Here is a 144179-nt window from a genome sequence, read left to right as displayed (position 1 = left end):
ATTAAGAGTCCATTATCTAATCCTCAATGTAGTTGTGAAAGTGTTTTAAGGAGTTCTGAAATTAGTCAGCCAGTATTTCCCAAAGTGTGTTACATAGAATACTGATCAGGTATTAAAAGATCAGGGATTAAATAGATTTGTGAAAAGGCATCAGGCTATATCCTTTGACATTGTAGATTAAACGTTTCCATGTTACAAGCTTTCCCAAGTCCAGAAATAAAAACTGAACTTCCTGTAAACTAACATGTCTCAAATTTAGTTGTCCAAAACCCCTTGTTAGATGGTGTAATGTGCGTGTTGCATTAGAATATTTATGTGAACACTACTAAAGTCAGGGCCTTAAGAAATCTGGAAATGTTCGCTGTAAATGGCAGGGCCTGTGAATCAGCTCTCTTAGGATTTCATGATCTGAAAATTCTCTGTTCTGCATCATCATACTTAACCTTTTTTGTTTTGTTTTTTTTTTAATCTGGTGCTTCATTTTCTCGTGGTCCCGGAAGAGACTGAATTATGAGCGCAAACACAATCTATCAATAGCAGAGATGAAAGAACAAAAGCAGTACATTTCAAACATGACTCTTGATGTCCAGGCAGCATCTGCAACCTGGAGTCCCAGGGGCAAGTGGAAGAAGACAGACCTAACCAAAATTACTTAACAGTGAAATGCATAAAATCTATTCATGTTACATTCAACATACATAGAAGAAAATGAAATTCTATTCCAGAATGCTTCTCTAGGACAAACTTGTTCTATGTTCAAAGACTGTTATCTGTTAAGCTATTTATTATGGGGACACAATAGTATAATGTATGTAAACATAGAGATCTGCTAGTATTGTGTTCTGGACCTTTACCTTACTTGCTGTACTTGACATTGAACAAAATAGTTAAAATTTTTGAGCTTTAGATTCTTATTTATTTGGTGGAGTCAATTGTAATACCCCCTATTTAAAGATAAAAATTAAATTGCTAAATCCACACGAAATTATTAGCCCTATCTTGGTGCATCTTTGGTTTTTCCCAGTGATAGTTATTGTCATTTGCCACAGTTTTGGTGTTTTTTTTTAATTCCAGTATAGTTAACATGCAGTGTTATCTTAGTTTCAGATGTACAATATAGTGATTCAACAATACTGCAGGCTTTTAACTTGGGTTTGTGATGTGTTTTTGTGGAAAGAATCTATTTCTACTCAGTCATTCAACAGGTGTTCAGTTAGAGTACTATTGTTGGGAATTTGTTGGCAAATTAAAAGTTACATGACCTCTGCTTTTATTAAGCTTAGAGCTATTTCTTTGTGTTCAAATACATTTTCCTCTTGGTTACTTTCTTTATTTTTTAATTTACAAATTGTGAAGACTTGCCAATTGCACGGAAGGTGATAGAAATTTGATCCTCCTTTCTTAAAATGTCAGGGGAAGAATGGTAAACTAGAAGCTTCTTTTGGAAGAGAAAATATGGAGTGGTATCAGTTCACTTTGAACTCATTACCAGCAGTGTTAAATAGCGTGTGTTTAGATATAGAATATGACCAGTGTAAATGTTAAAAATCAAACATAGTGTCGCTTATAATGTTCAAAACTAAACACAACACATGTATAAAGATGTTGCTGAAATTATGATTACAGCATGATGGGGATACTTTATAGATATTATTACTAATTTGAAATGAATAGAACACTGTATCAGTCTGCTTGAGCTGCTGTGACAAAATACCACAGACTGCTTAGTGGAACAAGAAAAATGTATTTCTTACAGTCCTGGAGTCTGGGAAGTCCAAGATACAGGTACTAGACAATTTCCTTTCTAGTGAGAGCTCTTTTCCTCGCTTGTAAATGACTGCCTTCCCTCTGTGTCCTCACATGGCAGAGAAAGACCTCTGATGTCTCTTGCACTTCTAGAAGGGCACCAGCCCTATTGGATTAGGGTGCCAACTTCATGACCTCATTTAACTTTATTTACTTCTTACAGACCCTATCTCCAAATACAGTCACACTGAGAATCTGTGTTTGAATCAGAATGGGGGGGGGGGGGGCACAATTCAGTCCATAGCAAGTGCTAGTGGTATTTCTTTATTTTGTGTACTGTTTTGTTGTTCTGTTTTGTTTTAGTGAAAGTACTTAAAATTGGGGTAGGCAGAATAATAATTCTCTAGTGATTGCTATCCCCTAGTCCCCCAAACCTGTGGATATATTACCCTACATGGAAAAAAGACAGTTTGGAGACGTGATTAGGGTTAAGAACACCTTTAAAATGGAGATATTGTAGATTATCCAAGTAGGATCAATATAATTTCACTCATATGTGGAATTTAAGAAACAAAACAGATAAGCATATATGGGAGGGGGTGGGAAGAGGAGAGAAGGAAACAAACCACAAGAGAACGAACTGAGGGTTGACGAAGAGAAGTGGGTGGGCGATGGGCTAGATGGGGGATGGGCATTAAGGGGGGCACTTGCTGTGATGAGCACTGGGTGTTGTATGTAAATGATGAATCACTGAACTCTACTTCTGAAACCCATATTGCACTATGTGTTAACTAACAAAAATTTAAATAAAAAAATCGAATCCTCTGAAACCTTGAAAGCAGAGATTTCTTGGCAGCAGACATTCAGAGAAAGATGTGACTATGGAATAATGGCCAGAGGGTTTCAACATTGAGAACTTTAAAGATGGAGGAAAGTGGCCTGAGCCAAAGAATCTAGGAAGCCTTTAATTTCAACCTACTCCAAGACTCTAATATCCATACACTTTTATAGAGGGGTCACCCTGACGCTGTAATCTATAAGAGCATATGTTTATCCTTTCAGGTCCCTATTTATTTTCCTGTATTGCCTCAGCAACTTTGGACTTTCAGCAAAATATTATAAATTCTGGACTTTTCCTCCATACTCAGTATCATAGAGGACACACACTACAAATGAAAAAAAAAATTATCTCCAGAAGAAAAGGATAAGGAGAATATTGGTTATCATTTGAAATATTGTGTTTAACAGGTAAGGAATTGATATAATTCTTTAAATTGTGGAACAACTTTGACTTTACTCCTATACCAGTCAATGGGGAATCTATGATAAAAACTTGAGTCTAAGGGCACCTGGGTGGTTCAGTTGTTTAAGCGTCCAACCCTTGATTTTGGCTTAGGTCATGATCTCAAGGTTCGTGAGCTCCAGCTCCTGCTTGGGTTTCTATCTCCCTCTCTCTCTGTGCCTCCCCCACTTGCTCTCTATCTCTCCATCAAAAAAAAAAGAGGAGGGGAGGCCCTGGCTGGCTCGGTCGGTTGAGCACCCGACTTCAGCTCAGGTCATGATCTCACAGTTAGTGAGTTGGAGCCCCACGTAGGGATCTGTGTTGACAGCTCAGAGCATGGAGCCTGCTTCAGATTCTGTCTCCCTCTCTCTGCCCCTCCCCTGCTTGTGCTCTGTCTCTCTCCATGTCTCAAAAACAAATAAATGTAAAGAAAACTTTTTTAACTTAAATTAAAAAAAAAAGACTTTGAATCTGATTGTTCCTACTGTTAATACAACACACACACACACACACACACACACACGCACACACCAAAAAGCAAGGATGATACAATAGCCAAAATCAACATAAAAAAAATTGGGGGTGCCTGGCTGTCTCAGCCTGTAGAGCATGTGTCTCTTGATCTTAGGGTAATAAGTTTGAGCCTCATGGTGGGTGTGGAGATTAGTTAAATATAAAATATTTTTAAAAATACTTAATAATTAAAGCTTAAAGAATATTTTTAATTTGGGTCAACAAGTTTTATAAGTTCAGCTATATAATGAATTCAGAAAAAAGCTACTTCAACATTTTGGTGATGGTTGCTTTCCAAAATAAGTATGAGGAATTAACTAAATTTTCTTTGCTTAATTCTAACAAGAAACCTTAGTTTAAGTGCAATATAACTTGTGGCGAAAAATTATCAAATGCACAATATGATATAAAATGACTTTTTATGTTTGCTTTTTTCTGTAAACCAAGATTGATTCATTTCTAAATGTCAGGATATTAGTGAGAACATATGTAAAAGAAATAAACACATTAAGACTTCTAAAGTTTAGGTTGCTTGTATAAGAACCTTATTTACTTGAGCCTGTGTGCATCATGAAAGGGAACACAAAGACTTCCAATCTGTACCCATATATGATAAAAAGACCTTTGGTTGACAATATTTACTTTGTTAAAAACAGAAAACAAAAACCTTCTCCACCTTTCTAGTCACCTCATTTAATAATGATTCTATCTCTGTTTCTACAGTAGTGGAAATATCACTTAGACATAAAAATCATCACACATAAAATTATATGATAAAAATTATTTTACTGGTCAAATTTAACCATGCACATTCTATATTATTTTTAAACTGCTTAAGACAATGCCATTAAAGTACATTGGATAAAATGGTATCCTTTAGAGAGGATCCTTTAGATAGGGAATAACATACTTTCATAAAATATATTAATAGTGTTCAATAAGTACCTTTTAGTCGTGAAGGGTACACAGAGAATGAAGATTGGTAAGCAGATAGGGAGGGGAAAACTATGGGCAGAGGCTCCAACAACTGGCATCAAATAGACAAGTGCTTCATCATATTACATTTACATATAACTGAAAATAGAAAAATAGTCATGTGAGGATAATTCTATCATTTATTCGTCTACTTGCAACCTGCCAAATCTGATTGAATTTGCTTGGTCAGTTTTGTTCAGGCATGATGGTCAGGGAGTTCCATGATTACATAGTGCTGAGCAAGCCTTCAGCGAGGGCTTATGCTCTCTGACTTTCCCCCCTTTATTCTCGTAGCATAAATAAAGGTGAAAGAGAAAGAATATAATACAAATTTAAAGAAAAAGAAAGAAAGAAAGAAAGAAAGAAAGAAAGGAAAAGGAGAGGAAGGAAGGAAGGAAGGAAGGAAAAAAGAAAAAGTACATCTCTAGTTTTTTTCCTCTTTCTTTCCCTCTTAACAGATTTTGAAGTAAAATTTTCTCTATGAAAGGACAAACTAGGAAATCTTGATTCAAAGTTTGAAATTAAAATAGAACCCACCTTGACTCACAATGTTCCTAAAACAAATGAATACTTTACCATCTTAAAAAAAATGTTGTGGCTGTAGATTATGCAAAGAAAGAACGAAAATCAATGCAGTCTATGTTAGTAAATCAAGTTTCACACTGAAATATGCAATAAAAGGCAAACATACATATTTAAACAATATACTGGCTCACAGGAAAACTATCTTAAGGGGCGCCTGGGTGGCGCAGTCGGTTAAGCGTTCGACTTCAGCCAGGTCACGATCTCGCAGTCCGTGAGTTCGAGCCCCGCGTCGGGCTCTGGGCTGATGGCTCGGAGCCTGGAGCCTGTTTCCGATTCTGTGACCCCCTCTCTCTCTGCCCCTCCCCCGTTCATGCTCTGTCTCTCTCTGTCCCAAAAATAAATAAACGTTGAAAAAAAAATTAAAAAAAAAAAGAAAGAAAACTATCTTAAAACACAGTAGACAAGAACTATTGTAGGTGGAAAATAAGCAGAATTACAAAGGTAAGAAGTTTTAGTTGGAAGAATGTTAGAGATCTATTTCAGAGACTTTGGTAGGTGAGGAACTGATGTCTAACAATTATTGGTTATTATTCTATGACAGGCATTATTCTAAGCATAGTAACTATAGTGTTGCCTTTAAACTTCATATAACTATGAGGTAGATTCTATAATTATACCCATTCTGAAGATGATAAAAATGAGATGCAAGTTGGTTAAGTAAAAAGTTAAATACCAATCAGAATTTTAATCCAGTTAGTCTGATTTCAGGTAATTTTGATTTAATTATTCAGGAGACTGAAACTACTAAGTGACTTGCCCAAATCCAAGGGGAAAAAAAAAAGAAAGAAGAAAGAAAGAAATAAAAAAAAGAAAAGAAAAAAAGAAAAAAATGTATTCCAAACGAACAGGAAAAAAGTATTTTGTCCTTTTAAAGAATTCAAAGGAACAAGTTATTTAAACAATTACTAATACCATAATCTCTGAATCCTATATTTTAACTACATTTTATATGCCAAACGCTTTCAATAATCACTCAGAAAGCAGTTGCTGAAAAGTTTGTGTCATTTTAATTTTTTTACTTCAATAGATACACACTGTCTAGTAAAAGCAATCAATACTGCATAATACCTGAGAACAGAAAAAAAGTAACTCAAAATTCACATTAGGTTATACCCAAGATCTTTTGCTAAATATACATTTAAGAATAAAGTTTTATATTACCTAGTATTTTATAAACCAGAACTTATATTCATTAACTTATTTTTTCCAGGGAGGGGCAAGTATACTTAATCAATGAAAGCTTATCTTTTCAATGATGGGCTCATGTTAATGTAATACCTTGCCCATTATTAAATCAAGATTAGGGAAAACAGTGAATATGACCCTGCCATGTGCCAGATACTTTACATATAATAACTTTATTTCTTTACAATATTGCCATACTGTGTCAGTAGTATTATTTCAAGGACCACCTGTTATTTAGTGATATGACTAGTTTTTGAAGTGAAGTCTCTGGCTCTAAAGCCCCTCCTACTTCCTATTTCCACTATATGGAATGGTTCCGATTTAGATTGAGCCTAAAATCATGGTAATATAATGATAAATTAGGTTGCAGCCAAATATTTAATTTTTCCATGAAAAAGAGAGGTTCATCTATAACATGGTAACATTGGTCATTGTCTTTATGAGATTATTTCTTTTTGTGATCAGGTCCAATCATAGGGCTTACCATGTATGTATCAAACATACTTTTTGGGCTTTTTTTTTTTTTCAACGTTTTTTTAATTTATTTTTGGGACAGAGAGAGACAGAGCATGAACGGGGGAGGGGCAAAGAGAGAGGGAGACACAGAATCGGAAACAGGCTCCAGGCTCCGATCCATCAGCCCAGAGCCTGACGCGGGGCTCGAACTCACGGACCGCGAGATCGTGACCTGGCTGAAGTCGGACGCTTAACCGACTGCGCCACCCAGGCGCCCCTGGGCTTTTTAATTAAAACTGATACTTTCTCTATTTTATATTTATTACCAATTTATTATCACCCCTTTTCAGAAATGATTTGCCCTATTTACTATGGATATTTGCTTTTCATGTTTATTACAGTAAACTGACATACGCTAAAATGCATCGATTTTAACTGAGTTTGTAACTCACAGAACTGTAATCACCATGAAATAAAAACAACAGCAAAACATTCCCATCATCCTAAAAATTTCCCTCATACCCCTTTCCATTTAATTCTCACCTTAAAATAGACAAGTACCCTTTTGGTTTCTATCACCATAGATTAGTTTTTCCTGTTCTAGAAACTTCATGTAAATATGTATTATTTTATACCTGGCTTCTTTGAGTCACCATAATATTTTTAAGATGAAACCTGCTGTTGTGCACTTTATTCATTTTTATTTTTGAGGATTATTGCATCAAATAAATATATACCAACTGATTATTCATTTAACTATTGCTGGATATTTGGGTTCTTTTCAGTTTGGGACTATTATAAATAAAGTTGCTATGAACATTCCAATAAAAGTCTTTTTTATGGTTACACACACACACACACACACACACACACACATTCATTTCTCTTAAATAAAAGAAGTAGAAGTGATTAAACTGTCCGTTGATTCAATTTTTGTATGCAGATACTATTTGGCCCTTATTTTTTAAATAATTCATACAGTCTCTTTTAATTTATATTTTAAAAACTACTGATAAAATTGTGTGTGTATATTCCATCTGCTACTTATTTTCTATTTATTCAGTGTGCTCTTTGATCCATTTTTCTTCTTTTCTTGAAATCTTTTGAATTAATTTAGTGTATTTATATTAACCCAGCCCATCTATTCTATTGGTTTTTTTAAAATCTATAATCCTGTGCTTGTAAAATAAAGATATTTTCAGCTAGGCAAACTTTGACAATTTGTTTCCAGCAAACGTGTACTACAAGAACGGATAAGAGAAGCTTTTTAAGTCCAAGGAAAATAGTACCAGATGTAAGCTTAGACCTACAGGAAGAAATAAAGAGCAACAGGAATGCTAAATATATTGGTAATTGGAAAAGGTCACTTTCTTTATTTTCCTACATTCCTTACAAGTAATTAACTGTAGTTTCAAAAGTAGTAATGTATTATGGGGTTAAAAAATATATGTGGAATTACAATATATGACCACAATAACTAACAATAACGAACACAAAGGGCCAGTGCTAAATACAATGTGTAAGGGTCAGTTTGTAAATACATTGTGCTGTTGTCCATTTCTTACATTTTAATGTAAACTGGCATAATATATGTTCAAAGTGAGTCTAGAAAGTTTAGAACACATAGTATAAATCCAGAAGCAGATACACACACACACACACACACACACACACAGCATTATAGATAAAAGGTCAATAGAAGAGATAAGATGGAAATAATTTTACTTTTCATATTGTTTCTCTTGTTGGGTTTGCTTTTCACTATACAAATGTAACTGAAGATCTCCTACTAACTCTATATTTGAGGGCTTTGGTCATCAGCATTGATTTTATATACTTAATGAGGGTATGGTATATGATAAGGTGCCTCATTCCATTCCCCTTTACTAGCACAGCACAGCAATTTATTGCCCTTGATAAGTTTGAGCTAATAAAGATTCTAAAGTACTCTATTTCCTTGAAGGATTTCCCTTGGCTCTTAGAAGCACCCTCAGCTAGGGAGATGTAGAGCCCATGGTCAGGGAATACCTGATGAATATAACAGAAGCCTCCATCTTATACCTCAAGGGTGTATGTGCCAATGGGTCCATGTTTTAGAAAAGACCGCAGAGACCACAGCCTGTCTTGTAAGATAATATAACAAATGTGCATTAAGTCACCAAGGCAATGCACATTGGCAATGTGGATGTGCCAATACCATGATTGCAGCTGTAATAATAGTGCAATTATGTTTTAAGATGCCTCACTTTAAGAAATATTGAATTATAAAAACAATTATTTCTATGTGGGCAAAAAATCTGAATAGGAATAACAAAATTATTATATTTGCAATAATTTGGTATTTCTTTATAAAAGCCTTAAATGAGGAATAAGTTGAAATATCACTCAGCAAATATGCATTTGATATCTTAACATTTCACTCAATGTTAAAAACTTTTCCTAATCTTGTCCATCTCCAGATAACCATTCTTTCTACTTTAAACATCCTGTCAACTTTCTACCTTTGTTGCCATTATGATCTGCAAGCCTAAGGCCAACCGAACAAAGCAGCAGAAGAGCTGTATCTCCTGTGCTTCCTGTTCAACTTTATATACACTTGTACTTAAGTACTTCATGATATTGTAATCCATCATTATCTACTTAATAAAGGAAATTATTTCCTAATGTATATTGCAGTCTTGATAAAATTATAACATTAAATGTAACTAATAAGTTAAGCAACATGATGATCTCATGGGTTTTCATGCATATCAATCATAAAATAATCTAATTTAAAGAAGAACATTAGTTAAAATTAGAAATAAGTAAGCCACCTTTGAATAGACCTAACACTTTACTGTAAATATAACCGACACAAAGCATACTGCAATTTGGAAAAAAAACATTAAAAAAAAACCATAAAAATATTGATGTACATTTAAAGTTAAAGTATAAAGCATTAAGGTATAAAGCTAAAAGCACTATGAAAGAGATATGTTTCCTACATAAATATTAAGAATTTGTTCAAACCAAGAGTCAAAGATAGTTAAGATCAAGATAGCATTAGAAAATGCTTATAGTAAATAAATATTACATAATGTTTATAGTAAGTAAATATTACATAAAGTAAAATTATAAATTTCCACAGTTTAGGCAAGTCACTTAAAGTACATTAAACCCAAGCTACACAAATATGAAAGGATATGAAACAGAAACTTTGAGTAACCTCCCAATACACACAAATTTATAACCATTACCCTTAATATTAAAAAGTGATATGAATGAAAACAGTGTATCATTTTATCGACTCAATTTTATATATATAGTGACATGACTCAGCTTTCTTTTTTGTCTTTAAAAACACTGAATTTGGCTCAATAATTGTTGTCAGGTGAATAGTTGGAAAAGGGCATGACTGGGATCAGGATGGCCAGTCTAATGCAGAACTTTGATTGGCTTAATGTAGGGTGTGAAAGGAGAGATTGAACCAGTGAATGAATGGCTCCAGGTTCCTTCAGCAGAGCGTTATATAATGGGAATAAGGGTGAGGGAGGGGTTAGAGATGACTCTCAGATTTTTGGTTGTTGCCACCAAAAAGAGAGGAAACACTGAGAAAAAAACAGATTTTGTAATTTGTATTTTTATGTTTTCCAAGTGATTCCATGGGGCATGTACATACTTATTAATCATGAAAATAAGTAGTAAATATTAAAGACGAAAATGAAATGTTAAAGACAAATGTTCTTAATTTTGTTGAGGGGCAATTTTCCTCTTACTCTCCATAAATTTATGTATTTAATTCTTACTGAAAACACACCTATTTGGGTGACAATGTAGTTAGAACATTTCATTTTGGGTAAAATATTTTTAACCTATCCGTTAATTTAGCCACAACACATAGAGCTATAATATTTTAAAATCCAATTTTGAGTTTCTAATGAAAGTTAAGTTTAATCTGTTCTCCTAAAATGTCTAATAAATATAAAGTCTATTATAATTTATACTCTTTATAAAGGAGGCCCCTTTTATGAGCCACATACAATTACAGTGATGATAACAAGAATAGCAAATGACACTTTTTACATTAGCATATCAATAATTATAATGAAGCACAGTTATATTTTCAAATGCAATTTTAAAGTAGGAACTCGCATTAGCACTAATTTTTATTTCACTTCCATGTATCTCTGTTTGTTCAGCCAAAATTATGTTCCATTGTTCACAGAATTATGTATTTTCAGATTTGGTGACATAGCATATAACTAGATTAGCAAAGACAGACGTTATTTTGCCATGTAGAGCCTCAGTTTCCATCTTTGTTCTAGATTATGCATTCTCAATCAGGGTAATGTTGTCCCCAAGAGAGTAAATATTATTTTGGGGGAGCCAAAAATCTTGCTCTTTTTTAAATGTATTTTTTTATGTTCATTTATTCTTGAGAAAGAGAGAGAGAGAGAGAGAGAGAGAGAGAGAGAGAGAGAATGAGCCAGGGAGGAGCAGAGAGAGAGGGAGACACAGAATCTGAAGCAGGCTCCAGGCCCAAGCTGTCAGCACAGAGCTCCCACATGGGACTTGAACTCATGAGCAGGGATATCATGAACCTGAGACACAGTCCAATGCTTAACTGACTGAGCCACCTAGGTGCCCCTTTGCTCATTTTGTGTATACAGCACAGATGTACCTATAGTATATAAACAGATATACTATGTGTCTGTGGTGTTAAAATTTCATTGGTGGACAGTTAGAAAATAATATGTATAAAATAGCTTAGAAGAGATTATAATAAACAAAAGGTTGAGAAACACTGTTCCAAATGACCCATAGTATCTCATCTTTTACTTATTTTGTTTGTATATGAAACAGCATGATTAGAGATTTTCATAGTTACATAAAAGTCTTATTGAATTATTAGTTTTATTTTTCAGGACCAGCTTCAAGTACAGGAAGAGATGAAAAATTATTTTTATGATAACTCATTTTCTAGAGGCTCTCTTATCTTGCGTATCATCTACTTGGATGTTCCAAACTCAGTATTATTTCCTTTAGCTTATATTTTTAATCTTCTTACATCTAAATTTAATCAAGAGTTGTTGTTGACATCCTAAAGGAATTAAAAACAAAACTGAATCAAGAGCAGATCATCATGAGACATAGAAGAGAAGATGGGGAACAAGAACCACAACAAATAGAACAATGCTAAGAGAATTTACCTTAATAAATGTGGCTCTTCTATGGATGCTGGGATTTGTGGTATATCCTGACATATATTTCTTTTTTCCTGCAAAGTCTACAAGGGAATTTCAAATTGTAAAGAAGGATCCATTTCTTGTCCTAATTAAAGTGCTAAAGTGGTTCTTAGGCAGAGCCCAGAACTATGGAACACTCAGTAAGTACGCAGGAGAGAGAGAGCTCAACCAGTGTAGATCAGTGGCCTACCAAGTGGAGAATGAGGAGAACGTTTTAAACCTTTTTTTGTTTTTTAATTTTAAAAAGTGTCTGTATTAGTCAGGGTTATTCAGAAGAGCCCAATCAACAGGGCATCTATCTCTATCAATCAATCTAATCTAGCTAGCTAGCTACCTATCTACCTATCATCTGTCAATCTATGTAGATGGATAAAATGAAGAGTTTTCTCATGCAAATTCTAAACTTAAACTTAATATAGAGGCTAAGTCCCAGGATCTGCAGTCAACAAGTTGGAGCCCCAGGAAAGCTGATGGTGTGGTTCCAGTCTGGGTAGAAGTCTGAAGGCAGAAGACTGATGTGCCAGCTGTAATATGGTAAGACACAGAAAGATAATTCTCCCTAATTTGTTCAGACTTTTGTTCTATTCAAGCCTGCCTCAAATTGGATGACACCAACCCATACTGAGGAAGGTAATCTGCTTGACTCAGTCTACCGAATCAAATGTTAACCTCATCTGGAAATACTCTCAAAGACACACTTGGAAAAACCTCTAACCAAATATCTGCACATCCTATGGCCCTGTCAGGTTGACATGTAAAATTAACTATCACAGTGCCCACAGTGTTATTAGAATATTATGCCACCAGAAGTCCCATATATTAGTTCTCTTGCCTTTTCTGTTTTTTTCTAATATTCTATTGTATAAAGATGTGGAATGAAAAGCCTTTTTTCCATACTTGTGCACTTCCATTTGGAGAGGGAGAATATTTGTGTCTTTAACTCCTATTTCATGAACAATGTATGAATTGGTAATGTTAAGGTGAAATTGTCATTCAAAATACAGTTGAAAAATGTTTCCAATAAGTCAGCCCTGCCTTATATTTATTTAATACAACTGTTTTACTCAGGGACAAGGTTGTGGTTAGTAACTTTGTCCTAAATTGGCAAAGAGTATTGTGATCTGACAGATGTTGGATGGCATATGTGATACAAATTGAAACTGTCCCTCTAATCCTTGGAGAGGTACTTCCTCCCGTGAGTCATGGATTCTGATTGCTCTCAGGAACTACCATCTGCTCCAACAGTCTCAATACTGAGTTTGAGTGATGGATAGTACTGTGTAGACAGGGGTACTTTAGTAGATAAAAATAATGCCTGGGGTTTGCATAGAATTCCACAGTGGTACCTACTGATCATGTTGTTTTTACTCTTTGAGTTTGACTTAAATTGAGACGAATTTGATAAAGATATATTTTTTACTTACATGTGGCAATATTGAACAGTGGTTCCATTTTTTAAAGAATTTATATTTAATGCAAAGTCAATGTAAGCCACTGAAACAATATAGATATTTTATTTGAATTCTGTAACTCATTTCCAGGAAGTAACCACTGTTAATGGTTATTCTTCCTGTTGTTATTTCTCCTATGCACACACACATAACACACCACACATTTTTGAAGAAGGTCTCGGGGCGCCTGGGTGGCTCAGTGGGTTAAGTGTCCGACTCCGGCTCAGGTCATGATCTCATGGTCCGTGAGTTCGAGCCCCGTGTCGGGCTCTGTGCTGACAGCTCAGAGCCTGGAGCCTGTTTCAGATTCTGTGTCTCTCTCTCTGACCCTGCCCCGTTCATGCTCTGTCTCTCTCTGTCTCAAAAATAAATAAAACATTAAAAAGAAAAAGAAAGAAAGAAAGAACGAATGAACGAAAGAAAGAACGAAGGTCTCAGACTACAAATTGTTCTGGTTAATTTTTTCACTTTGCTATTAAAAAAAAACATTTTCAGAATTGCACATATAAATCCACTTTATGTATTTTATGTGGTTCTTTGAGAAATCAGACAGTGTTCTTTGTGTGACCCATGACCTATGATAGGCCTTCTCATCCAGCTTTAATGGAGAAGTCCTGCTTTTAGCTGCTTTATATCCTAGGGCACCACACCATATGAAATTCACATAAAGAGAGGATTCTATTGCCGAAATCAGTTTATAAACTATGGTCACTAAAATAACATTATTCATCAGAATGTTGATTTTTAAAAACACTCTGATTTTAGACATTTTACCTGTTTGCCTTTGAAAAAAAAAATTTTTTATTGTTTATTTTTGACAGAGAGAGAGAGAGAGAGCACGAGCGGGGGAGAGGCAGAGAAGGAGACACAGAATCCAAAGCAGGCTCCAGGCTCTGAGCTGTCAGCACAGAGCCCAACCCGGGGCTGGAACTCACAGACTGCAAGATCATGACCTGAGCCAAAATCGGACGCTCAACCAATTGAGCCACCCAGGTACCCCACACCTGTTTGCCTTTGAATACATACCTTCTCACTTAATTTTTTACAAGCTTCTAAATATATTTCTCAATAATAGAAGATCAAATCATATTAAAAACTCTTTTTTTTTTCTTTAACCTGGAATGCTGGCTCATTTCTTCATCTCCTGTCAATTTTTTCCAATGTCACGTTTTCAACAATTCTATTGTAATCACTAAACTTAAAAAGGTAACTACCCCCTGGTATTCTAGAATCCCTCACCTTTTTCTTTTCTTTTCTTTCTTTTTTTTCTTTTACTCTTCTTGCCACCCACAGTAGTCATAACCATATAATATACTATCTTATGTATTACATCATCGCCTGCCCATTCTCATTAAAATACAACTACACAAGGAAAAACATTTTGTATCTGTTTTACTTACTGATATATACACAGCACCAATAAGAGTTCCTGATATATAATAGATTTCCATATTATGTATTCAACAGTACAATATTCAATATAAAATTGGGTAAGTGAAGAAATTTAAATGTCAGCTTCACTTTTGTTTTCCTTTTTAGTCCTGGATGTGGCGTAAAGCAAGATTAAAATATACTTTCGTGGTTTATGGGAATGAAAAATGCAACTTGGCTTTGGGGTTGTTTCACTATTCTAATTAAGTTCAGAAAAAAAGTTCAGAACATTTTGGATGTGTACTTCTCAGAAGTTTGCAAAAGGAGCTATACAAGCAGTTAATATTCGCAGACTGTTTCCTAAAGACCAGAGCAGGACTCCCTTAGGACCCTGCTTGTCTTTCCCTGTGGGGCCAGCAATAGCCCTAGATAACCGTAAGCGTGGGGCTCAAAAATAAAAATATTAGAAGTGACACAATGTAAGGTATATAGGAGGTAAAATTCCTCCTGTCTCCTTGCATTTCTGCCTTGATTCATGAAATAGAGATTTCCACCATCTTGTAAATACTGGGGCAGAAACTAGTCTCTGCTTATTTACTCTTCTTGATGGGCAACATTTAGAACATTATTGTCATACATGTGCTCTACCTTTCCTTTGAGTCTCCCCTTGAGATCTGTCCTTTCTTTAGGCTGAACCCACTCTCCACTTGTCAATGAGATGAGGTCACTCTATGATGTCTGTCACTCCCAGGAAAGCTGCGGTTCCCTTGGGTGCGCTGTATGTCAGTAGCAGAGTGATTGCAATTCATTCGGTAGAGATGGTGCAGAATGCACATGTTGTAATCAAGTCCAACTTTAGTAACAAATATTTCAATTTCTCTCCACTTGCCTGCATGTTTTTCAGCTGGAATCCCTCAGAACACCAGAAGAACTCTTTCTAGAAAAAAAATAAAACTCTCATACATAAAACAAAAACTGTGATGTATATTTTTTTCATGTGAAATATAACCAAACAATTTTAAGGCCTATTGTATTCATGGATTTCCATAATAAACCAGTTTCAGTAGGGAACCAGTTGTTACTAATGCAATTTTAACAGGGGGAAATGAGACATTGGAAACTTGGGATAAAATTTGTATCATTGCTAAATTAAAAAAAAAATTAATGTTTATTTTTGAGAGAGAAAGACAGACAGAGCATGAGCAGGGGAGGGGCAGACAAAGAGAGAGAAGGAGACACAGAATCCAAAGCAGGCTCCATGCTCTGAGTTGTCAGCACAGAGCCCGACGTGGGGCTCGAACTCAAGAACAATGAGATCATGCCAGGCGTCCCTATCATTGCTAAATTATAAAGGAAAGATTAGAACACACATCTTCCAATGAAAATCTGAAATACGGGATTGTTGCAAACCATCGAATGCATTTAATATTCTGAACTGAAGACAAGGGTAGCATTAGTACTGGGATTCCAAGCATTTGTAGCCCATTCCACAGATGGTGGCTGGCAAGGCTTTTGCCATTTTTGCCATCACTCAGCTCTCTTGCTGGTGGCAATCTCAGAGTTCTGTGTTTCTACATTCACTCATGTAAATTCACTCATGTAAATAACTCACTTAAATGAAGAGAACGTTTGACTACTACATTAGTAAGAAATATGAAGATGAAGTGGAAAAGTGTGAACTAATCACCTGTTCCCCTGTCTGAACAGAAAAGACATTTTTACAGTTGGATGAAGTTTAGTGCTTGTTGTTTTTTGTTTTGGTGTTTTGTTTGTTTTGTCTTGCTTGTTCAGCATTAGTTGTCATCTTTACTTCATTAGAAATTTGGAATTGCCTGATTTAAACACCTATCCATTTTGGTTGAAGTGTTTTTATATTGTTTTTCCAGCCGTGTTACATTTTGTTCATGATCAACGTAAAGATCAATGTTCAGAAAGGTCAAGATAGTGTCTTTTTTTTTTTAGGGCAGGCAATACAGGAAGCTGACATAATACTGGAAATGTTGTTCATCATATATCTCTAATATTAGAAGCCTCAGTGATGCTCTTGACCTTTGTTAAGATAGTTGGTGCCAATTATACAAATAAAATTCATGTTAATTATTGGCCTGAAACTGGCTAAAACTGCACAGCAATGTCACACTTACTATGATTAATTAGTTGAACAGAGCAACAATTTGAAAAGAATAGCAATTTTTCACTTCGCTTAGGAACTTTTGCCTTCATGGCTCAATGGTTATAAAAGAGTAGTTGTCAAGGCAACTGTGCAGAGCATCTGCTAAGTAAATAGTGTAGTTTTGAATGTGTGAAAGCAAATGACAAATCCGATAGACTTCTATCTATCTACACTATGGGTAAAAGTGACTGTTTGCTGATTGCAGCATTCTGGTTTTCCTTGTGTGGTAAACATTGTATGCATATGAACAAACCAGGCAAAAATGCACTCTCACGTCTGTACCTTTATATCTGCTACACTTCCACTTGGAGAGACTCTATTCAGTGAAACCAAGTTACCTTCAAACTCTCCTTTCTCTAGAGAAACACTATGGATTCCAAAAAGGTGGCCTAAATGACATCTTTTCAGTGGTCCTTATGCCTTTTTGGTGTTTGAGCAAAAAGTTTTAACATTGATGCTATAATTCTTAGCGCATTGCTTTATGCAAATATTAATGATGTTTATTTTTCCCCAGGAGACTGAATGTTCTTTGAGATCTGTTTCTTTTTCATGCACAGCACAATGGTGGCACGGGACAAGTGTCAGTTGGCAATTTGACACAAAACAACAATGTTGCTCTTATGAAGTCTCCAAATGTTGTATTCAGAAACATTGATGTTCAATTACCCTACTCTTAATCCACATGTAGGAAAGATTGGCATGGCAATAATTACGCTATCATGTTCGGCGAGTTACTCCACAGGTACTGAGTAGGTTGTACTAAAATTTTAAAATCCCTAAGAGTAGATAGCACTAAAAAAAGCAGGTATCTGTTGGATAAATCAATGAGGAAGTGTTAGATTACAAGTGAGATGTCTCTTCAGAGACGTTGATTTGCAAATATGGGCCAAAGGAGTACATAGTGTCATTAAATTTTTAATAAGAAAATGGATTTATCATATTTTGGACTATTGTTTGGTGTCATGTATAACTTAGGACTGTATTATGATAACATATGAAGCATTACAGCAGTTAAAATGAATACACTTTTGATATTATGCTCTAATGACCCTAAGATCATATTAGAACCTGAGCATAGGTACTCATATATTGAAAACAATATCAGATTATTATTTCCATAATATCCAGTGAGGATGAGATGAGACTGATCAAACATTTAAAGGTGTTCATCATTTACTCTTATTTTATTCTTTTTACGATTTATTTTATTTACTGTCACCAAAAAGTATTTATAGATGATGTTACATAAAATTATCACTCTAGGCAATATGGTCATAATTATTTTGCAGGCAAAATATTTCTTGATTTTTTTAAAAATAAGGACAATATTTTAAATCTTTCCCTCTCCTTTATTTATTTTTTTTTTAATTTTTTTAACGGTTTATTTTATTTTTGGGACAGAGAGAGACAGAGCATGAACGGGGGAGGGGCAGAGAGAGAGGGAGACACAGAATCGGAAGCAGGCTCCAGGCTCTGAGCCATCAGCCCAGAGCCTGACGCGGGGCTCGAACTCACGGACCGCGAGATCATGACCTGAGCCGAAGTTGGACGCTTAACCAACTGAGCCACCCAGGCGCCCCGTCTCCTTCTTTATTTTTTTTAGACAGAGAGAGAAAGCATACATGCAAGCAAGCAGAGAGAGGGAGAGAGAATCTTAAGCAGGTTACACATTCAGCAAGGAGCCCAACACAGGGCTTGATCTCACAACCCTGAGATCATGACCTGGGCCAAAATCAAAAGTTGGGTGCTTAAACAATTGAGCCACCCAGATTCCCCTAAACCTCAATTCTTAATGCATACTGTTAACATTTGCTTACAAATGTTGTAAGATCTTTATCTTCTTATAAGATAAAGTCTTAAAATCCAGTTTGGAGCCTGGCTTATTATTTGGAGAATCACATTTTTCTCTTTGAAATTTTATTTCATTTTATTTTGTTTCTTTATTTACTTTGAGAGAGAGTGAGAGAGCAAGCATGAGGAGCAGGTGAGAGTGAGGGAGATAGAATCCCAAGCAGGCTCCACACTGTCAGAACAGAGCCCCACGTGGGGCTTGAACTCATGAACTATGAGATCATGACCTGAGCTGAAATCAAGAGGGGTATGCTTAATGGACTGAGCCACCCAGGTGACCCTCTTTTTGAAATTTTAAATTCCTAATTGTTGAACCCTTACTTATGATTACTTATAACTCTGTTTTGAATAGAATAATTTATTCAAATATTCATATATTATATTTAATTTGGCTAATTTTTGCATATTAAGGGAACTATAACGTAGCCTTTTCAAATTATCTTAATTATTACTAAATTGATTATTGTTCTGTGTGCTACTGATCAACATGCCTATTGCATGGTACCTAAATGCAACAGATCCAGGATTTTGTTTTTCAAAACCTAATAAATACTTATTCTAAAATGGATCTATCAGTAGATAAAAGCTATCATTTTGACATGAAAGTTTAGACTTAAATGTACATTGCTTTTTTAAAAACTTAATGTTGCAATCATATTTTCTCTGGATCCATCATACCACCCACTGTGTTTTGTTTATTATACTTAACCTGGATATTTAAGAGTATTACCAATGATAAAGTGAGTCTTCCCCATCAGAAAATAATACATGTGTCTGGAGAAAAAAAGAAAAGAAAAGAATTCATGTGTCTGAAATTGATTTTTCTTCAAAGATGTTAACTGCCTCTAGCATACTGTTTGTCATTCATAAATTACTAGAATATCAAGGGTGATGTTGTAGTAACGAGATCCTGTTATATACCTCAGTCTATTTTCTGATGATGAGAATGTTAACCATTTGAATGCTACTTATAATGAATGTTGCCCCACAATTTAGAATGGTGGTAATGTCAGCTTAGGACATACATGAAAATGTCAGGTATAGTTAACTTATATACTCAGGGTGTCCACAGGTACAATTATCTGAAATTCATAATGTGTATTCCTTTCTATGAAACAGATGATGTATATTTCCTGTCATCTCCTTTAAGAACTACAGAGAATAGTTCTGTCTTTCATGAGAAGCAGGACATCATGATATTAGCATAAGTGTCATTGTTCATTTCAAAGTCAACTTAGCTAACTGGTCCCGTTCATCTCATTGCCAGATTGAATGTTACTCATTGAAGTCAGTCTCTGCTACTTATTGACTGAGTCTCCTGACATGATGTGAAGACGCTAAAGAAAAAAGTTACAGGAAAATTCTTGGATCACTCACAGCTGCATGGACAGATTGAAGAACTGGATCAGACTAGCAATTCTATTCTAGTAAATCATACATAGATGGTACTTTTATATGTCTACTATATTTATTCATTTAAACTCAGAAAAGGGAAGATATTATCATATCTTCTATTTTTCTAGTTCCTTGAGAAGTTCTGGCATTTTGTTGTTATGCTTTCTCAGCTTCTGTTTGGATGACTTCAGGGATGGAGGCCAAATTCTCAGTTCCTTCCGTGTTCAAATATTCCAGTTTGAATAAAATTATTAAATATACTAGGTCAAGAATCTTGCTTGTGTCCTATTTTGGCTCTTTCAAGCTGAGAAACATATAACTCTATATTATATACCCTCAACTATTGTTTTTTCAAATGTATATCTATATCTATATCCATATCTATATCTATATCTATATCTATATCTATATCATCTATATCTATATCTATCTATAACTCACAGTCATTAAGGTCATGCCCTGTCTCCAAAATGCCTCAGTTCTATTCTGGCATTTTCATTTACTAGCTGTGATTACGTGGATTCAGAAAAAACATTTGACAAAATTCCACATTGTTTCTAAAACTATCAACAATAGAAACAGTATGGAATTTCCTCTGGTAAATGGCATCCTTTAAAAAAATAGCTAATATCCTACATGATAATGAGAGACAGTGTTTCCCTCTAAGTTCAGAGAAAGGGCAAGGATGTGTTCTTTTTTAAATTTTTTAAATGTTTTTTTTTAAATTTTTTTTTCAACGTTTATTTATTTTTGGGACAGAGAGAGACAGAGCATGAACGGGGGAGGGGAAGAGAGAGAGGGACACACAGAATCGGAAACAGGCTCCAGGCTCTGAGCCATCAGCCCAGAGCCTGACGTGGGGCTCGAACTCCCAGACCGCGAGATCGTGACCTGGCTGAAGTCGGACGCCTAACCGACTGCGCCACCCAGGCGCCCCTTAAATGTTTTTTTTCAAATTTTTATTTAAATTCTAGTTAGTTAAAATTACAGTGCAGTATCTGTTTCAGGAGTAGAATTCAGTGATTCATCATATACATACAACTCCCGGTGCTCATGATAACAAGTGCCCCCCTTAATACTCATCACCCATCTAGCCCATTCCTCGCCCACCTTCCTATATCAACCCTCAGTTTTTTTTCTCTATCTTTAAGTGTCTCTTGTGGTTGGTTTCCCTCTCTCTTTTCCCCCCTCCCATATGTTCATTTGTTTTGTTTCCAATGAGTAAAATCATATAGTATTTGTCTTTCTCTGACTTATTTTGCTTAGCATAAAACACTTTAGCTCCATCCACTTCATTACAGATGGTGAGATTTATTCTTTCTAATGACTAAGTAATATTCCATTATATATATATAGTTGACATTGTTGCTGTAAAAACAGGGTACATGTACCCCTTCAAATCTGTATCTTTGTGTCTTTTGGGTAACTACCTAGTAGTGCAATGGCTGGATGGTAAGGTAGTTCTATTTTTAACTTTTTGAGGGATCTTCATACTGTTCTCCAGAGTGACCGTACCAGTTTGCATTCCTAGCAACAGCGCAAGAGATTTCCCCTTTCTCTGTAAGAGATGCCTTCTCTCAGCACTTCTTTTATTGGATTACAGACCTGCATGCTAAATCTAAAGCTATACAAGTTCTAGAAAAGAAATCATCTGAGAATAACGTCACAATAATAAGTAAGCTGAGATTTTGTCAAAAGAAAAAGAAAAACACTAAGAATTTTTTAGCATAAATTGTAATTTGAACTTTTGAAAAGGAAAACATCTGTCCAGAGAGACCTACCATTAAGAAAATAAACAATCAAGCCATAGTCGGAGAAAATATTCACAAACATACATCTAAGAAAGGACTTGTCTGCTCCCTAATAATAAAAAGATTTAAAAAAAAACAGAATAAAAATGAGAAACAAATTTGAAGTTGACATTTCAGAAAGGAAGATGTATCAATGTCCAGTAAGCATAAGATTTCATGCTCAACATCAGTAGCCATCAAAGAAGTGTAAAGTTTTAAAAATCACATCTGCCTGCATATCTAAAATGAAAAATATTAGTGACATCAAATGTCAGGGATGATGCAGAACAAGAGTGGAAAAATATAAACCATGGGCCAAATCTGCTGCCTGTTTAAATAAATTTCTATCAGAACACAACCAAGCCCAGTTATTTATGTATTTGCTGTGGATGCTTTCATGCTACAATAGCAGAACTGAGTAATTGCAACAGAGACTATATGGCCCACAAAGCAAGGACATTTACTTGCTAGCCCTTTATAGAAAGACATTGCTGACCTGTGACAAAATATTATCAGAACCCTGATAATCTTATTGCTGTTTGGTAGGTAAAATGCTACAAACAATTTGGAAAACTATTTTATAATTTCTTAAAAAGCTGCATCTACCTTACAACTCAGCAATGCACCACCCAACATTTATTCAAGAGGAAAACATATATCCACATTAAACACTGTGCAAGAATTATCATTAAATATTATTCATTTTGGCCCCAAGCTACAAATAATCCAGGTATCCATCAACAAGATTGGAAAAACATGGGAATAGTCATACACTAGAATACTTCTCAGCAGCATAAAAGAACAAACTACTGAAATATGTAGCAATCTCAAAAACCTAAAGCTGTATGGAAAAAAGCAGACACAATATAGAATGTATATTTATATGAATTTAGAAAAAGGAAATTCACATACGGTGATAGAATTTAGTTTGCTCAGATATGGGGATGCATTACCTTGCAAAGGGCATAGGGTAACTCTTTGGAGTGATGAAAATATTCCTTTTTATTAGTGGTGAAAATTATACAAATCTATGCATTCGTGGAAATGGACTGAATTATATGCTTACAATTGCATCTTTTTAATTTAATGTTTTTATACCTAAAAAAAATAAATAAATTAGTCACATGGTTATTCTAGCCAGGTTGGAAATAATGTTTCCTAGCTGGATATTTGAATGCCTAGTTTAAACTTTATTGCTATAAGAGGAAGAATTAATTCAGACATATAATAGTTTGTGGGACAAACTATATGGTAACTGGCTAGAAGGAGTCTGAATGTTGGCACGGTAGAGAAACATGTAGGAAACTCAAGTTTGTGATAAGTATCCTGTTACTGGATTTAAAAATGGGTTATGGAATTTTGGTAGACTATAAATTAAAAATAAAATTTAGCAGTAATTCACAAAAGAGTTAAAAAGAGTACAAATGAAACAAAGATTAAGAAGAAATATGCCACATAAAATAAACATCCGTAGCATACTGAAATTCTTAATCTAAACATTTTAAAATGTAAGTTAAACCATAGTAATATACTATTTATCTTTCATATTTTCCACAGTTGAGAGATTGATAGCATCTAGTAAAAAATGCCATAGGGCACCTGGGTGGTTCAGTGGGTTAAGTGTTGACTCTTGGTTTTGGCTTGGGGTTTGTGAGTTCAAGCCCCACGTCGGGCTCTGCGCTGACAGTGCAGAGCCTGCTTGGGATTCTGTCTCCTTCTCTTTCTGCCCCTCCCTACCTTGCTCTCTCTCTCTTTCTCTCTCTGAAAATAAATAAAAATAAACTTTCAAAAAATGCCATGAAAGGGCAGGGATAAGCTGGCAATTTCCATGATGAAACAGTTGGGATTCAACAGGAATCCTGTTGTAATAGGACTGGGTTTGGGTGAAATTATGTTACTCCTATTACTCTTGGGTTGTACCTCTCTTGGGTCATTCCCAAATTTGTGGTACATTCCATCACAATTTACCATCTGGTCTCAGCTGTTATTGAGGGTAATTAAAACAAAGGTCTGTAACCATACTTGGGACAAAGCAGTAGAGAGGAGAATAGAAACCCATGGACAGATTGGGCAGTGGTCATTTGGAGCCAAAGGCCCCATATCCAGGACAAGTTGGTGACAGATGAGAGCATCTTCCTATTAATCTAACGCATACTTAATATGTATTATAGGAACAAATAAGTAAACAGCAAAGGAAGATTCCCTACAGTAAAGCAGGATAAAAAAGCAGAATGGCTTTATTTGCTATGTTAACATAAACCTCTCCATATATTAAAATTATTAAAGAGATGATTCATCTCCCAATGGTTCATTTTATTATTTTTTTACTTTTTAAATTTTTTTTAACATCTATTCATTTTTGAGAGACAGAGAGAGACAGAGCATGAGTGGGGGAGGGGCAGAGAGAGAAGCAGACACAGAAACCAAAGCAGGCTCCAGGCTCTGAGCTGTCAGCACAGAGCCTGGACGTGGGGTTCAAACTCACCAACCTTGAGATCATGACCTGAGCCGAAACCAAGAGTCCGATGCTTAACCAAATGAGCCACCCAGGCGACCCCCCCGCCATGGTTCATTTTAAAATGATAATCCAAATGCCAAAATAAAAATAAGTTCAGCAACTGAAGTACAAACAAGAGAGTTGAAAACATCTTTATATTAATTTCCTCTTTTGTGAGAAGAGAAATGGCAAAAAAAAAAAAAAAAAAAAAAGCATGTATCAAATGCCACAGAATCTGAAAAGGATTTTCAGTGAATAAGGGCTGACGTTGCACTTTGCATCTGAGCCGGCTTGTGTGTTCCACTGCTGCCGTGGGTTTGTGACTCAAAGATCTGAAGTGCCCCGCGCTTGTTCCGGAAGGGGGACGGAAGTGTGCTAACCACTGGATGGATGCTTGACTCAGATGCACAGAGCGGTGAAACCAATGAGCTGTCACATCCAGAGTGTGTGTCTGCAGAGGCTACACTTGAGTGGTTTCCTTGCTTGGAGCTGTCTGACAAATCAAAGGCGTGGATTCTATCTAACGCTGCCATGAAGTTTTTGAAAATAACTTGTTTGTACTTGGTTGCTTTTACTCTTGCAAATTGTTTTGGTAAGAAACTTCAACCGGAAACAGTTCGATAGAACTTAACATTTAGAAATACTGTTTAAAATATACACAGGGATGGGGCGCCTGGGTGGCTCAGTTGGTTAGGTGGCCGACTTCAGCTCAGGTCATGATCTTGCAGTCTGTGAGTTCAGGCCCCGTGTCAGGCTGACAGCTGAGAGCCTAGACCCTGCTTCGGATTCTGTGTCTCCCTCTCTCTCTGCCCCTTCCCCTGCTCGTTCTCTGTCTTTCTCTCTCCCAAAAATAAACATTGAAAACAAATTTAAGTATACACAGAAATGGAAAAAAGATTCCATAGTTGTTACCTTAGAAAGGAGATTAATATATTTATGGCCAGTCAGAATATGAGTGATATACATAAAGTATCTATGGATATGTCCCTGATTCATTCATCTTATAAGTAAGCTTATAGGGGCACCTGGGTGGTCAGTCCTTAAGCATCTGGCTCTTGCTTTCACCTTAGGTCATGATCTCATGGTTCGTGAGTTCGAACCCTGCATCAGATTCTGCGCTGCCAGTGCAGAACCTGCTTGAGATTCTCTGCCTCCCTCTCCCATTGCCCCTCCCCAGCTCGCACCTTCTATCTCAAAATAAATACATAAACTTTAAAAATACAGAAGCTTATTAACTCAGGATTGTACTGACAATGTCTCCAAATGCAGACATTTTGGAGGTTTTGAATTATGCCTCTCTGCTTAACACATGCCATGCACTCCTTCCAAATCATTTGACTTTATGGTTTAATTGCACAGCACCTGCCATCACTACAGTCCATTTAATTGCCATGGCAATTAATTTGCCTTTAATGACGATAAGTAAAAAATAGGTATCTCTTCTAATTTTTTACAAGCTTCTGTCTCCCCAAGATTCTCATAATTTTTAAACTCCCATACGTACTCAACAGGATAACTACTATGAAAACTGATCTTTGGTTGCTCATTCATCAAATATTTACTGAGGATATATTTTGGGATATAGCAGAAGAATAGTCCATTGTTCGTTTGTTTTTAATTTCGTGAGAAGCAGCATAGGTATTAAGCGGATTTTATAGAATATGGATGATGAATAAATGACTGGGAAGCATGCACTCATACTTACACCCAGGGCAGAAATCTCTAGTATAAACAAACACTTGCCCCTTTCCGGATGCACTGCCTCAGCCTGTCCCATATTAGCTATCCTGCCAAACCGGTGTGAGGGAAAAAGACAATTTCCAGCCTTTCAGAGTAATTGGTTTATTGTGGCATGATTGAAACAGGACGTTGAGAGATAAAACATTTTTAAAAACTTGAAAAAAAAAAAGGTGTGGGGGGTGGGGAGCACCTGGGTGGTTCTGTCAGCTGAGCCTCCAACTCGTGATTTCAGCTCAGGTCATGATCTCACGGTTTGTGAGATTGAGTGCCATCAGGCTCTGTGCTGATAGCAAGGAACCTGCTTGGGATTCTCTCTCCCTCTCTCTGCCCCTCCACCACTCATGCTCTCGCTCTCCCTCTCTCAAAATCAATAAAAACTATTTTTAAAAAACTAAACTTTTTTTTCAGAGATAGTAGTTCTAAGTTTTTATAGAGTCTCTGAAATGTTCTGGAAGCCAGAAAATGAAACTACTCTAACAAATCCCCCAATCTGACTTTTACGACTATATTTTGAGCTATTATAACAAGAACTGTCAGTGTATCAAAACTGACACCTATTACTTTTTTTTAAGCTAAATAGTAGGAAGGTAGTATTTGTAAACACACACATATATGTGCATATATTGTATACTCTATGTATTATGTATGTATTCACATATATGCACATACATATATTTGTGTATTAACAATTTCCAAAGCTCTTCTCTGCCTCTAAGTATATTTCCCTCTCTCTTCATAGAAGACTCTAGTCACATGTTACTTTCTCAGAGAGAATTCCTTTCTCCATCCATTTGCTCTGCTTTATTTTTCTTCATAGTGCTTCCCATTATTATGTCTTCCTTTGTTTATGTCCTTGGGTTTTATCCCACTAAAATGGGTTTTCCATGAGAGAGAATATTTTTCTCTGTCATTTTCGCCGTTATATCCCCAGAACCTAGAATCATACCTGACACAGATTTGGTACTCAATGAGCACTTATTATATAAAGTGTACTGTGGGCAGCATGGCAGGATCTCTATTTTCTTGATACTAAAGCAAATTCAAATCTTGACTTGCTTAAGGAAGTGAGTTTAATCTCTTTGTCTTTGTGCCTTCTCTCTTGGCACCTCCAAAGCTAGTGTTGTTTGTACATGTTCGTTGCTTTTATTCTTGCAAACAGTGTTGGTAAGAAACCTCAACCAGAGAAAGTTCAATAAAACTTAATAATAGAAATACCATTAAAAAATATACACAGAAATGAAGAAGGGGTGCCTGGGTGGCTCAGTTGGTTAAGTGGCCAACTTCAGCTGAGGTCATGATCTCACAGGTCGTGAGTTCAAGCCCCATGTCAGGCTCTGTGCTGACAGCTCAGAGGCTGGACCTGCTTCAGATTCTGTGTCTCCCTCTCTCTCTCTGTGCACCACCCCCCGCCCCACTCATGGTCTGTGTCTTTCTGTCTCTCAAAAAATGAGTAAAATACACACACACACACACACACACACACACAGAAATGGGGAAAATATTTCAATGGCATTACCCTAAAAGGAGACTGACATTTTTATGATCAGCCAGAACATGATAAATCATATAGATAAACTCCCTATGGTGTGTCCCAGATTCATTTACTTTATAAGAAAGCTTGTTAACTCAGGATTGTACTAGAGCAGAACTTTTGGAGGCTTTGTTTTATGCTTCTCTGCTTAGCTATGCCATACGTTACTTCCAAATTGTTTGACTTTATGGTTTAATTGCACAGCACCTGCCATCACTACAATCCATTTAATTACCACTGTAATTAATTTGCCTTTAATGAAGATAAGTAAAAATATTAAAAATTTTCTACTACCTTCTTCTGTCTCTCTAAGATTTTCATACTTTTTTTCTTCTTTATGATAACTATGGATCTCACTTAACGGCAAGTTCTCAGATGTTAATATTAAGTTGGATGCCTTCTATGCAATCACAGATTTGTAGAGGAATGTCAGGAGATAGATTTAGGATTTGTGTGGAATGTCAAACATCTCTTTTTATAATTAAGTAGCATTTGTAAGAAAGCTATGCTTCTTTCCAATTGATTAAAACGTATTTTAAAATATGTGGATAGTGTATTCGACTGAATTTTAAATTTCTGGCATGATCCTAACTTTCAGGGATTCAGTTAGAAGCAGGTAGCTAATGAAAGTTTTTTAGATGATATTGCAAAACAACGACCTTGAGACAAACTTAAGTAGCAAAGAGAAATAGTTCACATGCTTAGGTAGAAGTAGATGTGGATTTAAGTTAGAAAAGGGTCAACAGTCAAGGAAAGCAGGCCTGGAGTCAAGTTACAGGACTGAATGTAGGGTCTTGATAGGGGCAAAAAAAAGGGCTAAGAGACTCTTGAAAAATAAGAACTGCTAAAACTAAATATATTTTGGCTCTGATATATAATACATATCTCTTCTGTTGACTCAAAAACTTTTGATAGAAGCTTCTGCCTAGCTCGCGTACTTGGAATGAAAAAGAGACAGATGTTTAAGAATCCAAACACAAAGCAAGTGTCAAAACAACTCTATCAGAAGTTAAGAAATGGGAGGAAAAACACATCTCTCCCAAATTTCCAGATATATGAGAAACCTTGTTCAGTTCTCCATTATATAAAGGGAAACGCCTTGAAGATAATAGTATTTAAAAAATTAGGTAAGCCAAATCTTTCTGTGGTGGAGGAATTGGAGATATCCAGGTAAATAACTCTCAATGAACACTCAGGATACAATCCCCTTAAATTAGTTTCTCTCTGTCCTGATCTTAAGCATTCTGTATTTTTGGAATTCTGAACTTGTGAGCAGTTTTCACATCTGGACTCTTTCATGAGTGCTTTGCATTTGATCTAGCAGACACAGGGCACCAATGAAAATCTTTGAGATATAGGGATTCCCACATAAAAGATTTCACCCTTAGGTTGCTGAAGATTCCAAGTTAAAACTGGAAAATGCCTTTCTGAATATTTGGGTTATAGAAAAACATATGGGTTAATAAGTGAGACATCTGAGAGACTGATTCTGGTTTTTCCCAACTTTCTAGTGAAATCAAAGGACATATGCCATTATACTTTTCACAGAGATAAAAACATAGTTTTCTATTGAGTGCAATGGCATAATTACAAAGTGAGTCCACTGTTCCTTTAGCATGGAGAGTAGGTTTACCTGAACTGTTTTCTTCATGCCAAAGAGTTTCTGGTGGGCAGTGCTGAAGATAAATGGCCTTGTTCTCCCATCAGATGGTGGTAGAAAAGGCAGTTATTCTTCATCTTGCGGTGGTGATTTTTTTCGTAAACAGAGAGAGACAGAGAAAGGGGAAGGGAGGGAGAAAGGAGAGAGAAATTTAGAAATAAATTCCTCCTTTGAAGGAATTAGTGTTTAAGGAAATCAGTGATATTTCAAAGATTATATATTATATTAAGATAAATTGATTATATTTATATTTATATATTTCATATATTTAAAGACAACAAAACTGTTCACCAAGGAGCACAATAATTGATTCAAACATGAGCCCCCATTGGTTCAGCTTACAACTTCCACTCATCTTTCTAGGTCAGACTTTTAAATCAATGGCACATTACCTACAGTAAACCTGATTAACTGATTTCTTAGCATAACAGAGATTTAAATCACATTCAAAACCATCTTCTGTTCTTCCATCTGGCAAACTACTACTGAAAAATCTCTTCCTACTATCACCAGACATTGATCTTTCTGGGCTGTGTTTCACCTGCTCACGCTAGAAAACACACTCCAGTCCTCAATCCCTCAGTCACTTGTTTGGCCTCAGTTTTCTGTCCGAAGGACAATGACAGCCTCTCCCTCTAGGAAGCCAAAATTTATTCTACCTCTTTTGTCCTTGACACTGCATGTTTCCACTCCAATTTCAGATTCTTTCTAAATGTGTCTTCTTAAAAATATGTTTGCTGATAAGAATCTAAGATTTTTTGTATTTGTGATGAAATTTTGTCAGATGTTTACTCTTGTTTACACTCACAGGGGAAAAAAGCAATCAACTAGAAAATTAATAGTTACTTGTCATCCTTCTGTTGGGGAAGGGGGGGAAGTTGACTGTCTCTTTCTCAGTTCAACTTACTCACTTTTTTAAAATGATGTGCCACACTGTTCTCTAAGAACACACTCATACACACACATGCACATATATTTTAATGTATTTTAGAGTAGTACTTGTACTCTACAAATAGTATATATCCACATAGCGTATTTTATGTTGTACCATCTACCATCTCAAACGTATCTAATAATTTGGTTAGACATCCAAACAACCATTTCTGGGGCAATGCATTAATACATAAACATGGAAGTATAATTTAATTATATAAATTATTTGAGTCTGGAGGTAATAGGTAGACAATAAAATTTCTCCTACCATGTAGGAGTCCCCATGACAGCCATATAATGACAAGGTGACTTATATGCAATTGAACATTATAAACCCTTTGGAAAATGAACGCTATCCCCATGTTGGGGTATTCTTTCTCAAAAAGACTCTGAAAAACTCATATAAGAGGCAGAAGTGATAGAGATCTTAAGAAAAAGAAGAGGAAAAGGTAAAAAATGACCTACCAAAACATCTAAACCTATTTCTTGGACCTAACAGCTCCAAATCATGAGGTAGGAGAGCCTTTTAATAACAACAGTAGGAGTGTGAACCAGGGCAGTAAATTTAACTTAAAATGCCAGCAATATACAATGCTAATGCCAATTAGCACAGCAGTGGTCATGGAAACCTTTCACTCCAAATGACAGTCCCCCTCCCCCTGTAGAATGTGGGAGCACCTCTTCCTAATGTGCTGCTTTTACTTGCTCACACCAGCTTCACTCCTTAACCCCTTCCTATCCGTTTCCACCTCCACCCCTCTTGACAAGTGGCCATCTTTTCTGTCACACAGTTATTTGAAATATGACTGATTTGATAAACGCTTTTGCTGCTTCACAACTTGAATTTGGTAATATCAAGTACACCCTCAGGAGCATTTTCAAATTTATAGAAAAATTTGAGAGAAATGTTTCTCTCAGGCTTAGTTTGTATAGGAGCTATAAGATTTCCAGAAAATAAGTCCTGGCTATCTGTGTTTCAAACCTCATCCTTGACATATTATTCCCTTATTCCCAGCACTAAGCACCATGGAATACGTTCGCTCTACAGCACGACCTTGGGCCCCACACCTTCACATCAATTTGCCAGGTTAAGTCCCAGGCAAAGGGTGGGGAAAATCCCAGAAGCCATTTCTGCACCAAAAGATGACTCATAAAACACATATATGAACAGATATGACTGCAGCCCCAGAATCATACTTTATGAAATGGAAACTAAATATCATTCATGCGATTGTTCCTCAGCTGGATTCCAAAACTGCCATTGCTGTTCTGAGGCCACTTGACAGGAGGGGATTATAAGAGAAATTGGAGTGGTGAGAGGCAGTGATATGAATGGATTTTGCTGATTTTTCTTTGCAAATTTTCAAAAACATGACACCCTGTGAACACATGATAAGTATGCTTCCCAAGGCTGGTGCTTTTGAAGCTTATGCTTCATCTCCTCTAGTGTGAGCACTGTGCCTTTTAGATTTTAACAGGCATTAAAGCTTTACACCCATTATAGACTTGGTTGGACATCCTCTAGACCTATTCTGACCAGCTCCTGGATTCTAAATCCAGGCTAGAGCTTCAGCAAAAGCTCTATGAGGGCAGTCTTGACCCTCGCCAGAACTGTATGCCCAGCACCTATAGCTACTTGGTATTAGATTCAGTCCACCAGAGACTCGTGAACAAATGAATGGACTGCACCTCTCCTAATGTTAATTCAAAAGTGCCTGGCTATCTGTAATGTACTTATTTACGCCACTTCTAAAATCATGCCTGTGCTTAAATGTTTCTTCGTGCAGCAAATACTGGTTTGTCTAGAGATACATTATCTTGTCTAGAGAATGGAGATAATTCTCTCCATTTCACCCCAATGATGGAGCATATGCAAAGCGAATCTTAGCTTGAGGCAAGGACGAATGTTAACATTAGAAATATGCATTTAGGGTGGATCTATGAACTTTGTGGAGAAGAACAATACCAAAAACGGAGGGCTGCAAAAAAAGGGGGAAAGTGACTGAAAGACAGTCATTTCCCTTTCTTGATCACTTTCATGTTTTTGAAGATGTGAAATTACGTTTCTTGATGTCTTTAAAAATCTGGGAGATGGATTCTTATCTACTTTTTACACTGAAGAACAATAAAGCTGAAAAATACCAAATAGTTTGCTCAAGTTATCATGAGTAAATAATGAAGCTGGGAATTTTATTGAGAACTCTGGTTCCTGAGACCATGATCATGCTTCCTGCCATAAATGAAATTTACCAATATTAAATCAGGCAAATCCATTGTGTCTTCAAGTATATGCTAAATATATTCTTTCTTAGGCTACTAACAAAATGGCTTATCACTAGATCCACTCCCTTTGACCGTTTTTTTAAAAGGGCATCTTCTTGCTTGGGAAGGCCCCAAATATTAATATTGGGGAAGACTCACTCAATACAAAGACATGTCTACTTTACTCTAGAACTCATGGACCTTTAAATAACAGGCTGCGATAAAGAAAGCATTTCACTTTCAGGTAATATGTAGAGAGAAACAAAAACAGAATTTGAGTAGAAATTGTAAGGAGGGATGAAATTCACTAAGGAGGGAAGACACGGGACTGATGGGAAAGCCTAGGGCACTGATGAAAGGAGCTCTAATAAATGTCCATAGTAGTCACAGATCATGGGAGGAGATTACCCTAAAAATAGTAACAAATGGAACACATTGACATAAAATTATAGACCGTTCTCATTTTTTTTTCTTTTAGACTACTGTGAATAAAAGCTGAAGCAGGAAGAGACAGAAGAAAGCATACATTTCCCAAGAGTAAGTATAGGTCCTGCTCATTGAAGGATGAGTTCTGTACCTTTCAGCAGCAGCCTGAAAGACCTCAAACAAAGCATGTTAGGATAAACTAGGCCAACCAACAGTGGATAGGCAAAATCCTCTCCCACATCATGATATTTGAATCATGTTGTTTAAGTGCATTTTATTGAAAGCGGCTCCGAATCCTTTTAGGAAGTAGACGGGGTATAAATTATGGGTTAGTGCGCATGCCTGCCTGGGAGTCAGAGGCTCCATATGACAGCTTCGCTCTTACGGTGTGGTATTTGGTGACTGCTCTATGTCTCTGAGTTCCTCAACTCAGGATTAGCAACAGAGCACAGAACACAGAACACTGAACATCAAACACTGACTGTAAATGATATACAAAGATACGTGACAACCATTGGTCAGTTTGTTGCTATTTAGAAGCTCTTCTTCTCACTGTCCACTGTCCATGCTAACACTCCCAACTTGTATGACTTCATAAATCTTCCACTCCTCATCTCTAGCAGGGACAAATTTAGCACTGATGCTCCTACTACATAAACAGAGTTTGTAGAGGGAAACTTGGAATACTTGTTTTCCTGCGCCCCTTTTTTAAAAGTTGTTTTTGGATCAGTGAGCAGATGAATCATAACTGCCTACCTGGCCAAATAGTACTCTATGTTTCACTCCAGTCTTAAAGGCCTTTAGGGGAATCTATTTCCATATGTTGTGAAGCCATTTAAATAAAGGCCCTTGTCATCACCCTTGACAACCTTGTCACGGCAACAGTAAAATATATTGTATTTAATCACTAGGAAATAATAGATACAAACCTAGGGAACCATAAATGAAATTTATTGTTAGCAAGAATCTGTAACAAGCTGTATCTTGGGCACTTTTTCCCCACAAAATACTCAGTCAAGTCTTACATTCAGAAAATATCTAACCAGGGTTACCTGGGTGGCTTAATTGGTTAAGCGTCCAACTTTGGCTCAGGTCACAAGGTTGCAGTTCATGAGTTTGAGCCTTGTGTCAGGCTCTGTGCTGACAGTTCAGAGCCTGGAGCCTGCTTCGGATCCTGTGTCCCCCTCTCTCTCTGCTCCTCCCCTGCTCCCACTTTCTCTCTCTCTCTCTCTCTCTCTCTCAAAAATAAATAAATATTATATATATAATATATATATATATATATTTTTTTTTTAAAAGAAAGTATCTAAACATAAGACTTGTTATTTTGGCCGTTTAAATTAAAGTCAAACTTATAGATCTTATTTTACTCTGTAATTCAACACAAATTTACTAAAATCTAATATGTTCACATTATGTAAGGGTTAGAAATGTAGGGATGAATATGGCAGAGTTAAATTTATATGGATAGTTGGCAACTGATAGTTGAAGAAGAAGAATGAAATGTAGACGGGAATTCACCAGAAATAATTCAGGCCAAAATGCAATACAAGGTGAAACACAATCAGAAAAAAAATAAAAGTGGCAAATTAATTCTGCTTGAGAGGGAGAGACAAGAAAGTGTGTTGAAATATGAATTAGAATTCTTGTAGAATGAGGGAAACGTTTTCCGTGGAGTGCTCTAGGAAGGAAAGGTGAGGGGGCATTTCAGAGAATAACCATAACAGAGATGTAGAGGGGGGAAGATTGATAGAATATTTAGAGAATGATGGTAATTTGGTACCGAGTAAAAAGTTGCTCAACAGGAACATGACAGGTAAAGAGATGATAAAGTAGACTGGGGCCATGTTGGAAAAAAGCTTGTATACCAACCCAAAGATCTGAGTAATGATGACTCATACTAATTTTTAAGTAGATTTAGTAGACATGTGTTGATTTGTTTCTTAGACTTTACCCATTCCCTCCCATTCTGCCCTTTTATTCTTCTAATAATTGTACTACACTTGTCCTTTGGAGATCGAGCCCTTCTCCATTTAGAGTCAACATGAGTCAGGTAGAGATATCTCTGGGTTTTTGCTCTAGGAGTGGGCATGTGAACTATGCCTGTCAGTCAGAAGTTTCCACCCTCATGGTAACAGAGATTGATTAAGGATGAGTAAAAGTGACTCAAGTTTGTTCAGTGAGAATTTGCTACAGGGATCATTGAACAGAATCTAAAAGAGAGAAACTGAGTAATGACTGAATTCAGCCACACCTAAATCCAGAAATAAATCCAAAATTTGTAGTTTGAATTGAACCTCTTTTCCATGCAAATAAAAAAATTAAAATTAAGTCACATATTTACATATTTTTTAAATATATTTGTACATAGATCACTATCACTCTGACACCAGAGGATAGAGTGCTATAAAAGAGAGTGGAGAAACAGACATCAGATAAGCACTTTAGTACCAGGGAAGATGATGAGGGCCCAAACTGAGGTAGTGTCCCTAGGACTGGAGGATGGAGGCCTTACCTGTTGTATTTTTCTCTCTTGGATTCCCAGCTCCCAACTCAGGTCCTAGAATGTAGGTGGTACTCAAAATTTATTAAATGAGCAATCAAAAAAAATATTTTTTTAAAAAAAGGGGCTCCTGGATGGCTCAGTCTGTTAAGCATCCGACTTCAGCTCAAGTCATGATCTCACAGTTCATGGGTTCGAGCCTCATCCGGCTCTGTGCTGACAGCTCAGAGCCTGGAGCCTGCTTCACATCCTGTGTCTCCTTCTCTGAGTCTGGACCTCCCCCACTTGCACTCTCTGTCTCTTGAAAATAAATAAATGTTAAAAAAATTGTTTAAAAAAATAAATAAATGAGTAACGAGGCTATGAATTCAAGACAGAGAAGGTTATGAGAGGTATGAGTAATGGTGAAGGAAAATGAGTTATTTAGGGATTTAGTGAGGACAAGTGGATATATAGCAGTGGCATTATTTAAGCTAGGGGATAAGAAGGAAAAGCTAATAGAGGAAGGGTGAAATAGGGGCAAATGAAGAATACAGATTTGCATATTTTGTAGCCAATGTTATTTTTTTGGTTTATATTATTACTATTATTATTACTATTATTACTATTTTTATTAGTGTTTCCCAAAGAAAGTTATGGGTAAGACTGATGTATCATGATTTCCTCTCTCAAAAGCATAGAATAAATACAGAGAAATCTCAAGTATGTTAAAGAAAATCTTCTAGAAAAGGAAAGAAATATACTATACAATATAAACTAGACACACACACACACACACACACACACACACACACACCAACAACAAACTATTTAAACTTCATGCCTGGATTTTGAGTTAGAGAACTTTAGTTTTCTGTTAATGCTAATCCAAGAGGAGGTTGCACACTCATTAGAAGGTTGCATTCAGCAAAGAAGAGTAATAGAGGCTGTAAATTTCTTTCTGAAACTAATGAGATGCTAGGAATCAATTGCAGCTTCCAGCTTTTTACTCTACACCACTGATGGGTCTGGGCTGATGCAGCTGCATATGATACTCTACCAAACACTGTATTTGTTTCCAAGTTATAAAACTTGGAAACTGTTCAGAGCCTGGACATGAGCCAGGCATCCAACTTCTTTTCAAGCTGTTGTTAGTCCATGATCTTTCCACAGTAAATGGCATTTTAAATGTCAAGCATCTCCCTTAGAGAATAATTTTTAACATCCCTACAGTAAATAGAATGGCTGCCCAAAGACATCTATGCTTTAAGCTCTGGAACCTGTGAGCACATAATATTATATGGCAAACAGGAACTTTGCAGATACGGTTAAGTTTATGGACCTCAAAATAGAGAGATTATATTGGATTATCCTGATGAGGTTCATGGAATCCCATGAGCCTTTAAAAACAGAATTGTTTCCTACTGAGAATGAAGAGACATAAGAGAAGACAAATCAGAGAGATTAGAAGTGTGAGAAGAACTCATTGGTCATGCCCTTACTAATCTTAACAGAGAGGACAACATGACAAGGATACAAGCAGCTTGCAGAGGTGGGAAAGTCTTCTGGAAGATAGGTAGCAAGAAAACAGCAACTTCATTTAGGCCTACAGTTCAAGGAAATGAGTGTTGTTAACAATATGAATGAGCTTGGAACTGGGTTCTCTCTCAGAGCCTCCAGTTAATAGCCCAGGCAAGGCAACAGCTAGATTTATCCTGGTCAGAACCAAAGCAAAGTAACCAGCTGAGCTATCACTGGAATTCTGAGCTGCATAATTATAATATTATGTATGTACATATACATATATATACATATGCATATATACATACATACATACATATGTATGTTGTTTTAAGCTGTTAAATTTGTAAGAATTTATTATAGCCACAATGGTAAACTGGAATAAATAGAAAGCAAAACAGTAAAATAATTAAAGACCTAAGCCTTATCATATCAATAACCACATAAATGTAAATGGCCTAAATATACTAATAAAAAGAAAGAGGCAGAATTGATTGAAAACACAAACCAACTATTTATTTCTATAAAAAATTCATTACAAATATAATGATATATGCAGGTTGAAAGTAAAAAGATGAAAAACTATATCATGCAACCGTTAATCAAAATAAGACAACAAGGCTATATCAATTGCAGATAAACTAGAATCCAGAAAAAGTACCAAAGGAAAAGAAAGACATAGAATGATGAAAGGTTTAATCTACCAGTAAGGTATAACAATACTAAATGTGTAAACATCAACTATAGAGCTACAAAATATGTGAAACAAAAACTGATTGAAATGAAAGGAGAAATGTATAAATATACACTTATAGTTGGAGACTTCAATACTATTCAATAGAACAACTAGACAGAAAACCATTAAAGATATAAAGGACTGAAAACATTGTCAACCAGCAGGGTATAATTGACACTTATAGAACCTACACCTGACAATGGCAGAATGCACATTCTTCTCTAGGGTATGCAGATCATATGTCAGGATAGATAGATGATGTCCTGGGCCATAAAACAAATGTCAGTATTTTTTAAAATTTCTTTTGAAAATTGAAATCATATATGGTGTGTTCTCCAAGCTGAATGAATTCAGACTGGATATCAATATTAGAAAGACAACAGGAAAATTTCCAAATACTTCTAAATAAACCATAGGGCAAGGAGGTATTCTCAAGAGAAATCAACAAATTCACCAAAGTAAAGAGAATTAAAAAAAAACAACAGCAAAATTTTGGGACATAGCTAAAGTTCTTTTGAGAGGGAAATTTATAGCACTAAATGCATAGTGTAAAAAAGAGGAAAAGTCTCTAGTCAATACTCTGTAATTCCACTTCAAGAACTTATGTTAAGAAGAGCAAGACAAACCAAAAGCAAACATGGGAAGGACATAATAAGGTAGGAGTGGAAATCCATCAAATTGAAAATTGAAAATCAGTAGAGAAAATTAGTGAAACAAAGAGGTAAATGATTAATGAAATTGACAGATGTCTGCCAATACTGACAAAAAAAAAAAAAAGAGAGAGAGAGAGAAAGAGAGAGCGAGAAGACACAAATAACCAGTAAGGAATGAAAAGAAGACATCACTGGAGAGCCTGCAGACATCAAAGAATAATGTTTACAACAAACAGTTCTACATGCTACATTTAATAACTTAGATAAAATGAACCATTCCTTGAGAAATACAAGGCACCATCCTCACACAGTATGAAACAGACCATTTAATAGCCCTGTAACTAATAAGGAAACTGAATTTGTAAGTAAAATCTCTCCCCAAAGACAAATCTCTAAACACAGATGGTTCCATTGGAGAATTCTTCCAAACATTTGAAGAAAAATTAGCATACATTCTACACCATCTCTTCCAGAAATTAGAAGAGAGGGCAATAATCACTAGTGCACTTTATGAATCTGGTATTACCCCAATAACAAAACCAGATGAAAATAGTACAAAGAAACAAATTACACACCAATGTCACCCATGGCTATAGACACAAAACTACTTAAAAATATTAGCAAATAGAATTTAGTGACATATAAAGAGATTATACATCATAACCAAGTGAGATCTATTCCAGAGATTCAAAAGGATGTAATAGAAGAAAGACAGTCTTTCTAGTAAATGGAAGGGCTCTAGAGCATTTGGCCATTCACAGGCAAACAAACTAAAGAAAAATAAAGAAAACACCTTAACCTAAGCCTTAAACCTTATACAATAATTAACACATTTTTTATTACTCGTCGGAAGTAAAAACCTAAGAAAACAGCTTCAGGGTTGAGAAGAAATTTCTTAGACTTGGCACCAAAAGCATGCTACATAAAAGGAAAAATTCATAAATTGAAATTCATCACATTAAAAAATGCTAACTATGAAGAGTATTGTTAAGAAGATGAAAAGACAACTCTAGACTGGGGAAAATATTTGCAACCCATATATCTGAAACAATGAAACTAGAATATTTAAAAACTCAAATCTAAATAGATTTAAGAAAGAAAAGAAAATGGACAAAAGTAATGATGTGATATATCAACAGTTGCAAATAAGCACATGAAAAAGATGCTCAAAATCACTAGACATTAGGTAAATGCAAATGAAAAGCACAAAATGCGATATCTCTACACATGTATCAGAATACTGAAAATAAAAATAGTGACATTTAATCCTGATGAGGGCGAGTAGTAACTGGATTGCTAGTGAGAACGTAAAATTGTACAGTCACTCTAGAAACAGTCTGACACTTTCTTTAAAAACTCAACACGCACCTACCATCCAACCCAATAATTGCACTGCTGGGTATTTATCACAGAGAAATAAAAACTCATGTTAACACAAAAACCTATTAAATGAATGTACGCATAGTTGCTGTATTAACAACAGCCTAAAACTGTAAATGACCTGAATGTCTTTCAATGACTAAATAGGGAACAAAATGTGGGGCAAGCAATACTCCTCCGAAATAAAAAGGGACGAACTATTGACACAAGCGACGGTGTGAATAAATCTACACAGAATTATGCTGAGTGAAAACAAAACAAAACAAAAAGCCAATCCCAAAAGTTACATACTGTATGGTTCCATCCATACAACATTTGTTAAAATGATGCATTACAGAAATGAGGAATGGATTAGCGGTGACCATGGGCTAAGTAGGAAGTGGAGGCAGGAAGGAAGTCAGAACAGCTTGAAAGATCAACGTGAGAAAGAATTATAGTCATGGAAATATTCTGATTCTTGATTGCATCAGTGTCAGTACAACCTAGTTGTCTTTAGAGCTGTGCTCGGCACATCTATGCTAAATAAACAAACCAGTAAGTAAATACCTATTAGTACATGCAGTTAATGTCTTACCAGGTGCAAATCCGTAAGGTGCCGTGTGATGAATAGCTGGGAATTTGTGTGTTTATTCTGTTTTCTCAGGTTCTGACACCCAAGTTCTATGATTACTGTTTTATCAGCCATGGCCACGATAATTCTTGTAGGTGCATTTTCCTGGCAAGGTTGTTTGTGCTTTGTGTTTTGTTTTTGTTTTTTCCTCTGACAGCATTCCCTCCACCCCTTCCTCAAGAGACATTTCCCCCATAGATGGGTTCTCACTCTGCCCTGACCTCTGCTGAAGCCTTTCCTCCAACTGACTCATTCACTCCTTTCACCCATGGCAGAAGTTCCCACCATGCCACCAGCCTTTCACAAGTTACCCTTTGTCACCCTATATAGTATATATACTATATAGTTTCTTCTAGCACGAGCATATAGTTTCTCCTCTGTTCTTGATCTCTATGTAGCCATGAAACTGGTTAAGAGGACACTCTTAGCATGTTTTACAAAGGTTATTCTCCTTGACTCCCATGAACCAGCATTTCCTGGGCTTATTTGCATAAGATGGTGAATGCAAACCTGAGATTTGTCCAGCAAGGGAAATGAGGAGGTTGAGTTTCCTTTGCTATTTTTTTTTTCTGTGCTGCCTCTTGAAAACAAGTGGATATTGAGGTTCATTTGTGTCTATTTATCTTTTCTTAAAGTTAGTTATTTATTTTGAGTGACGCCAAGAAAGAAAGTGAGTGGGGGAGGGGCAGAGAAAGAGGGAAAGAGAATCCTAAACAGGCTCTCCACTGTCAGTGTGGAGCCCGACATGGGGCTTGAACTCACAAACTGTGAGATCATGACTTGAGCCGAAATCTAGTGTTGGAGTACTCAACTGACTGAGCCACCTAGGTGGCCCCATTTGTGTCTCTTTAGGATGACCAGATGTAAACAAGACTATTGCTATTTCGTTTAGAGAAAGAATAATAGAGGGAATGGTGTTTGAATTCCCGTGCTCTCTTGTTCTGCTTGTTTTTTTTTTTTTCTCTACCCTCTAAATCAAATAAGTTTTGGTGGCGCCTGGGTGGCTCAGTCAGTTAAGCGTCCCACTTCAGCTCAGGTCATGATCCCACAGTTAGTGGCTTCAAGCCCCACATCAGGCTCTGTGCTGACAGCTCAGAGCCTGGAGACTTCTTTGGATTTTGTGTCTCCCTCTTTCTTTTCCCCTCCCCTGCTTGTGTTCCAGCTCTCTCGCTCAAAATTTTTTTTTAAATCAAAGTTAATAAATGTACTACTAAAAACTCCTCACTTCCTAATTATTATAATTCAATTTGCTATACTTCTATCTTCAATGATAAAAGAAAGCACTTTAGTTTAGAGTATATATGGCTAACTAATTTATAAACTTGCATACACAAAGTTGTTTTCCTTGATGATCATAATAGTTTACTTTAAAATAAATCTTTGGGGTGCCTGGGTGGATCAGTTGGGTAAGCACTGACTTCGGTTCAGGTCATGATCTCTCAGTTCTGGGTTTGAGCCCCATGTCAGGCTCTGTACTGACAGTTCAGAGCCTGGAGCCTGCTTAGGATTCTGTGTCCCCCTTTCTCTCTGCCCTCCCCTGCTTGTGCTCTCTCTCTCTCAAAAATAAATATTAAAAAAAAATCAAATAATAGTTTTGAAGGCAGTCTATCAGAAGACAAATAAAATTGTGGTGGCATATGCTCTTTTTATATTAGCAAAATAGTGAAATATTGCTGGATTCTAAAAAAGACTCAGCCCCTAGGGAGCAAGTGCAGAGCTGAAGGGAGGCTGAGAAGCTAGTAGGGCAGGAGAGGAGCACAGGGCTGATGAAAGGACAAACATGGGGTGGTGACATCAGAAATTCTCAAGGGAAAAGTAAGAGAAAGTAGGGTAGCATTAGTTTTGAGTGAAGATGTTTAATATTAGATTACCATTATATCTAGGAGACACAAGTAGGATTCCATTGTTAAAATGATACAACTGGTCACCTGGGAAACAGAGTGATAGCCATTGTTCAAATAATACAAATTGGAGAATGGATAGCAGAGTTCTGAGAAATTTTCGTAAATGGAAAATGCAAAGTTAAAAAAGTTGAAACCAGTGCATTAAAAATGTACATCATTGAGGCCCCTGGGTGGCTCAGTCGGATAAGTGTCCGACTTTGGCTCAGGTCATGATCTCATGGTTTATGGGTTCAAGTCCCACATCGGGCTCTGTGCTGACAGCTTGGAGCCTGGAGCCTGCTTCAGATTCTGTGTCTCCCTCTCTCTCCATCCCTCCCCTACTCGCACTCTGTCTCTTTTTCACTTTCAAAAATAAATAAACATTTAAAAAAATGTTTTAATGTAAATGTACATAAATTAGTTAATAAAATAAATACCAAAATAAATCATTTGATTAACATCTTCCATAACTGATTACATTTGTCTGCTCTTAATTCCTCAGAATTAAAGGAAAAGTTACAAAGGCATCATTTTTAAATTCCACAACATCACATAGCAGTAACTTTGTGACATGCGCAGCAAGATGTAATCAAGATTTGGGGAGCCTGGGTGGATCAGTCCTTTAAGTGTCCGACTTTGGCTCAGGTCATGATCTCATGGCTCATGAGTTAGAGCCCTGCGTTGGGCTCTGTGCTGACAGCTCAGAGCCTGGAGCCTGCTTCAGATTCTGTGTCTCCCTCTCTCTCTGCCCCTTCCCTGCTCATGCTCACTCTCTCTCTCTCTCTTTCATTCTCTCTCTGAAAAATAAACATTAAAAATATTTTTGAGATGTAATCAAAATTTCCCTGGAAGAGAAAGGAAGTGCAGCATGAAAAACGAGTCTCTAAAGCTCTTACATACATTTAGTATGGTGGACCATACTGAAAAATGTTAACTGTTAAAAGTAACTGCTTTCCTGGGGCGCCTGGGTGGCTTGGTCGGTTAAGCGTCCGACTTCGGTTCAGGTCATGATCTCACGGTCCCTGAGTTTGAGCCCCGCGTCGGGCTCTGTGCTGACAGCTCAGAGCCTGGAGCCTGTTTCAGATTCTGTGCCTCCCTCTCTCTCTCTGACCCTCCCCTGTTCATGCTCTGTCTCTCTCTGTCTCAAAAATAAATAAACGTTAAAAAAATTTTTAAAAAAATTTAGCTCATAGTTTATACAAACTTTTCTGATCAAGAAAGAGGAGTAGGGGCAGGGCGCCTGGGTGGCTCAGTTGGTTGAGCGTCCGACTTCGGCTCAAGTCATGATCTCAGGGTTCATGGGTTCAAGCTCCATGTCGTGCTCTGTGCTGACCGCTCAGAGCCTGGAGCCTGTTTCAGATTCTGTGTCTCCCTCTCTCTCTGCTCCTCCCCTGTTCATGCTCTCAAAAATAAACGTTAAAAAAAAAAAAAGTAACTGCTTTCTTTTCTCCTTTGCAGACATCTTATCTATGCCAATAACACAGGGATCACATCGCACCTTGTGTTTTGTCTTAGCCTGTATGCACAACACTGCCTTTTAAGGAAAAACCCTGGATCAGAAACTACAGGTTATACATTACACGTCCTCCATTCACTACTAGATAAGGCTTGGAAAGTTATTTAACTTCTTTTGATGGATATAGAAAACCTGTTTTGCAGTTCTGCTTTTTTTCTCATTGTGAGGATGGGAGCGATGTTGTCCAAGCTTCTTACATGTCACAGAGGAAATAAAATTTCCTATTTGGTTTTAACATCTTCTCTGCCACTATTTATAGCCTTGGAGCCCATGCGCTGGGTATCATTTATACCACCGGACTCATGTCAGGGGCCAGCCTTGATGGCTACCAGCATGAGCGGTACCAAAGGTCTGTGGGATCCAACAGAACCAATACCAAAGACCCTACGCTGTCAGTCGCTCCAGGAAGCCAAGGGAATTGATTTCTGTGTAAGTGTGTCCTATGCACTCAATTTAGGTAATAAGTACCTTAAGCCAGAAACAGTCTGTCTGTAGTGAAGATGCAGCCCCACAATCTTTCTTAACCCAGTAAGTACTCTGAGGAATTGCTATTAAATAATATGCTTTGGGTAGATTGAGCAGGTTTTCCACCTCTAGAGAAGACAATTTAAAGAAGCAGAGCATGTTAAAATAGGGGTTCATTTCCAAAATGCTGCATGCTGGATCAGGTGACAAATTTAATGCAATTAGAGCACAATACAAAGCCCTTGTTTTATTTACGATAACACTAGCTCTGGAACAGATAAACCTCTGAATCATCATAGCTTAATACAAGATAATTTTATTTTTTTATGCACAGAGTTGAAATTGTGCATATTTTAGAGATCCAGGTTTATTCCCTCATGAAGGTTTTTCATCTTCCAAGTTGCTATGTTCATTAACAAGGGAAAAGGGAAGGGGTGCCTGGGTGGCTCAGTCGTTTAAGCGTCCAACTTTGGCTGGGGTCATGATCTCAAGGTTCGTGAGTTTGAGACCCATGTTGGGCTCTGTGCTGACAGCTCAGAGGCTGGAGCTTGCTACGGATTTTGTGTCTTTTTCTGTCTTTCCCCCACTTGTTCTCTCTCTCTCTCTCTCTCAAAAATAAATAATAAAACGTTAAAAAAAATTTTTAAGAGGAAAATGGAAAGGAGCTTAGAAGATCATCCATGGGAGGCTTTTGTAGACAGATGGATTGGGTGTGAAAATTAGCTCTATTTCCTCATAACATGTATGGATTACATTTAGTGGATTTAAACTTTCTTAATCTATTTTGTCTCTAAAATTGGGGCACTAATTACAACTGAAATTAAAGGATGTGCTTAAACTCCTTAAGGGGACACTCAATAAGTATTCAATGAACGTTAACATTCTTTTTATTTTTTTAAAAAAATATAGTTTTTTCTGGATTGTGTAGACTGCACATATAGATGCATGTGTATACAAAGGTACAAACATGCACATGTATAGGTAACTTTCTGTATGTATTATAATTCGGAGCTTTTGTATGGTTATTAAATAGCTTTCCAGAGCACTTTCAGAGCACCTCAATTGCAAAACAGTAAAGATAATAAATGATGACATCAGAGCAAGTATATTAGGTCGAAACAGAATTTGTCATTTTTTAAATAAAAAAATATGTTTTTGTGCTTTTATTTATTCAAATTAATATATCACATTATAGTCTGGGAGAGTTGTAGGCGAGAAAAAAGACCTGTACTGGTTTCTGAAGGACAGACAAGCTCCAGACACCCAGCAGGCAAGAAGGAAAAGTCTTTATGGTGGCAAAAAAATATGTGCTCTTCACCACAAAAACATTTGGAATTGAATATTCCAATTGTAACTTGCCTGATGTGACTCAAGGCAGAGGCAAAAATTCTATCCTCGCTGCTCATCTAACATATTCAAATTCCATAAAATAAAATGACTGGATACTTATCAGTAGCTGCTTTAATTACTTCTCTTCATTCTGGTTCACTTGTGAACAGCTCCCTGGATACTTGATAGGACAGTTCAAACTCACTGAGCTCTTTTTCTTCATGAATAATCTTCTTATTCCCTGGACAGTCATTTTATAAAGGAAGACTTAAGACAGTACAGTAATTAATCCATTCAAGTTGTCCACTACAGTTTTCAGGGTGTAAGGTTTGCTCAAGCATCAAGGAAGGGCCATTCACTGGGCCTCTTATATCTCCAATCAAATTATGCATAAGGAACTATTTAGAGCATAACTTATATCCCATGATGTAAATGACAACAAGTCTCAGATCTAGGTCTGATGTTTATAGATAATGAGGAAGTCTGTCAGCCAAGGGAGAATTTCCATGCTGAGAATGTGCTGTCATAGAGTGGGTATAAAGTAGACTTTGGAGCAAGAACTTTCAGTGTGAAAACAGCTCTCTCATCTATTCATTTGGACACTAAACCCCTTTATGCCTTGGCTTCCTTATATGTAGAGACATGTAGATACCTAATATAAACTTAGATGAGTTCATAGTGAGCCTTACGATATCGCTGATAAATATCTTTATGAGTGATACAACAGGTTGACATACAAATTTGGTCTGGTAAAGAGAAAGTAAGTGGCTACTGTGTACCAGGCACTATGTCTAAACCTGGAAATACGCATAAGAATAAATCATGGTCTCTGCATCAGAAGCTTACAGTCTAGACATGATTTCAGTAATAGATAATTTCAGTGTAACTGGGGAAGCACCATTGTGATAATTAACACTTGGCTACACAACTAGTAGGTGGTAGACCTGGGGAATATCTTCTATTCCATTTAACTTTAGCACTCCAATATTAGCCACTCCACTGCTCTACAGTAATAGAGATGTCACAAGCATGTTGGGGCAATAGGAAATGTAAAACCCACCTACTCTTGTTATTAGGGAGATTATAGAATATCTATTCAGAAAAAAATAAAAAGAGGAATCTCTCATATAAATAAAAGACAGGGGAAATTTACAGGAAGAGGAAAGAGAACTGACAAAAGCAAGGAAGCTGGAAATAAGAAAGTATAGTTTAGAAATCTCAATGAGGTTTCTGATGCATACAATGTATTAGTTTCCTGTTGCTGCTGTAACAAATTTGACTCAAAACAACACCAATTTATAGTCTCACAGTTCTGTAGGTCAAAGTCTGGATGCAGCATGGTTCAACAGGGCCCATTGCTTGGAATTACAGATTAGAATTCTGAAATCAAGGTGTCAGCTACCTTCCTTCATGGAGATTGTGGGGAGAAATCTGCATGGAGCTCAGCCAGGTTGTTGATCAAATTGAATTTCTGCCTATCATAGGACTAAGATCCCTGTTTCCTTGTTGACTGTCAGCCAGAAGACCAGCCTTTGCTTCCAGAGGATGCTCACATTCTTTCTCATGCTTTCCACTTGCCCTCCTTTTCCCTCCCCACCTCACCTCCTAGCAATAATAGATCAAGCCTGTCCCACACTTTGAATCTGTTTGATTTTTTTTATTGTATCTCTGCCACCAGCCAAAGAGATTTCTGTGTTTTTAAGGGCTCGTGTGATTAGATTTGACCTATCTAGATAATCAACAATGCTCTCCATATTTTAAGGTCCTTACTTATATCTCTAAAGTCTCACTTGTCTGGTAACATAACATATTTACAGGTCTTAGACCTGTAGGGCACAGACAAGTTTGAAGGCCTATTTTATCTATTGCATGGAGAATGTGGTGGAAAGAACTGCAGTGGATGCTTGTGGGAGAGACATACAGAGGGACTAAATAAAAGATTGATGAGAGACCAGGGAGGAGTTTTTAATGAGAGTATAATGGAGTCAAGCTTTCTTCTTAGAAAGGACTTAGGACTTGCAGGTGAAAATGACAGAAGACAGACTGAGGGCAAAGAGTTGAGTTAGAAGAGTATTGTAAAAGTTTAAGAAAAAGAAAATCCTTTAGGAATCCTCAAGTAGATTTGCTGGCTGATTCTGGTTCAGGGTCTCTCATGAAGTTGCTGTCAAGATGTTGAACAGGGCTGTGACATCAAAAGGCTCATCTGGACCCAGAAGATCGACTTGCAAGATGACTCATGCATATAGTTGTCCCTCAACAAACAGGCCTATCCTTCCGGTGGATTACAACTTGGCACTTGGCTGCCATCTTGCTGTCTGACTACCACCCACTTCATGAAACCGCTGAGAGTTTAAAGTTGCTTAAAACTGTACCTGGAACATGGAAAATACTCTGATAATGTCATCTATTATCTCTATTTTTTTCTGTATTATAATATTGAATGAGCAAGTTACTAAAGAAGCCCAACAGAAGGAATAATGATTCAGATGGTTGAGATAAATGAAGAAACCATAAGTAATTTACATTTAAGTTAGTGCTTGAATTTCATAAATGAAAAAGGAAAACCCCATCTAAATGGTACAAGGGAGAGCAAAAAAAAAAAAAAAAACACTCTTTTTCAAAACAATGAGGATAGGTAGAATGGATTTTGTTTCTCATTCTAGAAGTTCACAGCATGTCCTGTGGGAGTAGAAGAAAAGATTGAAAAGAAAAATCCATATGATAAATTATCAGATTTTGAAGGGTCACACCAAGTCACCCTCAAAAAAAATGGATGGTCTATTTTGTTGAATAAGTAATAACTGAATTTCAGGGCATGCACTTGTATATAGGAGGAGGCTGAGGGCTGTATGGAATGGACTGGGCAAAGTCTAGGTTTAGATGTCATACTATGTACTAAGGAGCCATCAAGAATTTATTGGAAATAGTTATACAACAAGGAATTTATTTTATCAATGAAAAATTTTAAAACACACTGAAGAATTGCTTTGGATATGTTCTGGAATTAATATATCTGGGTATTTATTGTGGCACTGATTTACTCTATTAGCACAGATAATATTATTTAGTATTTTGGGGATACTTATTGAAAATAAGAGCTTAAAATATTAAATAACCTTAATGGTCCTTTTGGTAATGTGATTCTATAATGTCCAAGGCAACAAAAGATATTTGTTTGAAGTATTTCTTAATACTTATTATCTAGGGATGCCTGGGTGGCTCAGTCAGTTAAGCGTCCAACTTCAGCTCGGGTCATGATCTCATGGTTCGTGAGTTCAAGCCCCGCGTCGGGCTCTTTGCTGACATCTTGGAGCCTGGAGGCTGCTTCAGATTCTGTGTCTCCCTCTCTCTCTGTTCCTCCCCTGCTCGTGCTCCGCCTCTCTCTCTCAAAAATAAATAAACATTAAAATTAAAAAAAAAACACAAACACTTGTTATCTAATTAGAAACACCAATTTGGGCCTATATGTATGGTCAGAGGCCAGAAAAGTCATCAGACTCTCCACAAACTTCACTGGCTCATATTTTGTAAAAGAGTAAATGTAAGTCCCATTACTCCTATAAACAAAGAGTTGGTTAAGTTGCCAAACAGCATCATTCCTTTGAAAGTCACACTGCCTTTTAAATTACTTTGCCGCTTCTGACACAGAATTACTCTTCCCTTTACTTATTTTCTCATTAATAGAGGCCCATAAACTCAGATGAGAAAAGGAACCTCAGTGATAGTGCCTCTGTATTGCACAATTGTGGTTATTATTAGAAAGAATTTGAGATAGAGATTAGCATCGACTCTGATTCTGGGACTCAAACCGTCAGAGATGTGGACTCTTACACAATTAGTTGTATGGCCACCCAACGGCCAGAGATCTTGGTCTTTTTTACAATGCCTCTGGAAGGATTAATACATTTTATTGGAATAAAAATTACAGGTTAGGATGGGGAAAATGTTATTTTTATAGATATATTTTAAGCAATAAAATAAAAATCATACATAATTATGGTAGTAACATTCTTTAATTTGTTTTAGAAGTCTCATATTTTATGTGCTGATAACAACCATGAAACTTCCCATCGAGCTAGTGAAACAAGTAAATTGCATATTACAGTCTGTGAATAGGGAGTAATGGGGAGCCAGTCTGGGAAAATTAAATGCCATCAAGTGGGGTAACAACAACTCTATCTTATGACTTAAAAATAATTTTGATGAAAAATCGAACATTGATTTCTAGTTTATGTATGTGAAATATCATTGTCACATTAGACAAGAGGACTTCTAAGTAAAAAGAAAACAACAACTGTACTTTGGCAGTCAGTTCGTCACTGTTTATAAGGAAAGACACAGTATAATAAAGAACAATTAAAAGTGACTGAGAAAATAAGAACTATTTCTAGGGACCTAGCAGTGGCTTCCAAGAGAGAAGAAACAAAGTAGTCTACTTAAGAATTTGCAAGTTCAGGGGCGCCTGGGTGGCTCAGTCGGTTGAGCGCCCGACCTCAGCTCAGGTCACGATCTCGCGGTCCGCGAGTTCGAGCCCCGCCTCAGGCTCTGGGCTGATGGCTCAGAGTCTGGAGCTTGCTTCCGATTCTGTGTCTCCCTCTCTCTTTGCCCCTCCCCCATTCATGCTCTGTCTCTCTCTGTCTCAAAAATAAATAAACATTAAAAAATTAAAAAAAAAAAAGAATTTGCAAGCTCAGCATCAAAAGTAGTAACAGGATGTATTTTATAAGGATACCAGGAAAGAAATGTTATTTAACATGTTTATTTATATACCAGGGAGAAAAAGTTTAGAATGGTATGACTCATATTCCTAAATCCCAGTCATAGTAAAAGGTAACCAGTACCTGCACATAAGTATTTTGCTACCTTTTTGTTACTCCTTCCAAAAATCACAAAGTATAGTATGGGGTTCAAGTTATTTAATAAAGAAATGCCATCTGTAATAGATAAAAATCTATATATACATGTAAGTATGTATACATTTATAATTTACATATTTAGGTACTTTTTCTTTAAAAACAGAAGAGGTTTGAAATTCCCAAATCAGATGCACAATAGATGTACATGCTTATGTCTCATTGATTTATTCAAATATTTTAAAATTTATATTCAAATCAAAGCAGATATTAAACGGAAGAAGCATAAGCTACACAGATGTTGAAAGGTCTCTGCTAAGGACTGAATTATGTTCCCCCCAAATCCATGTTTTGAAGTCCTAAACCCCAATGCAAGTATATTTAGAGATAGGGCCTTTCAGGGAGTAATTAAGGTTAAATAAAATCATAAGAACAGGGTCCAAATCTGAGACAATTGGTGACTTTATAAGAAGAGGAAAAAAGATCAGAGTTTCTTTCTGCCATGTGAGGCAAGTTTATATGCAGGCCAAAAAGAACTCTCACCAGAAACTGAAATCTTTCAGAAAATTGATGTTGAACTTTCCAACATCCAGAATTGAGAAAATTAATTTATGTTATTTCAGTTCCCTAGTCTAGGGTATTTTATTATGGCAGTCTGAGAAAACTAATATAGTAACAAATCACTGAGGAATTTAAGTGTGATAATAACTCTTCAAATCATACCAAGATGATATATCCACATTTGGTAAGTCAAATCAGGGGTGCCTGGGTGGCTCAGTCGGTTGGGCGGCCAACTTTGGCTCAGGTCATGATCTCACAGTCTGTGAGTTCGAGCCCCGTATCGGGCTCTGTGCTGACAGCTCAGAGCCTGGAGCCTGTTTCCGATTCTGTGTCTCCCTCTCCCTCTGACCCTCCCCCGTTCATGCTCTGTCTCTCTCCGTCTCAAAAATAAATAAACGTTAAAATAAATAAATAAAGTAGTCAAATCAAGTTCTTTTTACAGATTAAAAAAATGCAAAATTTAAAATATGGTTATGGCTATATCTAATGTAACTTTAACATTTTACTTGTATTTTTGTATAATCTATTTATGCAGAGATGTACTTATAGATAACAACCTAAAAACATCTCTATTATCCTATAAAAAAGTAAAATACATGAATACAAAAGAAAAATCCAGTTGATTATCTTTAAAAATGATAAAAATTTGAACAAGCAATAGAGAACATTTGGGCTTATTTACTCCAGGAATAGACATTATATTTGAATTTCATTAGCTTAGACTGATTACAAAATCTTCTTAACAATATATTTTTAATTAAATTACTTTTCTATGTCAACAAATATGCAAACATTTTTAAGTAGTGTCCAAATTTTACATGTTATATATGACTGTTAGGCTGCTTCTGCATAAAAGAGAAGTCTTATACAAATTCCTGTGGTATCTGATAATATGTTAACTCTCTAGAAACAGATTATTATTAACTGAAATCATATATGGGTTTCATTTGATTTTCAGTTACTTTCAAACATGTTTCAAATACACATTCTTTAGGTAAGTGTGATATTATCTGTCACTAGAAAAGTTATGGATGTAATTATTCATCCAATTCATTATAAATCATTGTTCGTGATATGATCTGTACTCTTCTTGAACTTCCTATGTCCATAAAAATAGAATATGTGTTTCTCTTGTGGTATCACTAAGGTATAAGCAGTGTGTCCCATATGTTCCTTTTCCGCCCTCCATGGGAAATTTCTCTCTGAGCACTCTGCTCAGTGTGAATGAGTGTAACTGTTTGAAATTTACATTTCCCAAGGACATTTGCTTTTCAAAATGAAGCAAAAGCTTTAGTCACTGATTCTTAGGAAGGCAAACATACAACTCTAAGGATGTCTCAGAATATCTGCAGTAGGAGGCAAGAAGCCTTTCTCTCTTATGCAGTAATCTACCATTGCAACAAGATCCAAACTCATCCACTGCCTTAAGCAAAACATGTAATGTGGATTGGCTGCTTCAGACTGCAGCCTTTAGGCAGAGGAGGTGGAGGGGCTGGATGCATGGCTTGGGTACAGAATGCCTATGTAATGAGGCAAGCCAGCAGAAACATGATGACAGGAGTTAGAGTGGAGATCTTGTAAAATGATTCCATTCCACAGAGTCTGGCTAGTAAAATCATCTGATCTATGTACATGTTTTCCATACCACTTCCTTTTTTAAAAAACATATATTTTTAAAATTTTCTTTTTTTTTTCAACGTTTATTTATTTTTGGGACAGAGAGAGACAGAGCATGAACGAGGGAGGGGCAGAGAGAGAGGGAGACACAGAATCAGAAACAGGCTCCAGGCTCTGAGCCATCAGCCCAGAGCCCGACGCGGGGCTCGAACTCATGGACCGCGAGATCGTGACCTGGCTGAAGTCGGACGCTTAACCGACTGCGCCACCCAGGCACCCCTATTTTTAAAATTTTCAATGTATTTATTTTTGAAGGACAGAGAGACACAGCATGAATGGGGGAGGAGCAGGGAGAGAATGAGACACAGACTCTGAAGCAGGTTCCAGGCTCTGAGTTGTCAGCACAGAACCCAATGCAAGGCTTGAACTCAGGAGCTGTGAGATCATGACCTGAGCTGAAATCAGACACTTAACCGACTGAGCCATCCAGGGGCTCCTAAAAAATATTTTTAATGCTTATGTATTTTTGAGAGAGAGAGAGAGAGAGAGAGAGACAGCATGAGCGAGGGAGCAGCAGAGAGAGAGGGAGATAGAGAATCCAAAGCAGGCTCCAAGCTCTGAGCTGTCAGCACGGAGACGGATGTGGGGCTCGAACTCACAAACAGGTAGATCATGACCTGAGCCAGAGCCGGAGGCTTAATTGACTGTGCCACCCAGGGGTCTTTCCATACCACTTTCTTTACCTTACTTATTCAGTTTATCTTCCTGACCTAAATTTGGTTTCCAGTTCCTTAACTCAATTTGCATGTGCATCATGGTTTAAATTTGGCATCTTCTCTATGGACATAGTTCTTGGAAGTCTGTTTGCACTACACTTTTCACAATCCAACTCCTCCCATGGAATCTGATATCCAGAGATATGGAGGACCTATGCGGAGTTTCAGCTCCATCTGGCTGGCAGCACATTAGTCCTTCTTTGCCTACCTGAGCTCTCTTTAACCTGCTTGTAAGGTAGGTTATGGCTTCAACTCTCTCCTTTACTTGATCATGTTGTCCAGCGCGACACAGCCCATTCATGGGTTTTCTCCCAAATGGGAGCAAGGCTGCATTTGACCAGCCTCCATCAAACTTTTTGTTGTAATTCCAAACAACCAACTTGAGCTTTGACCAGTAGTTTGCAGACTGGCAACTATCCTGAGACAAGAGTGTTGTCAGTGAGGTCAGCGAGAGTGATTAGCAAGAAGGTGAGTTCTTGCATATATCTATTCTTTAATCACAGCAGAGGGGCCATTTGAGACTGTCACAAAATAATTTAAGAAAAGGGGCTAGTTATCTAGGCTTGAAGTGCACAGTGTTAAAGAAAAATCAATAACGAGGTACACAGTTAAAGTTAATTACACAACATCCCATCATTATTCCGTGAAAACTCTGTGATTATAAATGAAAGGTGCTTTAACTTGCCTTGGTAAACAAGTATTAACATTCTTTCAAACTGATGATATAATTGTATAATATGTACAGCATATCAGTTAAAATGTTTTCAGTTATAAGTAACCTGAAAACCAAATGCAAATTGTCTGAAACAATAACAGGGATTTGCTGGCTCATATAACTGCAATTACAGAGGTAGGGTGAGCTTCATTGTCATTTTGATCCAACTATGTCATTAAAGGCCCAGTTTCTTTCTTTCTCACTGTTCTACCTTATTAGTGTCTTCTGATTCTAGGGCTCACTCTTCCTTTGGTTCCACGGTGACTGCCTTCACTTCAATAATGTGTACCTTGTTATTGATTTCTCTTTAACACTATACCCATTTGCTGCCAAATGTGCAGAGAGCAAGTTTCTCTTCTCCAACTTTGGAACAGAAATTCCAGTTTCCATCCATTCAGGTGCCCTCAGATGGACCAGTCCTTTATGGTCATGGGATACTATGTAGTGATTGATAGAGATCTAGGCAATATTTGCTGGTTGTTTAAGCCCACCAGGCTCCAGTGCTGGTAGGAGGGCCTGGGGCCAGCCTCACCCTCTCTTCCATTCCCTATGCAATAGAAGAGGATGGAGAGGCTACCAACTCTTCACCATCATGAGTTCATGCTACTAAAAACGTTTGTTGGAAGAAATAAAGGAATTAATAAAGTGAAGGCTCTGAACACAACTGAATTTTACTATCTTTCTCTGCTTAGTGGGAGATGGGTGGACAACTTTGATACTCCTCCGTATTTCTATTGCGAATGAAAAATGTATGCAGGTACCAGATTTAGAACCAGAAAACCCAAGGTTCAGTTTCAGGGCAGGTTCTTAGTAACAACATCCTCAACTTCTTCCTCAGGGCATAGTAACTCATTTCTCAACTTCTGTTTCATCCCCTTTAAAATGGGAATATCACCTTCCTTTCAAAGTCGTTGTGATCTTTAAAGGAGACAACAAATCCAATGTGCGTCAGCAGCTGCAAAGAACTGCTTTTAAAAAAGCACTTTTTAAAAAGTATCCAGACACATACAATGTTGTAAAATCATATGAAAAATGGTGGACCTTCAGATTTGGTACAAAGCACTCCTGTACAAAACAATCTCATTTTTAATGGTAAATTTTAAAATCTGAACACTTGGAAGCTAAAGCTATAAAATAGAACACAATGACAATAACATAGACCATTATGTCTACAATATGTTTTAAAAGGAAAAAATTCTTCCTTGGTGCCGCTTGCATTTTAATTTCAAGAAAATATATATTGCTGGTAAGAATTGCACTTTTTTATTTGATCAAACAGATAATTCTAGACAAAGAGATATAAGATTATATGGACAGTTGCTTTAGAAAAAAATGTAGAATATTCTTCTATATTGGTTCATTTGTTTTGGATCCTATGCTTCTTCAAGTGTCTTATTACCTGTCTTAGCTCTGTTAGCTGACTTTTAAAAATTTATCCATTTTTCATTTCTAGATTCTAAATAAAACAAAACAAAAACAAACCTAAAAAGAAGAGAAGAAGAGGGGCTTCTGGGTGGCACGGTAGGTTAAGTGTCCAACTCTTGATCTCAGCTCAGGCTTTGATCTTAGGGTCGTGAGTTAAGGCCCCACATTTGACTCCAAGCTGGGACTGAAACTTTGTTTAAAAAGAAAAAAAAAAGAGAAGAAGAAGAAGGAGAAGGAGAAGAAGAAGGAGGAGAAGGAGGAAGAGAAGGAGGAGGAGAAGGAAAAGAAGAATGAGAAGAGAAAAAAGATCCCAGAGTAAAAAAAAAAAAAAGTCTGAGAGGATAGAAAGATAAACCAATCACTATTGTAGTTAGCAATTTGGGCAATTTTGACTATGTAAATAAATTTTTAGGGGCGCCTGGGTGGCTCAGTCGGTTAAGCGTCCAACTTCGGCTCAGGTCATGATCTCGCGGTCCATGAGTTCAAGCCCCACGTCAGTCTCTGTGCTGACCGCTCAGAGCCTGGAGCCTGTTTCAGATTCTGTGTCTCCATCTCTCTGACCCTCTCCCGTTCATGCTCTGTCTCTGTCTCAAAAATAAATAAACGTTAACAAAAATTAAAAAAAAATTTAGCTCATAGTTTATACCAAATGAAGGATCAGGGAAGATATTGACTTCTACAATCTCAGTCTTTTTTTTTTTTTTTTTTTTTTTTTTTTTTTTTTTTTCAACGTTTATTTATTTTTGGGACAGAGAGAGACAGAGCATGAACGGGGGAGGGGCAGAGAGAGAGGGAGACACAGAGTCGGAAACAGGCTCCAGGCTCTGAGCCATCAGCCCAGAGCCCGATGCGGGGCTCGAACTCACGGACCGCGAGATCGTGACCTGGCTGAAGTCGGACGCTTAACCGACTGCGCCACCCAGGCGCCCCTACAATCTCAGTCTTAAACAATTTCAAGTGCACATTACTTTCGAGTAAATATATAACTTAACTTTAGCCAATAACTAGTTTTTGGCAACTGCTTCTACGAATGATGTGCTCTCACGATCTGTTTAAGAGAAAATTTTATGGCATATGCATCATGTTATCTCATAACAAAGAGCAACTTTCCTGGATCAGTAAGTTGTATTTTCCACTGAGCAAAACATGATTAAAAGCATGCTCACTTTCATTGTTCACAATTAGACTACCAACTTCGGTATTACAGCAGCTTTCATTATATGTCTTTGGGAATAAACTTAGTGAAAGCAGGAAGTTCTAGAAAGAAATGAGCTTTCAGACATTCCAGAGAGTGTGGAAGGATTTTTTACCTATTGCCTAAATGGTACATGCACAAACATTTGCACTAACCTGGTCAGTGCTCTGTGACTCACAATCTGGGATGCAAATACGTGCCTCATCAGAATTAAAAGTGCCGTACATTTTGACTTATAAATGTAAAATTCTTAAGTTACAAACGTAAAATTTTAATCTACAAATTTGCCAATCTGTAAAACAGCAAGCTAAGATGAAGTTAGCATAACTACATTTCTTAGATTTCTTCTCTTAGGCATGCTGCTCGAGTGTGCCATCTTTGAATCACAAATAAAAGACTTGAAGCCTAGCACACTCTCCCCTTCTAGCTATGAGAAACTGGAAATTTTGCTCAGCATACCAAAGGAAGATAGTAGGATGGATCTCATAAGGTTGTTATTAGGTTTGATTATATCTAGACAGATACAGATAGAAATATAGATAGATACAGATATAGATATGTGTCCCGGTATACAGTAGAGGCATCAAATCAAATAGTCATTGTAGATTTACTTTATCTGATAAACAAATATAACTAATAGAAAAAAACTTTCTCTAATATGTAGAAAATAAGGCAAATGGCTTTGAAGATAATCTAATCACAAATTAATTTCCTTGGCACATGAAAAAAATCAATTCACTTTTATGTTATTGAATTCTAATTGGGCACAGGTGAAACTATAGAGATTCAAAAGTACTAAGAAAATCCCCGTTGTCTCAAGAAGCTCAGACTCTGATCTGGAAGGTACATTTTCATGTAGATACCCAAATACTGTATCGTAATAGAGGCGAGGAAGGTGATGAGAGAGATCAGTTCTGATGATGATGATTTGTGATAATAATTTTAACAACATAAAGCCATCAATTGATAAATTCCAGTCATTAAACCACTCCTCCAATAAATACTATGTGGTTTTTTTTTTTAAGGAATCAGTATGGGAAAGCCAGTAAGCACTTTTTGATAGTTATAAAAACTTCAGTGCATCTTATTCTTTGAGGAAGCTTATCTCTGGTACGTTTGATTGCATTTGCTATTTAAAAGAGAAAAGAAGAAAATGTGTTAAACATTTTTATTTGAATTTTTATTCAATTTTAACAATTTTTATTTTTGCACTTTTTAATACAAAATTAACTTCAAATTAAAAAAAAATTCAGTCCACTTTAAAAATGGCCAATAGGAAGATAAATTTTGAAATGCTGTTTTAAGAACCCATCTGAGCAACTGATTTAAGACCCTTTTTTTCAGCACAGATGATAGACTTGTGCTAGAGCAGGTCCCTCTTTGATGGATCAACCTCTGCCTCATTAATATTATAACAAATTATTAAAACTAGATTGTGTTTTGAAAATATTCCATGTTGAAGTTGAAGCACTCAGCCCAAGGGAATGAAAAGCTAATGTTCTTCCCCCCAAATGTCTAAACAAGCTGCTTTACAGAAGCGAGACTTAGGATTTTACATTTATGTATATGATTTTTCTTCAAAATGCCATCCACGGAGACACCATTTTGAATCAGAATGTGCCCTATTTTGTGCCCCCCCCCCCCCGGGAAGCAGTTCTAAAAGGTCCATTTTGAGGCTTTCTCAAGTTTAATAAGTCAAAATGCTAACTGGCATATATAAGCCAACATCAAACACACACACACACAAATCTTCCTCTTCCTGTCACCTCCATCAGGAAGATTATCCTCTATGGAAAGACCAGCCAATAAAAAATGAGAGTTGCATCAAATGTGATTTAACTTGATATATGAATACTTACCCTTCATAACACTAATTCTAGGGCATGATATTATGTTTGCAGAAATTTAATAAGTTGATTAACATTTAATGTAACATGGCTTTTATTTTATGTTGATGCCAAAATCATTTCTCCAGTAGTGTGTGAATCCAGTAAGATATAAAAAGTAAACAATGCCATTCTTTTGGGATTTGGACAGACTTAATCTGTAGTTAGTGAATTCATGCAGTGATGCCAGAGAACATTAACAAATGCCTTTCCAGTTAAAGGGTATACAAAAGTGACATTAATGCCAGGAAAATTCCCATAGCTGGCTTGATTTTAAGAGGTAGGTGTCGAAATACTGAGTAGCTAAACTTAGCCTTGATAGGGATATTTACCTGCCTGAAATTGTTTGCCATGACCAATTACAAGTGCTGCTTGTAGCTCCGATTTAAGGGAAGGACCCAAGGGACTTAGCACACAAATTGATTAATTTGCCCCATCTTTAGCACATCGCAAGTAAATGGATTGGGCACACATAGCAGGGAAGTCTTAACGCAAGTGTGGCATCCTCTATTTTCCTATGGCATCTCTAATTAGAAATATAGCCAACTTAAAAGTTCGTCATACAATGCCTGCTGTATAGTAAGTACTTAACACACATTAAGAAATGTTAATATTGGCTCTCACTTAGGCATAGGGTGGGTATAACCATGTGTTGAACTGCCAGTCAGAAATTTTAGGGGTTTTTAAAATATTTATTTATGTGGGGGAAAACACAAGCGGGAGAGGGGAAGAGAGAGGAGGACAGAGGATCTGAAGCCTGCTTTGCACTGACAGGCTAACAGCCGCACCAGTGTGGGGCTTGAACTCACGAACCGAACTGGGAGATCATGACCTGAGGTGAAGTCAGAGGCTCAACTGACTTAGCCCAGGTGTCCAGAAATTTTAGGTTTTAGGTCTAGCTCTGATTTTAGGAATATAATTTGGGTAAACTGCTTTGTCCCTCAGAGCTTCAAATTTTTGTTTGTGAAATTGCTTTGAAAGACATCCTACTCACTGGAGTTTTCTCTGGAGTGAGATAAACGTTGCCTCTAGTGTGTAGTGTAGGGCCTGAGTCATTCTAATCAACAAACAGCAGTTTAGTTCCCCTTTTCCCTTATGCGTTTTGGGGTATCAACCCAGTTCTGATGCAAGCAGTGTGACCTTGGAAAGTCACGAAAAGCCTCTGCCTCGATTTCTGAGATCTATCTCAGATAGCAATCAGGCAATTGCTCTCTCTTCCTGACAAAACTGCTTTTTAGATGAAATGAAGCAGCGCAAGTAATAATATTTCGTGAAGTTAAAAGCCCTTTCTAGATGCGAGGGCTTATTATAGTAGATGGAAATTGTTCCCGTCTCATTTTGTCACGAGGGACCTTTTAAAGAGCTAACAATAACTCAGTCAGCAATGGGAAACTGTAAACTAAAAAAATGCATTCAAGGTTCCTATAACTTGATACTATTATGCTGGTGCTACCTACGATTAATAATAGATTCTAAGTCATTATGTAAATTATTAATGCTATAGAAGTAGATGGTTAATGTGATTGAACCTATTTGGTAAGGAATAAAAATGTCTAGAAATAAGTACGATCATAGCTAAAGCCTGCAGATGCTACTTCTGCCAGGTTCTGAGAAAGCTTTCTCCTAAAATGAAGGATGCTGGAGGACTTTCGAGTGTAGCTGAGCTCTTCATTCATTAGTGAATGAATAGCATTCACAGTGCTATTCACATGATATATTATTAATACCTTTCTTTTCATCATATATATGTAAAACTAGGAAAACCTATTCTTCACAAACAATACTAAAAAGAAAAAGCACAAAAACTAAAACTCTTTTTAAAAAAAAGCCTACCTGCTACGAAAGAGAAGATTCTAGAAATACGTTATTTCAATAGGACCATGGAGACACATAAGACTTTTAGCAGCAGCAGGATTTCATTATGATCACTTATATTTTTAAGGCCTATAAGGAAGAAATAGGAATGTATTTAAGGTAAAATGTTCAAGGCCACATGTCATGACAAACTGCTACTGAGTAAATCTCTGTCTCATCTGAAGAATTCTCTGCAGGGAGAATAAAAAAGAACATTGGTTGAAAACAATAAATGATTTATTACACAAGAGAAGAGATTCTAGAAGAAAAGTGATAGTTAGCACTGCAATTTTTTGTCCAGACGTGGTGAATCACGGCAGGAAAGAAATTTGTCCTGGGGCGCCTGGGTGGCTCAATAAGTTAAGCATCTGACTTCAGCTCAGGTCATGATCTCATGGTTTGTGAGTTCAAGCCCCACATGGGTCTCTGTGCCGACAGCTCAGAGCCTGGAGCCTGCTTCAGATTCTGTGTCTCCTTCTCTCTCTGCCCCTCCCTTGCTCGTGCTCTCTCTTTCTCTCTCTCTTTCAAAAATAAAAAAAAAAAATTGAAAAGCAGTTAAAAAAAAAAGAAAGTTGTCCTCTCTTTTTTTGGAATTATTTAATTTTATAAAAGATTCTTCAGATAAGTGTTCTTTCCATGAATTCACTATCTAGGCCTCACATGTCACAGGCTATACTTCTTTTATGCATTCGCTAATTTGGTTACTTCAACTATATAAAACATATTTCCCTTCAGCTTTTCTGAATTTTACCTATACTTAGAAATTTAAAAGGCGGGGGGGGGGGGGGATATTGGATACGAGTGACAATCGGGTGGGAAAGGGGGCATGTTGAGTATGTTTATATCCTGACTAACTGGGAGACTACAGATTCATGTATGAGAGTCCTGAGAGAGTCCACACTCTGTACCAAACCCCTGCTGTTACATGGTTGGAGACACACATGAGAGAGACTCGAGGGGGCCTGAGAGAAAGCAAAAACTATGGCAGACTCAGAACCTACCTGAACTTTGAATGTACACCCAACCCACATATGGCTGCATTGTTACAGTAGAATCTTTACTGGGTCAAGGGGTTTTGAGGTCAACCTCTGACCAGTCATTGGTTTACACCAAGTTATTCCAACACTGGGGTAATTGCTAAAACAAAAATAAAAACAAACTCAGAAACTACACTAATATCAGGGAAAAAAAAGATTCTACAACAAGAAATAGCAAAAGAAACAAAGAGGAAATTTTCATAATGATAAAAGTGTCAACTCAGGAGGAAAAAATATAACAATGGTAAATGTATATGTGTTACCAATACTGCTGTCCTCCAAAATGAGACAAAAACTGAGCCAAATGAAAAAGAACTATTGGGGCGAATGGGTAGCTCAGTTGGTTAAGCATCGACTCTAGATTTCAGCTCAGGTCATGATCTCACAGTTTGAGATTGAGCCCTGCATCAGGCTCTGCACTGACAGTGTGGAGCGTGCCTAGGATTCTTTTTCTCCCTCTGTCCCTGTCCCTCCCTGGATCACACACTCTGTCTTAAAATACATAAATAAATGGAAGGAAGGAAGGAAGGAAGGAAGGAAGGAAGGACTATTAATAAGAAACAGTAACATTGATTGTTGAGGACTTCAAATTCCTACCATCAATAATTGATGGTAAAACTAGGGAGAAATTCAGCTAGGATATAGAACACTTGAATGAACTCCCAACTCACTTGAGCTAACTGGTATCTACAAAACAGTCCAGCCAACCAGAGCAGAATACATATTCTTTTCAAGCCCACACGGAACATTCTCCAGGAGATACCATATGCCAGGCAGTAAAATACATTTCCATAAATTTAAAAGTATTGAAATCATTCAACACATGTTCTCCAACCACAATGGAAACAATTGAAATTATAAATAGAATTTTGAGAAATATTCAAGTAAGTGGAAATTAAAGAACACACATCTAGATAACACATTTGTAGGGGCACCTGGGTGGCTCACTCAGTTGAATGTTTGACTTTAGCTCAGGTTATGATCTCATGGGTTCATGAGCTCAAGTCCTGTGTTGGTCTCTGTGCTGACAGCTCAGAGCCTGGAGCCTGTTTCAGATTCTGTGTCTTCCTCTCTCTGCCCTTCCCCTGCTCGTGTGCTCACTCTCTCTCACTCTCTCTTTCAAAAATAAACATTAAAAAAATAATAATAAAATAAACAAATAAATAACACATTCGTTAAAGAAAAAATAAAAAGGAAATTAGAAAATATTCTGAATTGAATGAAAATTAAAGGACCACATATCAACATTTATGGAATTCAGTTAATATAATACTTAGTGAAAAATGTATAGCTTTAAGTTCTAAGGGTAGAAAAGAAATTCTAAGGGTAGAAAATCAATAATTTAAGTTTCCACCTTAAGCATCTAGAAAAAGAAGAGCAAATTAAGCCTATAGCAGAAAGAAGGAAGTAATAAAGACTAGATTGGGAACCAATGAAGTAGAAAACAGAAAAAAAAAGTAGAAAATAATGAAACAAAAAGAAGTAAGAAAGATGAATATTTGACAGAAATCAAGGACCATTCATGACCCAAGGCTGTGCTAGAGGCTTGGTTGTCTTATGGTATCTGCAAGCAGAAGGTTCATAACATTCCTACAGGTCTCCATATTAACACGACACAACTGTTTGTCTTAGTGCATCATTTTATCCAAATGATCCAACTAACCCAAATAATCCAACTACAAGTCACTGATCCTGTTTCTATGCCTTCAGAAATCCCTCAGGGAGAAATCTGAATGGCCCTCCTTGGTCTTCACCACCCCTGCTGTCACTGCAGCCTCTCTCTCTTTCTCTCTGTTTCCTTCCTTCTTTTGTTCTTTTATTTGGAAAGCCAGTTTGCCAGCTGACCACACCTCATACCTCTCACCTTAGATTTTGCTCATTTCCTCCCAGCTGCTGACAACTGAGAATCTGTGGATCCAGGTCTGTGGATCAACAACCTGGAAAAGCAGAGCAGCCAATGCCCATGAGAGTGAACATTTACTGATGGAAAACAAAACCCAGTAAATGCATTCTTTTATTCACTTGAATAGACTGTCCTGAAATGCAATCTGTATATCCTTTGTTTAAAATCATAATTAGATCCTGAAAATAACAGCAATAAGTAAAATATATTTTAAGCAATTTTCCATTAATTGTATTTGATGAAATTATGATGCATTCCAGTTCAATCTAAGTAACTACCATATTTCTTTTATTATTATTATTATTATTATTATTTTAAATGTTTATTTAGTTTAGAGAGAGAGAGAGAACAAGCAGAGGAGGGGCAGAGAGAGAGGAGACATAGAATCCGAAGGAGGCCCCAGGCTCCAAGCCGTCAGCACAGAGCCCAACTCGGGGCTCGAACTCACCATGAAATCATGACCTAAGCTGAAGTCAGATGCTTAATTGACGGAGCCACCCAGGCACCCATATCATATTTCTTAAGATAAAAATATAGCAACTGAAAAATAAGTAATAAAGTTGATATTACTACTAGCAACACATGGGAAATGAATAGAATTTACATACAGTGCAAGTTAGTTTTATTTGCCAAGGAGGAAAATAAGATTTGATAGTGGGTAACTGTTAGTGGAACATGGGTATGAGGAAGTCATTCTTTGGATAACACATTTTTTGCTCTGCATTGTTAACTTCACCGAATTTCACCCTTATTGGAGCTCTCAGTCTGCACTCAACGTACACTTAAGAATTAAAGCTATAAAGGAACAGAGCAAACAAAAGACTAAATGCAGGATATTTCAAAATGTGTGGAAACAGTGCACACGTATAAAAGAATGCACAGATCTAGAAGAGCCAACCTCTTCATCTTGCTCAATCAGCATATGCATGTGAAATAAAATATTTTTATCTTATTCAAATGTGGTAAGCAATTCAAATTTATTTCCTATTGATATTCACAGACTAGAAATTGCTATATCTAGTACATTTGTGAGTGTGTTTTGTAGACTGAAACCATAACATCAAAATCTTAATTCTTACAATATGTGTTTACTAGGTTGTGTGTGAAGGAGTTGTTAAATTGGAAAAGTAAAAATCATCCAAATAGTGATAAACTCTTCAAGAACCATTATGGGGAACAGTAACTGAACATTTACTGAACAGTCATTGCATTACTGATTAGTGTGCAGTTTGATTTATCTGAAGACACTCTCATGAGATTGAGTCATCATTAATGTTTGATCCAAGTGATAGCCAGGGTTCCTCAAATTTTCTCTCCTTCATTTCCTGCCTCAATTTCCTTTCCCCTCATTTCTGTATTCTTGAAGTTACACTCTCTAATAAAGTATTAGCAAATAACCCATGCTCCTGGTCAGTTTTCAGCAAGAAGTTTTGATCTAATATAATTAAGATATGTTAATGTTTTATTTGAAATCAGTTGGCTAAATAAAGTATTCTATAAGTGCCAATGTTATAAATGAATGATTAAGGGTATTTTTAAATAAACAGAGACAAAAGATAAGAAAAGCTGATTTTCTTACTTTATTAAAAACAGATGAGCTATGCCTATATCTATACCTATATATTGTGAGTACATAACTGCTGAAACCACATCTGGATTGTGAGGCTGAGAAAGGAAGAACGCAAGAAAGCAAGAAAGCAAGAAAGAAGGCCTCCTCTGACTGCTTTCTATTGGAGCTGAGCTGGCACTCAAGCTAGACTATAGTGTTCTTTAGAACAAAACAATCTCACAGATCAACAAATCAAAAATGCCACTCTGTGATCATACTAGTAAGAGACAAATTCACTTTCTCTAAACCACACCAGCTTCATGTCGGAACACAAACAAATTGACGAACCCTACGGATGTATTATTCACAAGTTTCTGTCAAGTTTCTGTTTCCTCTACGACTAGGAAGTGCTTGGCAAATTGGCACCTTTGTTCCTGTACCTTTAAAAAACCTGAACACAATTTGCCAGGCAAGTGTGTATTAGACGGGAGTTCCCTGCAGAGCAGCAATTGGAATAAAGTCTTCCTTCTAGTTTTCAACTCAGTCTTTATATTTTGAGAAAAGTGTGTGTGTGGGTGTGTGTGCGCGCACGCACGCACACATATGTCATTGGAAAGTGATCAAAACTCGAGTTACTTTAATCCCCCCAGTACAATTTAGCCCCAGGAAGTAGCATTTATAAAATATACTCTTCCCAGAAATGAAGCTAGAACATTTCCAAGAAGTCAATCAAAGTTTGAACTCCAATACACAACCAGAATTGTTACCGTACCTTATTAGATGAATTTCCCCCAGATAGATACAGTTCTGTAGCCGCTCGCTCAGTCCTTTCTTGTCTCCAATCTTAGCTAAGCAGAGGGAGAGAAAAATAAATAATACAAACTTTATTTTTTACTTCTTGTGATAAAAGTTCAATCTTCTTAACACACAAATTCCCATCGGCTGCGCTAGATTGTTTTCCTAAATGGACTGGATTGGCAGGAAAGAAAGGTGACTCCCCAAAGTCATGCAAAATGTTGCAAAATCCACAGCTCTTTTTAAAAGAAATGAAAAGTATCACTTTGTAATACCTACTCCCATGTTCTGACCAATACAGATGGTCTACTTCTATGGATGATAACATTTTCACTATTGGTGAGTTAGATCATTAAAAAAAATAATAAAAATTTTAAGAGTTACACTGCATTCCAATGTCCACTGACAGACACGGTATTAGGAGCTAAGAGGCATGCAAGGACCTCTTACCTTTAGTAGAGGAAGAGACAGAAAGAAATCAACGATAATTGGTAGTCAAGCAGTCGGAAGAGGTACGACAAAAATAAGTGGCTGTATTCGGAAGGGAATAGGCATGTGGGGAGGTGACAGGGTCGCCTTTGGCTTGGGACACAGTGTTAAGAGTACCGATCCCAGAACTGGGCTGCCTAATTTGCAGTCCTGGTCTCTCCTGCCATCTGCCTAAACTTCAGTAAGTTACCTGCTTTTGTGGAGCTTATATTCTAGTATGGAAATAAACACAAATAATAAAATAGTAAGTAAATAATAAATATTTTTAATATTTTAATTGCAATATAATTAACATACAGTGCTACAGTAGTTTCAGGCGTACAATATAGTGATTCAACAATCCCATGCATCACTCTGTGCTCATCATGATAAGTGTACTCTTAATACCCTTCACTTATTTCACTCATCTCCCAACCCCTTCTCTGGTAGCCATCAGTTTGTTCTCCATAGTTAATAGTCTATTTTTTGGTTTGTTTCTTTTTCTATTATTCATTTGTTTTGCTTCTTAAATTCCACATATGAATGAAATCATATGCTATCTGTCTTTCTCTGGCTTATTTCTTAACATTATACTTTCCAGCTCCATTCATTGTCATTGCAAATGGCAAGATTTCATTCTTTTTTATGGCTGAGTAATATTCATTTGTATATACGCCACAATGTTTTTACCCATGCATCTATCAATGAACACTTGGACTGCTTCTATAATTTGGCTATTGTCAATAATGCTGCAATAAACGTAAGGTTTGGTAAGTACTCAGTAGAATAATAAAGATTTTTTTAACTGTTTATTTACTTATTTTGATGCAGGGGAGGGGGGAGAGGAGCAGAGAGTGAGGGAGAGAGAAAACCCCAAGCAGGGGATCAATGTGGGGCTAGATCCCCAAACTGCAAGATCACTACCTGAGCCGAAATCAACAGTCGGACACTTAAATGACTGAGCCACCCAGGCACCCCAAGAATATTAAGATTTTTAAACAAAGAGCAGAATAAGAAGGTGGATCGTGTAGTTGGCAGACTGGGTTGCAACAATAAAGAGGACAATCATTAGTCACTGAAAGGGCACTTATTGAGGGGCGCCTGGGTGGCTCGGTCAGTTAAGCAGCTGACTCTTGGTTTTGGCTCAGGTCACAATCTTGCAGTTCATGAGTTCAAGCCCTGAGCAGGGCTCTGCACTTATGGCACCCAGCCTGCTTGGGATTCTTTCTCTCCCTCTCTCTCTCTGCTCCTACCTTGCTCACACTCTCTCCTCTCTCTCTCTCTCTCTCAAAAATAAACATTTTTTTAAAAGGGTGCTTATTGAAAAGGTGATATTTGTACATTGGCACTTCAGAGAGAAGAAACAGGCAATATAAAAGCAATTAAAGTGGCAGCAGTGCCTAGTATATCTAAGGAACCAACCTCTTGGAATTTATTACGACTAAAGCTTAGTGGGTGAGGGGTGTTTGTAGGAGGTAAAGTCAAGGAGACCATGAAAAGCCTGATCTTATACGGTTGTTTCAAACACTATAAGAACATGGGAAGCCATTTTAGGGCTTTGGCCAAGAAGACATGATGTCCTTATAGCAAAATTAGAAGAGATACGTATTGAGTCATCAACTGATAAAGAATTCTAATGATAGATTACACTGTGATTCTTAGCATACAACTTCAAAAGGGTTTAAAGCATTAAATATGGCTGTCAACACAACCCTTTCATCTTTTCATCTGCATACACCTAATTATATGCACAACATTTTTCAACCTGTACATCTATAGAGATATCAGAATGTTTTAATATTTTCATTTAAAAATGTCCCTAACAATAACCAAAAGTCATACACAGCCTAATTGTAAAAAAAAAAAAAGGAGCTTCATTCAGTTTCTAGAAATCTCAATATTTATACTCTAAACAGCACATCCATATGTGCCTGGATGGCTCAGTCAGTCCATTAAGTGACTCTGATTTCGGCTCAGGTCATGATCTCAGGGTGGTGGGATTGAACCACATGCAGTCTCTGCACTGAGCATCAAGCCTGCTTAAGATTCTCTCCCTCTCTCTCTCTCTCTCTCCCTCTACTCCTTTTCCCCACTCATGCACTCTCTCTCTCTGTCTCTATCAAAAATAAATAAATAAATAAATAAACAGTAGATTCAAGGAATAGCTGCTAAGCTTCAAGCCAGCACAGACTGTGGAAACTAAACATGGGGATCTGTTTAAAGTGAATGAAGTTAAGGTCTGACCTGGTGCAAAATCCCACCTAGTCGCTACTAGCACAGGGAAAGTGAGATGACTGGCAGATACCATTACTTTCACATTCCATGGGAGCCACAGAAACAGAGTGAAGTAGGGCTTCAAACATCATCTGAGAATTCTTCAAATGGCATATCTGATGGGATCTTCTGTGCTATGGATTTGCATGCGATTCCTGCCAGTACTCACACTACTCTTTTTGTCAAGAGATGGAATCACTAATTGGTCAAGTGTGTAGCATGCATCTACCCATGAGCCTTGTATATATTTCCATATTTTGATTATATACCTGTATCTAATATGTCGGTGGTATATATACATATATACATTCCCATGTAATACTTAATGTCTTATATGTACATGTATGTATACAAAAGTTTGTGAGCACATAAGTGTAATGGTTTAATGAGTATTTGGTGGATGACTGTTGGTTTGGTCTTAAGATTTCAGCTTTGGGGCGCCTGGGTGGCGCAGTCGGTTAAGCGTCCGACTTCAGCCAGGTCACGATCTCACGGTCCGTGAGTTCGAGCCCCGCGTCGGGCTCTGGGCTGATGGCTCAGAGCCTGGAGCCTGTTTCCGATTCTGTGTCTCCCTCTCTCTCTGCCCCTCCCCCGTTCATGCTCTGTCTCTCTCTGTCCCAAAAATAAATTAAAAAAAAAAAAAAGTTCAAAAAAAAAGATTTCAGCTTTGAAGTCAGTAGCATGTGAGGCAAGCATGAATGATCCAGTCTGATGAGACATACTCCCCTGCCATTGTGATTGTGATTGTCTGACATTTTTTTTTTTTTATCTGACCCTATGGAGTAAAATTCACAATCAATAACCATAGGCATGGTTGTATTTCAGGAGATTATGGGACAATAACAGAAATGCCCAAAGAAAGTGTATTAAGGTCCCCAGCAATGAAAAAAAAAAAGGTAATAGTATGTATCAATATTCTCTATAGTACTAGTCCAACACAGTGAATTTTTCCATGATCAACTGGATTTAAATTAAAAAAAAATAACACAAGAATATTACACTAAAATAAATGTGAAAAATAGGCAGTTTAACTACTAGGAAAGTGGTAAAAATGATGTTTCAACATTTTCATTGCAAAAATTTAGAATGGAAAAGCTCAAGTAGGTTAGAGAGTGCCTTGACCACACAATCAATACCTGCTTATTTATAGCAGGTATTAGAGCTCCAACACTTGGCACTTACAGTGCTTGGTAAACATTAATCTATTTGAAAATTTCAGATTAGTTTTGATCTCCAAATGTTTTCATGGATCAGGCTGTATCTTAAATCAAGTGTACAGAGTAAATGTAAGGTGGTATTTGTTGTTGGAGGAAATGACAAATAGGGGAGTGGGGAAGTAGAACTAGAAAGGAACAAGAAGTCAGAAGATCAAGTCCAATCTTCCCCAGCCACTCTTGACCTTAAGCTAATTACTGACTTGCAATTTTCTCACTTTTTTTTAAAGTTGATGTGATTTCAAGTTCTTTCCAACTACCTCCTGGCTGCATGACTTTGGGCAACTTATATAACATCCTTGAGCCTAGTTCTCTTCATCAGTAAGATTAAGATAAATGTTCCTAGTCTACAACATTTTGGTGAAGATTAAATACCATATATGTGGAAAACATTATGTAATCAATAAAATATATGGAAATCCAATTGTCTTGCTAAAGAATATAATCAGGTGTTGTATCTTCTGAAAAACCTTCTTTGGCTTCAAGACTATTTGAAAGGTCTGAATACTCCCATATCAACCTCTGCTTACCCCTAGCAGGGCAGATAGAAAATATATATTGGAATCTGTTAGAAAGATCCTGGGGGTGCCCGGGTAGCTCAGTTGGCTGAGCATCCAACTCTTGATTTGGGCTCAAGTTATAATCTCAGGGTCATGGGATCGAGATCCTTGTCCGGCTCTGCACTGGGCATAGAGCCTGCTTAAGATTGTATCTTCCTATATGGCGCGTCTTCTTTCTCTTTCATACACACACACACACACACACACACACACACTAATAATAATAAATTAAATTAAATTATTTTTTTTTATTTTTTTTAAAAAAGAATAAATCCTAAAAAGCAATAGTATGAGGTATAACATGTCTGGCTGGTAAAAGTTCCATATGTCAGAGAGAAGGACAGAATGAAAGCCACACACGTTATATTTCTTCATTTTTACAATCACTTTGGTTTTATTTAGAATATACACTTTCAGTGGAGGCATGAATATGTTCAAATGCAACATGGAAGAGAACAGCAAAAGAAGAGGCATGTATTCTAAAGAAAAGTAGCAGCCATTACCAAGAATCTTTAAGCCCATGAGATTTGCAATCTGTACAAATCACTCCAGGGGATGTATATTCACCACCTGGGAGGAAGTAGTTCCATTTAGAGACAAGTGGTCATGAATACTTAAACTAGGGCTCTGGTTTCAGAATGAAGATGGGGGTGGCAGGGTGGATGATATAAACATATAGGAGATAGGTCTGCAGGTCGTGTTGATAGGAGAGGGGAGGAAGAAGTAGGAATAACGGATGACTCTCAGATTTATACGTATTTGGGAATTATCTAATGTTGGTAGAAGTCAAAATCATGAAAAAGATAATAAGCTCAACTTGACTAAGAATATGGCAGTGCCTGAAGGACTGAACCCCAAGGATTGTGTTTTTCTCAAGAGTAAGGTTTGCTTAGATGTAGAAAAACCCAATGACTCAGTTTTCAAAGGAAAATAAACCACATTCACGAGGCTTGATTTCTTTGTCTATACAACAGGTATATGATTAAAAACAAGATTAAACAACAACAACAATCACAACAGACAAAAAGAAAATCAGAAAGAAAGTCAAGCTGGACTCTGAGAGATTGCAGTGAGATGATTTATTCATATGTAAGATAACACTTAGATATGCAGTATCTCCATCAGTTAGCAACAGTAACAGTTGCAATTCACTATGGATTGTTCTATGCTAAGTGTTCTTGCTGTCTGCACTGCTAGACCTTTAAAATTCATACATCAACCCTCTGAAGGCATAAAATCAATTTCTGAATTTGTAGTTTCCCTGTGACAGAGGAGAGTATCCTGAACAATGAAGGCCTACGGTTCTGTAATCCCCACAAGAAGAAAAGACTTCTGATGTGTGACTGAATGATAACAACTAAAGATATAATTCTTAACCCCCAAAAGTGTTTCCAAAATTTTATATGGGTTCATTTCCGAAGAAAGTTTGTTGACACACGTCTCTTCTCTCTTAGATAGGTAGCTTTTTTTTTTTTCCCCCTACAGAAAATGAACAGCGGGTCAATTAAATTTAGGGATTATTTTTGGATATAAGTTACAAAGACAATGTGGGAAAACGTCTAAACAAAGTTTATTTTGATATTCTTTCTTAAATGGATAAAGATGCTGAGGATTGCTGTTTTATGCTAATATGTCTAGAAGAAAGTAATTAAAATCGAGTAGAGTTGAGGCAAAAGTTTTCCCTTTCTGTGGTTGCAGAGGAATCTTTATCACAACAAGTTGTAAAGTGAAACAGAGTTGAAATACACACTCTCTTTTTTTCTTTTTTAACTGAGTGACTGTGAGCAAATTACCTGACCTCTCTGTGACCACCTGCTCCTCAAAAAAAGAGAGCAAAAATTAAAATCCTGGATTCACTTGACCTCTGTGATGAGCATATGAGATAATAAATGTAAATTCATCATGCAAACATAATGATAGCCTCATAGGAGAACAGTATTTCCTACTTTACACGTGTTCTTAATGGAAAATAGTCACATGTCATTGTGGAAAATGCATCTCAGATTATTAATTTTCAAACTGAATGGAAAAGCTATTGTTAGCAAAGTCTAGCAAGGGCAGAATAAAATTGTCTTTTGTAACCTTGACATCAGAGTCCTGTATTAGCAAAAGGTGTTGTCATTTTCGCTTACCAGATGATATACAGTTCAAATACGAGTTGATTTTGCCTACTTATATTTGTGTCACTTTTATTATTAGCCAATGGAGTGTATCCAGTTTGCATATGTTCCTTCTCAGTTATTTTAGCGATATGGAGGTTTAAATATATTATTTCTGCATGAATGCTTATTACTTCAATTCCATTAAAATAAGGAAATAATAGGTTAGTGTATGTGCTTTCTCTTCATAATAAGGCTTGGCAAAGGCAGGAAGGAGTTTTACATATATTCATAGAAGAAGGATGAGTTAAAGGGAGCTATTGTATTTACAAATCTTATGTCACTAGTATACTCCCAAGATGAAAAACCTGGGGTGAATCCTTCGTACAAGCATTCCAATGTATATCCCCCATGTATGCCCTTCTATTGAAAGCAATCTTTACCCCAATCTAAACCCCAACTTTGATCCAAGCGCTAGGTTACCTGTGTTTTTCTCAAGAGGAAGGCTTGTTTAGGTGCAGGAAAACCCAATAACTCAATTTTCAGAGAAAAATTAATAAGCTACATTAATGACGTTCGTTTTCTTAACTTGACAACAAGCATGTGATTAATTCCCATGTCTGTTTCAAGATTGAGGGAATGCGGTGAAATAGTGAATAGGTAATGCTGTGTAAACAACAATTTAGCCAGGTTATTTTGCAGGGTCCCGAGTTACTTATTTTATTGCAAAGGTCCACAATTGTTGATCTCAGACTGTGAAATAGGTTTTGATTTTCCAGGGTTTTTTTCTACAAAAGATTTTTGTAGAAGAGTTTCATAATTTTATTTCTCTAATTTATTTTTCAAAGTAAAGTTTATTGCATATGGCATGCACCTGATAGAATATTTGGAAATAATAGAAAATCGAATAATAAAATCCTCTCCTTTCCAATCCCATCACTCTCCATTAATGACTGTTATTATTATGATTATTTCTTCAGTTACTCCTCCTTTGTGGGTTTCACCTGAGGGAAAGGACTGCCCTTGAGTTAGAGTCCACTGGGTTTTCCATTTTTTATGGAAATTTTGGAATATTTTTAAAAAATGCAGTAACAAAAACCTCCTTCCAACACCACCAAACCTTGTTAATTACTGTTAGCATTTCGCTTAATTTCTCTTCAGTTTATGTCTCCCTCAGGAGCCTCACCTGAGGAAATGAGCCCCTGCAGGTGAGTGGACACTCTGGGCACCCGTTCCAGGCCACTGTCAGCCGCCAGTGGGGGAGAGAAGTTAAAGCCAGAGGAAGATCAGAAATCTGCAAAAGGTAGAAGCAGCGGCTCCTTATTGCCCAGAACCCTTTTTATAATCCACATTTTGGGGCGCCTGGGTGGTGCAGTCGGTTAAGCATCTGACTTCAGCCAGGTCACGATCTCGCGGTCCGTGAGTTTGAGCCCTGCGTCAGGCTCTGGGCTGATGCCTCAGAGCCTGGAGCCTGTTTCCGATTCTGTGTCTCCCTCTCTCTCTGCCCCTCCCTCGTTCATGCTTTGTCTCTCTCTGTCCCAAAAATAAAATTTAAAAAGTTGAAAAAAAATTTTTTTTATAATCCACATTTTCCTGTTAAGAAACTTGCGGTTGAGGGGCGCCTGTGTGTCTCACTGGGTTGAGTGTCCTACTTCCGCTGAGGTCATGATCTAACTCTTTCTGGGATTCCAGCCCCACACAGAGCTCTGGGCTGACAGCTCAGAGCCTGGAGCCTGCTTTAAGATTCTGTGTCTCCCTCTCTCTCTGCCCCTCCCCCCGCTCACACTCTGTCTCTGTCTCTGTCTCTCTCAAAAATAAAACATAAAAAATTTTATGTTTGGAAGGAAAGAGAAAGAAAGAAAGAAAGAAAGAAAGAAAAGAAAGAGAAAGAGAGGAAGAGAGAAAAAGAAAGAAAGGAAGAAAGAAAGAAAAGCAAGAAAGAGAAAGAAAGAGAGGAAGAGAGAAAAAGAAAGAAAGAAGAAAGAAAGAAAGAAGAAAGAAAAGCAAGAAAGAAAGAAAGAGAGAAGAGAGAGAAAGAAAAAAATTTGCAGCTGCATTTGGGACCAGGGTACATTTCTGGACATCGCTCACTCCTGCTACCCACGCACCTGAATTAGGGGGAGTGCTATGCATTTCTAATTAGAAAAATATGTGTAAACGCCCACTCTACAACCCCAAACTGTTTAATCCAGTGAGGGACACCTACCCATGACTCTAAATGCCCGACAGTCTCTCCCTGTGAATCTGGACTCATTTCCTTCTAAGTATACCCATCTAGTTATTGTCAGATTCGATTTCTCTGGCCTCCATCCCCTCCCCCTGTTCCTTCCCATTCTGGACAGAAGCTGGAATCAATGGTGGCCCAGGACAGGTGCGCAGCTGGTACACCCTAGCGTGGGGCCTTCGTTGGGTCTCTTCCCTCTCCCCGCGCCGCCTCCAGCGCGAGTGACCACGCGCCCTCCGGACTCGGGAGCAGTGGTGCCAGACAGTCCGGGGCAGGCCTGGCCACTCAGGGGACACCACCTCGGGTCTCACTCCCCGTTTTCAGCGGGGCCTGTTCCTCCGTCCATCTCTGTCTGCCCACCGCGGGTTAGGGCTTGCAGCCGCCAGTGACAGAGCCGGGCAGCGGGGAGCGACAGGACGCCTGGGAAGTAGAACCCTGGCAGGCGCCCTGTGCCGCTCAGCCCCGCGCACTACATGCTGCCTTTTCTGCAGGCGCTGGGCCTCAGCACCAGGTGGGTCCCGGAGCGTGAGTGACGGGAGCCAACTGCTCTCTGTCACCAGTGGGGGCCTGGGCACCGCAACTGCTTGGTCCTCGCCTAAGTTAAAAATGGGTGATGGGCATGGAGGAGAGCACTTGTCACTGGGTGTTGCATGTAAGCCAAGCTGACAATAAATTATACTTTTTAAAAAAATGTGTCTCTACTATTCAGAATCTAAAACACTAGGGGAGAAGCAAGCCTCATTTGGAGAAAGTGACTGGGCAGCTCCCAACTCAGGGACCAATGGCTTTCCCTTCCAGAGATGTGTTTCCCTCCAACCCTAGCAGTAGTGGACAGGTAAATTTCAGGGAGCACAGAGACCAAAAATAATGAAAGAGAATGAAGAGGTAAAGAAGAAATTGTCATCAAGTGATGTTCTTGCACTACAGGGGTCTCATTCTCAGTGTGCCCTGCCCTCTGACAAGTGTCTGATAGGGTGCAGGAAGTCAGAGAGAGCAGATTAGCCATTGAAATGTGGAAGCAACTAATAAAAGCTCTGGAACCCCCAAATGACCTGTCTTAACTTCTTGGACACATTCATCAGTGAAGGAATACCCCGCATTTTGATTTGGGAGATCTAAGAACTGGGCTAATTAAAACACTACGCAAAGCAATTAACAGATGACATTCTCTGAATGCTGGTGCAGTGACCTACAGTCAGCAGTATTGCAAAGTGGACTTTCTCATTGCCTTCTCTCATTCTTCTCTCCCTCTTTCCCTCTTTCCTTCCTCCCTCCCTCCCTTCCTTCCTTCCCCCCTTCCTTTTCCTTCCTTACCTTCCCTCCTCCTTCCTTCCTCTCCTCCCTCCTTCCCTCCATCCAACCTTCCTTCCTTCCTTCCTTCCTTCCTTCCTTCCTTCTTTCCTTCCTCCCTTCCATAGAGGCCACTTTCGGGCAAACAAGCTTGAGCAATGAAATGTAGAAAGGGCCACAGAGACCACCTGGCTGAACACAGGCAGACCCATTAGGCGACACACCCCAAGATACCCATAGGCTCTATAGGCTGCTAACAACCAGGGACAGTTGCCAGAAAAGGGAAGATTCCACACATCACCTTACCTCCTTATCTTCCCCCCCTTAAATGTTTATTTATTTTGGGGGGAGAGAGAAAGAGAGAGAGAGCATGAGCAGGGGAGGGACAGAGAGAAGGAGGAGAAAGAGAAGCCCAGACTGGGTCCCTGCTATCAGTGCAGAGCCTGGGACTTCTCTTCCCACTTTAAAAACGACCCCACCCACTGCCTCATTGCAGACAGGCTTCCTCTGCTGTCAGGCCCTCAGCGCCTGAGGTGTGTCCAGTAAACTTCCATCTCCTTTGTTCTGCCCCAAGTGAATTCTTTCTCCTCCAGTCACTGGCATCCACCCTATTGTCACCCCACATTTGGGGCTCCCCATCCGATGGAGAGACACCCCAATTAGACACAACTTCCTTTCTTCCTCCTATTTCTCCCTCCCTTCCTCCCTCCCTCCTCCCTTCCTTTCTTTCTTCCTTCTTTTCTTCCTTTTTTACCTTCCTTCCTTATTTTGCTTTCAGCATTTTAAAATGAAATTCCTTGCAAAACATCATTTGTATCTGTTCTCACATATATGGCATATTCTTAGGTCTCTTCTTTTTTCTTTTCTTTTCTCTTCTCTTCTTTTTCTTTTCAAGGCCTTCCTTCCTCTCTCCCTTTCTCTCTTTATCTTTTTTCCTTTTAAAAATTTTCTTGTTTTTTTCTTTTCTTTCTTTCTCTTCTTTCTTTCTTTCTTTCTTTCTTTCTTTCTTTCTTTCTCCTCTCTTTCCTTCCTTCTTATTGACAAGAAAGAAAGAAAGATAGTTGTGCTGAGTAGGTAAGAGAATGGGTATATTCTTCTGTTAAATAAAAGGAAGACCTATGGCAATGAGTCATATCTGCATCAAAAAAAGAGCATGTTTACTTAAACATTAAGAACTTTAAAATGAGTATAGGAAAGATTGAGGAATTTAGAGTAGACAACACTAGTCAAACAGAAGCTGAAAGTCAATCAAATAAATAGTGCGCACACAGTATGTTTTCATTGATGCTGTGAGACATCATTACCATTAGGAGATGATTGAAATGCAATTATGTCTGACTTGTTTGCTGTTGCTTTGGAAATGTTTTAATGTCTTCAAATACGCTCTTAAAAGCAAAGTATTGGAAACCATGTGGATAGGAGATTATACACAAAGAACTCAAACTGCTTTTATTACATAAACTTCTCAATATAGCTTTGTCTTGGATAGTTTGTCTTACCTCTCACAATTTCTCAAGAGTTATGAGTGGAGGTTATGCGGATCCAGTCATAGCCCATGAAAAACAACTATCAGGCCATTCCTGGGAAGAATGCCCGTGTATGAGTGTTAGAGAAAATCCCACTGCTGGAAATTGTACACAGTGTTTGTTGCTTGAATGACTTACCTCCAGGAAATCCAAGGTCCTAAGACCAAACATTAGGAGGAAGAGGGTCATGTTATTTAGGCAGAATGTGAAGGCAGTATCGAACAGTGGCCTTGAGATGGGAGTCCTAGGGAGGAAGGAGTAATGGGACTGCTTGTTGGGAATATTCATGGCCATGCTGAGAAATCACCACTACCATAAATTCTCCAGCAGTAAGAAGAGCACTGGAGCTTGAAAGAAAAGAAAGCTGAGATGTCCCCTTTTGCCATTTCCCAGATTTCCGAACAGAGACTAGAGTCGAGAAGCCTTGAATAAATCTAAAATTTTCAAGTGTCTATGATGCAGCAATTGTTCATTCATCTGGATTTTTTTTCTTCTGGAGCAGATTCTAGAATTACTCAGGGGGCTTAACATGTGGAACTTAAGATTGTCCTCCCCTCCCCGGGAAATTACTAATCTGCTTTCTGTCAAATACATTGGTTTACATTTTATAATAATTTATATGCACACTATGTCCTTTTTTTGTGTGGGATCTCTCACTCCGCCAACTTATTTTGATATTCAACCAAGTTATTGCATGTTCTAGCAGTTAGCCATTTTTTTTTATTGCTAAGTTGTATTCTATTAGAGATATATAATGATTTAATTATCTATTTACCCGTTGATGGACATTTGTGTTGTTTCCAGTTTGTGGCTGTTATAAATTAAGTTGCTATGAATATTCTTGTACAAGTCTTTGTGTATTGAAACCGTTTATGAGCTATTTTGTCATCCATTTGCCAATCTAGCAATAATGGGTAAAGTGTAGATAAAACTATTTTGCTTATTTTCTCTCTGTTTTCTTATTCTTAAGTTTTTGTCATTCTTTATATATTCTTTATATAAGTTCTACTCAGATACATACTATTCAAGGGGCACCTGGGTGGCTCAATCGGTTAAGCGTCCAACTTCTGCACAGGCCAGTATCTCATGGTTCATGAGTTCAAGCGCCACATTGGGCTCTGTGCTGACAGTTCAGAGCCTGGAGCCTGCTTTGGATTCTGTGTCTCCCTCTCTCTCTGCCCCCATCATGCTCTGTCTATCTCTCTCAAAAATATATAAAACATTAAGAACAAAAGATATATACTATTCAAATACTTTCTCTCAGTCTATGGCTTGTCTTTCAATTTACTTAGTGAATTTACTCAATTTACCTTTTGAATAACAGGTATTTTTAACTTTGAAAAAGTTTCCTTTATGGGTGGTGCTTTTGGTGCTGTATCTCAGGAATAGTTGCCTAACCAAAAGTTAAGATTTTCACCGATGTTTTATTCTGATTTTTATAGTTTATTTTTAAATTATGATCCATTTTGAGTTAATATTATACGTTGTACAATATGTAGAGTTTCAATTTTTTGAATGCAGATACCCGATTGTTCTGGCATCAATTGTTGGAAAATTATCTTTTATTCACTGGAATAGCATTGCACTTCTGTTGAAAATCAACTTATCATATGCCTGTGGTTATGCTAAACTCATCTGGTTCTATTGATCTTTTTGTCATCTTTATGCAAATGCCACTCTGTCTCAATTACTGTAGCTTTATGATAAGGCTTTACTTAAGTAGTATAAATCCTTCCATATCCTTGCTTCTTTTCAAGGTTATTTTGGCTATTCTGGATTCTCTGCATTTTCATATGTATTTTAGAATCAATTTACCAATTTCTACCAAAAAAATCAGGTGCAGATTTGATGGGGATTTTTTTGGGTCTATTGATTAATTGGAGAGAACTGACATGTAAGCAATATGAGTATTTCAGTCAATGAACATAGTGAATCTCTCGATTTATTTAGTTCTTTTTCATTTTTCTTTTTTTTTAATTTAAAAATTTTTTTAATTTTCATTTATTTTTTTTGAGGGGGGGAGGGGCAGAGAGCGAGGGAGGCACACAATCCGAAGCAGGCTCCAGGCTCTGAGCTGTCAGCACAGAGCCCAACATGGAGCTGGAACCCACGAACTGTGAGATCATGACCTGAGCCGAAGTCTGATGCCCAAGTGAGCCAGCCAGGCGCCCCTTTTTTTCGTTTTTCAAACAACGCTTTGTACATTTGCACTTGCAGACCTAGCACATTTTTGTCATATTTATCTTAAACTATTTCATATTTTCTGATGCTATTAGATGCTATTTATTTTTGAAAGTTCAATTTTGCATACTTTGTTGTTAGTGTATAGACATAAAAACTGATATATGACCTGAAACCATGATAACACACATATTAGCTTTTTGTAGATAGCTTTTCTACTTAGGCAATGTGCTGTTTGCAAATAAAGACAGATTTATTTCCTCCTTTCCTAGATACTATTATTATTTCCATGCTTTACAGTACCAGCTAAGACCTCCAGTTTGGTCTCTTACGAATCTAAATTTGATTTAACATGTAAAAATCAATTAATGTATTTCATATTTTCATAGATTAACATTTTTAAATCATATGTTCATCTTAATAGCTGCAAAAAGGTTTCTATTCAATAATGTTGAATTAAATTTGGCATATTTGAATTAAATTGGGCATATCTGACTTATTCCTGATCTCACAGATGAGATATTCACTTTCTACAATTATTGTGATGGTAGCTGTAGGGTTTTTATAGACAACGTATTTTCTAGTTAGCGAAGAGTTGTTTTTTAAATCACAAATAAAAATTAAATTTTGTCAAATGCCTTTTTGCATTTATATGTATTTTTTTCTTATTCTGGATTTAATTTGCTGTTCTTTTTCAGCTATTAAAGTAGTTGCAGATGTCACTGTTTTGAAATCTTTCCTACTTTTCTGATATAAGTATTTGGTGCTGCAAATTTCTCCTTGTAATCAGAAGAAACACTATGCCATGCTCCTTCTTCTTTTTTTTTTTTAATTTTTTTTTCAACGTTTATTTATTTTTGGGACAGAGAGAGACAGAGCATGAACGGGGGAGGGGCAGAGAGAGAGGGAGACACAGAATCGGAAACAGGCTCCAGGCTCTGAGCCATCAGCCCAGAGCCCGACGCGGGGCTCGAACTCCCGGACCGCGAGATCGTGACCTGGCTGAAGTCGGACGCTTAACCGACTGTGCCACCCAGGCGCCCCGCCATGCTCCTTCTTATAATGGTCTTGTCAATTCCTTTCAATGAAAGATCTCTCAGCATCTACTTGCTTGAACAAAGTTTTGTTTATTGACTCATTTTGATGACAGAGATGATATTTAATTGGAGAACCACAAGTCATCTCTGTAGGAGGGTATTAGAAATGACTTACAAAGATTTTGAGCATGTGTTAGTCACTTTTGAGAAGGGTTCAAGGAGGTGGGGTGTTGATTTAGGTTGAATGCTGTCAAGAATTATTAAGAATCTTAAAAATACTTTTCTTTTAAATTCTTACTTATTTTTGAGAGAGAAGAGAGAGGGGCAGAGCACAAATGAGGGAGACAGAGGCAGAGAGTGAGGGAGACACAGAATCCAAAGCAAGATCCAGGGTCCAAGCTGTCAGCACAGACCCCAACACGGAGCTTGAACCCATGGGACCACAAGATCATGACCTGAGCCAAAGTCCGATGCTTAACCGACTGAGCCATCGAGGCATTCCATTAAGTACCTTAACAATTCTTATGTAAACTGTAGGAAGAATGGAATGAGACTGGACCTGGGATTGGGAAAAAGGCAGAAGTCACTCTTAGTCTGGATAGAAGGTTTGATCACTTTTAGACAATGTTCATGCTTTTTGTCTGCATTCAGACTTTATTACAGAGTGGCCTTATATTTCTTGATTCATCCTGACTCCAGAGTTGTCTTATTTGATGCTGATATTCTGTGACATTTTGTTCAATAGGAAAACATCACTGACTAGCTATGAATGTCAAGCCAGCTTCCACTTGTTAGAAATCCTTTTTTTTTTTTTTTTTCCTTTTCTCAGTTAAATGGCTCTACATTATTTGGTTCCAAATTGGGCTGTACTAGCCTTTTTTTTTCCTGTCACTTCAACAGGCACATATATTTCCAACCAGTACACCCATACTTGATAAAACTTACACATAAAATGCTCCCCCAACAGAACAGTCTCCTTCTCATCTGTTCTCAGCTCAAAAGTTACCTCCAATATCTGTTGTTTCCTCTTTTGTTAATTTTAGCCAGTCTGACAGGTGTGAGATTGTAGTTTTGATTTGTATTTCCCTGATGATCAGTGATGTTGAGCATCTTTTCATGTATCTGTTAGCTATCTATGTGTATTCTTTAGAAAAGTGTCTAGTCCTGTCTTCTGCCCACTTTTTGACTAAGTTATTTGGTTTTGGGGGTGTTGAGTTTGATGAGTTCTTTGTAGATTTTGGATACTAACCCTTTACCAGATATGTCATTTGCAAATATCCTCTCCATTCTGAAGGTTGCCTTTTAGTTTCGTTGATCATTTCCTTCACTCTGCAGAAGCTTTCTAACTTGATGAAGTCTTAATAGTTCATTTTTAATTTGTTTCCTTTGCCTCAGGAGACGTATCTAGTAAGAAGTTGCTACAACCGATGTCAAAGAGGTTACTGCCTGTGTTCTCCTCTAGGATTTTGATGGTTTCCTGTCTCACATTTAGGTCTTTCATTCATTTTGAATTTATTTTTGTGTCTGGTGTAAGAAAGTGGTCCATTTTCATTCTTTTGCACTTTGCTGATGTTAGTAAGGATGTTAGTAAGGATGCTGATGTTAGTAAGGAAACTCTTATACTGTTAGTGGGAATACAAACTGCTACAGCCATTCTGGAAAACAGCATAGAAGCTCCTCAAAGAGTTGAAAATAAAACTACCCTACCATCCAGCAATTTCACTACCAGGTATTTACCTTACCAAAGGACACAAAAATACTAATTTGAAGGGACACATGCACCCTGACATATATATAGCAGCCCTATCAACAATAGCCGAACATGGAAACAGCTCAAATGTCTACTGACTGATGAATGGATAAAGAAGATGTGGTATACACACACACACACACACACACACACACACACACAATGGAATATTACTAAGCCTTCACAAAGAATGAAATCTTGCCATCTGCAATGAAGTGGATGGAGCTAGAGTGTATTATAAGTGAAATAAGTCAGAGAAAGATAAATGCTATATGATTTAACTCATACGTGGAATTTAAGAAACAAAACAAAGGAACATAAGGGGGGAAAAAAAGAGAGGAGAGAGGGAAACCAGAAAATAGATTTTTAACTATAGAGAACATACTGAGGGTTGCTTGAGGGGAAGTGGTCAAGGGGATGGGTTAAGTGGGTGATGGGTATTAAGGAAGGTACTGTTTGTGATGAGTCCTGGGTGTTGTATGTAAGTGATGAATCACTAAATTCTATACCTGAAACTAATATTACACTGTATGTTAACTAGCTGGAATTTAAATAAAAACTTGAAAATACAAAAAAAAAAAAAAAGGTTACCTCCAAGAGAGGCCCTCTCAGTCTCTTTTCCACATGACTCCATTTTAGCTTCTTTATAGTATTGTTATTAGGTGGGATTTTCCTGTGTATTAATTTATTTAATGTAGGTCTTTCCCCAGTTTGGGGACGGGTTATCTGTCCCTATCATCATTGTATCCAAAGCAGTACTATTAACACTATTTATATATAGGACCCTGATAAATACTTGCTGAATTATTTTAGTATATTATGAATGTTTGAACATGTAACTCAGACATGAATGCAACTTTGATTAATTCTAAATAAAAATGGTACGAAACAACTAATTTGAATAGCTTGTTAATTAAACTGTATATACCTTAGGTGATACAGAGGTCTTTAGGACTTTGATTCTGCTCTTTTTGACCGCTAAATAGATCTCTCTGGCTTTTGTTTGGCATTAATCTGATTTTGAAAAATATCAGAATTATTATCTATGCTTACATGGGCCATTTTATCTGACTTTCAAAGGCCATTTCAGTCATTTACTTTTTTTTTTTTCGTAATCTTAAGGAGACTTACAAGTCACTTACACCTGGTCTAATGCATTCATTTAACAAAGTTAAATGGTTGGAAAATTAAGAGCCACAGAATGAATGGCACAATTCGTTAGTGATTCATTGTTATTTTTATATACAATGTTACTGATTCCAGTGAAAATAGGATACTTTAAATAGTAATATAAGTTGATTCATTTGACACTTTGATAGAAAACATCTTCAAAGTAACTCAGAGCAGAAAAATAGAAAATATCTTCTTTCAATTAAAAATGATGGTTATAGGGGCGCCTGGGTGGCGCAGTCGGTTAAGCGTCCGACTTCAGCCAGGTCACGATCTCGCGGTCCGGGAGTTCGAGCCCCGCGTCAGGCTCTGGGCTGATGGCTCAGAGCCTGGAGCCTGTTTCCGATTCTGTGTCTCCCTCTCTCTCTGCCCCTCCCCTGTTCATGCTCTGTCTCTGTCCCAAAAATAAATAAACGTTGAAAAAAAAATTTAAAAATGATGGTTATAGATATACTCATTCAAATTCCCCATTCCTTCCCTAGAATACCAATGGAAAACAAACTAAAAGAAATGCTGGAAACTACAGAAATTGTTGACTAAATATAATGTTCTTGAAAATACAACATTAATACTGTGCCAATACAAAATATTTTTAAATCAAATATTATACTCTTGGTTGAGATTTAAATTTCTTAGAAAAGAGCATGAAAATGTTTCATTTTACCTCTAAAAAACAATATTTTTCTTCAGTATTCTAAGTGTTACATAATTTTCATAGTTACATATTCCTAAAGCACATTAAAATTCAAATTGCTGCTCCAGAAGGTACGACTCTGTCCTGTGTAATCAAAGAGAGCAGAGTAGCAGAGCCTTGCATCCAAGTGACTCATTTTTCTTTTGACCATTTCTAGATGGATAAGGCATTAGATTGGGAAAACAAATCAATGTGACCACCCACACCTATATATACTTTGCTTATTGAAATGTAAGGTTAGGTATGGATGGTATTTTAGTATCTAATGACATGTGAAGATCATACAGGCATGTGAGCTGCTTCAGCAATATTGTTTTTTCTTAGAATTTTAAAGATATTATTTGAGAGGAGTCTTGTGACTAGGGAATGTTATATTTCATCCATGATGGCTCACATAATCAAATCTTCAGTGTTTATCTGAATTATGTTGGGGTAAACCACTTATAATTGATTTATTTTCTATTAAAAGCCAGCAAAATAGTCAGTTTTACATATATTAAATTCAATTTCAATGTTGAGTTTTTAAAATGGGGCATTTGAAGATCGATCCTGCAGTGAGACACATTGGGGTGTGTCCAAAAAAGTGACCAGAATGCCGAACAGACGCAGAACCACCTATGAAGGCCATCTAGGGGGAAAGAGATAATTCACCTTGAGCAATTATACTAATATTTTCAGCTACACATAAATTTCATAGTTGCATGCAATGATATTTTTCAGTGTTCCTGCCAGAGAGCCCTGGACTTCCAGCTAGGGTTTCCAAGAAGGCCGAAGGGGAAGTCAAGTAATTGAGTTCTTGGCTTTTCACCCTCTCTAGTCACAAGTTAACACTTCTGGTCTGAATTTTATTTAAAAGGATATCACATGGGATTTTTGTTTTATATAAAGAGTTCCATTACTTAAAAAGTAAACAAAAACTAATAACTATATGGATGTAGCACAAACCTCTCCATTTGCAGATAAGGAAACCATGTAAGGTGTTAAATCACATGAAAAGAGGAGACATTCAGTTGAGCGAACTATAAAATAAATAAGGAAAAAAATCACCTGTGTTCAAATGTCTGGAAAGCCCATGCCTAAGGATTATGCAGTAAAAAAAAATAATAATAATAATGTCATAATTAAAGCTGCTTTAAAATAAAGGCGAGTTACCTTTAGGAAACAACTTCTCTCAGTTGTAAAGATATTGAGGCACAATCTTGAAATCCACTTTTAAAGGTGATACAGAGACAAATATACCAGATACAGAGTTGGAGGAGGTAACCTTCAGAACTTTTTCAGCTCTGAGGAACTTTGGTTTATCATACACAGTAATCTCTTCACTGGTACCCCCCGAGGCTATGGAACATCATGATTAAAGTATATTTGAAATGTCCTGCTGAGTATCATTGTCCTTGTTCTTTTGTGCGTATAGCCAACTTGAATTCTAATCTGCTGTATTCCTCCATTTCCTTCTATAACCTATTGTGCAAAAAAGTGCCCATATCATAAAAATGTGTTCTTCTGTTCCCTCCTGCCCAAATATTATGTTAATATAGTAAACAAATGTCAACTCAAATATCATCTATAAATGACTACTATTGCCTGCCAGGACGATTCTGTTAAAAAAAAATCTGAGGTCTAGTTGTAGGTGAGAGAAAACGAGGAGCACTTGATTCTGGTACAGGCTATCCCTTATATTCAATCAATCAATCAATAAAAGATTTTATGAGTGGCATAAACAAAGCAACATGCACATGTAATGGCTTAGAAAAATTGTAAAACTGCCTTTATCACACCTTTCACTATTTGCCTATGAGATTTGGAAGTTCAAATGGGTGAAGGAAAGTGGAAGATACAAGGTTGCAGAAACTAAATAAATCATAGGAATAAAAGGTATAGCATAAGAAATACAGTCAGTGGTTTTACCATAGTGTTGTATGGTGACAGATGGTAGCTACACTTGTGATAAATATAGCATAATGTATAAACTTTTTGAGTCACTATGTTGTACACCTGAAACTAATGTAACATTGTGTGTCAACTGTATTTTTTAAAAATTCCACTTTCTGGAGAAGGAGCAATTGCTGACTCTCTGGAAATTCTATTGATTTCATCAGATTTTGAAGACCATAAACATGAATTATGTATAGAAATCCCCAGAGTGTTACTGGTAGGATACTATTTACTCCCAGACTTTCTTTACAGAATGATGTGCTATAACTGCTTCTGTAATATTTCTAAGAAGCCATTTATATGAGGACTATTTCAACTGAGGATGCCCCTGGGGTAAGTCATTTCACTTTTTGGAGGGGGAAAAGACTGAACATTGAGTTGTGATACTACTCTTCCTAAACTATCTGGAGTGGGTTATTGCAACATGGTCTTTTATTAGCATAAGTAGTAAATAGGACAATGTATATGAATTTGCACTGTTGTGTAATGGACATTATTTTCACTAGCAATATAAAATTGTCAGGGGAATGAAACAAACGAATCATCTAGAGGCATCAGTTCATCATGATTTCTCTCTCACCTTTTATGAATTTTCTTTATTACTAGAAGATACCATGTAGCAAGCTGAATTATTTCAGTGGTTTTCATATTGTAATTTATAAAGCCTTATTTTCTCTTTATAAGTACATTTTAAAATACAAACTGCATCATGTTTTTACTTCAAACCTTACCCAATGGCTTGCCTCATTTTATTATATTATATACATTGCACTAAAGTACAAGTCAGAAATAATTGAGTCTTTTATTTTTTGTAGAAAACAGAATTTTCTGTTAAATTAAATTTAAATTTAATCCTACGGGCTAATATTTGCCATTTCCAAAAGAGAGGGTTTACTTTTTTCTTTCTTTCTATTTTATTTTATTTTATTTTATTTATTTATTTATTTATTTTTATGTTCTGAGGCAAAGATATAATAATACAATTGGGAAGAAGAACTCTGGTTCTAAATCTTTTTCTTTTTCTTCATAATTAGGATAAATTATCCTTTTTTATGTTATTTTTTAAGTTTTTATTTAAATTCATGTTAATTAACATACACTGTAATATTAGTTGCAGGTGTAATTTAGTAACTCAACATTTGCATCACCAGTGCTCATCAAAAGTGCCTTCCTTAATCCCCATCCCTCCCCACCCCATCCCCCCGCCCCCCCACCTCCTATCTTATAACCATCAGTTCTACAGTTAAGAGTCCGTTTCTTGGTTTCTCTCTCTCTCTCTCTCTCTCTCTCTCTCTCTCTTTTTCTTTTTTTCCCTTTGCTCATTTTTTGGTTTCTTAAATTCCATATATGAGTGAAATCATATAGTATTTGCCCTTCTCTGACTGACTGAATTCCCCATCAAATTTACCAATGTGTGTCCTTTTGTAAAACTGTATTACAAAACATGCAAAATGACAATAATAACAGGAGAAATCTGTAAACTTAACCTGTAAGATTAAATTTTAATGAAGTAAATTTTAATAAAATTTTCATATGATCCTACCACATTATGGGACAAGCGTGGATGTTCAAGGAATATCAACCATTCTCATTATCTGGAAGCTGCATTTACCACACTAAGAATTGAATTTCTACTCTAGTCTTAGAGTTACTCTGTTTCATGAGTGCACTGACCACACAACTAGTTCATTCTCTTAGGATTATTAAATTAAAGGTGGTTGGTGTTTTTAAGAAACTATTAGGCAGAAAATGAGAGATCCATTGGTCTACCTTCCCATCATTGAGGAGCAATAAATGTTAGCTATCTAGGGGGAAAAAAAGTTTTTCTTCACGAAGATGCTCATCATGGATAGGTACAACATAAATAAATTCCTCCAAACTATACTTTTCAAGATTTTATTATACTTGCAATACACTGGAAGTGATGACTTATTTCATGATTCTTAATTCTAACTAAAATCTCTTTTTATTTGAAATCTTTTGGTTTTGTTTTGTTTTGCATTTTCTTTTCTTCTCTTTTTTTCTTTTCTTTTTTTATCCTTATTTTGCTGCTTTATTATGGCCTTGGAAAACAAATACTCTGACCAAGATTGGCTTCACATTCCCCTCAGCTTGACTAAACTTTAGACAGACTTCCTCCTGACATTGGCCCTAACCTCCCTTTTTCCTAAGAGCATTTACTTTAGAAAACTTGTAATTGTACATCATTTTTATATTATATTAATTTATTTATTTATTGCCCATCTAAGATGTCAATCTCTTGAAGAGCTTCTTGCCAGTTTTGTAGCCCAAGAATGTCTTTCTCAGGAACCTGGGAGCCATCTCTTATTTTTTTTTTATTTTCCATGGGAAATGTTGGTAGCAGGACTCATGTTGGAATGGGGGCCATCTCTTTGAAATGTAAATATCAAGGAAGGTAGTGTCCCTATCTGTGGGAGGGTCAGAGCCCAACTTCCTCAGGCACTAATTAGCAAACACTGATGGCATAATCATAGGAACAAACATTTGCAAAATGAGAAATAACTGGATGTGCTACACATATTCCATAGATCAACCTCCCCTAATGTCTTCCAGTACTTTTCCACAAGCTCACCCCAGCGCTTAGAGCCCCCTCCCTTTGTTTCAACAGAGTTCAAAGTGCTAGACTCTCTTCCCTATAAGAGTTACCTTGACTAAAGTCCATCTTGCCTGTTTAATTTTGTCTTATAAGATTTTTGCTTGGATAACTCACTTCACTGCTGAGAAACAAAGATAGAATTGTTAATCATATCACATTATAGCATTTTGTAAAGTCAAAGAGCTTAAAATACTCTGTCATTTACTCACAAGGGTTTAATTCCATCTCTATTATTCATTCTTCCACCTTTTCCAGTTTTAACTTACCCTTTTTAAATCCAGGTGGCTGAAGCAAGACGCAGGATTCTAAGGAGGAACTGTTCATTACAGAATAAAAAGACTGACACCTGAATCATTAAATATTCGAATCTAGTATTCCTTTCTAATTATACTTAGCTTTGCCTTCCATGGCCTAATTTATCAGTTTTTTTTTAAATTCCTGGAGCCAGTTCTTCCTTATTCTATATTTGAATTTTTACTTGCTCTATTGCCATTCATTATTTGGCTCTGTAATATCAGTGAATTCTTTTGGACTTCAAATTATGAGCTCACTTAATTCATCACTTACTGAGATAAAATTAGCTTGATCTTGATTCCTTTATTCAAGCTGTCCACAAAGATATGAGAAAGAATCTACTTCAAATTGATGACTTGTCTGATAGGGTCTGCCAGATATGGCAAATATTAGGTATTGCCACATACTTTGTAGACATGATCTCATTTAATTCTCCCAGGACTCTATGAAGTGGATGATATTATTCCCATTATTCAGATGAGGAAAATGAGGCCCAGGAATACACACTTGTCTAAAGTACAAGAGCCGGCCTTGAAGATAAACTTATTTTCTACCATAGGCCATGCTTCTAACCAACTCAAGACGCTCTCTCTCTTCTTTCCATCCTTTTTTCCCTTTATTTCCATTTCTTTTCTACTATCTGGTGTGTTTCCTTTCTCTTTCCTTATCATTTTGGAGGCTGGGGGAGACAACAAGGAATTGGGTAGAGACCTTGCTTTCAAATACTGCATAGGCTCCTCCTTCATTTTACCACAGTGCTATGTATGCATTTAACATTCACTGGATATTTTAAGTAAAGGAACAAATAAAATATACGAACCCCCATGTAACCTAAAGAGAGGATCAGTTTTCCCATCCCATTATTCTACTTACACATACAAAAATATATAAAGTATCCTCTAATCTTTTATTTTAGATATTTTAGAACTCTAACAAGTCAGCTCTTATTTAGAACAACTTTATTCTATAATCTGATACCTTCATCTTATATTACAAAGATTTTAGGAACATATTTTAGACTTTAAGTAATGGGTGATACGTGGACGATTTTCAGAAGGGTTTGGTGGGGAAAATATACCTTTGCACAGTTTATGCCTGATGGACAACTTTAAAAATTGCTTTTTGGAAGTAATTGACAGCAGGAAAATAAAAAATGCAGAGTTCACACATGAAAACAAGTCAACCAAATAAACCAAGAAAAATGTTTGCTTTTCCAATAAATCATAGAGAATTAAGCTCTTGAATGAATCTGGGGGAAAAAAATGGCATGGTTGAAACAGAAAAGGAATATGGTAAATAGAATTAATCAAGCAACTAATTTAGTTACTTGCACAGGGGGATTTTTTTGAAGTGTTAAATATTAGCATTGTAATGAACTTTTTATTTTGAAGTTCAATGGTTTCTTAGAAATGTAAATGAAAGGAATATAATTATGCATAAGAAACTTCATTATATATTAAATTAGGAAAAATTAATTGCTCTGTTGAGGAAAAATCTCCTAAAAGCAGTAAATAAGTAATGCTTCACTTTAAAAAGGATCTGAGATTTAATGCTTTGTGTTTTTATTTCCTCAGTTAGATGGATTTTACTTAGAATAATCTTTTCAAAATCATTAGCACATTTGCTATGGTAATTACTCTCAAGTCATTGTTTATCTGAAACAATTCAGCTGTCTAAATTAACATTACTTCTGCCTTTTTAGAGTCTTGTAAAAATAAAACCATCTAACTTTATTCATTTATAAGGTATGGAATATCTGATTGTACTTTATTTTCTCACATTTTGCTTTCATTAAAGTTTAACTACATCCAGCCTTACAGCATCAGTTCCTCTCTATATTTTGAGTAAGCAGTGTTGCTCTGAAGAGTTCTCAAGGGCATAGATTCACAGCAATTTTGGATTGATTTCTATGATTCCTGATTTGTTGTATTGTTAGAGTTAAAAAATACAAAGAGATGTGAAGACACAAGATTGTTTCCATCTTCAAGTATTTGACTGCTGATAGTTTCTCTCAAATGTAACACTGAAAATGGATGGGGCAAGAAAAGGAAGCCTTGCCTCTTAAACAGTACATAAATTTAATATTTGCAATCTGTTGAGTGCAAATTCACTGCCAACAATTGGGTTAATCACTTTGGATGTGTCTTCTCATTTACTTCTTCCAGCACACTCAGTACGATTATTCTTTCAATATTTACTATACTTATTTTATGAACGAATAAAAAGGAGGTTCAGAATGGAATTAGAATCTACCAACAGTGACACAATTAGCATATTAGTTAATAACCATATTTAGCCACAGATAACAAATCTGGAAAACAGTGGCTTAAAACAGATTTTATTTTTCTTACCCAGAGGTTTGGAAGTAGGCATTTCAGATTAGGGTGGCGATTCCATGAGACTGTCGGGGTTCTGACAGAAATCTGAGTCCTCAATTGCCAAAAGACTGGCCTAGAACTTAGGGCCAAGTTTGTCAAAGTCTAAACTAGAGCTCTTAGTTGCTATATTATGGCACATCATCTGGATTTCCTGAGATTCAGACAAATGAAAAACTTGAATAGCTTGTAGTAGGACTTGATAAACACTAAATGTTCCATTAGGAAAATCTTATAAAAACATGGTGGGAACATAATGTACCTGAAGAATGTCTTTTTTTATTTCTTATAATTGCAAACTTATAAAACATTTATAATATGGCACGCATAACCCTACTGAAAACATCATGTGAAATTTTAAGGATGTGAGAAATGTGTTCTGTAGGTGTAGGAGACAATTACCTTTGTGTGCTTGATTCAAGTTCAAGACCACGGTAGATGAATTAATTTATTTTGATCTCCATTGTCCCATTTTTATAGAGATGTAAGCCTTTCTGTGCAGAATTGCAAGGAGCAAGGTAATTTTAGATGCTTACATTTATTCTAATTTATCTTTTATTTTCTTTGACCTATAAACTCATATACATTAAGAAAAGAATCAGTTGTGTTTTTTAGGAAGCTGGCAGTTTAGAAAATCTATTGAGGTGCTTTTATCTTTCAAAAGAAATAAAGCAAGTATGTTAATGAATGTCACCAATCTAAAACCTGTTTTTTTAAATTAATCTCAAACACATGTTAAAAATGAATAATGTATTCTGCTTATTAATTTATACCACAAGTACTGACAAAATTTGTATTTTGGTCCAGGTAAGAGTATTATATTCTTAAAGACAGATTTTTTTTTAATTCTTAATGTTTATTTACTTTTGAGACAGAGAGAGACAGAGCATGAATGGGGGAGGGTGAGAGAGAGGGAGACACAGAATCTGAAGCAGGCTCCAAGCTCTGAGCTGTCAGCACACAGCCTGACACAGGGCTCGAACTCACAGATCATGAGATCATGACCTGAGCCAAAGTCAGAAGCTCAACTGATGAACCACCCAGGCACCCCTTATAGACAGATTCTAAGTGCCAGTTGTAAGTTCTTGCTTTATTCATATATGAAATTCAGCTTTGCCTATAAAATAGACTGCAAGAGCCTTTATGCTAGAATCATCCCATGCTTATCATAGGAATTCATTATACTAATATAAAATATGTATAAATTAATAATTTGCATTTTAAAAGAATTCATGACAGATTATTTAAATTGTCAAATTGTATAATATTAACAGATGCACAGGATAGCCTAGTTAATATAACATGATTTCTATTTAGTACAATTTAAGTTATCATGCATTCACCTGATATTTAATTATGCTTTAGTATATTCTATATGTTTATGTACTTATCTTACTAATCTTTTTTTTTCTTTTTTACATTTCTGGAAGAGCAGTCCACTTACATAGAATGAAATTACCTTAGATTTTATTATTCTGGTTCAGCTTAAAAACAGCATTACTTAACTCTTTTTTATTTGTTTCAAATTAGTAAATCAGACAATTAGAAGCAAGATACCCATCTATCTGTGGCTTACAATACTGGAAAGAATTAGCCATTGCTTGTCCTATAAATAAATAGACTGAGGGTTTATGATAAATACCCTAATGCTGTAGTGAGGTCCCTTACTTTGAGCACAGAACATAGTGTTAGCTAAAACCCTTTCTAGTAACAAAAGCTTCATGTTAATAAAACTGCAATTAAACTTCTGGCATCTCCCAGGTGAAAAAATTTAATCCTTTTACAAAATAAAAAAGGAAAAGAAAAAATTTCCAGAATTGGGGGAGGGTTAAATGTAATAAACAGCTGATGAATTATTCAATACATGTATTCAATACAGTAATCATTCAGATTACTGGCAAATCTAGAGAATTTAATAAGCTTCTCTAATTGACTTTCATGCCAAATTACATTATTTTTTTCTACATTTTTATTGAAAAGTGCTTGTTAGCAAAATGCTGAGTCTTGACAAATAAGTACAACAGCATGACCACTCCCATGTTAAAGATATAAAAACGTTCATAGGCATCTGGGTGGCTTGGTGGTTAAGCATCCAACTCGAGATTTCGGCTCAGGTCATGATCTCGGCTCAGGTCATGATTGCACAGTTCATAAGTTCGAACCCCACATTGGGCTCCATGCTGGCAGTGTGGAGCCTGCTTGGGATTCTATCTCTGTTCTTCCCCAGCTCTCTGTCTCTCTCTCTCAGAGTAAATAAACTTTCAAAAAAAGACGTAAAAAAGTTCTAATACTTTCCTTATATCTTATGAGTGTGTTTACTTATACAATGGTCAAATTAGGCAAATCATTCTCAATTCCAAATGAGTAAAGGCATATACAAACCTGAGCTGGATTCACTCAACAGAATTATATTACGAGGAGAGAATATCTGTGCAGGCTGACCTTATGTAGACAGTCTCCAGGTCTGACCGAGTTGGGAAAGGGAAAGTAATGGTGTGAAGGACAGTGCAAACTATGCTTTCATAGAATCTTATGAAGCTAAATCTTGGCCATCCTCCTCTCTTGATTACTGGCTTTCCTTTGTGTCCAACATAATAAAGTCAAACTTTGAGTTGGCATCCTTAAGAATTTGCTAACAGTGCCTAGACTGTACATAGCAGCACAGGCCTAGTACTAAGATGTTCTACAGTTAAAATAAATGAAAAATCAGCTAAAAATGTGATTTCTTAGCTAATGAACAAATGCGGTTTTAGTCTGTCCCCTCATTCTTCACTCTACTACAGGCTTTGTTCTCACACTGTTATAAAGAGTGCACTTCTTTTTCATTTTTAAATTTTTGTCCAGCTTTATTGAGATATAATTAACAAACAACACCACGTAACTTTAAGGTGTATAACATAATCATTTGATATCTGCATATTGTGAAATGATTACCACAATAAAGATAGTTAACATATCGTCACCTCACGTAGTCACCATTTGTGTGTGTGTGTGTGTGTGTGTGTGTGGTGAGAACATTAACTCTCTTAACAAATTTCAAGTATACAATATGTTATATATTAGACACCCAGAACCTATTCCTCTTGTAATTGAAAGTATGTATACTTTGACCTACAGCTCCTCATTTCTCCCACGCTCAAGCCCCTGGAGGCAACCACCAATCTATTCTCTGTTTCTGAGTTTGATTTGTTTAGATTCCACCTATAAATGAGATCATATAGTAATTTGTCTTTGATTTATTTCACTTAACAATAATACCCACAAATTTCATCCATGTTGTCACACATGTGAGGATATCAGTGTATATATATGTGTGTGTGTGTGTGTGTGTATGTGTGTATATGTGTGTGTATATACACATTTATATACATATGTGTATATATACATATATATACATATGTGTATATATACATATATATACATATGTGTATATATACACACACACATACACACATATATACACATATATATATAAATGTACGTGCACACACTATATTTTCATGATCTATTCATCCATTGATGGACAGTTAGGTTGTTTCCATGTCTTGGCTATTGTGAATAATGCTGCAATGACCATGGGAACACGTAGAGAGTCTATTTTAGAGGCAGGATCGTGTGTTGTTTAACAGCAGGAACACTTAAACCAGGTTTCTTGGTGAAAGTGTTTGCTCTGGCTTCTACCATGTAATATGGTTAAGTTATTTATTCACTTTTCTCCCATTTAGGCCCATAGCTACCTGGACAACCATAGTTATAGAAAATGAGTTTTAGGGACCCATTAATATTCTACTGGTCTGAGCGTTTCTTATAAAACAAACAAACCTACAACCATATACGTCTACTCTTAGATACCTACTTAATAAAAACTAAAATGTGTTTAAAATAATCATGTGTCTGAATATTCAGAGAAGCTGCATTCGTAATAACCAAAAACTCTAAAACAAACTAAATGTCCATGAAAGTTTCACGGATAAATGAATCGATCATTCTGTGTACGGGATGCTACTCAGAAATAAGGGAAAAACTACTTATTCATGTAGTAGTGTGTATATACCACAAGATATGCTAAATGAAAGAAGTTGAAACAAACAAGTACATATTGTATGATTCCATTTATTTGAAATTCTAGAACAGTCAAAACTAATTTATTAATGACTTAATAAGTTTTCTGGTAAGATGTGATAAAGGAGCCATGAGCAGGGAAAAGCTGTATCAAGATCAGGAGTGTCAGGACATATATGTTGGAAAACGAAAAATATTGTGTTATTTGGCAAAAAAAGTATAGTTTTTGCTTTAAAATTTTTTTAAATGTCCTTTGATTGGTAAATCTGTTTACAAACTTGATTTTTCTTTCATACTTTAGTCAAATGTAATGCTTGCTTCAGGGGGGAAAAAATCTCCTGTAATTGAAGGCTAGGCATTTATCTGTCAAGACAACAATACTGAGTATGTTGAGTGGCTCTTCTGCATGAATATTTATAAACCTCAACAAGGCAGAGCATTAAAATAGTGACATGAGAGCCTCCCATTGTTTAACTGAATTAGCAACTTTAACAAAAGCAGTGGTAGAGTTTCCATAAAATTCAAAATAACAGATATGAATGTTCTAATAGATATTTGTGGGTTAATTTAAATACAGCTTTGAGAATAACAAAGGGACTTTTTTTTGTTTTTAATGCAAAAAGAATTTGTGAAACTCTAATGGCTTATTAAAGGGGAATAAATGACTTAGAAGGAAGGAAACTTGCTTTCCATTCTGTCTCCAATAATTTGGATTAGTCACCTAAGTTGTAAGGAATATATTCCCCTTTGCCACCCCTTTGCCCACCCCTTTGCCATCCACCTATTCCATGTTCAGATGTCATCATGTTGCTTATAGGCCTGGTGATTGGGGAAACAAAACAAAACAAAACAAAACAAAAACTTCTTGACTCCAAGGGTATATTTTATATTTTATTTTATTTTTTTATTTTTTAAAGTTTATTTATTTATTTTGAGAGAGACAGAGACAGCACGAGTGAGGCAGGGGCAGAAAGAGGGAGAGAGAGAATCCGAAGCAGGTTCCAGAGCCCAACATGGGGCTTGAACTCACAAACCATGAGATCATGACCTGAACTGAGATCAAGAGTTGGACTCTTAACCAACTGAGTCACCCAGGCGCCCCTTAAGGGGTATATTTTAAACAATAATAATAACGAAAATAATAGTTTTTTTATTATTTCAAGCTCTTACGTTCTAAGCACTCTGCAATAAAGCTTTTGAACATGAATTATATTATTTAAAAAGCAAATTCTCTGGAGACAAAACTGTGAAGAATCTCAGACTCTGAGAAATAAGTGATTTTCTCCAAATCCAAAGCCAGAAGAAAGAGGCAGAGCCTGACCTCACATCTGTGTTTGTCTTGCTACAAGCCTCTTATAATAACGGCATTTTCAGCCTCCCTGGGCTTCTGCTGGATCCACAGTAGCAAGCAGTCCATCATTTGGGTTCTTCCTCTGACTGGTGGGGAATATGGCTGCTCAGCTCTCTTGGTGCTTAAAATTCACCTGGACACTGATTAACTTGTGATTAACTTGGCCACTTGCCCATTTATTTCATTCTGCTCCTCAACTTTAGTAGCTAAATGGCCCCTGCCAAAGCCGTAGGGCTCACAGTGCTATGGCCAATGGACATCCCAACTGAATCTCCTTTGGAAATGGTCCTATAGACTTTTGGTGATTCTCAGTTGCCATTCATCTCTACAGATACTCCTGAAGTTTCTGTGGGTGCCTTCAAGGTCCTAGTATCCTTAGTTCCCCAGGGTTGCTTATTTCTTCCAATGACCAACTAGGAGATAGTTTCTGTGAGTTGTTTCCCTTTTTTGTAAAATGACATGACCATTACCTATGCCTCTACATAGAAAAAGGTGCTCTGAGAATGCGTAAGTTGATGTATGCAAAAACTTTTTGAAGTTTTTAACACCTTTAATGTTCTCCTCTCTCAATTGAAGAGGATTGGACTAGATAATCTCCAAAGTTCCCATGGATCAATGATTCTGTGATCTCTAAGTTATGAGCTTCCTGTTCAAAATCCTGATTTGGACTTCAAATGCCTCTGTTTACACTGAGGCAGACTCTAGTAAGCATTCCATAAATTAATGAGTGCTTAGAATGAACTTAAAAGCACTCAGAAGGCTAATTTCTCAACTCTTGCTTGGGTTGCCTTATTTTAAAGGTCTTCTGATTTTCCTGAAGCGAGTCTCAGTAGACCACTGTAGCTCACTTTTAAAGACATCGGGCCACTAAGAAGTTTTAGATGATAGAGAATTTCTCTTATTTCCTTGGTCTGAGCTGTACCTATTGTCTCAAGAAATTTCAAATTGGCTTATGATGGCTATTGTAAAAAGGCCTGTTCAGTTCATCCAATCCCAAATTGAACATTTTTAATTCTAAAACAAATTTGGGGTATTAAATGACAGCAGTAATGTTCACAGCTGAACTATTGAGGGTGAAATGACGCTGAATACCTTCTAACATTTTGGTACATTGGCCATGTTTCAATCTGTAGGATATTTGGTTTATGTGCAAACAAAACTGTTCTATTTTTGCCTTTGATTTACAACTAAAAAAATCTTACCCTCCAATTCAGTGTACTTAACATTCAGTATTCCATTATAAAATATTAAATTTTTATGGAGAATTTTTATAGCAGAATCACCTTACCACTTTCAAATAAGAAAAGAGTAAAAAGCTAGCAAAATGTAAGATTCTTGGAAGTCACGTCTTTGAACACTCTGCTTCGCCTTTTTTAGCTGTAGTAGAAGTGATGATCCTCCTACAAATAAAGCTGCTAAGTATAAAAATATCTACATTTCTTTACTGAATATTAGTGTTTAATTGCTTGTTTTCAATTGAGAAAGAGATAGTTAATTGTTATTGAACTTTTTAATGGAACTTTAATTTCTAATGGCTCCATTGTCACATTTACCTCATGATAAATAGAATTTAGTAGATACTGATTGCTTCATGTTTACAAAAATTTTCACTGGCTTTGGTTCTCAGACTAAATTACCATTTAAAATATATTTAATTCCGTAATTAAATCTTACATGTATCATTTTAATTCAAAACATAGGACTTATTAATGTAAGATTGCAAACGGAGACAGAATTAGGAATAGGAAATACTTTACAATAGGAATGCTTTCTAAAATCGATCACATGATACATATTTTCCTAACAACGCGTTAGCATCTCTATTACCCTATTTCACATGGACTGGAGATGTAAGATTCAATTGTGGCATCCCCTCTTCGATTGATGAACGCATCTGAACTACATGAAATAATGATGGCTTCTATTTATTGGACATGTAAATGTACTAGAAAATCACATTATCTTTTATTATTATGTCAGTTCCTCAAAATAGGTAGGCTTGTATCTCTTTTCAGATGGAAAAACAGAGAGGGATAAAAATTAAGTACCTGATAAAAAGATTTTATCACCTAGTGAGGAGCAGAGGTGCACTTTATGCGCACATTCGCCCAAACCCAAACCTCTGTTTTTCCTCTACCTGGCCTCTGTTGCCTTTCTAGGATTTATCCCTAACTTCTATAAAGAAATAAAGCCCATTTATCTAAGCAACAGCTGTTGTTTCTGTGCAGCCCCTCTGACAGATAAAGAAAACCAAACCATGGGGAGTAATGACAAACTTACCTCCAAAATGCAGTGAAAAGTCTCAAGAGTCAGCTTGGTTCAAATGCTGGCTCTGCCTTTTAATGTGCTTTGTGATGATGTACAAGATTCAGAAGCCCAAAGCCCTAAGTCTTCCCATACACAGATCTGACAAATAAGGTTAAATGAGCCTGTAAAAATAGAGATTATGGTCGGTAATAAAAACTATACCCATCTTCTTTTTCTGACTCTTCTCTAACTGCTTCGCACCCTCCTCTTTCTCCTTTAAATGTATGGGTAATCGAGTAGGTCCAGGAACGAATGGCAGCTTCAGTTCTGTTTCGTGATGTTGGGGAAGTCACAGCCTGCCTGCATGTCTGTTTTGACATCTGTAAAACCAGAATAATAGCCTACAACTGCACACCATACTGTGAAGACAAACACAGTAACACCCACAAAGCAGACTGAGCTCAGGGGAAGGCAGGAACCCTGTGCAATAAAAAGTAATGGCAGCAACCGCATTTAAAACTTTTATTTCCAAGATATTCACTAAGGAGATTTGAAAACCTGCTGTTCGGGACGTAGTGTCCTTTCATGAGAAACAAACGTCTGCCCGTATTCATTCACGTTCAGGTCAGCAAAGTATGGCTGTAGTTTAATATACTTGTTGCACCCTCTGTAGATTAACAAGGAGCCATTGGGAAAATAAACTGTGTGGTAATGGTGCTGGCAGGAAATTCAAAAAGCAAAACAAACAAAAACTGCAACCCCCCCCCCCAAGGCCCATTCTGTGCAGTTATCTTTCAGCTGACAGCATGTTTTACTGTGAATTTTATTGGCTTTACGCTAAGCTAGCTTTAACCACCTTAATTGGGAGATTGTGCCAGCATCTTAGATGTCACTTTGCCTGACAACAGGTGTTCCTAATACGCCATGCCATAAGTCCCCCGGTGTCACATTCGATCGGATCTACTCTTTCCACGGAACTCGGTAATTAGAAATTGTGCAACATTTCACACTTGATTTGAGATTTAGAGTTTTCAACATTCTCCCAGAGGAGTACTGTCAGGAATAGAACGCTTTCAGATGAAATCGTTTGCTTAAAACAATGCATGCAAAAGCATGAGACACACTGATTAAAGGCAAGCGTTTTTACATTTCTTTAGTTTTAGAAATGCCTCAGCTCTCATTGCTCGGCATGGCTGTCGACGTTATAAATGACCATGAATATATCAGCAAGCCTTTCTCCCGCTCTTGCTCAGTGCCCCTGACAGGTTCTGGGGAATGCTAAACTGTTACAGGAGACACATTTGCAGCTCAGCCCGGGCAGTGCAGCCAAGCAATGGGAGTGTGCTGGGGGAGGACTTTTGTCTGGGTGTCACTCTTTGATTGAAAAAGAGCACATAGCAATGACCTTATAACTGTCCTGGCAATGAAAGAATTACCTGGTGTGAGGAGAGTTAGTAAAATATTCCTTTTAAAAGTTAGAGCAATATAATAGCAGAGTAGAAAAGGGGGACTAAAATTAGAGAGAAAAGAGGCCAGTCTTTCAGGAGAACGCTTTGTCCCTTTCAGAATAAAATCTTTTAAAAACACACATCAGTAATCCACCCAAGTCAAACACCACCCATTGTTCAATGCCTTACAGCCTCAATGGGCCTTTTTTTATTGTTCTCCCCACCCCCGTCAGATTTGATACTGATTTTTTTCTCCCAGTCAGATTTGATACAGATTTGACACTGACTTGTCTGTAGAATCTGGTTTTCTTGTTTCAGAAAACTAATGAAAAGTGATAATAAAAAGCAGAATCCTATTTATGAGGCTTGTCCCATTCAGAGTTTTCGTGGTGTCTCACACTCAGTAAGTCTTTGGGGGGCGGTGCTGCTGCTCTCCCAGGGAGTCAGACTCCTGGCTTCTCTCATGCCTTCCAAGCACCATCCTTCAGAGCGCTGTGGGGCTAATCCTCCAAAAGATTGACTCCCAATTTCTTTCCAGATAAGGATGTTCAAGGCTTCCTTGATCCAGTCCCCAATGCTTCACAGTCCCACCTCACCGCCCTCAAGCTTGCCTCCTAACATTCGTGCCACATGATTGCCTATCTCTGCCCTGCATTTCCTGTTTCTTTTGCTATACCCTGTATCTGCAGTCCTTTGCCTTGTGTCCCCATCTCCATGTGTCTTTGTTGTCACTTACCCCACCTCTGCCCCTTAAGCTTAAATGAATTGCTATCTGTTCAAAAATCCCATACAATATATTCAGATGCTTCCTAAGTCATTTCATCACATCTTCTCCCGTGCATAATCATATACTGTATCATACGTAGGATAACGTAGTGCAATACGATATACACTATATAATATAAAATATCATATAAGATAATGTATTTGTGCCATATATTATGTTTCCTCAAGGTCTAGATTTAATTTGGGCTTATGCCTCCTCTATAGAGCACCTCCCAGAGTCCACTGTATTCAGTGTGTACTAGATAACCTAAACAGACACCAAAAGGAATATCTGTATTCTCATTTCACCGATTCTCCCTTCGTGGGTACAATTTTCCTCTTGATTTGTTCACAAATGTCTTCATTCTTCTGGCTGAAAATGACAAGGTTGCAATGTGGTCTAGACAGAAGGCAAGAGTGAATAAATCCCAAAGAAACGTTGAGGTGTATTGTGGCAAAATGGTTGTTGAAACTGAAAGGCGCCTGGATTAATTTAGCCCATTCTTCAAGGTACCAACTCCTCCAAGGAAACCTGCCCTGGTCCCTCAGGAAATGTTGCCTTTACCCTGGAATTCTGTGGACCACACTATATAAAAAAATTACAATTGTGTGGACATCAGCACTAACTCTCACAAAAACTGGGACTATATTTTTAAACCAATGTTGGTTAAGAAAGCAACAGACTTTCCACTATTTTGTTCTTATTTGGAAAACATGCCATTGCCTCCTGTCCACTCAGAATACTATGTAAATTCTGTTTTAGGATTTAACTAGACACACATCAGTTAGCGAGCCTAAAACCCAATTGTAATCCTTTGCAACTCCAAATAGCCCACAAATAAAAGCTTTTAGAAAAAGAAGTTAGTCCTGTCATTTGAATTCTAACATTCTCAGTCCTTTTTCACTCAACTTGTGAAATGTCTTTAATAATAAAATTCTGTTTGTGTCCCTTTCTTTATTTGTATCTTTTCATTTCAAGAGTAGTGCATATTATTTAAAGGATATCAGTTTTATCTTGATAGGTCTCAATTTTCTCATTTTCTACGTACACATCATGATACCACCTGCTTCTTTGGCTCCTGGCCATCTTTCAGCTGGTGGAAATTGACTTTCAGAGCATTTGTAAATGACCGAGTTCCCGCTCTATCTACCTCACTGTGCTATTGTGAGGATTACATTTGATAATGTGAAAGTGCTTTGAAACTAGAAAAGTCTTATACTAATCATATCATCTTTGAATTGTGGGTCATTTGAGACTGATGGGACAGTCTTAATGGTGCTAGAATCACCGACCTTTAGATCAGTTAATTCCATGAAATTAAATAATGTGCTTTGTTTCAACATTTGACCCAGTTGTTCATAGCTGGGATATAAAGTGTTCTGAGGTGTGTGTGCACGTGCACGTGCACGGGTTATATAGAGGAGGATGTTAACCTACTACAAAGTAAGTGCAACATAAAAAAATCAATGTCAGTGATGACAACCTTATTTCTCAGTTGTTTAACCTGATCCAGGGCTCAAATTCAGATGGTACAATGACATGGACATGCCATTTGTTAAATATTATGCTTTCATTTGAGTTAAAACTCTCCACTGCTTCCTCTTACTCCTTTCCCCTAGAACCCTGCCCCATTGCCAAGACAACTACTGTTCTGATTGGTCGGCATCTTGATAAATATTTGATATTTGCCTTTTCCTAACTGTGTAAGTAGAAAAAAGGATGAAAGAGAAAACGAGATATGGGTTGCTCCTAACCTGGCTTGAACTTTACAGAGGAGGGAAAGAAAAGGGATGAGCTTCCTAACCGGGTCTTTTCTTTCTGATCTCTACATTTCTTATTTTCCGGTTCCCATTGCTGGAGATAGACCCTCCTGGACTGTTGCAGCACCCCAATTCTTTCTCTAGTCTCATAATATGTTCCAGTCTCCTCACGCGAACTGCCATTATGCATCGCTGGCATCTAAGGAGATATTGCCCTTCCTAGGTGCCTTTATTTACACCCTAGGCATTCAGGGTGACACTCCTGTGTGTTCCCAGCGTGCCATAGTCTCATCCTAAAGCGTGTATCACTGTGTACTGTAATACATTGCCTTTTTACTTGTTTTTTATCCCCAAGACTGATCATTCCTTATCAAAGTTCTCCAGCACTCAGGGAATGATCCACAAATGAACGAATAAGTAGGCTTCATGTGTTGAGATTTAGTATACGAGACCATGTGTGACCATTAAATGCATTTGATCTTGGTTAATTCCTGTTTCAGGCACATAAACAGTGATACTCAGAGAGAGTATCACCATTAGACAGAACAACTGTCTGGATTTGAGCGGAGTCTCTCTGATTCCAAAATCTGTATCTTCGCAATGGCCTCACATTACATTTCAAGTGAGGAATAAATCTTTCCTTTCCCACTGAGCCTCATAGCCCATGGGCGTTTGTGGTTCACCGAGCAGCCCCATTATTCTCTGACTCGGTTTTCTCCACTGAGATTTGAGAATTTTTTTAAACCATTTCTAAAGTTTATCCCATATGAATCTTTGCAACACAGATTCTGCTCTGTATCCAGCAATCAAATCAAAAGCCACTGAGGTTTGGGATTCTCCAGGCCATTTGTCAAAACGATTCTTGGGCTTGAATGCTTTATGCTCCAGTATTCTCTTTCTTTTGTTCTTTTTTGGGCCTGTGACATTTTTTAAGTCTTTACTCTGTGAAAACATTTTACAATTCCCATTGTTTGCGCAGATGTATCGCACAATAGAGTGGTGTGGTATCTGCCTTTCCAGCTCTTCCCCTTATCTGATCTTTCACATTGTGCCACACTTTTTTTAAGTGTTTATTTATTTATTATTTATTTGAGAGAGACAGAGACAGAGACAGTGCAAGTGGGGAAGGGGCAGAGAGAGAGGGAGAGAGAGAGCATCCTAAGCAGGCTCCACACTGCCAGCGCAGAGCCCAACATGGGACTCGAACTCACGAAACTGGGAGATCTTGACCTGAGCCAAAGTGAAGAGTCAGACACTTCACCGACTAAACCACCCAGGAACCCCTGGTCTTAGTCTTCATCAAATTATCCAAGAGAAAGTTTTTTTTAGAAATGTAACTTGTACCTGGTGTGGTTTATAAATTGGTATTTCTTCTACTCTTCCTAAACATGTGACCTCTTTTTCAATGCCATGGAAAAGGCCCACAGACTTCAGGCAGGTGGGTGTGCCTGCCTAATATGTACCACAAGGCTGGTACCAACGGCTGCTCAGCCCTTCATCCAGATCCTGGCCAACCCCCAGCTGGTAGCCTCTCTTGGATAAGTTACAGTTTTTTGAACACTTATGAGTTTTCTCATATGCTAAGAGGAAATAGAAATAATAATCACCTTCTTGGGTTGGTAGTAGAAATAAATGTACCTTACTTGACTTAGCCCTGAAGGAATTTTAGTAAACTGATTTTGTATGTAATTCTTTTAAAATAAGGAGATTTCAGTTAGAAATTAAAGAGAGAGGGGCGCCTGGGTGGCTCAGTCGGTTAAGCGTCTGACTTTGGCTCAGGTCATGATCTCGAGGTTCATGAGTTCAAGCCCCATGTCGGGCTCTGTGCTGACGGCTCAGAGCCTGGAGCCTGTTTCCGATTCTGTGTCTCCCTCTCTCTCTGCCCCTCCCCCATTCATGCTCTGTCTCTCTCTGTCTTAAAAATAAATAAATGTTAAAAAAATTTTTAAAGAGAGAGAGAGAGAATATAAATGGTTTTGAAAAAAACTCTTGGCAATGCTAGTGTATTGTATTTTTCATCAGTTTCCAATGCATCCTAATGGTGTATGGGAAAGAATTCCCAGGATTCTTACTATCAATGTGTTTTTAAAAAGCAGGGAGTGGTTAGCAGAAAGGAAAAACAAATTCTCTTCTATAGACTCCAGAAAAGAGAACAGCCCAGCCTACATCCCGACTTTAATCTGTGAAACCTGTCAGGCTTTGGCCATGTAAGATAATTAAGTCTTGTTTTAAACAGTAAGCCCGTGGTAAGTTTTTACAGCAGCAAATGGAAAATGAATACACCTACCTTGTTTCACCCACCAGGAAGTATGCTTCATGTGAACAGGAACTGATCTAGTGGTCACCATATTTCTTGTGCCAAGAATAGTGATTGGTACATAGTAAATATTCACTAAATTGTTGATGAATTTCAATTAATAATTTTGGATTAATTAATCATTTTGTCAGATTCTACCTAAAGACTTTCAAAAGAAAAATGTGTCAAATAATAACTGCTTACATTTTGTAATTCAACAAGCAACTTTCTGTGTTATTTGGTTTTATTTTAGGATAGAATATGAATGAAGTACATGGTGCATTTAGTATTATTTTTAATTTAAATATTGAGAAACTGAAGATCTGAGATGTGAAATAAACTTTGCTGCTTCAGGCAGGTGGAAAGGGGCAATCCTGTACTCCAAGTCTGGTATTTGGATTTCAAATCCTTCTGAGCATTTAGTGATTAATTAATTAATTTATATTCACATTCATCAATAATCGAGTACTTAAGAACTGTGCAGCACACTAAGAACTAAAACAAAGTAAATAAATGACCCTGCCTCCATAATTCAGAACCTAGGAGCCAATACAGACATACAAATAATCACTCAACATAATAAGATAAAGCTCACAGTTAAAGAAGGCAGATTCAACACAGTTTTCAATGTCTCTCCAGTTACAGTCCCAAAATGGCAACACAGAAATAAAATATGGAAAAAACTAATAACGTCAAAGCAAAGTCAAAAGGACTGAGCACACAAGGTTGCTCCGTCGTGTGTTTTCAGACAGAAGCGAATGAACAGAAGAGGTGACTCCTGTGTCTGGGCAGAAGTGGTCACAGCTCCAAGTGTTCAAGGAGATGGATCCAGAAATTAGGGAACTGCCAACAAATTCCTGCAGAGGGTCAGACCTGAAGCAGTCCAGGTACGACAGAGGAGGAACAAGACACAAGCTGAACACAGGGACACTAATCAAGAATCTGGATCTATCACAGTTTTCTTTTGCATAACTCTCCTGTTTCGAAGATACAAGACACTAAATTACGCACACGTGCTTTGACAGACAGCGTCGGTTCACTAAAACAGTACCTTTTCCCAATTCCTTTCTTTCTCTCCTGCCTTCACTCTTTAGCCTTAAAAAATTGCATACCTGCCCTTCCCGTTCTCTAAAGCGTTTGGGGTAGCTTTGTGCAACCAGTTTGGCTGATGAATTCCAGCCAATAAGATCAGAGTGGAAACCTTTTGGAGATCTTTCTAAAAGGGTGTAATGTACGAAACAATGGCAGTATATTTACATGACAGGATACAGAGGAGAGAATTAAGAATACATTGTCCTGATATTGCTAAGCTTTTAAACCAATGACAGTAACTTTCTAGTTCTAGATTTCCTACTATGTGAAAAAAGTCACCCCTATTTCCTTAAGCCATATATAGAAGTGTTTTCTGTTACTTGGAGGCAAAAATCATTCCTAAAATTTACATATACATAGATTTAGTACAAACTCCAAAAGATGTATGTATATGAAATCATGAAAGAGAAGAAAATGTTGAGCCAGTTCCTGAGCGGTAGACTCAGGAGCCCAGGCATAGATTAGCTTTGGACAGGAAGATTGAGGATGTCTGTTTTGCTAGGACAGAAAGGACAGGTTTGTGATGAATATAGGTTCAAAAAAGGGTTAAGGGAGGGACAGCATGCTGAGAAATCTTTTGCCAGAAAACCTGAATTTTACTCTGTAAAGTAGGATGCAAAGTCGTGTGTGTGTGTGTGTGTGTGCGTGTGTGTGTGTGTGTGTGTGAGAGAGAGAGAGAGAGAGAGAGCAGGCATGTGCCTGATGATAGATACTTGTTTGGTGGAGGGTTTGAGGAGTTAAAGAGAAAGTGACGTTTGCAGCCACAGTTGAGGTGGCTAGGAATGGAAGCTGACTACAATCATGGAGATAGTTACAAGCATTGGAGACCCACCGTGACTGCATGGTGATGACTCAGAGGTAGAGCTTTGCACATAAGAGAGCTGACAGTGATAACCACAGGTGCGTGTCAGAGGAGTCTATGCAGTACACCAGGAGGGGGAACAGGGATGTATAGTGTAGAATCAGGGACGTAGAAATCAATTGTTGCCATAGTGTAGTTTTGAAACATTGAATAGGATATGTAAGTTCTTGAGTCTCTGGTTCTTCAACTATACAACAGGGCAGTAATGCCTACTTCAGAGGGTTATTATCTTGTTGCATGAGATAAATTTTATTAAAGGCTCAGTAGCAGACCTCACGTATGCAGCACTTTTCATTATCCTCTAAAAAAGAAAGCTGGAAACGCATGTGGTCCTGGCAAGAGTCAGGTTTCAGTTAAGGTTAAGACTATCAGAAAAGAACCTCTAGTTTTTGGATTGTGCCATCAGATCACTAGGAAAGAAATTTAGGGTAAGTTATTGCAGCTTCCCCCAGCATCAGCTGGCTTTAAGACACTGGCTTACAAGCGGGAGAAACAAATGGAAATGTCTCTCAACTATGAAGTCTTAAAACAGATTCCCAATTAGAATTTCACAGTGATTGCAATTGCATTTTCTTTTTTTTTTTTTTTGCCTTTAGACATTTCATCGATACATTCTATCGCCTTGCCTGCTGGAAGACTTTCATCAAGGAGAAGATAACCTTTTAGATAGTTATAACGGTGAGTCAAGAGACCAGCAATCAATGAATCACTCAGGCTTTGTAAATGACACGGCAGTTTCATGATCTCTAACCTTTATTGCACAATAGATATTTGTTAGGAAAGATAAATAAAAGAAAGAAAAACCATTGTGAAACTACTCTACTGGTTAACAGTGATAAAGCTACATAGTATCGTGATTATTAAGATTAATAGAAGATGACAACTTTCTGGTAGCTCTGATGACTATTACATCAATTAATATTTTTTTTCATTTTTAATGTATTTGAACTTTCAAGCCTTGATTCATCCTGGATTGTGTCCAAAAATCAAAAGCCCACAGGAAATATTCTCCATGTTTATGTGAAATAACATGAGCTACACTAACTACATTGTTCCATATAATCCAGAAGCATTAAGAGGTATTAAAGTATCTGAATTTTAGTGTTCTTCTAGGGTTGAAATTTGTTTTTCTAGTAAGTAAGCAAGACATTTATTCTCTATTTCATGGATAATGGAATGACACATTTCAATCTGTGCACATTTTTACTGTACCTGAGAATTTTATTTTTTCCTCAAAGCCAAAATTGTCCTTTTTTTGAGGAAGAAAATGAAATATCTACTTGTTAGTTAAAATACAGTCAATTATTATTACAATTATTTTTTATTAAAATTTCCCAAGACATGCTGATCTCTGAGAAGTCTGACATTTTGTTAACACTTATAAAAGCCATTCAAAACAGAACTTTGAAAAACATTGAATCTCAGAGTCCAGAATTAAATGGGGTTTGGTAACATTTTTGGCCTTTGGTTATTCAACTAATCTAAGGGAGAAAGAGAATTAATCAATTCTTCTGTGGATAGGTATGGCCAAGCCAATCAATCACTGTTTCCAGTTTTCATGTTACAAGTTGTTAATACAAAGACACTAGAGACAGGTGCTCTGTATTTAAATATTACTCTGTGAGCATTATTTAAAAATAGATGTTAGTTGGGTTATTTTGAGTAATTTTAGGTTTATAGAAAAATACAGAATAGGCAAAGTATTCCCATGTTCCCCAACACCCTTCTTCTGGTTTCCTCTATTATTAACATCTTGCATTATTGTAGTACATCTGTTAATATTGGTGAGTACTAATGCATTATTATTCATTAAGATCCATAGTTTAAATTAAGGTTCATTCTTTATGTTTAACATCGTATAGGTCATCTATTCTCTTCCCTTCAAATTCTGGGCATCTACATATCTTTTTAGTGTCTCCGTAGTTTTGCCTTTTCTAGAATGTCAAATAGTTGGAATCATACACCATGTAGCATCATCAGATTGGCCTCTTTCACTTAACAATATGCACTTAAGTTTTCTCGTGTCTTGTGGGAGCTTGATGGCTCAGTTTTTTATTGCTGAATAATATTCCATTGCATCAATGTGCCAAGTTTGTCCATTAACTTACTGACGAGCCTCTTGATTGCTTCCTAGTTTTAGCAATTATGAATGAAGCTGCTCTGCAGGCTGATATTCATGTTTTTGAGTAATAAGTTTTCAACTCATATGGTTAAATATCATGGAACATGATTGCTAGGTCATATGGCAAAATGATACTACGTTTTGCCAGAAATTCTGCAAAACTGGGTTACAAAATGACTGTGCCATTTTGCGTTTCTGTCAGTAACGTACAACAGCTCTTGTTGCCCCACATCCTCACCAGCATTTGGTGTTGCCAGTGTTTTGGAATTTTGCCATTCTAACAGGCATGTAGTGGTATCTCACTGTTGGTTTAATTTGCAATTTCCTAATGACATATGATGTTAAGCATCTTTTCATATGCTTATTTGCCATCTGTTTATCTTCTCTAGTGAGACTTCTGTTCAGATATTTTGTCCATCTTTTAATTGGATAGAATTGCATTTTTAAATAAATATTTGATGCCTCAGGACAGACATAGACAAAGGCAATGATGCGAAAGCCAGCAAGATTTGACCAGGGGTAATGGAAGTCTGTGTCAATAAAAGGAGGTTTTTTAGCCATGGTATAATTTAAGTGAGAGCTGTTACCATGTCCATTCAGGTTCTGTTAGGTGTAAGAAGACGTATTCTCAAGTACATTCCAATTGTTGGAATGGAGAGATTGACCCATTTTTCTCTTGCTGTAATCAAACATTTCAGTGTTTAATATTTAAATCACTCCTCTTGCTTTAATGAACAACCCTGTGTTAAGAATTCTTTCATTTATCTTACAAGTATCTATTAAATTGCTACTGTGTGCTAAGTACAGTTTTAGGTTGAGAACTGTAGTGATGAATCAGACAAATGTCCCTCAGTTGGAGGAACTTACTGTAAATTTGGAAGAGTCAGACAATTAAGTAAGTGCATAAAAAATAAGACAGTTTTAAAGAAAGAAAATTAAAACAAGAGAATGAATAAAATAAGATAGGATTAGTGAGATAGAGGCTGATTAGAAGGGGCGTCAGATCAGAGAAGGAGCCTCTGAGAAAGAGACATTTGAACCAAACCTAGGTTAGGAATCAGAGGTGGGCAGATGGTGGTGATAGGTGTAGGTTTGGGCTGGAAGAGCGCTTTCCAAACCTGAAGGAAGAACAAGTGGGAAAACCATGAAGTAGGGCCGAACTTGGCCTATTTGAGAAATAGAAAGCCAGTATAGCTGAAGCGCGATGAATGAACTGAGTGAACTCTAGGGACACCTTGCCCAACTGCTGATGGTTTTCAGGAAAACAAACGAACAAACAAAAGCACATGAAAACATTTCAGCTACAAAATAAAATCTTGTACTACTGCTAAATTAAAACTTCAGAGGAATTAAGCAATGAAAAGTTTATAGTATCACTCTCCAATAGGCAATTCAATATTAAAACAATAAATACCAAACCATAAAATAAGTATATGGAAGTCTAACTCAATTCTGATGTTTCCCTGGATGGCTATTATGGCACACACTAAAATATTACCCAACCTGTGTTTCTCACCTCCATTCCTATTAATATAACCTAAAGTTTGTTGGAGATTGCAAGGTCCCAGCTTGCTATTTCAGTAGCTCTTACCGTGGAGAATTGGCATATGACACAGAGAATAACAGTAAGTCATCAACAAAATTCAGATGGTAAATTGTGGGAAATCTGTTGATTTCCTGATAAAAGAGCAAGAACAGAAGAGATTGCCTTCACTCCCATACCTCTTCTGCCTTGAGGACTTTCTTGGTGTATCCATCTGTAGCAGCTATGTTGCAATCATTAGGCTACAAGCCAGGTTCTCTGATAACACCACAGTGCAAATGAACCTAGACAAGTAACAGCATTTACTGAGTTACTCAGCTACTGGTTAGCTGAGAAAGCAGTACATGGCTTCAATGTAGTCAGGCTTTCTGTCTCTGTCGCTCATACATGTTCCTAATTGCTAGAACTATTTGATGATTTCTTCTCTAATCAAATAGCAAAGGATCACTTTTACTTTGAGGGGTGTGGATACACTCTGTACTTGTGCTCAGTATACTCACCCCGACTTCAAAGAGCACAAACAGGAGGAAGCCACGTGCACTGAGCTCTTACCAGGATCCAGGGGAAGCTCTTAAAGCCAGATGTATTTATCACTTCAGCATCACTATGAAGCTGGTGCTCCTAACATTCACAGTTTATAGATAAGGAATCAGAAGTTCAGAAATGCAAAGTAACCAGTCCACAGCCAAACACCTCATGAGTGGCAGAGTCAGGGTCTGAACCCAGGTTCCAGGGCCCCTGGCTCTAATCATTCTGTAGGACTGTCTCCTAGAATTAATGAGCCATTTCTTTACATAAGATTCAGTGGACCAGACCAATGAGATTTTATGTACAAATTCCGATTCCTTCAGAGTTGATATGAAAAAGGATAAATTCAAAGTGACTCTAAATGTACATATGGTACATGTACATGTAATCTACTTGTACATATTAAGGTTTAGTATTTATATATATGTTTTTATCATGGTCTTTATAATGAGTAGTTAATAGTCTCGCAGGGGGAAAAGTGGACTCAAATAGCAGTCTTGATGGAGTGCCAAGCATTAGCCTCACTTGAATTAAAATGGCTAAGTAATATATATTTTTTCTTTTAGAAAGCAATTTTAAAGAAAACACTGGCAGATTGTTATGAGACGAAATTAGAGAATAGTCTGCTAATAAAGGCCATTGAACAGCGTGTGTTTCTGTTTGTTTTGGAAACTGAGAAAACGTTTGTACACGGTCACCGCAGCTGTTCAATGTCTTTCTTGAGCTAGAGGTTCCCTGTTGTTGTGGCATAATTACAGAGCCCTGTGTGCCCAAGAACCTCAAAACAATCTGCATTTCAAAGGAGCTCAAGAGCCCAGCAATCTGTCAGTTCAAGCCCATACACTACTCAAAGAAGAAACTTGACAGTAAAAAGTCTTTACACAAATAAGAAAATTGAGTTACAATAAAGTTAAGAGAATTAGTTCATGTTTCACATGTTATTCTGTTACATGGATTTTAAGAGTAAGGCATCTATTTAACCATTAATACTCATTAACGAAATTTCTCATGGGTGTATGAAGGCAATTAATAAGGGCGTTATTGTACCCCTAAGAGCCCTTCCTATTGCTTTTATATTACCGGAAACAATGCCAATACATATCTTTACAGTTGTGTTGATGGTGGTACAAAGTACTCTTTTTATGGAGAATACAAAATATCTAAACTCATATACTGATAACCTGGACAAATTTCACACAATCTCAGCATTCAAACTGAATCATCAAGTATGTCAATGATAAGCAGCCTGTTCCATTGAGGTATCTGCTTGATTGTGACTCTCAGAGAGGCTTCCTTACCCCTTCAGAAAATAGCAGCCAGTCCTCATTTTCTCATTTCTTCCTTCCTTTATCTTCAGAGAACTTAAAATTGATGTATCTGTTTTTGTTTCCATACTTACCATCTTTTATCCCTCTAGAATAAGTCTTTGTCTATTCTCTGCCATTAGGATGCTGACCAGGGCTGGACTGATGGTAGATGCTTATCAAATATTTGCTGAAATAACTAATGAATGCACATTGCTGATTTCTTCTCTGAACTACTTATTCAACGATACCAAATAGTCATCATGTCTTACTCATCCCTTCAGGTGAAATACGGACATCATAAGGTTTAACGAGCATTCCTTCTGGAAGATGTCCCCTTCCTTCTCCTGTGTGATAGCATAGCATATGTAGACAACACTACAAATATATTTACTTGTCGGATTAAATGCTTTTTTCATAATTATTTTGATAATACAAGTCCTTGACTCTTGGTTGAAAAAAACCCAAACATTATGCTTATTATATTTTATTGCAATATAATGTAACTTAACAAGGACTATGTAATTATTACACAAGATTTCATTTTAAAAGTTTAACATAAGGACTGCAGCAATCTTCACTGGCATAATAGTTAAACCCAGGTGGCACATAATTATCTTCATACTTTCTTATCTTTTTGTAACCGTAATCCAACAAATTACTTTAATTAACCATAATACTAAGGAGAAACAGGAGAAGTGATTAAGAAAATAACTTTCTAATGGAAGCATTTACTCTTATCCTTGACGCTGAAAAATAGATTTACGATGAAAATTACAAGACTTTCTCTCCGTGGGCTGAGATATAAACCCTCCTTTGGTACCGAACACTTAACAGAATATTTAATAAGCTATCAGAGAATAAAACAGAACTTACTAAATGAGAGGTTTCCCACACTCACACCTGAGCTCTTCTGCTTCTCTATTGAATCCCAGAAGAACAAACCTTCACATTGTAATCCAGAGGGAAAGGTACCTCTAGTCAAGTCTGAGAATCTGCCTCATCTACTTTATCATCACCCCTTGACTTGTTTCAAGTTTCACACTTTACAACAGCTATTCTTTCCAATTAGTGGTTAGGTGTTATGACTACTTCAAATGTTTTTTTTTTTTTTTAATGAGTGGTGTTTTCACATTTTGCCTGTTTTTGAAATTTATTTACTTGGTTTCCTTTGGATTATTTCAGTGATGGCAATGCAGATGGAAATCCTTTTGCTCTGATATATTTAGCCGGAGGATAATGGGTCTCATCTAATTTAAATCAGTACTTTCAAAAAGAAAACTTGATTTGTCTACAAATGCATTGACGATGCCATGGTTTATTTGATTAGTTTGGCACCCATATCTACATCTATGTTTAATATAAATTGAAATTTGTCTGTAATTATGACATTTAAAAAAACAAACATGAGGGACATCTAGGTGTCTCAGTTAAGCATCTGACTCTTGATTTGGGCTCAGGTCATGATCTTATGTTTCGTGGGTTCGAGCCCTGCATCAGGCTCGGCACTGACAGTGCAGATCCTACTTGAGTTCTTTCTCTCTCTCCTTCTCTCTGCTCCTCCCCCATGTATGCGCTCTCTCTTAAAATAAATAATAAAAAAAACCACACATGAATATGAACCCCTTTGATTATTTTAAAACTCATCTTTTGTTGTCTTCATGGTTATTTAGTTTTTATGTATTATATAACAAAATAGCAAGGTGAGTGCAAGGGTTTCAGTTTATTACAGATAAGTACCTCAGCACAAATAACACATTGCAAATACTCTTTTTATTCATAGAAATAAAATATTCAATTACACGTAATTACTCTACATTGTATGTCACAAGTGCTCTTTTAGGAATCAAAAACATAGCATTAAGTTTGAAACTACTGTGGTGGGTAACATAGTTCAAGTATGTTTGTCTAAATTCTCCTAAATGTTGCTCATACTATTAGATTCAATTGTAAAAAAGAATTCAACTATGGAGTTCAAAAGGAAAGGTTGTCATTATTTTATTTAATGATTTACAGACATAGCAATGCCAACAAACATCACCCACATCTTTAATGTGATAAATAGGACAGATGCTGGTTAAGACATGTTAAGCCTCCTTCTGTGTGTCATGTCTTACGGTCTACAGCTAGTGTTCTAAGCACAAATGCCTACAGAGACCAGGCAGAAAACGAAAATGGTAAATTCAATTAGGTGCAAACATTAAATTACACCACCGTATGAATTTGTCTTTTATTTTCTAATTTTTATAGAATTCTGGAGAAAGAGAAAAAAAACTTCACTGTAGAAAAGGAACAGTGCAAGCACCATGAAAAATAGCAACTCCTACTTGGACCTAGTGGCAGGGAAATAATAGAGCGTAGTAATGGACATAAATGATCAGACTCTATGCACATTATAGAAGTAGTTCTAGTTCTAACAAGGTTAACTGTCTGTATACACACACACACACACACACACACACACACACACACTTTTATAGTACGTAATCATTAAATCATTATATTAAATGCTTATATATGTATGTATATATATTCATACATATAAATATATATATATATATATATATATAGTATGTGCACACACACACACATATTGATGTAACTATTTGACACCAAGTAGAGATATCAAATAAGCTTTTAAGGGAAGAGGATTTCAGGGAAGTGGTTCCATTTATGTTAATTTGACAGCACTCAGCCCAGAGGGATGGTATTTAAAGCCATAAATGAGATTATCTACACCCACATGGACCAATATGGTAGACTTAGCCACAAAGGGCTTTTGAACATTAGAAACATGAGTCATCTGAATTGAGATGTACGGTAGGCATAAAATACCATAGATTTTGAAGACATTGTGTGAAATAATAATCTAAAATACCTCACTAATGATTTTATATTGATTGTACTTTCAATCATGTTTTAATATGTTGTCTTAAATAAAATATATTTTAAAATTAAAATTGCCTATTTTTACTTTTTATACAATTTTATTAAAAAAACAATTTTTTTTGAGAAAAAGAGTGTGAGCAGGGGAGGGGCGGGGGGGGACAGATGATTCAAAGTGAGCTCTGCACTGACAGCAGCGAGCCTGATGTGGGGCTCAAACTCATGAACCAGGAGATCAGGACACTTAACTGTGGCTGGTTTGACATTTTTGCTACATAGTCCCAGTTTAGAGTATGAAGGTAGAGAGAAGAGAGAAAAGCTCCAATGACTGACCCATAAAACTCTCCTTTAATTAGAGGCAAGGTATTAATTTCTGAAACTCAAGTGAATATGGTATTTCAAGGAGGAGAGAATCAAATATATTTAAAAATGTCGACAAGTCAAAATTAGATTAGAATGAAGAAATGACCACTGCTGTTAGTGATTTGGAGGTCATTGCTGACTTTGACAAGTGTTAGTTCAGAAAAGCTATAGGGATGAAATCTAAATGGAAGTGAGTTCCAGAGAGGTGGGAGAAAAGGAATCGAGTGTGAACAACTCTTAAAATGGATCAGAGAAATCTTTATCCATTCATGTATCAATGGACACTTGGGCTGCTCCATAGTTAGCCTATTGTAAATGATGCTGCAATAAATGTAGGGGTGCATATATCCCTCAGAATTAGTGTTCTTCTATTCATTGGGTAAATATCCAGTAGTGGAAGTACTAGATCATAGGGTAGTTCTATTTTTAATTTTTTAAGGAACCTCCACACTGTCTTCCACAATGGCTGCATAAGTTTGGATTCCCACCAACAGTACACAAGGGTCTCTTTTTCTCCACATCCTTGCCAATACTTGTTGTTTTTTGTGTGGTTGATTTTAGCCATTCTGACAAGTGTGAAGGGATATCTCATTGTGTTTTTGATTTGCATTTCCCTGGTGATGAGTGATGTTGAGCATCTCTTCATGTGTCTGTTGGCCACCTGTATGTCTTCTTTGGAGAAAAATCTGCTCGTGTCTTCTGTCCATTTTTCAATTGGATTATTTGTTTCTGGGGTGTTGAGTTGTATCAGTTCTTTATATATCTTGGATACTAACTCTTTATCAGATATGTCATTTACAAATATCTTCTCCCATTCAGTAGATTGTCTGTTAGTTTTGTTGGTTGTTAGCTTTGCTTTGCAGAAGCTTTTTAATTTGATAAAGTTCCAATGATTTATTTGCTTTTTTTTTATTTCCCTTGTCTCAGGAGACATGTCTAGAAGAATGTTGCTACAACCAGTGTCAGAGAAATTAGTTGCTTGTGCTTCCTTCTAGGATTTGTGTGGTTTCAAGTCTTATATTTAGATCCTTAATTCATTTTGAGGTGTTTTTTTTGTATGATGTAAGACTAATTTGCTTCTTTTTATTATTATAAGAATGTTGCATTGAGTAGCATTTTGACTGAAGTTTTATTTACATCTTTGATAATTTTATTAGGATAAAGTATAAGAAATTATAAATAGAGGGCATATATGTATTTATATAAATTTTAATAACAATGTTAAAGAGTTCAAGAAAAATATTAGACCAGATTTCACTCTCACTAACAACACATGGAACTGCCTCCTCCAAGAAGTCTTAAAAATAGTCGTTATAAAAAACAAAATGAAAAAAAAGTGGTTATCATGATTACAGAGGTACTCCTATAAAAAATAACTACTGCAAAAATATTTTTAATGTTTTCTAAATTGAGAATTTGGTGAAATTCCTGAAGCTTATTCCAAGAAAAATAAAGACTTCCAAAAATTTGTACTCAAGATAAGAAGGTGCTGTGACTTTGGTCTTAACCCACTTTTCCCATTTTTATATACTGAGATTCTAGGATGAAAATAAACCGGAAAACATTTTAAGTCACTTCCACACAATCTCATTGTATTTGAAGTATGTGTAATTGAATGCAAATACAAAAAAAAAAGACATAAAAACATGCTTTGTAATTCACATGAATATCCCTTCCTTCATTGTAAGACCAATGGCAATAAACCTGAAAAATGTTTGGCCTCTCTGTTTCAATTTCACGATGGTATAATTAAGTTATTGACCTGTGTTGTACCAACTGAGGCCTTTGTCAGAAAGTAAAGCAAAGATTGGTCTTTGTAAATATATGTAGGCAGTTAGAATTGTAATTATGCGTGATTTCAGTTATGACAAGTGCTTAAATAAGCTGAAAAGTGTCCTGAGAAACAGCTGTTTGTGTACTGATACAGGGTTTCATAGTTTTCTAAATAATAGAGGCACAGAGACTATTGTGGATGTTGACGTGGGAAGAAAAGTGGAGTAGGGGTGATGAATGGCTCAGCAGGGTTGAACATTCAGGGCCTGTTGATTACAATCTCTTTAGAAGGGACACTTAATAGGATATTATACAAAGTAATAGTGTAACAATTGGTGAAGGAGAAGTTAAAATATTGCACTTTACAAGACATATCATGAGAAAATGTGTGCCAAGTAAGGTGTCACATTGCTGAGTTCATATGCAGTGTAGGGAATTTCAAGGGGATCATTTGCATATTTTTAAGAGCTAGAGGACAGACTCCTTGTTTAGAAAATAGTACCCAGCAACTGCCAAGTGGAGTTGGCTACATCTAAAAGAATGTTTTGCTTTTGACCTGTTGGAGTCATTTTCATGTGTGTTCTTAGAAATCTCGGAGGCAAGAATAGGAAGAGTACTTTTTGAATGTCTTCTTCTTCTTAAGCACCCTTTTAGTTTAACTTTGTGTAAGATGTCACCTGTAATCTGTTAACTCCCCTCTGGTTGGAATTAATTTCCAACTAGAAAACAAGGAAACTGAGGCTCTGGAAGATTAAATAACTTTGTCCCCTGTACACAATTCATGGGAGATGCTGATATTTGAACAAAGTAGTACAACTGAACAAAACAGTGCCCAAATCTAAAGTTCATCCTCATTTTTTAAGCCATGAAGGTGTAACATGGGAACTTGTGATGATTTAAGATTTTATTCCATCGTCACACTGAAATAGGTATTAACATTCTGTTTGGCCTCTGCCCTGAAATAGGAGAACTTCAGCTTGAACATAATATTCCTTAAATATGTTCAAACTTTGCAGGACATTGACATTTCAACCTCTAATTGGTGATGTACATCTCAAAACAGAGTCCACCACTGCTATCAAAATGAAGTCTAAGCATCTTTGTTGCCTGTTTTCGTCTTCTGTCATGTCACCCTGAAATCCTAGCTCCAGACATGCTCACTCACTTCTAGTCACCTAAACATGCCAGGATCTCACCAACCTATTCTGTTCTCTATGCCTGAAGCACCCCTCACTCTCCAATCTCAAACAACTGATATGCACCTTGACTTCTTAGTAATTTTCTACCCAAATCCTTCTCTGACATTTGTAAGTTGAAAGCACTGCCCCCCCTTTTTTTCTGTTCCTATCACATTTCAGATTCGGCCTTTTGTATCATTTAATGTCCTATATTTCAATCATCTGCTTTCTTCTCCATCTTTCTCATTAAACTTCAAACACTTTAAAGGGTGGGGACATCTCTTAGTCATTAATGTAATCTAATTTGTTGAGACCTTAATAAATAATAGATACATTAATATATAAATTAAGTATAGTTTAAGTATGTTAATATATAGTAGCTATAGTACATATACAACTAAGTGACTCGATCAAAGCTATTTACTTGCCAAAAGAAAAAATCACGGTCTGAAAAATGAACTGTCTATATTAAGGGCTCTACCATGTTAAGCTGTGGGTCACCCAGACTTAATACCTCAGAATCATTAATTAATGAATAACTAATTTGACAGAATCATAAAAAAAGAAAAAGAAAACAAATAAAAAAATCTAATATTCATAACACTGACATAAAATTATTATCATTAACAGAGAGCTATAATTATTACAGTTTTCTGCCATATATGTATTTAGAAAGTTACGATCATAACTTACATCCAATTTTATATTCTGATTTTTTAATGTTTTTGGAGCTCTCTGAGGTATTTTATTTATTTATTTATTTTTACTTTAAGCTTTTATTTTAATTCCAGTTAGTTAACATAGAGTGTTATATTAGTTTCCGGTGTACAAAATAATGATTCAACAATTCCATACATTACCTGGTGCTCATCACAAGTTCACTCCTTAATCTGCACCACCTATTTAACCCATCCCCTCACCCACCTCCTCTCTGGTAACCATCAGACTGTTCTTTATAGTTAAGAATCTATTTCTTGCTATGACTATCTCTGTCTCTCACTTTTCCCCCATGAGCAATTGTTTTTTTCCACATATGAGTGAAATCGTATGGCATTTGTCTTTCTCTGTCTGGCTTATTTCACTTAACATTATATGCTCTAGCTCCATCCACGTCTCTTCAAATGGCAATATTTCATTCATTTATTTGGCTGAATGATATTCCATTGTATGTATATGTATACACACACATATATATATGTGTGAAGATGTGATATATGTATCTTCTTTATCCATTCATCAAGTGATGGACATTGGGTTGCTTCCATATCTTAGCTATTGTAAATAAGGCTGAAGTAAACATAGGAAGGCATGTATCTCTATGAATTAGTGTTTTTGTGTTCTTTGGGTTAAATACCCAGTACTGCAATTGCTGAATGGTAAGGTAGTCTATTTTTAACTTTCTGAGAAACTTCCATAATGCTTTCCACAGTAGCTGCATCAGTTTGCATTCCCAAACAGTGCATAATGGTTCCTTTTTCTCCACATCCTCACCAACACCTGGTGTTTCTTGCGTTGTTGATTTTAGCCATTCTGACAGGTTTTAAGTGTTATAACATTTTCCTATAATAAAAGCTCTTTAGAAAAGGCATTAAAGTAATTGAAGTTGGCAGGGGTGGGTAGAATCCTCAAATTACATACTTTCAGAGAGCTGATCTGTATTGTAGAGGAGAAAAAAAAGAATTTTCCGTATACTTTTCTGAATTCCTATGCACACGGGAGACCGTAAAAAACGAGCAACTCTCCAAAGTGGCTTACAATTCTGGATTAAATATCATCTTAATAGGAAAAGAGGAAGGAAATGTAGGCTTCCTGGGGAGAGCAAATGATTTTTAGAAAAGATAAATAGACCCTTAGAAGAATAGATGGAAGGTATAATAGTCTGTGACAAAGTGTCTGGATGGGGTGTCGACACTTCTAGTTTCCTTCCCTGTGATAAGACTCAATCTTCCCTAGTGATGAAACTGTAGTGGAGAGGCTCTATAACAACTGAGTTCCTTTTGTGGGACCTTTATTTAGGCAGCCATGGGAAGTCCAGAAAACTTTTCCCTGAATTTGCTGTTTTTCAAATGCCTATGTCTCAAAATAATAAGCCAAAGTGGCCTGTTTTGGGTAGCATATTCTACTATCCTTCAGGATTACTGAGATTGATCATTTGTCCCCTCACCTGCAGCTCAAATCTGTATGTGTGCAACATTTTATGCAAGGAAGAGGCTCACAGAAGGAGAGGAGGGATTGCAGCAATAGAAAATTTCCTGTAAGCTATGTTTCTACTTAAACACTGAGACTGCCTATTTTATACCATCTTTATCAGCACCGAGTCAACTTTCTTCTTGAACAACAAAAACAAAAATATTATGAAAAGACTTAAGAATCATAAAACAAAGATTGCAGAGGAACTGATACATAAACTGTTATTTCCAAAGGGGAAAAACAATCTTCAGTGTGTCAGCCAAGATAGACAGGTGAGTGGCTGAAAATCCCATTTAACGCAGTCTCTATGTTTAGATTCAAACATAATAAATATCTGTACTTTTCGGAGATGAATTGCCTTTTTAGCATTATATAATAATTAGCATAAAATAAAGAAATGATCGAAGAAGCTGGAAATTTGGATTCCCTAAAATTGATTTACATTTGAAAAGAAGAGAAATGTGTGCAGAAGGATTCATTATAAAATCTTTTGGGGAGCCTGTTTGGCTCAGGTCATGATCCCAGGGTCGTGGACTCAAGCCCCAAGTTGGGCTCCGCTACTGGGAGTGGAGCCTGGTTAGGATTCTCTTTCTCTCGCGCGCGCGCTCTCGCTCTCGCTCTCGCTCTTGCTCTCTATCTTTCCGTCTACCCCTCTTGCCCTGCTCAGACACACTCCTCACTCTCTAAAATACAACTTAAAAGAATTTTTTAAAAAGAATCTCTTACCCTGCAAGTTTGAAAGCCAAAATATTTTTAAGTATTACTCCTAAATAAGTGATGAAGCATTTATTTTAATGCAAAAGCAAACAGCATCCTATTGAAAAATCCAGAAGCAGCAGAGCAAAGTGAAAAGAGCACTTGACCTGACTACCAGTTTCCAGGCATTGCTTCTTTCTACTGCTCACTTTCCCAAGGCTTCACACAAGTCATTACCCTCACTGCACCCCTGTGTCTGTGTATAGGTGAGGTTTACGAAAAGAAAAAAAATAATGGGACAATGTATGGTAACATGCCTTGAAAACTGGAAAATTCTGTATGAACGTTAGGACAATTAGTAATGTTGTCCAAGAGGAGACTATTTATCTGTTTATAGAAAATAAGCATGGAATATCAAATCTCCAAATCATGTAGGTGCTGCTTGGATGTATAATATTAACCACGTTGATCAAATACCTACAAAGTTAAGAAACAATATCAGGCATTTTATAGACTGGGCAGGGGAGAAGATGGCGGGATGCACAGAGTATGCCATTTCAAGGAGCTGATTCGCATTTCTAAGATTTCTGATTTCCCCTCTCTGCAGTCTAGAGTTCCAAGAACATTTAACTCTTTTGACAAAGATTTCTCATCCAGATTTTAGGATCCTTCTCTTAGGCACATCTGTGCACTTCTTGTAAAATCCAGCTTCAGCAAAAAACCTACTAATTCAGTTTAACCAGAACCTCCCACACTCAATATTTGATCACCCTCAATATCTGATTGGGTTAGTCATCCTCCCCAATCCCCTAGGTGACACCTGATTACCCCGTCTTGTCCTCAGTAAGAATCCTGTTATATTGCTTTAGCCAATGTCCTCCTTAACCTTAATGTTTCCTCTTAGTAGTTTTCCATCCACTGACCCTACCCTGCTTCTTAGCCATAAATTCTGACTTGACCATGTTATATTTGGATTGAACCCAATTCTATATGAGGTCTCTTTTCCCCTATCGCAATAGTCCTGAATAAAATCTGTTTTTACCTCTGTAACTAATGACTAGCTCTAGTTTTTCTTTGTAACCATGCAATCTAAAGATCTGTTTGGGAGCAAGTGAACATTCACATCAGGTGATAAATAGGCTTAGTCAAAATTATGCAATATGGCCTATGAGCAGCTTGGAATTTATGAACTCTTGAAAATGAGCAGTGCCTTTAGAAATGCTCCTGAATAAATTGAGAGGACAGGATTGACTTCTCAGCAACCAACTCAAGCCATTTAACTGCTTCCGGAAGTTTTTGAGCAATAAATACATCTATGAAAATATGGCAGAAAAAAAAGAGAAATTATCAATATAAAGGAAAACTGCAGGGCATCTATCAGAGATAGGGTCTACCCCACCCAAATGAGAGGTTGGGATCAGATGGCAAGACATCAGAATAGAAGTACTTTGAAGAAAAACATAATAGAACAGCAGTGGATAAAATATCTGGGAGGTACTATATTTTGTGCTACAGGATCTGAATAGAAAATAAATCTTCCCCTAAAGGAGCCCTTAGTGCAGGTTTGATTTGCATTATTAAAGGAAAACCCTGCCATTCTCTTGCCCCTTTAATCACTGGTTTCAGCCTCTTTAACTTGACAGGGATCTTTCAGTTGCAGCAAATTACCCCAAGTCAACCCAACTTTAGGAGTAAAGGGAATTTCCTGGCTTTCATTATATGGACCTCAAGCTTGAAAACATTCAAGGATATTTAGGTGCAGGAGGTCAAGAGATACCTTCTGGATTCATGCAGGGTTTCTTTGTCTTTCCTCTTTGTCAGCTTCTGTAACAGGTAGGCTATCTCTCCATAGAAAAGTTAAATACCTGCTAAGCATTCCTGAAACACATTCTCAAAATTTAGCAACTCCAGGAGTAAAAAACTATCCTGTCATTTTTCAGTAATTCTTGCAAAAAATTTGGGATTCAAACTGATGTACTGCGCAAAAAAGAAAGAAAGTTTGAGAAAGAAAATCAGAGGTACTAAGTCCTTCTTCTCATTCCCATCAGGCTGTCTAATGTTTCTGATTCCAATTTACAACATGTTGGTTCTTTCCTCATACCAGCAAGCAGTTCTCCAACAGCAGCTGGATGTCCTGCAATTTCACTCTCTGACACAACCTACCTGGCACATAGCACTAGATTTCACAGGCTAAAGGCTCAGCCCTACAAGACTGCACCCCCCAGCCCCACGCTTCAGAAGCCAATTTGTGTGTCCACGTTGTAACCTGTGCTTCTGAACAACTAACTATAGATTGGACTATCCAATGACTCCCACCTTACATTTGATTAATTTGCTAGAGCATCTCACAGAATGCAGGGAAACATTTTACTTACCAGATTACAGGTTGATCGTATAAGTGAGTTACTTTGAAACAGCCAGATGAAAGATGCATACGGTAAGGTATGTGAAAAGGGCAGAGATTCCACGACCTTTCCTAATACACTAGTATCCTCAAATCTCCGTGTGTTTACCAACCTGCAAGCTTTCCAAACCCCATCTTTCTGGGGTTTTATGAAGGCTTCATTACATAGCCATGACTGATTAAATCATTGGCTGTTGTTGATCCATTCAACCTCTAACTCATCTTCTCTCCCAGGAGGTCAGAAGGATGGAACTGAAACTACCAACCTTCCAAACATAGGTTGGTTCACATGGCAAACCAACCCCATCCTTAGATAGATCCAAAGGTCACCTCATTAACATTAAACTCAGATGTGGTTGAAAGGGGGTTGTTACAAATATCAAGACACCTCTATCATTCTTTTCACTTAAGAAATTCCAAAGGTTTTAGGAACTCTGTGCAGGAATCGGATATGAAGACCAAATATATCTGTTTTATAATAAATCACAATATAACCCTGGTCTTTTTTTTTCTTTCCTCTGTTGAGATGAGTAATAAACGCAAATAGTTCAGCCAAATATTATGTTTCTGGTAGTCACTGGATGTAGGGTATTGACACTGTAGAGAAAAAATAAAATTACACTGACTTTGTAATATTTAATTGTCTTAATGGTTGTGATTTCATCATTAGTCAGAGACCCTTAATTTTATTTCTGATCAAGTAATTATGCATCTTCCTTTGTTACTTCACAGAGTGTCTCTGAAACATGTGTCAGATCACCATATCGTTTATTCACAAAAAAATTAGTGCATATTTGTGTGCAAAATATATCATAAGCCCCCAGGTACTTAGTAAGGATATAGTAAAATGCTAAAATGTAAGAGGATATTAGATGAGAAATTACATAATATAGAGGAAGGCCAATTTTAAGTGGTGTTGTTTTTTTTTAATGTTTATTTATTTTTGAGAGAGAGAGAAACAGAGACAGAGTGAGCAGGGGAGGGGCAGAGAGAAAGGGGGAGACACAGAATCCAAAGCAGGCTCCAGGCTCTCAGCTGTCAGCACAAAGACTGACTGGGGGCTTGAACCCACAGACTGTGAGATCATGACCTGAGCCGAAGTCAGATGCTTTACCGACTGAGCCACCCAGGCGCCCCAAGGAAGGTCAATTTTTAAAAAATCAAAAGAAAAAGTTCTGATCTTTCTTTCAATACTGTTTGAAAACGTTTCTTATTTAGATTTTTACATTTCATTTTTTTCTTCAAAGCAGATAACAAAGAAGCAAATACTTCAAATCCTGTGTCAGTAGAAAACCTCAATACACTGCCAAGACAGAATGAATATACTCAAAGATGTAGTCTAAGTAAAAATATTAATGTGTTTTTGATGAATTGCACTACTATTAATTTTTATGGCTTAATTTGACCTAATATCAAGAATATAATTGGATAATTGGCCTAAATAAATAAGAGATGGCTTCAAGCTTTGATTCTTACTAAGAATAAATTATTTCCTAATTTTTCCATTTTTCTTCCACACAAAAAATAAACAGCTACTTCTGAGAACTATTTCATAAACAGCTGTTGTCGTATATATTATTTTTAGTGGAGTTAGTACTTATTGCAATTTTAAAACAATGATTTCAAAATGCTAATCCTTGAAATGCACTGAGAAAATTTTGAGGGCTAAATATTTGAGCATTACATTCTCTTTTTTTTTTTTTTTTTTTTTTAATTTTTTTTTTCAACATTTATTTATTTTTGGGACAGAGAGAGACAGAGCATGAACGGGGGAGGGGCAGAGAGAGAGGGAGACACAGAATCGGAAACAGGCTCCAGGCTCTGAGCCATCAGCCCAGAGCCTGACGCGGGGCTCGAACTCACGGACCGCGAGATCGTGACCTGGCTGAAGTCGGACGCTTAACCGACTGCGCCACCCAGGCGCCCCTGAGCATTACATTCTCATAGAAACAGTCCTATTGTCCTTGTATAACATCAAGATGAACAGAGTCTTGACAATGTAATATATTTTCATTATACTTTTAATTACAGTTAGTTGTTAATTAAGGACACCTTATACTGAACAGCAGCCATCTGACAAGATTAAAGGGGAAATAATTGGTGTCAGTAGATAAGAACTTTGTCAATATGAGCATAGCTTTAAGTAATTTATGACATATTGAAAAATAATCATAGCATAACAAACAATTCTGGTAATAAAAACATGTTGGTTGGAAGTTGACATCAACTTGTATATTGGGAAGAAATTCTATAGCTTTGCCTATATGCCCAGTTATGACTTTGTTGAATCAATTGAATTGCACTGATGAGGCGATGAGTGGCAAAAAGTAATTTGGGTCACTGCACTGACAGAATCTCCATAGTTTTAAGTTCTCCTTGAAAGTTAGTTTGGCCAACATAATGGATATGATAGATTTCATCTTGAATTAAATGTCATTTTGGCTTCAAAAATTAGTTGACTTGAGTTTTTTGCAAAGGTTCAGCACATGATATGGCGTAAGAACTTTCTTGATCCCAGTAGAGAGAAGAAAAGGAGTAAGCAGATGTTAGATAAGTTTTAATGTATTTTCATAAAAATGGAAGAACAGAACTTAAAGCATGGTTTAAGTCTGTTAGCTGGTTGTAGAAATTTTGCAGGTTCTCAAGACCTCAATAATAAGAATTAATAGATTTTTATTTCAAGAATTTCTAATTATATGACTCAGCTATCAGCTCATGCTGCTGCTTCCTATTTCATTACCAACCTGTTTATAATTTATTATATTAGATTCGTCTTGACCTAGGCTCAAGATTACTTTGTGACAGACATACTTTTTCCACCTTGGCTGATGATAACTGGCCAGCTCTCTCTAAGGGGCTCTTAGTTCCAATTACCGAGATCAGATGTGATAAGCCAAAATTACACTTTTATTAGATTCAGTGGGTTATAAATCACTCTTTAAAGCCCAAACCATTGTTCTGTACTTTCTGTTCCTTTATAGTGACTAGAAAATGGTGATGACCAGAGGAAGTTTAGGTGTCATTGGATGAATAATATGGCAGAACTTCTCCCTTGGCCCTCAACCAGTCACTTCTGGGTGGTTACATAAAGAAAAAATAAAATTTCATACTGTTTAACCATATTTTTGCAGGTCTGGAGGAGGTAGCTTGATAATTTACACTATCTAATTCAGAGAATTTACACTATAGCTAGAAGTGAAATACTGATATAACAACAACCACAAAAACTAAAATGTGTGCCCTTCACTTTAGTATCAGAGAATAGGTGATAAAGAAACACACAAAACAAGTGACCTCTAAGTACCGAGGTAAAACCACTAAGTGTTGAGGTAAAACAATTTAGTAAAACCACCCTGTGCTATAACTTGAAAGGCATTTATGCGGTCACAACTATTAGAGACTATTACTCTAAGGAAACAGTTAGACAAAAGTAGACTTATAGGAGAGATGGAATGAAATCAAGTTTCCACAAGGAAGAATCACTCTCTATATTCTTATGAATAAGAGTTCTAAAAACCTCATTGGCTGGACTTCTGCTTATAACTATTCTTATTCCATATTAAACAGTACTTAAATTTCACCAGAATTTACTATTTACCACAATAACACATTGAGGCATTCAGAGCAAGTAATATTCCTATTTTCACAAATGCAGTTACAATTGGTCAAGGTCTAGGTCCTACTAATGTCATATTCAAGATGAGACCTTGTGTTTGTGACTCTTAGTTCAGTGTTCTTCCAATAATTGTACATTATAACATAAGGATTCAATTATTTTTATTAGCCATCCTATGTTTTCCGGCATAAATCTTTAATTAATCAGTGTCTACATTTGGACATCTGTCTGTAACATGTTAATATCCCCTAGAGAGCATCCAAGTACAAAAAACACTGAACGACTAAGTAGACAAATTATCTCAGCCAGTTGATGTCAGTTATCGTCTGTCTTTAGCCAACATCGTTCTGCCTTGATGCGCACATATGAACTAAAAAGACCTATTTATAGGAATGGAGGCTACACATAAGCCCAATATCAGGGACTCTACTTCCCAAGACTAATCTAATCATCATTATTGCCTAATGTCTGAAATGCCAGCAACAGAGAGCCTTGTGAAGTCTTCATATGATACCATATCTTTTTTTCTTTTTCCTTTTCTTTTTTTTTTTTTAAATATTTTTAACTTTGAGAGAGAGATAGAGTGTGAGCGGAGGAGGGGCAGAGAGAGAGGGAGACACAGAATCTGAAGCAAGCTCCAGGTTCTGAGCTGTCAGCACAGAGCCCGAGGTGGGGCTCGAACCCATGAGCCGTGAGATTATGACCTAAGCCAAAGTCAGACACTTAGCCGACTGAACACCCAGGTGCCTCCATGTGATATCATTTCTTGACTAGACCAAGTGGAAAGTTGATTTCTCTAGAGCCCTTCCTTGGAAAGAACAGAATTACAAAAAACAAAAAAAACAAAAAACACCACACACACACACACACACACACACACACACACACACTTATTCTGGGTAATGGATTTGTTTTTTCTATCCCCTGGACTTTGAACTCCAATTTCTCAAGGCTTACCCACGACTTGATGCACTGGAATGGGATCCCACATCACATCGCAGGAGACTAGGGCACTCACTTTCAGCAAAGAAGGTGTGGTTTTGGGATTATGATTGGGAGATCCATTTTTCATATTGCATTCATCACCTGATAGATTGTTGGGACAGCCTGCTGAAAGCACAGCTGATTTTCCCCTTTAGGGTGATACTCTGAAGGATAAGATACTATCCTTCAGGACTCTGACTATATATTCAATACAAAAAAAAAAATGTTACCCAGTAGAAAAAATACACTCGCATTTAGAAACCAAGTGAGGAAGCTGAATGGTCTCATTATCATTTTTGATGACCTAAGAGGGATTTGATGCTTTCTGTCTCCACAACTCTGGACCCTGTAGGATCAGAAATCCTGATCTTTAGAAAGAAATTACTTTCACATAGGATACATAAAAGTATCTTATGTAACTATAATTACAAAATTCAGGGGTGTCCAGGTGGCTCAGTTAGTTAAGCATCCAACTCTTGATATCAGCTCAGGTCAAGATGTCATGGTTTGTGAGTTCAAGTCCTGCCTCTGACTATATTGACAATGCAGACCATGCTTGGGATTCTCTCTCTCCTCTCTCTCCTCTCTCTCTGCCCCTCCTCAGCTTGTGTTCTCTCTCTCTCTCTCAAAATAAATAAACTTAAAATAAATAAATAAATAAATAAATAAATAAATAAATAAATATATAAATAAATAAAATAAAATAAAATAAAATCCGATGATTCCTGAGCATATAGGGTGCCTTTTGTTTCCAGGACTTCTACACAAGAAGAGGAATTACTCCCTAGGCAATGGTAATGGACCCCGACAATTATGAGAATGTAGTGCTGCTGTTACATGAGACACAGAAAAAATGCATGTTAAACTTGGTTGTTCCATTTGGATGCTTCTTACTATACTTTTGACCAATTATAACTATAAATATATAACAACAACCATTTTCTGAGAAGAGCAGAGGATCCGGGCTCAGACTCCTTTGAAAGCAGGGTCTAGGTAACTTCGCCATGCAAGATACTAAGGCCACAGAGATAGTAGCTCAGAGTGTTGGGAAATTAGAAATCGATAGTGAAAGAGGGAGACAGTAAGCATCATTTTTAGCCCTGAGACCAGCTGTAATTTGTCCAATTAATGTCTATTTTGTATGGTTCTCCTCAGAAAGAAAGGTCCATTTGCATCCTTGAGCAGCAGCTCTCTTAATGAATATGGAAAAGTCAATAAAAAACGCCAGATCTTTCCAAGCCAGGTTTGCTGCCCAGCTGCAGTTTGTGAGGTCAGCAGACAGCCTCCAATTTCCAGATCTTTAAAGTCTGCCTCACCTGCAGACAGCTACCTTGTTTGGGGGAAGCCACATCCAGTGACAGAGGGTCAGGATAGATAAGCCCAGCCATTTCAGCTTCTGTAGTACACCCTGATAGGCAATGCTCATTGCAGAGGACTCCATCAAATTAGTCATGGTGTTGACAGCCCTGCATTGCAATTAAACTTTTTTCTCTCATCAGCCTTATTGGTCCACCTTCCGTTTACACAATTTCATCTCTGGGGCACCTGGGTGGCTCAGTTGGTTGAGCGTTCAAGTTCGGCTCAGGTCATGATCACATGGTTCGTGGGTTTAAGCCCTGTGTTGGGCTCTGTGCTGACAGTTTAGAGCTTGGAGACTGCTTCAGATTCTGTGTCTCCCTCTTTCTCTGCCCCTCCCCCACTCATGCTCTTTCTCTCTGTTTCTCAAAAATAAATAAACATTAAAAAATGTAAAAAAAAAAAAAAAAAAATATATATATATATATATATATATATATATATATATACCTGTTCATCTCTAATAAGCTTTTTGAACCTGTATGCATCTGGAGAACCCAATGTGCAAGACATGACTAATAGTATTTCTGCCCCCACTCACCATTAACTACTCCCCTCCATAGTTTTCTTTATTATGAAGTTGCTCAGAAAACAGAAACAAAACTTTGAAGAATCATCCTTGGTGACTTTCTTCCTCTCATACTCCGAAAATATTTGGTTTGCTATCTCTTCAAAATTATCCACAATCTTACCGCTGATAATTATTTCCAAAAGTATCATATAAGTCCAAGTTACAACCATCTCTTGCCTATATTATTATAGTAGCCTCCTAACTAGTTTCTCTGCATTGACACAATGAAAATAGTGATCAGTTCACAATATAACTTAGATCTTGCCACTTTTCGGCTGAAAACCCTGCAATCAAGGTAATCAAAAAATGGGACAATGCTGCAGAAAATTTGGCCTTTCATTATTGGCTTAGTCTACCACATTGTTTTATGTTCTGATAACTAAAGTTGCATTTGTGTAACAAAACTCAAATTGAACACACAGATGCATAATGTGGGGGGAGGGAGGGGATATAGTCATAGAGATCAAATAGAGTAGTGATATAGATACTTGCTAATTCATTGGCCCAGCTTCAGAAGTGACCCCTTTATAACCTGAAAAGCAAAGACTGTAATTCTTCATTTCACAGTTATTAGTTCTCCAAAAATCATTATTTCCCAGGTTAAAATCCTTGTAGCTACCTTAGAATTAAAAAAAAGTATCTTAAAGATTTCACAGAGGAAGTTCATTAGTCCTAGAAGTTAAATGCCACCTGAAAGCTCACAATATAATTTAGAATGAGATCCAGAATTAAATCAGAATTGATGATTTCCATTAGGCAACACCTTGTCTTCAGGCATACAGCCCAAATTAACATTGGATGGAACAAATGACTTATCTGTTCAGATTGACCTCTATCACCATGGACCATATACTTAAGTTGATAATGTTTTCCCCAAAGACCCTAAGTCTTCATGTACTTTATTCTCATTTGTGAACATCACCGTATAATATCCAAATACGAAGTCAAATTTTAAAAATGAATGTAAGGAATAAAACTTTCAATAATAGCAAGAGCTTGAACTAGAGACCATAAAGAATCCATGGTGAATAGAATCTTCATTATTATATATCATTTGTGGCTATGAAATTGATTGACAAGTTGAACAAAAGATTATTTTGGCTATATCAATTTGATCATCTTTCTTTCTGAAAGCATTTTCTATACTCTACCCTAAAGTAATAAGGTCACTAGAGGCTCTGATCTGGAATCAGTACAGCTCATTCATCACATTTAGCCCTTTAGTCTACCCAGATGTAAAATGATGTAGTTCAAACATGGGAATGATGGTGTTTTCATTTGTTTAAATGAAATTCATGCTAAAACAATTGGTGATAATAATGATACAAAAAAGAAGATGAAGGGGGAATCAGAAGAAGCAAAAGGGGAGGGAGAAAGAGGAGTAATATTCATTTTATTTTTATTTTTTAATTTTTTGTTTACTTATTTTGAGAGAGACAGAGCGAGTGGGGGTGGGGCAGAGAGAGGGAGAGAGAAAGGATGCCAAGTAGGCACAGCACTGTCAGTGCAGAGCCTAACGCAGGGGCTCAAACTCAGGAAACTGTGAGATCATGACCTGAGCTTAAACCAAGAGTCAGGCTCTCAACCAACTGAGCCACCCAGGTGCCCCAACACTTTAAAGACTGGTTCCCACCATGAGCCATATTCAATGGTAAATATTGCAAATACAGCATATCTAGTATTCACAATAAACTTACTTCTAATAACTTCATTTTAGATATGAAAAAAATAAGGATCAGGGACTTTTAAAGTAACTTTTCAAAGTCAAAACGACATTAAGTGTCAAAAACCAGAATTCAAACACATAACAGCTTATTTTCTAAAACAACTTAATTTGATCCCACACAGCTTGATTTATTCATTAGTGCATTATATTTACCCAATATAACCTATTAATGATAGATATTTAAGTACAAAGTGGAGGATAATGCTATAAAATGAGAATGTGTTTCTTTGAATTTTAAATCTAAGTTTAATAAAAGATCAAAATGCTATAGTTGGAAAACTCTAAATTTTAACTTTACTTAAATATCAAAATTAGATTAATATATTTTATTTTCCTGTATAACCAAAAGAAAAGCATCTTTATTTATAATTTCATAAATAGTTTTTATAATTTAGCTATGAAAGAAAATCATTAATCTCAGTGTCTGAACTAATTTATCCTATGTTCTATTTTTTTGTACTTTTGCTTTTTCTGAATCTATTAACCTCATTAAATTGAAACTTTAGTTTGAATTTCATTTTTTTAAGATCAAAAGCAAAACATAGACTTTGTGGATCTTGTTGACTATTTGGAAGAGAGGGCGCAGATCTCAACTTACTAATGCATTCTCTAATGGCATTCCATAGTTTCAGATTATTATTGATAAAGGGTAAAATGCAAAAAAAGACTCAGATTAGATTTGCTTCATTAAATTAAAATTAGAGTTAATGAATGACTAGTTGATTGTGTTATCATTAATTTTATCATAACCTACAGATTTATAAAAAGGAAGTTACTTTTTTCCACATTTCTGCAAATTAGGATGAGTAAATTCAGGTTAATTATCAGGTGGTGGATTGGGGGCAGTATGCATTGTGGTTTACAGAAATAGCTTCCCTTTAAGCATAGTTATTCAGAAAGAAAAATTAAACACATTTTTCAAAAGCATATTTATTCAGTAATAACAATCCTAGTAAAAAAGTATACGCAATTAAATAATTTAAAAAGTTTCAACTCTGGAGATTCTCCACTATTCAAATTAGGTTTAGTGTAACTGTAGGCTAAGGCATTCTATGTTTTGATGTGTCTACAAACAGTGAAATAGTGAGCCTATGACTCATGGCATATCTGGCTCAAGCAATTTGTCCATAAATTTCCAGCAAGATTCTTTGCCTACCTTCTGCTCTCCTAGTCTTTTTCCAAGTGACTTTTATTTTTTCAGTAATGATAAGCTAGGTGTTACTGATCACGATTTCATTGATCTCCCTCAGCTTGATCCTTGCCTAATTGAGAAAATAAAATCTTTTACTCTTATTTCCTATTTGCTTTCTCTGGAATTAACCATAGACCCACAGTAATTACAATAAATTCCAGGTCACATCTGTTTAAGCAAAATCTTTAATCCTTCACAGGCTGTCACAACTCTATACCATTTATGTTATATATATATATATATATATATATATATATATATATATATATATACATTCTCATTTGAGGATATTTGACTTCCTGGTGTTCTTTATTCTTTACCAGTCATCCATATTAAGGTGCTCAAATGGTTACTCTTGTGGAATAGGCAATTATTATTCAAGATGGGATAAATCTGTTACAAGGTAGAAATGTATTATGTCTCCTATTATGGATTTCAACTTACTTAAAAACACACCCAATTAAATAGAGCATAATGAGATTTCTGAGTTGAATTCTGAAATGGTGTCTATACACACATAGCCATAACATTAAGGGAAGACTGCCACGTATACATAAGTCACATGTGTCATGATATTAGGGAGGCTATATATAGGCTATTTTCTACTAAATTGAGAGCATAATATCAACATTGTTATTATATTCTGTCTACCTATTTTATTGTCTTTTATAAGTGCACTTAGAACAAATAGATATATAAGTTGTTTACCTTATTTTTTTAACCTGCAAAACTCCTGTTTTTCTCTTTATTAGTAGAGAAATCTCATCTTTGACTCCATTTTTTAAAGTTATCAGGCAGCCATTGGCTGACACATCACATAATTCTTATGCATTGTCTTTTTTATTTCTTTTTCAAAATACTTACCATCAGATATGGCTTAGACTCAGATTTTTATGCCAAAATGATCTTTTTAGCAAACAATGTAATTTTCTTTAGATTATTTACATTCTCAGCTTTTCATTTATCCATCTATGGTTTATTTTAACTACAAACTTACCAGTTATTCTTTATTATTAGAAAGGATAAAAATATCTATGAACCATTATTTTTGTCTTCCTAAATCAGAATCATAATAATTAAGAAGCCATTTACTAATTGGAAACATGGAACTAAATTTCAAAGACCCTTTTTTCTCTGTGTTCCAGACTCGAAATAGTAAAAATAGCAAAGTTGAACTGAGCAGGTCCTTTAATGTTACAAATGTCACTTTCCAACTTAGTCTCTTTTTTCAACACAAATGGATAAGACCTTTTTTTTTTTTAAGTTTTTAACTGCTGATTCCTTGAGTGCTTTGAAATGGAACCTGCCTATTCTGATACATCCATTTTCTTCTCCCTTATCTTTTCAGTTCTCTGGTGCATAGGAATGTGTTATTTAGCCATCAGAATCTATCATTCTGCGCCCCCCCCCCACCGCTTCTCAAGGACATGCAACTTTATGTGAAGCTGACAGTATTAATAATAAAGACAAGTTCTATTGCCATCCATTGGGTAACTACTTTATGGAGGCACAGCTAGGCATTTTGGATATATTCTTTCTAATATTCACAACAACCACACATGGTAAATTTCATGGTCTCTGTTTTATAGAAAAGTACAAAGAGGCTCCAGAGGTTATAAAACTTGCCTATGATTACATAGGTAATAATATAGACTGGATGTGAACCCAGTCCATCTGTCTCCAGAACCCATTAAATTTTCATTAAGTAGGAGCTTCATTTTCTTAGGTTATGTCTTCATTTCTGTTCTTCACTTTTACCACCCACTATCTAAATTCTAATCTTTTAAGCTACATATATCCTATTTCTATATTTATATATCTATGTATCTATGTATCAATATACCATCTATTGGCAATCTTAAATTTATTCAGTAAAAAAATGCTCACTGAAATATCTTCCTTTGGATGGGATAGAAGCTGTCTTCAGAATCAAGTTCTATAATCTGCATTTATAATTTCTTGTATCCAAATATCTGTTCCGAAAACATTGGCTGCATGTTTCCTGGACTATGGATCCATTTTCTAGATTTAATGTCTATAATCTAAATGGTAGATTACTCTTGATTATTATCCTTGGCTACTTGCTTAGATTAAACAGAGTGCCTTAACTGATCCCCTTGACCCTTTGCTTCAACATTTTCTTCTTGATGAAAAAGAGATTAGAATAATGACAAAGGTTTTGACTTTTATAGACAGACCTGAATTTGAACCTTAGCTTGGTAATTTATTAAGTGTATGCAAGATGCTTTATTTTACCTTATTCCAAAATTCAGCAAGTTTCTGATTCGCATTCTGATGTTATACCTACACTATGCCAACTAACATTGTTTGGCTTGGTTTTTAATTTATTTCCGAAATACATACGAACAAAAACAGATCACCCATTTCTCCTATGCTCTAACACTGACAACTATCAACCTGTTCTGTGTGACTTTGACCTTGCTTTTTTTGTTTAATTAATTTATCTTTAGATTCCACATATAAGAGAGACTATATGGTATTTGTCTTTTTTTTGTCTGACTTCACTTAGCATAATTCCCTTGAGGTCCATCCATGTTGTAGTAAATGGCAAGATTTCATCCTTTTTTATGGTTGAATAATATTCCATTGTTTATGTATACCATTCATCCATCAGTGGACACTTAGGTTACTTCATACGTTGGATATTATAAGTAATGTTGCAATAAACATGGGTGTCCATATATCTTTTCAAGTTAGTATTTTATTTTTCTTTGGATAAATACCCAGAAGTAGAATTGCTGGATAATATGGTAGTTTTATTTCCAATTTTTGAGAAAGATCCGTACTGTTTTCTGTAGTGGCTGCACCAATTTACATTCCCACCAACCATGAGTGTGTTCCCCTTTCTCCACAACCTTGCCAACATTTATTATTTCTTGCCATTTTGATACTAGCCATTCTAACAGGTAAGTAAAATTTATTCCAGCGATGCAAGAGTGGTCCAATAGTTGCAAATAAATCAATGTGATACATCACATTAACAACAAAAAAAGATAAAAACCATGTAACTATCTCAATAGATATAGAAAAAGCATTTGACAAAATGTCAGATCCGTTCATGATTTAAAACAACAACAACAAACTCTGAACAAGAAAGTAGCAGAAAGAGAAATTAATACAATCATCACACGTCTGTGCTGAGCTCTGCCGCCTGAGCCTCAGCAGTACCGCTAGTCTTGCCCCATGAGCACCACTGGGGAAAACAAGGCCAGCTGCACAGGGACGGCGGGGGGGGGGGGGGGGGGGGGGGGCGGACCTGGGGCTGGAGCTGTGGCAGGGGGCACCTGGGGCTGGAGCTGTGGCAGGGGGCACGTGACTGGGGTGGTGCTGGGCGCCTTCACTGTCTGCCAGGCACCGAGGTCGAGGGGGCTGGGTCTACAGGGGTTTACGTGCTGTGGAGCAGGACCAATGGAGAGGTGAAGGCAGTGATGTCCAGAAGCCTGTGGTCGATTTCTTTTTTTTTTTTTTTTATTTTTTTTTTTCAACGTTTGTTTATTTTTGGGACAGAGAGAGACAGAGCATGAACGGGGGAGAGGCAGAGAGAGAGGGAGACACAGAATCGGAAACAGGCTCCAGGCTCTGAGCCATCAGCCCAGAGCCTGACGCGGGGCTCGAACTCACAGACCGCGAGATCGTGACCTGGCTGAAGTCGGACGCTTAACCGACTGCGCCACCCAGGCGCCCCATGTGGTCGATTTCTTGATGCAGCTAGAGGATTACACACCTATGATCCCAGATGCGGTGCCTAGTTACTACCTGCACGGCGCTGGCTCTGAGACCTTGGACCCAGGCATAATTCAGCTCATCTCCCTAGCTGCGGCTGCCCAGAAATCCCTCTCAGATATTGCCAGTGATGCCCTACAGCACTGAAAAATGAAGGGCACAGCTTCCAGCAGCTCTGTAAGCAACAGCAAGGACCGCAAGCAGCACGCTAACCATGGAGGACTTGACCCCTGCAGTCAGCGGAGTATGGCATCGATGTGAAGAGGCCTCACTAGTTCACCTGAGGCACTGGACCTAAAGGCACTTGTTTGTCCCCTTGTCCCCACACCAGCCTGTTTCCATAAAAAATTTATTGTGACACGGAAAAAATAAAAACACAATCCTGTTTAAAATTGCACCAAAAAGAATAAAATACCTAGAATAAACTTAACCAAGGAGGTGAAAGAGCTGTAATCTGAAAATTATAAAACATTGATGAAAAATTGAAGACAACTCAGGGAGTTTTTCATGAATCAAAAATATGGAGATCAAAGTACACTTTGAGCTATAGAAATGTATGATGCCATCTTACTAATAAAATGGAATAATAAATGTATCATTGATATGAAGCCTGCATTAGTTTAGAAGCCGCGACTTGGTGTCCGGTCTGGAATTTTGAAGTCTGAACAACTTTTTGAGATCACTTAGCACGGCTGATTTTCTCATTTGTGTTATTAGAGATTTGGGCACTGTGAGATTATTATTCAAATTAACCCAGAAAATAAGCCAAGAATTTGGTTCTTCAAACCCTTAGCCCAGTTCACTATCTAGAATATTCCCTTTAATTCATAAAAGTCTGTAAAACATTATTTCTCTTCAGTGGGCATGGTGATCACACACACATCTGAATAATGAAAACCAAGTTTTTACAAATAGGGTGATGTTATTTCTTGCTATTTTTCAATATCTTCTGCTACATAAAACTGGTCTCCAATCTTCAAACTAATTTTTAATTTTCTTCCCTCGATTATTTGTGTTTTACTTTTTTTTGGGGGGGGGTCTTTTTTTCCTCCTGAAGGAAAAATTAGTATGAGATCAGTGATATAATATATACTTTTATACCTATGACTATTACCAGTTATTTATTGATTCTAGCTGAGATTTAGAGCACATATAGAATAAAAGTAATATGAATAAAAATAATTATAATAAGTTACAACTGTGCAGTGACCCTTGAACAACACAGGGCTTAGGAGCACCAACACCCCTATGCAGTCAAAAATCCACATATAACTTCTGACTCCCCCAAAACTTAACTGCTAATAGCCTACTATTGACCAGAAGCCTTACTGATAACATAAACAGTTGATTAACATATATTTTATATGTTATATGTAGTATATACTGTATTCTTACAATAAAATAAGTTAGAGAAAATAAAATGTTATTAAGAAAATCATAAGGAAGATGGGGCACCTAGGTGGCTCAGTCAATTAAGACTTGATTTTAGCTCAGGTCATGCTCTCACAGTTTTTGAGTTCGAGTCCCACAGTGGACTCTGCACTGACAGTGGGGAGCCTACTTGGGATCCTCTCTCTTCCTCTTTCACTCTGCCTCTCCTCCCTTACTCTTCCTCTTTCAAAAATAAATAAATAAACTTTAAAAAAAGAAAATTAAAGGAAGATAAAAATATATTTATAGTACTATACTGTATTTGTCGAAAAAAATCGGTGTATAAGTAGACCTGGCTGTTCAAACCTGCGTTCAAGTGCCAACCTTATGTAGAATTTTTACCTCTTACAAAGCACTCTGATGAATTGCATCACGTCTAATTCTCATAGCAGCTATGTAGTTAGAATTTATTGCTTGCATTTTATCAATCAGGGAAGTAAAGCTCGAAGAATGCTTTACTCAGCACAGATCTCACACTTAACTAATGGCAGTGATGAGACACCAGATCTCTGACTAAAGACTGAGCACTTTCTAGGACACCCCATCACTGATTTTTCAGTATCTTAGTATGTGTACACACTTCTTTCTCACATACACAAGTCTCCTATGCAGTTTGGACTCACACACATGAATTTAGTTGGCAAGACACAGAATAGTGCAGAGAACTAAACTAACTATATTGTGATCATATAAATGCAGCCCAATCCTCCTCTCCAAGCAACATCAATATTAGCCACCACATAATCTATATCCTGTTAATTCCAACATGACTTGGTCACTGCAGACAGCACTGAAATACAGTGACTGTAACCATATTCTATTAACTACAAATGGTTAATGATCCAAACTCCTTACTCTACTGTCCTAAGGGTTCTCTAGAGATCCATTTCCTTCCACAAACCATGGCCTTGCCTTCAGATACTGAGACCAATTATTTTTTTTAATTTTCTCTAATGTAGCATAACTCTGTCTTTTGACTACAAGTTTTAATTTAGGAAACAGCTAGAATTCATTTGGCATTCAGTCTGATGATGAAAGTTGATGACCAGATACAATCATATGTTCTTAATTTCATGTTGTCACTAAAAACAAACAAACAAAAATAATAAAGTAAATAAATACATAAATAAATAAAAATCTTCTCAGACGTATCCCATAAAATCCACAAAGAATAACTGAAATAATTTAAGAGCTCTCTTGACCAACTTCCCTTAAAACATTTGCCAGCAAATCATTAATAAAGGTCTTGGTAAAAATTCAGAACATTCTATTGAATTGCATTTTTTCTGTCATTTACTAATTTTAAGATGTTCAATGTCATCATTATTTGGGAAGACAAAACTCTGCCTCTGGACTGATATTAAATCAAGCACAATGTAAAAAGGGCCTCTAAAAACAAAGCCAATTTCCCAAATATGAAAGTCCACAAAAAGAGTGTTTCTGTTTAAAACATATTTTTCTTGGTACTGCACTGACACAAACATAAAAGTACTTCAAGAAATTTTCTGAATAATTCCAATTTTTGGCTACTTTTGTCTTTGATGCCAGTTTCTTTAATTACTTTAAAGGTCTTGTAAATCTTTTCAACCAGAAGATGGTGTCAGGAATCCCCTAAATTCCCTTTGATATTGAGGGTGATTAGAAAAGTAGAATGAACAATGAGAATCAACACAGAAACTTCAAATGGAAAAAGAAGGTCTTTCCTCTTTAAACCACATTGATGGGCTGTGGAAGCCTTCATCCTGCTCCAGTTGGATGCTATCTCCCTCAACGTCATTAGGAGACATGACACGAAGAAGTTTCCTAGGGTTTGAAGTATAGATAGGAAAAATAACCTGCATTTTCAGTTTCTGGAAGAGACATCGTAACACATTTCTCCACAGCAATGGTCAGCATTGATCAAACTAGTAACAGCAATGCAGGAAATACATATAGAATAGATAGGCTTATTTCATCAGAGGCAAGCCTTCTCAACACATATGTATCATTGTCAAAAAAGTGTGAGGGGTAGAAGATTCACTTACTGCAGAGAGAGCTGTTTCATCACTAGAGACAATGGGTCCTCATTATCATCATTAATCATCATCATTATCATTGTTTTGTCTTCAGGACTAACGTTTGCTGGACATGTGCTACATTCTAGGCAGTGTTCTGAGTACATACACTAATTCATTTAATTGTCACAACATTTACATGAGGTACACAATACATTATTTCCATATCACAGAAGGGGAAGTGAGAGGTGAAAGAAGGAAATTAACATGCAGAGGTTTCCATAGATTGTAATTAGTTGCATTCAGCACTCAAGATATGCCATGACTTGAGAGTTTACTTCTTGATAACTAAAATCTATTGTCTCCCTGTAATGGCTCTGGAATCAGACAGGAGTGGGTTACATTATTAAATTCATCTTTCACTCTTTTGGAGACTATGGTCAAGTAACAAACATACTAAGTCTCATTTTCGTCCTCCGGAAAGTGAGCAAATGATAATAGCTATTTCACAAAGATGTGAACTTTAAACAAAAGAATGATGAAAATGCTTCTGGAAGTGAGACTTATCCTTAAGATACCAAAATAATACTTTAGTAATTAGTGTTATGTGTGTGCATGTGTATACAGGGGTGTGTGTGTGTGTGTGTGTGTGTGTGTGTGTGTGTGAGTGAATGTGACAAGAAGTATTAATCAAATTTGATGTTTCCTCAGAGAGTAATTTAACACTCTGAAAATCTTGCTGATTAATCAGCGGTCAAGAAGACTTTTAATCTAAGTGCTTAATTAATTTAGCTAATGGCATAAACAATACCAGAGGACATAAGAAGTGAGGCAGCTCAGATTTTTGGTGCTCTTCATTCTGCTGCATTTCTCCTTTTTGGTCTTGCTTCCCATTCCTTATTCTCCCATGTTCTTTTTATTCTACTTTTATTGTAAGGAAGAAGAAGATTTGTCAGAGTTGGAATCTGGGAAGCAATGGACAAGTCAAGTACATTCCCCACCCCATCTCTATATACACACTTAAAGCCCTGAGGTAATAACCCTGAAACATTTGCAGGGATATTATAGTAAAGGAGCTTGAGGAATCCTCCTGCCTTGTACGACATACAAGACTCCTTGATTCTCTATCACATCATATTATTCTGCAATATCTGCTTCACACTATCAATTTGACAAAGATTCAAAAGCCAATCACATCTATGATGTTATGTTATCACCAAAACCTGCTCAATGGCTCGAACTCAGGACAACAAGTTCAAGCAAGGGTTATTAAATTCACTAGAAGAACATAAATGGGAAAAGGGTGGGTAGATATTCAACTTTAGCATTTTCCATTCAACCCATCAGTGACTCTGGGAATGTTACATGTACTTTGCTTTTCTGAGAGTATTCTTAGATATCTGGAGTTCCTCCAGGTACAAGAATGAGTAGTGACTGTAAGGCTATGCGTCTTGCCTTTTCGACGTTTTGACAATCATGTAAATTATTCCAATGGTACAAGTTGGAAGTTCCTAAAATATGAGATTAATAGGGAATAAATGGGATTTCCCCAAAAAATCCTCTGTGAGAAAATTTCTAATTTTAGCATTGCTTTTCCTGAAATACTTCCCACCCACTGCCCCTGTTCTAAAGGTTTGTTCTGTCAAATATTTTTTTAGTTAAATCTACTTTGTGGTTATAGGTTTACTAGCAAATATGTCACTTAAAGCCAATTATGTGTTCTGTGTGTATTTACTCCCACAATCAATACGATTGGTAGCAAAAGGGCTAGGTGGATCTATTGAGGTTCTTCTGGGTTTCAGGCTAGTTCCTAAAGGTAATTTTTTTAGTCTAACTCTAATATACAAATTTGCCAGAAGGACATTTCTTTATAAGCTTATTTATCCTGAATAATTACGTAGTGTAAGAAAATATCAGCCTACCAAATCAATGTAAAACTTATCAAATCAAAGAGGTACTGGTGAAAGAATTTTTAGAAATATGTTTTCTTAATCATGGCTGGTAAGTGAATTAGTTACATCTGCACTTTAGAATAGAGCTGTCTGCCTCCAAAGAGCTCATCTTCTGTGCTTTCAAATTTCCTTGACACGCTACTAAAGTTACCTTTCATTCAAAGCTTCCAGTTGTCGTGTGCTTATTAATAATAATTACCATTTGTAGGTTTCTTACTATGATCCCGAAACTATGTGTTATGGGCTGAATTGTGTCCCTCCAAAATTCATAAGTGAAAGTCTTAACCCCCAGTGTGACCGTATGTGAAGGTGGGGTCGTCAGGAAGTAGTTAAGGTCAAATGAGTTTTAATCCAATAGGACCAATGTCCTTAAAAGAAAAGCAAGAGATACCAGGGATGCTACATATAGAGGAAGGCCATGTGAGGACACAGTAAGAAGATGGTCGTCTATAAGCTAGAAAGGGTGTCTTACCTGAAACCAACCAGGCTAACACTTCGTACTTTGCCCAAAGAACTATAAGCAAATAAATTCCTGTTGTCTAAGCCTTCTAGTTTGTGGTATTTTGTTAGGGCCACCCTAGCCAACTAATACGTTCTAATACTGAAGAAAGTATATGATTACTACCAGCTTTTTGATTATGAGGCTTAGAAATGTGAAGTAAAGTTACCAGAATCACACAACTAATGAAGGACACCTCTGGACAACTCTTACCACTGCATGAGAGAGGACTAGGAAAGCATGTCTTTGGATGTTTATTAATAGGAATTGACCAAGATGGCCTTAATATTCCCCTTAGCCTGACTAAACTTTGGACAGCTTTCTTCCTGACAATCGGCCTTTGACCTCTTTTCTTAGAGCATTTACTTTAGAAAGTTTGCAATTGTATATTATGTACACATTATTTGAAATGTGTATGTAAGTCTTCTCCCAGACTCTTACCAGTTTTATAATCAAGGAAATGTCTTTCTCAACGACTTGGGAACCACCTTTTTAAAATGTGAACATTGAAAGAAATAGTGCCCCTACCTCCCAGTCTTCGTGGAAGGTGGGAACCTAACCTAAATAGACATCAAGGAGCAATCACACATGGCCTAATCATGGAGAAAAACAACTGCCAACACAGGACTAAGTGTGCTCTCACTAATGTCATCCAGGACTTTTCCACTTGCTCACCCCCACACTTAAGAGCGCTCCCAGAGTTTAGTTCACTCTTTCTCCTTTTTACACTAGTTTTGTATAAAGGCT

The sequence above is a fragment of the Prionailurus viverrinus genome, chromosome D1 (genome assembly GCF_022837055.1).
Source record: "Prionailurus viverrinus isolate Anna chromosome D1, UM_Priviv_1.0, whole genome shotgun sequence".
NCBI lineage: Eukaryota > Metazoa > Chordata > Mammalia > Carnivora > Felidae > Prionailurus > Prionailurus viverrinus.
This window is presented reverse-complemented; position numbering follows the sequence as displayed.